This window comes from Stegostoma tigrinum, chromosome 23 (assembly GCF_030684315.1).
Source record: "Stegostoma tigrinum isolate sSteTig4 chromosome 23, sSteTig4.hap1, whole genome shotgun sequence".
Classification (NCBI taxonomy): domain Eukaryota; kingdom Metazoa; phylum Chordata; class Chondrichthyes; order Orectolobiformes; family Stegostomatidae; genus Stegostoma; species Stegostoma tigrinum.
The window spans coordinates 47387898-47532076 of NC_081376.1; the positions used below are offsets into that span (position 1 = coordinate 47387898).

A 144179-nucleotide genomic window follows, 5' to 3' on the forward strand; every position below is an offset into this window, starting at 1 on the left:
CCATATATGAGGGAGAAAGGGGAGAAGCTTGTACTTATGTAGAGCATTTCTTACTCCCTACATTCCAAAGTACTTTATCGACAATGAAATATTTCTGAATTATAGTCATTACTGTAATGTAGGAAATATGGCAGCCAGTATGTACATACAACAATGTGATAAACTGATAAATCAATATTTTTCTTTAATTTACTGATTTCTGTTAAACAAAGGGTAACTAGGCTTCCTAGTGTTATTTAAGCAAATTATTAATGGAAGTCATTCGAATGGGTAGGTTGTGAGAGGGCCTGTATCAAAATGTCCAAACAACAACTAATCCACGTGAGTGGAGAAAGAAGAGATCAGAATTCATATTCAGCAAGTTATCTCTGGTGTGCAACATCACCAATTGGGGCAGAAAAATATCCAAAGATCTTCCTTTGAAATATCTGACCAAGCTCCGTAACTTCTCTGTAACATATGTGAGGGAGACCAGGCATTCAAATCTTCAACGCTACTGTTCACATGCACTTCCAGAAAATTTTGTTCTGCGTGAATGCTTTGTAACAACAGCTGAAGGAACCCAGGGTGCTGTACAGGGCTAGGTGGCTGCAGGGTCATTTGAGACCTTGCTTTTGGGCTTGGGGTGAGGTTGCCCCTTTTGTGAGTCACCCCAGGCCCAAATAAGGACTGCAAGCCCTGTCCAACAGTGGACCCAGTGCACTTTTGGAGGATATACACACAAACAGACTGCAAAGAATAAATTAAGTGAGTGGGCAAACATTTGGCAGATTGACTATAATGTGGGAAAATGTGAGCTTTCAGAATAATACAGCAAACTATTACTTAAATAGTCAGAGAGGTATGGGAAAGAGACTGCAGAATGATGCTGGGTGGCCTTTTCTACAATTCATTCACAGGATAAAGGCATTTCCTTCCCTAAAGGCCATTAGTGAACCAGATGGGCTTTTCCCAGCAATCAACAATGGTCATCATTACATACTTATTGAATTCAAATTCCACCATCTGCCATGGCAGGATTTGAACACAGGCCCCCAGAACATTCCCTGGATTAATGGTCCAGTGATAATACCACTAGGTCATTACCTCATCATTGAGAAGGAAACTGCCATCCTTACTTGGTCTGGCCTACATGTGACTCCAGACCCACAGCAATGTGGTTACCTCTGAACTGCCCTTTGGGCAATTAGGGATGGGAAATAAATGCTGCCTAGCCAGTGACACCCTCATCCTGTGAATGAATAAAAAGAAATTATTTGTCTAGCCTTCCATTGGAGATTTATAGAGACTAAGAGCAGGAGTAGGTCCCAATTTGAACCTTCCAGCCATTCACTTTGATCAGGGTTGTTCCTCTATTTTAATGCCATATTCCTGCTTTCTCCTCATATCCCTTGACTTTTATATCAAATATCTAAAAATCTAACTTCCTTCAATATGTGAACTTGACCTCCACAACCTCCTGTGGTAGAGAATTCAACAGGTTCACTCACACTTTGAGTGAAGAAACCTTTCCTCATCTCAGTTCTAAAGGGTTTACCCTGCATGCTGAGACTGTGTTCCTTGGTCCTAGACTCCTTGACCAGGTGAAACATTCTCCCCACATCTGTTCTGTCCAGACTGATAGAATTTTACACATTTCAATTGGACTCCCCTATCATCCTTCTGAACTCCAATGAATATGGGTCCAATTTATGTATTTAGTGAATTCAAGTTCAAATTCAATATAGCTTAGGGCGGCACGGTGGCTCAGTGATTAGCACTGCAGCCTCACAGCACCAGGGGCCCGGGCTCAATTCCAGCCTCGGGCGACTGTCTGTGTGGAGTTTGCACATTCTCCCCATGTCTGCGTGCGTTTCCTCCGTGTGCTCCGGTTTCTTCCCACAGTCAACAGATGTGCAGGCTTCGTGGATTGGCCATGCTAAATTGCCCGTAGTGTTCAGGGTTGCGTGGGTTCTCAGGGGATGAGTCTGGGTGGGATGCTCCAAGAGGCGGTGTGGACTTGTTGGGCCGAAGGGCCTGTTTCCACACTGAAGGGAATCTAATCTAACATGATTAAATCTGAATCTGCGTCCCCAGAACATTAGCCTGGCTCTCTGGGATGCTAGTCTAGTGATGTTTTGACTACATCACCAACTCCCCTTGACTATAGGGTAGAGAACTGAGGGAAGGGAGGTTCAGGAAAGTGGAGCAATCAGACCAGTCCTGATCAGTGAAACAGGCACAGGGGGGTTGAATAGCAACAGCACCATCACTTGAAATCTTCAAGATCTATCTTCAGATTGTTCCCACTTAAAGGTTTTTATATGTCCCAGCTCAGAAGGTCATGTCTGCTTTAGCTAGCTCTATCCATCAAAGTATCGGCAGACCAGGGACTTTAGCCTGTGATGCTGACAGAAGTGGCCTCCATCTGCTCCCGTTTCTTATGGTTGTACAATGTAATAAGAGCTTGGACCTTGGGAGACAATGACTGCAGAGATGGATCCTTCATGAAGACTTGTGTTTCCTTTAACCATTCAGGAGAAAGGCAAGAGAAAATGACCTGAGATCTTTTAAATTTTGAACATCCAGCTGTTTTCTGAATCGAACTGTTTGGAGATATTTTTGCACACCTGGAGATTTCAAACTGGGCCTCCAGGCTCAGAGTTAGAGACACTCCAAAACAGCATGGAAACAGACCCTTTGATCCAAAGAGTCTATACCAAATAAAATCCCAAACTAACCTAGTGCCACCTGTCTGCTCTTGACCCATATCACTCCAAACCTTTCCTATTCATGTACTAATCTCAATGTCTTTTAAAGATTGTAACTGCACCCACACCCACCACTTCCTCAGGAAGTTCATTCCACTCACGATCAACTCTCTGAGTAAAAGATTTGCCCCTCGTGCCCTTTTAAAATCTTTCTCCTCTCACCTTAAGTATGTGCCCCCTAGTCTTGAAATCCCCCACCCTAGGGAAAAGACAACTATCATTAACTCTATCTGTACCCCTCATTATTTTGTAAACTTCTATTAGATTGCCTCTCAACCTCCTGCTCTCCAGTGAAAACAGTCCCAGCCTGTCCAAGGTAACAAAGTGTGGAGCTGGATGAACACAGCAGACCAAGCAGCATCTGTGCTCCTAAGATGCTGCTTGGCCTGGTGTGTTCATCCAGCTCCACACTTTGTTGTCTTGGATTCTCCAGCATATGCAGTTCCCATTATCTCCAGTATATCCACCATTTCTTTACCCGGCATTCCATACTTTCCATACCCGGAAACATCCTGGTAAATCTCTTCTGAACCCTCTCCACCTTAATAATATCTTTCCTACACCCGTGTTGCTGGATCATTAGCTTGAGCTCCTGCAATTATTGATCACTACCATTCCCGTAATGCAATTCCCCTGCCCCTCAGGTATTTTCCTGAGCAATATTGCTCATTGAGGCTGAAGATAGCAGCTTGGTATGTGTGACTGAAGCAAGACTGTGAGGCATGCAGAAGACCTGCCCTAGGAGCAGATCCCCAACGTGTACAAAATGAAGGAACACCACGCAGGCGTCTTTAATGGGTGTCAAATGCCGTTTTCACCAGCCTTTGTGTGGTTTTCACCCGTTCGCTTAGCGAATCCTTCAGGAGCATGGCAGTGAAACAAAATGATGAGACCGCTCCAAAGACAGAAATAGTCAGTGGTGTGAAGCTCAGCTTGACCTCAGCCACTGCACAGGCAACAGCGCTGACGCACAGCAGCGTTCTGACCAGCGCCCGGGGTATTTTACCTGGCGGCTTGAGAGCGGTTTGCAGAGCTGGCAAAGACTTACCACCTGTGGTCGCCAGCTTCTGCAAACACTTATTGTGTAGGTCCCGCTGGTGCCAGAGGTACAGCAGCCCCGCTGCCAACAGCCCAATGCAAGTGACAAAGGACAACCCTGGAACGGGTACAGCTCCCACAGCCCCAGCCAGTGTGGCAGTCATCCAGATTCTTTTCTCTAACATGTTTCTTTTCTGCTCCATAATGCGGGAAGTTACCCCCGGGAGAGAGAGCAGGAACGTCGCCTTGTTGACCTTTTGCAGGTGGCTTGCGAGGGCCAGCTTTAGCGCGGGAAAGTCGAACTTGTCAGGGTGGAAAGCTGAAACCAGAAAGATGCTAGGTGCTGCAGCAGACCCTGCAGCCTCTAAGCTGCTGGCACAGTCTGTCCTGAGCCTTTGTAGCTCATCATCAAAAGCCGTGCTCTCCATTTCCTCTGCGGTGCCAATCAGGCTGTCAACTTTAGTCTGAACCAAGTAAAGTGCTTTGCACTCTTGTAGGATTGCTTTAGCAGCCTCACCTGCACTTCCTTTGAATCGACGGTCTGACACAATAATAAAGATGTCATATTGCCCAATGTTTGCCATTTTTAGGTCATCGTTCAGTTGCAGTTTAGGAAGGTCTATTCCTGGAAGTTCCCAGAATTGAACTTTTGGCAAAACAGGGTGCAGATATCCAACTGGTTCTTTATTGGTTTCTTTGTCAACAGCTCTCTCCTCCTCACTTATTTCAGGGTCTATCATCCCTGTGATCAAGGTAGATTTCCCTGAGCCTCCATCGCCCATAACTGCAATGTTAAGCTGTGCATTATCCAAGTCATCTAATTTACTCTTTATATCTGGTATAACTGCTTCCAATCCGCCAGCATTATAACTGGCCTGAAGTCGTTCAATTTCTTCCATATTGAAGAATGTGGAAGACGCAGTCATTCGATCTGCGACAAGAAAAGAAACATTTACATAATACATCCAGATTCATCAACTATCTAATTGATCTTTAAATGGACAGTACTCACTGAGGATAGTGTCAACATGAATATTGGCAATGCAGCAATGAAACGGTGTCTCAGTGGTTAGCTCTGCTGCCTCGGCTCTCAGGTTCAATTCCACCCTCAGGCGACTGTCGCTGTGGAGTTTGCACATTCTCCCTGTGTCTGTGTGCTCCGGTTTCCTCCCACAGGCCAAAGATGTGCGGTTAGGTGGATTGGCCATGTTAAATTGCCCACAGTGTTCAGGTGTGTGTGGGTTAGCCACGGGAAATGCAGGGGTTACAGGGATAGGTAGTGGGGGAAGTGGATGGAAGGTTGGTGTGGGCTGAATGGCCTGCTTCCGCACTGTAGGGATTGTATGTTCTTGATCTTTAAAAATGTGTGTGAGAGTAAAAGTTTACTCACTCAGCGTCTACATGAATGAATGAACTCCCTGTCTCATTAATCAGCATTGCAGCACATCCATAACCAACTCCAGTGAAGGGGACTGGCATAACAAGTGGGTGTCTGAGACAGTAGGAACTGCAGATGCTGGAGAATCTGAGATAACAAGGTGTAGAGCTGGATGAACACAGCAGGCCAAGCAGCATCAGAGGAGCAGGAAAGCTGACATTTTGGGCCTTAACGTTTCTGAAGAATGGTCTAGGCCCTAAACATCAGCCTTCCTGCTCTTCTGAGGCTGCTTGGCCTGCTGTGCTCATCCAGCTCTACACCTTGCTGTTACAAGTGGGCGCCTAACAGGTTAGAGGAGTGAAACAAACATAGAGAAAGCTGGAGAAACTCAGGAAGTCTGGCACCATCTACGGAGAAAGCAAGTTAATGTTTCGAGTTTGGTGACCGATCATAAATTTTAACTCTGCTCCTCTCTCTGCAAGTCACTGCTCAGTTCTCCAGCACTCTCTGTGTTTGTTTCAGATATCCAGCATCTGCGATATTTTGCTTTTATTCCAGTGGTGAGGAGTGGTTTGGCAGTCGGTTGTCAGGTGACAAAATGTGAAATTGGCGCAAGAAATGTGCTGAATTCGAACTCACCAATTTATTTCTGGCCTGACTTTCATCAAATCTTAGAATCTTTCAGCACCCTAGGAGTGTACCTTTACTAGACTTTGGAAAGAGTTGCCCAATTTAGTCCTGAAGCCTGTACCCTGCAAACTGTTGTCTTGCAAATACATGTCCAATTGCCTTTCAAAAGTTCTATAGATCGAGACTCTTTCACCCTATTGGACAGTGTTCTCCAGGTTCTAACATCCCTCCGTGGGGAGAAATTTCTCCTGGCTTCAACATTCTTCAGTAATTATTTTAAATCACTCAGGTTGATTGAAACTAGTCCAACTAGGGAAGAGGCCCTATCAGGCCTGGTATTGGGGAATGAGCCTGGTCAGGTGATTGAAGATTCAGCGGGGATGCATTGTGGAAACAGTGATCATGATTCTGGATGTTTTAAGGTATGGAAAAGGATAAGACTGGTCTTTGGATAGAAGTGCTAAATTGGGGGGAGGCTAATTATGACATTAATAGTCAGGAACTGGGGAATTGGGGGCGTCTTTTTGAAGGTAAGTCCACATGTGACATGTAAAAGTCTTTCAAAAGCCAGTTCAGGACCAACATGTGAAGATGAAACATAAGGATAGCAAGATTCCGGAACCTCGGGTGATGAGAGATGTTGTAAGTTTAGTTAAAAAGAGAAAGGATCGATATGAAAGGAAACAGAAATCAAACAAGGCCTTTGAGGAGTATAAAGGAAGCATAAAGGAAGTTTAAAAGAAATTAGGGGTGCTAGAAGAGAATGTCCTTTGCAAATAGGATTAAGGAGAATCACAAAGCATTTATACATCTATTAAGAACAAGAGGATAACTAGGGAAAGGGTAGGTCCACTCAAGAAGAAAGGAAAAAATTTATGTATCGAGCTACAGGATGTTGGTGAGGTCCTTAATGAACACTTTGTATCAGTATTCCCCAAAAGGAAAGTGATACAGCAGGGGAATGGCTAGAACACCTATGACAGTTAAACCAAAATACAAACACCACTCTGTTGTGATGGGATTAGGGGCTCCCCTCTAAAATTGACCCCTTGAAACACCCAGAGAATCTCACCTTTCCCCTTGTAATCTGTTAAAAGAGTAGTTGAAAGGAAGAAAATCCCTGATGTTCACTTTACAAGTTAACCCTAACAATGAATAAATAAACAGAATTACTAACAAACCCAACAATTTCCCCTTAGGATATTAATTACTTCCCAACTGAACTAAAGACTGCTGGAATGCTGTTCAAATAATCACAAGTCCCGCTTATATAAACCCAATTAATAAGACAACAAAAAATTAAAACTTAATGTTTCCAAGTTTAGACAGACTGTCTGCTGGAACACTGCTTTCTCCAGCCTTTCTTCTGTCAATCTCATGTCACAAATGCCTTTCTGTCACTGGTCTTGCTGCCAGGGATGTTTTCCTCTGTAATTGCTTCCATGAGGACTTTTAGCTGGAAATGCCTTGGTACTGTTTTAATTAGATGGTACTTTTTCTGAGAAGAAAAGGAAATATTGTCTCTTGCCAGGAGGAGATGATGGCCTATTGGTATTATTGATGGTCTGTTAATCCAGAGTCCCAGATAATATTCTGGGGACCCAGGTTTGAATCCCACTGTGGCAGATGGTGGAATTTGAATTCAATAAATATCTGGAGTTAAGAATTTAATGATGACCATGAATCAATTGTCAATTGTTAAGGAAAAGCCCATCTGGTTCACTAATGCCCTTTAGCGAAGGAAATCTGCTGTCCTCACCTGGCCTGGCCTACATATGAGTCCAGGCCCACAGCAATGTGGTTGACTCGTAAATACCCTCTGGGCAATAAATGTTGCCTGGCCAACGACACTCTCACCCTGTGAATGAATAAAGGCAAAAAAATGTTGGTTCTCACCCAATTTCCAAAAGCACCTTTCTTATATCCCTATGACACATGAAATCCTTATATTATAATTGGTTTCAGGTTGTGAACACCATCTGATTTAAATTAATACTTCCATATTAAGCAGATGTTCACCTGCACATCTGCCAATGTAGTATACTGTATCCGCTGTTCCCGTTGTGGCTTCATCTACATTGGGGAAACCAGGTGGAGGCTTGGGGATCGCTTTGCAGAACACCTCCGCTCGGTTCGCAATAAACAACTACACCTCCCAGTCACGAACCATTTCAACTCCCCCTCCCATTCCTCAGACGACATGTCCATCATGGGCCTCCTGCAGTGCCACAATGATGCCACCCAAAGGTTGCAGGAACAGCAACTCATATTCTGCTTGGGAACTCTGCAGCCCAATGGTATCAATGTGGACTTTACCAGCTTCAAAATCTCCCCTTCCCCCACTGCATCCCAAAACCAGCCCAGTTCGTCCCCTCCACCCACTGCATCCCAAAACCAGCCCAGCCTGTCTCTGCCTCCCTAACCTGTTCTTCCTCTCACCCATCCCTTCCTCCCACCTCAAGTCGCACCTCCATTTCCTACCTACTAACCTCATCCCGCCTCCTTGACCTGTCCGTCCTCCCCGGACTGACCTATCCCCTCCCTACCTCCCCACCTATACTCTCCTCTTCACCTATCTTCTCCTCTATCCATCTTCGGTCCGCCTCCCCCTCTCTCCCTATTTATTCCAGAACCCTCACCCCATCCCCCTCTCTGATGAAGGGTCTAGGCCCGAAACGTCAGCTTTTGTGGTCCTGAGATGCTGCTTGGTCTGCTGTGTTCATCCAGCTCCACACTTTGTTATCTTGGATTCTCCGGCATCTGCAGTTCCCATTATCTCTGATTTAAATTGGGAAGGTTTTTTAGTATCTAAGGTCTTGGTTTAAATCGATTGGCTAAATTTGAAAACACTTGTTGTCTTAGTAAAAATGCTGCTGTTAAATACAAAATGTTTCCATTCGGGCACTCTCTGTGTGTGCACCTACACATCAACCTGCTGGTCAGACATCCATTTAAACTCTAAGCACTGAAAAAAAACACCATCTTTTAAAGGGACAATGTACTGCTTTTCCCCATTATCATTTTTACCAACAAATTCTAACTTCCTGCCTTTTAATTCATGAATACTCCCCCCAGCTTCCGAATAAACGACATGGATGATGGTCAGTTTAGAGAGGGGTTTGTTGATACTCTAAAGCATTTGGTATTAAGAAGGAGCAGGTGTTGAGTGTCTGAAGGTAGATACATCCCCAAGGCCTGATGGTATCTATTCTAGGGTACTGAAGGCAAAGGAGGACATTTCTGGGATCTTGACAGAGATCTTTGTGTCCTCTTCAGCCACAGCTGAGGTCCCCAACAATTGGAGAAAACAGACGTTTGTTTCTTAGTTCAAGAAGGGCGACAGGGACAATCCAGGAAATTATAGGCTGGTGAGCGTTACATCAATAGTAGCAAAAAATTATTGGACAAGATTCTTAGGGACAGGATTTGCTTGCATTTGGAGAATAATGGTCTTGTTAGGGGTAAGTCAGCAAGGCTTTATGCAGGGAAGTCCTGGTCTCAAAACTTGATTGAGTTTTTTGGGAAGTGGTGAAGATGATTGGTTAACAAGGCAGAGGATGTTGTCTACATGGGCAACATGCCTTTGGCAAGGTCCCTCACGATAGGCTGGTTCAGAAGATCAAATCGTGTGGAATCCATGATGATGAGTTGGATGTAAAAGTGGTTTTGTCATAGTTGGCAGGGAGGAGTTGTGGAGCAGTGTTTTTTTACAGACTGGAGATCTGTGACCAGTGATATCCCACATGGAAGAGCACTGAGACCTGTTTGTAATACTTATCATTGATTAGGTGGTCCGATGAGTAAGTCTGCAGATGACACAGAAATGAAAGGAGTCGTGCACATTGAGGAAGGTTGTCAAAGGATTCAGAAGGAGATAGATCAGCCAGAAAGTTGGGCAGAAAAGTGACAAATGAAGTTTAATTTGCTCTGAGGAAGGGTCACCATACCAAAAATGTTAACTTCGATTTCTCCTCCACAGATGCTGCCAGACCTGCTGAGCTTTTCTGGCAACTTTGTTTATGTCCCTGATTTACAGCATCCGCAGTTCTTTTGGTTTTTATTTAATTTGGACAAGCTTGAAGTGGAATGGACTGGAATACACTGCCAGGGAAGTGGTAGAAGCATATACAATAGCAACGAGTAAAAGGCATTTAGGGAGGCACATGAATGGGCAGGGAAGAAGAGCGATATGGACCATGTGCAGGCAGATGGAATTAGTTTAGAATGGTATCATGGTCAGCACAGACATGGTGGGCTGAAAGCCTGATCTTGCACCATGCAGTTCTATATTCTATATGTTCTCTACTAACACATTTACAATAGGAAATAGTTTATCTTTTTAAAAACCCTTACAATTTGGAATCGTTCTGTTAAGTTGCACTATAAACTTTGCTGCTCTAATCTCAGCTTCTTCGATCTCTCCACGGATTTAAAGTGATTTGCAAATGTGATGTGAGAAGAGAAGTCTTTTCAGACAACAAATAGTTTGGGTCTTAACTCCACTGCTTGGACATGTGGTGGATACAGAGTCAACTGATGAATCTAGGAGGGCATTGGGTAACAGAACAGAAACAATGTACAAGGGCATGGGGGTGAAGCAGGAAAATGGCATTAAGCCATGATGCTCATTGGAGGGGCTGCTGCAGATATAATGGGCCAAATGACCTCCTTCTACATGTAATGATTCTGTGAACTGCAGATAATCTTATAATTGGGTAAAGTTCCTCTGCACCCTTTACAATAGGCCCTGCATTTCCTGGAGTGTGCTGCCCAGAGCTGTGCACATATTCTGTGCATCACTGGGATAGTAATCCAGAGGCCCTAGGCTAATGCTGTAGGACACAGGTTCAAATCTTACCACAGAAAGCTGGTAGAACTTAATTCATTTCATGAAAGGTAGTTCACATTAATGACGACCATGAAACAATCATTGATTGGAAACCCTCTAGGTTTACTAGTATCTTGGAGGGATATTACATGGCCTGGCCTACAATGTGATCAGAGCGATATGGTTGGCTCTGAACTGGCCTGGCAAGTCGCTGAGTTCAAGGGCAAACAGGGATGGGCACCAATGAAGGAATGTCCAGCCATGTCCACCTCTCACTCAAGAATCAACAAAATGGACAACTGAACCCATGTCTAGATCAACAGCTTGGGCCCAAATTTCTTAATACCTCTGGTTCTCTTGGTAGTTGTAAGCAAACCTGACAACGTACAAGAAATTGGGACGGAATGGCAGTCCAGTGGTTAGCATTGCTGCCTCACAGTGCTAGGAACCTGGGTTCAATTCCACCCTCAGGTGACTGTCTGTGTGGAGTTCTCCCTGTGTCTGCGTGAGTTTCCTCTGGGTGCTCTTGTTTCTTCCCACAATCCAAAGATGTGTAGGGCAGGTGGGTTGGCCATGACACATTGCCCATAGTGTCTGGGGATGTGTAGATAGGTGGGAAATACAGGGATATGATAGGGTCGAGTAGGGGATGGATGGGATGCTGTTTCGATGGTCAGCATGGACTTGATGGGCTGAATGGCCTGCTTCCACTCCGTAGGGACTGTACGAAATGGAAGTTGTGGGCAAACTTACAGGAGACCTGTGAGGCACTGACAAAATTTATGAAAGATTCATACGACACTTGGAAGAGACCAGCACATTGGGAACAGGCTAATTGATGCCCATGTTAATGTCTGTCAAAGCACTGTCAATCTAATAGGGTTAGCGTTAGAGAAACCAATGGGGATCAATTATCCAGAGAAAGTCCGAGGGTCATCTGTACAACATTAACAAAGAGAACAACACTGAGACCTTAGAAAGGCTGTCCATTAAGCTCAACACTATAGGCACTCTAGGTAAATCAGATCATGCAGTGTTGGTGAGAAAGAATGAAGACACTTTGGAGTTCATGTTGAAGTTGGGAAGAACTGACTAGGGGTCATCAGGGTTGGAAATATTCCAATTTCATAGGAACAAGAACAGGCCATTCAGCCTGTTCCCCCATTCAATGAGATCATGACTGATCTGAGGCCTAACTCCACACAGCTGCCTCTGGCCCATATTTAGGTTTGTAGATGAAGGAAAGCCTGGAGTGGAATTGTGATTCGGACAGTGCAGCTGACTAGAGGCCAATTATTCGACATTAAAGTTGGATTAATGAAAATAGGGTATGGTAATTCATGCCTCATTAATCCCGATCTATGAGTTCCATCTATCACCATTCCTTCATTGTGACTGGTTCAAAAAACCTAGAACTACACCCCCCCCCCGAAAAGCATTGTGGGTCAACCTACAGCATATGAACTGCAGTGATTCAAGAAGGCAGCTCACCACCACCTTCTCAAAGGGCAATTAGGGATGGTAGTAAATGCTGGCCCAACCAGCATCCCATGAAATTAACAGAAACAAAAATATAGTTTTCTAGAAGCACATCAATGATTAAGGGAGTGATGAGCAGCGTGTTGACACAGAAAGATGCCACTCAGTGCATCGTGCCTGTGCCAGCCCAGTTTAACTCCCATTTCCAGCATCTGGTCCAGAGCTTTGCAGCTAACAGTGCCTCAGGTGCAGATCCGAACATGTTCATCTGAGTTAGTAGGAACTGCAGATGCTGGAGAATCTGAGATAACAAAGTGTAGAGCTGGACAAACACAGCAGGCCAAGCAGCATCAGAGGAGCAAGAAGGCTGACGTTTCAGGCCGAGATCCTTCTTCAGAAATGGGGGAGGGGAAGGGGGTTCAGAAATAAATAGGGACGGGGGATGCGGATAAAAGATGGATACAGGAGAAGATAAGTAGAGAGGAGACAGACTGGTCAAAGAGGTGGGGATGGAGCCTGTAAAGGTGAGTGTAGGTGGAAAGGTAGGGAGGAGATAGGTCAGTCCGGGGAGGACAGACAGGACAAGGGGTTGGGATGAGGCTAGTAGGTAGGAGATGGGGGTGGGGCTTGAGGTCGGAGGAGGGGATAGGTGGGAGGAAGGACAGGTTAGGGAGGCAGGAACAAGCTGGGCTGGTTTTGGGATGTGGTAGTGGAAGGGGAGATTTTGAAGCATGTGAAATCCACATTGATACCTTTGGGCTGCAGGGTTCCCAAACGGAATATGAGTTGCTGTTCCTGCAACCTTTGGGTGGCATCATTGTGGCACTGCAGGAGGCCCATGATGGACATGTCATCTAAAGAATGGGAGGTGGAGTTGAAATGGTTCATGACTGGGAGGTGTAGTTGTTTATTGCGAACCGAGCGGAGGTGTTCTGCAAAGTGGTCCCCAAGCCTCCGCTTGGTTTCCCCAACGTAGATGAAGCCACAACGGGAACAGCGGATACAGTATACCACATTAGCAGATGTGCAGGTGAAATCTGCTTGATGTGGAAAGTCATCTTGGGGCCTGGGATGGGAGTGAGGGGGGAGGTGTAGGGGCAGGTGTAGCACTTCCTGTGGTTGTAGGGAAAAGTGCTGGGTGTGGTGGGGCTGGGGGGTAGTGTGGAGCAGACAAGGGAGTCACGGAGAGAGTGGTCCCTCCGAAAGCAGATAAGGGCGGGGATGGAAAAATGTCTTGGGTGGTGGGGTCGGATTGCAAAGGGCGGAAGTGTCGGAGGATGATGCGTTGGATCTGGAGGTTGGTGGGGTGGTATGTGAGGATGAGGGGGATTCTGTTCTGGTTGTTATTGTAGGGAGGGGGAGTGGGCAATGAGTTGTGGGAAGTGCGAGAGACATGGTCGAGGGCATTTTTGACCACTGCGGGGGTGCAAGTTGCAGTTCTTGATAAACGAGGACATCTGAGATGTTCAGGAGTGGAATGCCTCATCCTGGGAGCAGATGCAGTGGAGGCGAAGGAATTGGGAATAGGGGATGGCATTTTTGCAGGAGGGTGGGTGGGAGGAGGTGTACTCTAGGTAGCTGTGGGAGTCAGTGGGCTTGAAATGAATATCGATTTCCAGGTGGTTGCCAGAGATAGAAACAGAGAGGTCCAGGAAGGAGAGAGGGGAATCAGTGATGGTCCAGGTGAACTTAAGGTTGGGGTGGAAGGTGTTGGTGAAGTGGATGAACTGTTCGAGCTCCTTGTGGGAGCACGAGGTGGCGCCGATGCAGTCATCAATGTAACAGAGGAAGAGGTGGGGGTGAGGGCCAGTGTAGGTACAGAAGAGGGAATATTCCGTGTAACCTACAAAGAGGCAGGCATAGCTTGGGCCCATGCAGGTATCCACGGCCACCCCCTTTGTCTGTAGGAAGTGGGAGGAATTGAAAGAGAAGTTGTTGAGGGTGAGGACGAGTTCGGCTAAGCGGATGAGGGTGTCAGTGGAGGGGGACTGGTCAGGCCTGCAGGACAGGAAGAAGTGGAGGGCCTTTAGGCCATCTATATGGGGAATGCAGCTGTATAGGGACTAGACGTCCATGGTAAAGATGAAGCATTGGGGTTCGGGGAATTGGAAGCTCTGGAGGAGGTGGAGCTGGACTTCACAAACATCAAAATCTCCCCTCCTCCTACCACATCCCAAACCAGCCCAGCTTGTCCCCCACCTCCCTAACCTGTTCTTCCTCCCACCTATCCCCTCCTCCCAACTCAAGCCCCAGCCCCATTTCCTTCCTACTAACCTCATCCCGCCCCCTTGACCAGTCCACCCTCCCCAGACTGACCTATCCCCTCCCTACCTCTCCACCTACACTCACCTTTACTGACTCCATCCCCATCTCTTTAACTTATTTGTCTCCACTCCACCTATCTTCTCCTCTATCCATCTTCTATCTGCCTCCCCCTCTCTCCCTATTTACTTCAGAATCCCCTTCCCCTCCCCCATTTCTGGAGAAGGGTCTAGACCCGAAACGTCAGCCTTTCTGCTCTTCTGATGCTGCTTGGCCTGCTGTGTTCATCCAGCTCCACACCGTGTTATCTACGTTCATCTACGTGAGGGCTTTCCGCTGTGGTTTCCCAAAACACTGCACACCCCAGAATTTACCTTCCAAAATATCCTCAGCGTTATTCCTGTCCCTTCAAGGCTTCACTGACCACGCTCTTAAGAAATGACGACTCACCATTCCCGACAGAGTCTGTGCAAACTCTGCAGCATTCTCCAAGCTGTTAACCTCAAGTATTACTTAACTCTATCAGTGATAATGGGAACTGCAGATGCTGGAGAACATTTTATTACTGAACTCTAGCCTGGGTCTGCAGCATTCGTGCGAATATGTGTTTCTCCAAGACATGGCCATTGAAATGCCCCCTTTCCAGCTATTGTTAATTCTAAGCATGCATTTGCAGGACCTGGAATGTTTCTCGCTCGCAGAAACAAGGGAACCACTGCAAAAACTCACAAAACGTCCCAAAATCAACCTGCAAGGACTATCTCGAAGGAATCGCGTATAAAATTACCGCAGTGTCCTCCTTCGAGTGCCACACGCCTTCAGCTCCGGTGCTGAACACCCTCAGAGAGAGAGAGAGAGAAAAGTACTGTACTTCCAGAACGAAAACTGTAAAGGTGAAAGGGAACTTCCAGAATGAGAAGCTCGGTGAAGACCGCGTTTAAAAAGGGAAACTGACTGTACCATTGACTCTCATGAAGCAGGGAGTCAAGACTGACTAAAGATGTACATTGAAGGGTGTCAGGTAGGGATACCCAATTGAAACGGGTACTGGCTGACCAGCCAACCACAGGGATGCGATAGAGTGGGCAACACATTTTGACGAAATGTCATCCACTTGAAAATTCTGGCGTTGTTCGCTGACAATGCTTAAGCTGGTTCCAGAGTCCTGATGTGCAGATTTGACACTGAACCTATTTGATTAGATAGATTATTGATCAACGTGAGGGTAGGAATCAACCCAGATCTTATTAAACGTGGGAATAGGCTCATAGGGCTATATGTCCTAATCCTGCTCCGAAGTGCCACATACCTATTTTCAGAGAATCATACAGTATAGAAGAGACCCTTCAGCCCATCGACAATGTGCTACTGTAAATCTACACGAGTCCTACTTCCCAGCACTTGACTCATAGCCTTGAATGTTAAACAACTTTAAGTTCAGTCAAGGACTTTTTGAAGGTTGTGAGGTTTCCCACTTTAAATCCCCCCGCTCCCCGCAGTACATTCCAGACTCCCACCGACCCTAGGTAAATTTTCTTTTCCTCAAACCCCGCTAAACCTTTAGCCTTTCACTTTAGGATTATGTCCCTTTGTTACTAACCCTTCAACTATGGGGATTGGCTGCTTTCTGTCCACTCTGTCCATGCCCCTCAAAATCTTATATGCCTCCATCGGGTCTGCTCACAGCCTTATTTGCTCTAAAGAAAACAACCTGAGCTTATCCAGCCTGTCTTCAAAGCTGAAATGTTCCATCCCGGGCAACATCCTGGTGAATGTCCTCTGTACCTCCTCCAATCCTACGCTGTGCTGAACAGAACTGCATGCAGTACTTCAGCTGTGGCGCTGTATGCCTTCTTAACTACACATTAACCCGACGAGTTCCCCAAGATCCTTCTGTTCCTGTGAGCTTTCTCATGTCCTGCCATTCATTGAGTAGTTCCTGACATAATGGGAACTGCAGATGCTGGAGAATCCGAGATAACAAAGTGTGGAGCTGGATGAACACAGCAGGCCAAGCAGCATCTCGGGAGCACAAAAGCTGACGTTTCGGGCCTAGACCCTTCATCAGAGAGGACACTGGGGTGCTGAAGGGTCTCTTCTATACTGTATGATTCTCTGAAAATAGGAATGTAGCACTTAGGAGCAGGATTAGGACATATAGCCCTATGAGCCTATTCCCACGTTTAATAAGATCTGGGTTGATTCCTACCCTCACGTTGATCAATAATCTATCTAATCAAATAGGTTCAGTGTCAAAGACCCCTCATCATTGAGTAGTTCCTTGTCTTTTTACTTCTTCCAAAGTGCACCATCTCACATTTCTCAGGGTTGAATTCCATCTAACTCTTATTGACACATCTAACCAACCCATCAATATCCTCCTGTAACTTAGGACCATTTTCTTCATAATCAGCCAACTTTTGTGTCCATCCACAAACTTATCATGGTCTCCACATGTTCTTCCCTGTAATTTATAAATAGCTGAAATATTATTTTTTGGGGGATCATTGGGTTGCCATGAACTATGTTTAAAGTCACCATCACCTTTGACACATCACCTTGATAACTTGTTATGATCTCTCCGTCTTAGATAGTTTGTACAGTTCTAGATTACTTGTTACTTTGACTAGACCATCATCATGTGACTCTTATAAGAACAAAGAAACCTACAGCACAGGAAGAGGCTATTCGGCCCTCCAAGCCTGTGCCGATCAAGCTCCTCTGTCTAACCTGTCATCTATTTTCTAACGGTCTGTGTCCATTTGCTCCCTGTCCATCCATGTACCTGTCCAAATATATCTTAAAAGATGCTAACGTGTCTACGTCTACCACCTCCACTGGCAACGCGTTCCAGGCACCCACCACCCTCTGTGTAAAGAACTTTCCACGCATATCTCCTTTAAACTTTCCTCCTCTTGCTTTGAACTCATGACCCCTAGTCATTGAGTCCCCCACTCTGGGAAAAAGCTTTTTGCTATCCACGCTGTCTATACCCCTCATGATTTTGTAGACCTCAATCAGGCCCCTCCCCCAATCTCCGACTTTCTAATGAAAATAATCCTAATCTACTCAACCTTTCTTCATAGCTAGTGGCCTCCATACCAATCCTGGTGAGCCTCCTCTGCACCCTCTCCAAAGCATCCACATCCTTTTGGTAATGTGGCAACCAGAACTGCACATAGTACTCCAAATGTGGCCGAACCAAAGTCCTATACAACTGCAACATGACCTGCCAACTCTTGTACTCAATACCCCACCCAATGAAGGAAAGCATGCCACATGCCTTTTTGACCACCCTATTGACCTGCATTGTCACCTTCAGGGAACAATGGACCTGAACACCCAGATCTCTCTGGATCATGTCTTTTTGTGACTAGTATCCTTACATACAGATGAGGAAGGACACCACTTTGATTGGGACAACACATCCATCCCAGGATAAGCCAAGCAGAGACACGCACGAGAATTCCTAGAAGCATGGCATTCCAACCAGAACTCCATCAACAAACACATTGATTTGGAGCCTATCTACCATCCTCTGAGAAAAAGAACAGGAAATAACATCACCAATGCAGGAAATGACATCACCAACCCAAGGAAACCTAAACAGCTAAATAGAAAGCGAGACATAACACCAGCGCTTCACCGGAGGCTCAGTGATGATGTTACTTAGAATGGTGATGAAACGTCTGAAAACTATCCTTCCAGCTCAGCGAGCAAACTCACATCCAGGCATTAGAAGTATTCAAGAGGCAGCTAGATATAGCACTTGGGGTGAAAGGGATCAAAGGTTATGGGGAGAAAGTAGGATTAGGCTATTGATTTGGATGATCAGCCATGATCGTGAAGAATGGCAGAGCAGGCTTGAAGGGATGAATAGCCTCCCCCCATTCCTAAATTCTATGTTTCTAAGTGTACATGTTGGAAGGGCAGTCTGATATGTTTGAATTAAAAGTGTGCAGTACCATGTAAGGAAGTGATCACTTATATACTTACATTTAATCCTCGGTGAACCATAATTAAGGTCAATGGTGAATGAAAACAATCTGGATCTTTTATTGCATGACTGTTTGAGAATTCATAGCTAAAGCTGTGAAGTGATAGCTAAAGCAAACAGGATTCTGGGTTGCATCCACCAGTCAATTCACTGTAAAACAAAGGACACTTTGGTGGGACCTCAGTTAAAATCCTGTGTCTGATTTTGGCTGCACCATATGATGGCAAACATGCTGTGTGATGGATTCAAATGAGGGACACACAATTAAAGGCATATTTAAAACATTTTTAATTGCCCACATTGGCTTAAGGAGCTGTATTCTTTGGAGGACCAAGGATTCAGGGCTAATTTGATCAAATTTTGTAAAAGTATGAAGGGAACAGACTGTGTTTATGTGAACTAATAATTTCAAATGAACAGGATGAATAATTCAGAAGAAGGTTATCCGGAGGAGCAGGGATCACACTTACAGCTTGTGAAAAGGCACAGGTAAATGAAATGTCAAGCAATGCACCTCAATTTGCTGCATTTGATCAAGCGTGATCTGAATATTCTTCAGGCAGGGGTAGGGATCAGCTCGAACTGTAATGTAAATCCGGGTCAATCTGATTTCCTGGACTAGTTTCAATTGCTTCATGGGGGTCAGAGGTCACAACAGTATTTTCTTTTCGTGTTATTCCACCTAATTGATGAATTTTGTCTAGTTTCCCAGATGGAAAAGCAGGTAAGCCTGCAAATAACACATGCTTCTCCAGCTTATCTTGTATGGAGCCCTAGTTCACTCATTTCTGAGTATTATTGATTTCTTTTTCTGGTTTTGCTCTTAGGGAATCATTGCCTCTACCAGGTGGATGTTTATATTGTGGAATTGCGAGGCTAGTTTTCTTGTCTGGCAATTTTGTGTGGATGTGGGTTCAGATACTTAAAAGTCAAATTTACCAGTAATTTACCATCTGTGGACTGCCAGTCCAGAAATCAGAACTTATTTAAAAATTATCAATGTATTACTTGCTATTTGCTGTAATGTATTTTCATTGGCGAGGTTATCAAGAATAGAAGGCGTTCGGGTGATTACAAAGGAACAGGGAAAAATACTATTCACACCCGTGTCATCAAAGGTGGGTCCAGCACATGTGTGCAGAGGTCAAAGTTTTAAGCATTTGCAACCACCTTTACGCAGAAATGCCGAATGGATGATCCCTCTCTGCTTCCTCCTGAGGACCTCACATTCAAAGTGCCCATTTTCAGTCAATTCATTTCAATTGGCATCAATAAATCACACTATGTTTTCAGAAAAAAACACCAACAGAGGGAAAGTTCACGAACCTGAAATGTTTACTCTGTTTCTCTCCACAGATGCTGTCTGACCTGCGATTTCCAGCAAATGTTTCTATTTCAGATATCCAGCATCTACAGTACTTTAATTTTGTGTCACCTCTATTGCTTTGATTTAGTGCTGTTTAAACAAATGTAATCTTTTGTCAACATCTCTTAACGCGTCCAACAGCCTGTACTTTCTTCTATGTGAATGTTGCTTAGATATCAGGCACTTGTCAGATGATAAGTTTGCTGACAAGTCTTTAACTACTCAGAGGCCAGATGTTCAGTTCCAGTTTCAAAGCCAAAATCTACAGCACTGTTTGTTTTTAAAATCATTGTCAAATTAGAACAACTTGCATTTATATGGTTGCTTTAATGTAGTAAAAAGTCCTCAGGTCCTTCACAGGATTATTACCAAACAAAGTTTGCCCCATTACAGGTTACTATTGAAGATCAAGTTTAGTAGAAGCTATTCATCTTGCACTCATCAGGATGGAATTGCAAGAATACCAAATCTCGAAGGGAACAATAATTTGTACTGCATTGATCTATAAAAGACTCAGCTAGTCAAAGCTTATCATCTTGCCTCATTAGGACATTCAGAAGAATAGCAATGTAAAGGGGAATCAGTACTGTATTCTATATGACAAGAGAGCACTGACTCATTGGCAAGTGATCTCTAACTTGGTGGAGGCATTCCCATGAAAAATGTACCTGTTAGATGATGACTGACAGTTAACTGATAGTTTTGTTTTAAAGTTAAACCAGATAGGTTGACACTGATCGGTGATTGAAACCATGGTGAATAAACCTCTGTTTAAAAAGATAGTGAGTGAGATTTTTATTACTTTTTATATTGATAGGAGTGTAACAAATTTAATTGGTAAATTATCTGTTATTAATTCTTGTAGCCGATATAAATGAAAGTGTAGCTTCTTTCAATAATTTTTGTACTGAGTTTAATAGAATTAACACAGTCTAGTTTTCCGGAAAAATTGACTCACATATTACATTCCAGTCATCAGTATATTTCATAAAGGTTCTCTGTTAAAACATTTCTGCTATCATTCACCTAAATCCTGAAAAGAAACTACTATACTTCACATCACAGAGGTCGCACCTTTTGCTTATAGAAGTCACTGACACTGATCCCATAAATATATCTAATGTATACCATACCATATAATGTTCTTATCTGCTGTAATATATTTGGGGGCAGATAGTATGGAAATGTTGTGGGCAAATGTGGTAGGAGAGCCAATGGCCTAGTGCTATTATCACTGGACTGTTAATCCAGAGGCCCAGATAATGCTCTGGGGATCTGAGTTCAAATACCACCCCGGCAGATGGTGGAATGTGAATTTGATAAATATCTGGATATAAGAATCTAGTGATGACCATGAATCCATTGCTGATTGTCAGGAAAAACTGGCCTGATTCACGAATGTCCTTCAGGGAGGGAAACTGCCATCCTTACCTGGTCTGGCCTACATGTGACTCCAGACCCACAGCAATGTGGTTGACTCTTAACTGCCGTCTGGCCAATAAATGCTGCCTAACCAGCAATGCCCTCATCCTGTGAATGAATAAACAAAAACTCAAGACGAATTGACTAAAGTTTTTGTTTGCTGTTGAGCATGCGCATGAGATAGGGCTGGGGGGAGGGTGTTTCTTATCAAATCAAAACATACATTTCTTTTTGTGCAGGACATCAGTACGAGTTCTCTGCTCGCAGACACCTTCAGATCACTCAGCTGAGACCCACAGGCTATCTCCCACAAGCTTGCCCAGTAATACAGGACAAAAGGCATCCCTTCAGTCAAAATAAAATCTTTTCCTCTAAAACACAGGACTGTTCATCACCCTGCTCCGGGCATGATGAGACCAATAGCTCTGTGTATTGTAATTTTTTAAAAACTTTGATCTTAATGTAAAGGTGACTGAGGCCTTTCCATCCTTAACAAGACCTGCATGATTTTTTATGGTCAGAGATAATGGGAACTGCAGATGCTGGAGAATCCAAGATAATAAAGTGTGAAGCTAGATGAACACATCAGAGGAAGGGTCTAGGTCCGAAACGTCAGCTTTTGTGCTACTGAGATGCTGCTTGGCCTGCTGTGTTCATCCAGCTTCACACTTTATTATCTTGGATTTTTTATGGTCACTCCTTTCATGGGTTGTGAACATGACTGGCATATGAGCAGATGAATTAGGAACAGAAAAGGCCATTCAGCCCCTCAAGCCTGCTTTGCCATTTAATAAGATCACGGCCGATCTCTTTGTGTTTTTAATTCCACATTTTATATCCTTACCTAACAAGAATTCATTTACATCCCATCTTATGATATTCAATAAACCTCCCCTCACCATATTCTGAAGCCGAGAATTCACAGATCACACAGCTCTCTGAAAGAAAATTATTCCTCATCTCTGTCCTACACGCAAGACCAATAATTTTAAAACGGTGTGTCCTAGTTCTGAACTCACCCTCAAAAAGAAAATACTTTCCACGTTCTTGTCAAGAAATTTCAGCATTTTATACACGTTCATTAAGTCAGCTGTCTCTTTTCTAAACCTCAATGCAAACAAACCCATCCTGTCTAATCTTTCCTCATAACATTCCTTACACATTCCAAATATCAATACTGTAAATTTCCTTTAATAGATTTGCATTCCTCTTAAAAAGATCAAAACGACTCACAGTATTTCAGAAGTTGGTTTACCAAAGCTGTAAATGACTGAAGCTTATTATCCTTAATGTTCATGTCATCTCACAATAAATGATAGCATTCCATTAACTTTGTTAATTACTTGTTATTGGTAGTTCCTTGTGGGCGGCACGGTGGCTCAGTGGTTAGCACTGCTACCTCACAGCCCCAGGGACCTGGGTTTGATTCCAGCCTTGTGTGACTGCCTTTGATGAGTTTGCACATTCTCCCCGTGTCTGCGTGGGTTTCCTCCGGGTGCTCCGCTTTCCTTCCACAGTCCAAAGATGTGCAGGTTAGGTGGACTGGCCATGGGAAATTTCCCATAGTATTCAGGGAGGTGTAGATTAGGTGGGTTATAGTAGATTAGGTGAGTTATAGGGGGATGTGTCTGGTTGGGATGCTCTGCGGTTCGGTGTGGACTTGTTGGGTGAAGGGCCTATTTCCCCACTGTAGGGATTCTATGAAAGTGGAGTCACAGGTAGATAGGATAGTGAAGAAGGTGTTTGGTATGCTTGCTTTATTGATCAGTGTCCATTGAGTATAGAAGTTGGGAGGTCATGCTGCTGCAGTACAGGACATTGCTTAGGCCACTTTTGGAATACTGTGTGCAGCTCTGGTCTCCCTACTATAGGTTTGATGTTGTGAAACTCGAAAGGGTTCAGAAAGGATTTACAAGGATGGTGCCAGGGTTGGAAGGTTTGAGTTATAGGCTGGGACTGTTTTGCCTGGAGGATCGGAGGCTGGCAAGTGACCTTATAGAGGTTTATAAAATCGAGAGGCATGGATAGGATAAATAGACAAGGTCTTTTCCCCGGGTTGGGGGAGTCCAAAACTAGATGGTATAGGTTTAAGGTAAAAGGGGAAAGATATAAAAGGGACCTAAGGAGCAAGTTTATCTCGCAGATGGTGGTACATGTATGGAATGAGGTAGAGGCTGTTACAATTACAACATTTAAAAGGCATCTGGATGGGTACATGAATAGGAAGGGTTTAGAGAGATATGGGCCAAATGCTGGCAAATTGGATAGATTTATTCAGGATATCTGGTTTGGCATGTACAAATCAGGCTGAAGGGTTTGTTACCATGCCGTATATCTCTACGACTCTATAACTAACATTTTTGCAACTTGTGTACCAGAACAACCAGATGCTCCTGCACCTCATGTGCAGTTATTCTCCATTAAGTAACACTCTGCTTTTCTTTCTTCCTGCCAAAGTGAACAACTTCACATTTTGCCACAATATATCCCATCTGCCAGCATTTGTTGCCCATCCTGAGTTGCCCTTGAATCAAATGGTTTGTTCGGCCATTCCAGAGCCAATTCAATTACATTGTTTTGGAGACAGTAGGAACTGCAGATGCTGGAGAATCTGAGATAACAAGGTGTAGAGCTGGATGAATACAGCAGGCCAAGCAGCATAAGAGGAGCAGGAAAGCTGACATTTCGGGCCTAGGTCTAGCGTTCCTGCTCCTCTGATGCTGCTTGGCCTCCTGTGTTCATCCAGCTCTACACCTTGTTATCTTACATTGTTTTGGGTTTGGTTTTGCAAGTCAGGTCAGACCAGTTTGGGATGCCAGTTTTCTTTCGACAGTCATAGAGTTTTTATTGCATAGAAGTATCCTTTGGCCCATCATGTCCACATCGAACATCAATAGCTTTATATGCTAAGGCATTTCAAGTGCTGATGTAAATGCTTCGTAAACATCGAGGGTTCCTGTCTGTACCACCCTTTTAGGCAGCAAATTCCAGATACGCACAACCCTTACACCGCAATCAGATTCCACCTCTGCCCCATTCATCCTTCAGTAGTCCAAGAAAAACAACGCAGATACCCACCTGGGTGAAACCACTTTTCCTCCAAACCCTCTAAATGCCCATTTCCTAAGTTAAATCTAGATAAACTAAATGTATCTAGTCAGCATTTGGCCCACATCCCCCTGGTTATTGTCCTCTTTACTAAGCGGGGAAGGGTTTCTCCTTTTATGTACTGATGAAAGCAAGTGTCCTCATGCCTTCTTAAACAAAAACAGAAATTGCTGGAAAGAACTCAGGAGGTCTGGTTGCATCTGTGGAAAGAAAACAGAGTTAACATTTTGGATCCAGTGACCTTATTTCAGAAGAGATACTGCCAATCCTGTTGAGTTTTTGCACCAATTTCTGTTTTTGTCTCTGATTTCCAGCATCTGCAGTTCTTTGGTATTTCTGCCTTCTTAAATACCCTATTAACCTACCCTCTCACCTTCGGGGATTTGTGGACAACAACAGCAAGATCCCTTTATTCCTCCGAGCTTCTTGGTGTCCTACCGTTACCTACATGCTTAAATATCTGAAGTTGCCGCCTCTATCATCCTTTTAGCAGTGAGTTCCAGTCTCCAGAAAAAAAAGCTTCCTCAAATCCCCTCTAAACACCCTGCTCCTAACCTTAAAAATGTGACCCTGGTTGCTGTCCCAACTACTAAGGAGGGGGGTGAAATGTAGAGTTTGTAACGAGCTCAGCCAGCTGGACCTCATAAAATATGAGTTCTCTCATTGGAGCTGTTAATCTGGTTGGCATAGAAGGTTAAATGTCAGGGATATCAGGCCTGCTGAATGCCTGACTCAGTGAAAGGCAGTGCTATTATTATTTTGCAAATAAAGGGTGATTGACGATGGGACGCCAGCCTCGAGGAGTTTTCAGCGTGAGAGTTTCTCCCTATTTAAGCCCCTCATAACTCTGTAGCCCTGGCCATCTCTACTCTGAGGAAAATAACTTATAGAGTCATAGAACAAAACCAAAGTTGCTGGAAAAGCTCAGCAGGTCTCGCAGCAACTGTGATGGAGAAAACAGAGTTAATGTTTCAGATCCGGTGACCCTTCCTCAGAATCGGACCTGAAATGTTAACTCTGTTCTCTCCTTCACAGATGCTGCCAGACCTGATGAGCTTTGCTATCAACTTTGTTTTTGCTCCTGATTTACAGCATCTGCAGTTCTTTTGGTTTTTATAGTTATAGAGTTGTACAGCATGGAAACAGACCAATCCGTCTAACCTGTCAATGCCGACCAGATATCCTAAATTTATCTAGTCCCATTTGCCAGCATTTGGCCCATAAGCTCTTCCTATTCATATACCCATCCAGATGCCTTTTAAATTTAATTGTACCAGCCTCCACTTCTTCATCTGGCAGCTCATTCCATGCATGCATCACCCACTGCATGATAAAGTTTCCCCTTTGGTCCCTTTTAAATCTTTCCCCCAACCCCTCACCCTGTAGTTTATGGATTCCCCTACCCTGGGGAAAAGACCTTGACTATTGGGGGCACGGTGGCTCAGTGGTTAGCACTGCAGCCTCACAGCTCCAGGGACCCAGGTTCGATTCCAGCCTCGGGTGACTGTCTGTGTGGAGTTTGCACATTCTCCCCGTGTCTGCGTGGGTTTCCTCCGGGTGCTCCGGTTTCCTCCCACAGTCCAAAGATGTGCAGGTTAGGTGGATTGGCCATGGGAAATTGCCCGTAGTGTTCAGGGGTGTGTGGGTTATAGGGGGATGGGTCTGGGTGGGAGGCTTCATGGGGCAGTGTGGACTTGTTGGGCCGAAGGGCCTGTTTCCACACTGCAGGGAATATAATCTAATATTCACCCTGTCCATGCCCCCTCACGATTTTATAACCCTCTATAAGGTCAGCCCCTCAGCCTCCGAGGAAAACGTCCCCAGCCTCATTCTTCCATCTCTCCAGGACAGAAGCAGCAATTGTCGAAGACACAGCGACCATTCCTCGAATGTGACCCCCTCGCTGTACGAGGCCAGCCGTTTCCATCGTTACCGAAATGAGCGCAACGATTGGTCGCGGGAGGCACACGTGACGTGTGTTTATATCACGTGGGAGGGCGCCGCCCGCCGCCTGGCTTCTCGGGAGTTGTAGTTTCGACGCAAAGCCGGATCGGGCCACCAACCGGTAGCTGTCTATTCTTTACTCTCTCTCTCCCCGTATATCAAGGACAGATCGCCGGCTGGGATTTCCCCGTTTCCGGGTTCTGGAGGAGGGCCCCGAAAAAGGCGGAAACCGCTTCTCGATCATTTTGTGTTTGTTAAACTTCGGAGACGGGCGGAACGTTTGTGCGGGCTGCAGGCGGAAGGGACGCGGCGACGGCTTCCGGGTGCACGGCGGCGGGCGGAAGGGACGGGGTGGCGGTTTCCGGGTGCATGGCGGCGAGGAGAAGGTGAGGATGTTTGTCTTACAAACGGGGTTTGTGTTGCTGGGGGAAAGAAGAGGAAAGTTCCTTGGGCGGAGAGTGAGTGTTATGGACACCTGACCGCCGGCTGGGCAGCGGAAGGCTTGCAGCGGTTCCACTGAACGCCGGGCGCTCTTTTAAAAGTGAAAGTGGAATCCGCAGCTGCCTGTTTTATTTTCGGTTTGTGTTGGCGGGCGTTCAGCCGCTCGTGGCGGTAATGTCGGCCCCGGGCGGAGAGGCTGCAGTGACCCTGGAGCCGACACTGAGGCTGGCCTGGGCCTGGGGAGAAGGTCAGATGAACACTCAGATAACTTCGCCCTTAATCTCCCTGCGAGAAAGCCCTTCCAGTTCCGAAGAAGAAGTTATTTATTCGAAATAACTCCCATTTCCGCCCACCCACATGTTGGCGGACCTGCTGAGTTTCCCCAGCACTTGTACTTAATTCAGATTTGCAGCTTGAGAATGGAGAATACATTGGCAGATGGTAGAGGATAATTCACTGAACAACTTTGTTTAAATTGAAACCAGGTGGGTTGATGACTGGTCAAGACATTGTCCTGAGGAACGAATCAGAATATTGCTTTAATTGTTCAGTTGAAGCATGTTCACGTGTCTATGTATTTTGTCATTGTATTAATCGCTGAAGATTCCAGCACATTGCAAGCCTGATGGTTCTAAATTGCTTGTGAGCATAAATTTTGTGTAATCTGGATTACTTAACAAATGTTGACCAATTTGTGGCATTGCATAGAGTAATTTGAGTTTTGATTTATTGTCACATGTACTGAAATACATTGAAAAGCTTTGCTCACACACAGTTGAGTTTTTTGTTGGCACTGGCAGGCTGGGTGTGACTAATGAGATAACAAAGTGTGGAGCTGGATGAACACAGCAGGCCAAACAGCATCTTAGGAGCACAAAAGCTTTTGTGCTCCTAAGATGCTGCTTGGCCTGCTGTGTTCATCCAGCTCCACACTTTGTTACCTCGGATTCTCCAGCATCTGCACTTCCCATTATGAGTGTGACTAATACCCATTCTTTGGGTTATATAAGCATACCTACGTTGCTTCGCAATAGTGAGCCCTGGTACAGTGTGTGGGCTGCGAGCCTCAACAGCACGGGAAACGGCTCTCTAGCATTGTATAGAGAGACTTGTTCAGGGGAGGCAGTCCTGGAACTTACCTCGGAGCAGCAGAGTATGGAGCTGTCTGCGGCTTGGTGTAGAATGGGGAATTCTGTTGGACTGGGGTCTCGTGTTGGTGGCCAGAGCGCATTTGGAGGCTCTGTGCTGAGCTGTTACACTATTGTATTTTTGAAATTTCCTACTTTACTGTAAAGTCAATCCTTTAACAAAGTCCTATTTTTAACTTATTTTCCAACTTTCTAAGTAATGCAACTACTTTTATTCCCCTCCTGTATCCAAGAATCTTACCTAGGTACCTGTACCTAAGATGTTGCGATAAGGCAGACATTGTAAAAGCTTTTTGCTGTACTCCTACAATAGAATACATATGATAAAGGGATATTATATTATGTTGTATTGAAATTCATATGCAACATTACTTGTTTGGGTTATGGACAGCTGTCTTTTGGTTTCATCGCAGCATCCTGTTAGTGGTAAACACCACTTGTGTTGTTAGCATATAGCTGCAGTATAAAATGGCAACTCTACCTGTTCAAAGTTGAACAGTGTTGCTCAGTGTAATTTTGTCTTAAGTTTAAATATTTTCCATTAAACATATAATCAAGATTAATTTTGTAATTCTATGTTGGAATGTAAATTATATTATCTTATAATATTTTTCTTAATGTTTTAATAATGAGTATCTCAAAGCAAAAGACTGTGCTCAGAATTGTGAACATTATTTCAGTTCAAATAATTCCACCTTTTTATAGTAGTGAGGTATAAAAAAATTGTTGAATTTTTCATGCAAAAACTCTAATCAGAATATATATCCTTCTGCTTTGTTGCCTCATTTGTTATGATTCTAGTCGTGACCAATAGCTGTTTTTAAAAAGGAATCAAAACTTCCTGTTAATAGCTGAAGGACTAACTCAGCAAGATTTCACAGATTTCTTTGTGACAAACTGACTAAATACTATTCACTAAGACTTTTTAGTTGGAGACGATTTTGGTTGAATAACCGACTTCACATGTATTGTTTTTACAATGTCCTGTAAGTAGTCATTTTATTTTTGATGCCATCCAAAGGGAGTCTTGGCTTCTAAAGAGTTGCTTTCATTCCTTTTCTTTCTCGGTCAGGTTGTTCTTAACTACAGAGCTGTCTTTTGTGGTGAGCGATTGTCCTGGAATTCTACTGCAAGCTGGTTGAATCCTCCAGTCTCCTTGAGTGCTCCTGAATATGACCTTCAATTGAGTATGAGCTGTCATTCACATTCCTGTGCTGTAAACCTGTTTTAGCCTTTTTCGCATTCCGCACCTTCCCTTCCCCTCCCAAAATAAAGTATCATCTGGAGTCAGTCACACTACCTGGCCTGTGATTTTTAGGGTAATTGTTGATTAGCTATCCTTGACCATCTGGTTGCCTTTTACCTTGGAAGTAAAGGAACAGTTTAATGCATAATTGTACAACTTGATACTCTCAACACCTTCTTGGCACTTTGGAGACTAGCACTCTAACCACTGTAAGCACAGATACTGTGACCGTTACCTCCTGAGTTTAAAGACCTAACCCCTTCCTAATAAAATCCTGTTTGCTTAATCTTCAGCATCTCCCTCTCACAGGCCTCTTGTCAAACAGCTTCCAGAACTATCGTGAGATAACACGGTGTGAAGCTGGATGAACACAGCAGGCCAAGCAGCAGCAGAGGAGCAGGAAAGTTTGACGTGTCGGGTCGAGACCCTTCTTCAGAAATGGGGGCGGGGAAGGGGATTCTGAAATAAATAGGGAGAGAGGCAGATAGATGATGCATAAGGAAGATATCTCCTTTATCCATCTTCTATCCGCCTCTGTCTGTGTCCCTATTTATTTCAGAATCCCCTTCCCGCCCCCATTTCTGAAGAAGGGTCTCGACCCGACACGTCAAACTTTCCTGCTTGGCCTGCTGTGTTCATCCAACTTCACGCTGTGTTATCTCTGATTCTCCAGCATCAGCAGTTCCCATTATCTCCCTCGGAACTATTGTGTTGTCTCCTTCATTTTACCCTGAAACATAGACACAATGCCAAAACCCAACAATATTTAAGCATCATGTTTACAATCGATGGCAGCTGTTTTTTTTTTAGGTATCATGTGGTCAATCACATTTTAGCACTATGTATGGAAAATGCATCTGCAGCACTTCTGAATAGATCTATATCAAAAAATAAAATTCGTAACAAGCCTTGCGCTCACTTAGAGCTGAATCACCTTGAAGTGTAAATTTGTGCAGCATCATCTTTTCTGAATGCTGATCTGTGAGCCTAACTGTCAGGGGTGAAATGGTAAATTTTAAAAAATGTGATTAAATGCAAAGTATGAGGCTTTTTCCCAGGATGTAGCGGTCTGTTATGAGGGGACAGCGGTTCAAGGTGCGGGAAGGGAGAGAGGTTAAAAAGAATGAGTGAGCCAAGTTTTCACACTTCTTTCGCATGAGTTTGTGGAAACAGACACGATGGCAGCATTCAAGAAATATCTGGCCAAATACATCAATAGGAAGGGAATGGAAGGATACAGATCCTGTGCATGAAGACAGTTTTAGCATGAAGAGCAAAATGTGTTGATGCAGGCCTGGAGGGCTGAAGGGCCTGTTCCTGTGCTGTTTTGTTCTTTGTTCTAATACCTTATGTTTCACTTAAGAATGTGTGCATTTTTTAAGATAACAGAGGAAACAAATAATAGAGCCCTGAGATATTTCCCATGCATTTATCCAGCCTTCATTGAAAACTTGCAAGCATGTCTCGTGTCTTTAGGTGTTAATATGGTCAAATTCTTTTTATTTCACTCTTTGCTGTCATCAACCTGAAACATAAACTGTTTCTCCACAGATGCTGCCTGACCTGGGTTTCATTTCCAGCTATTTTTATTCTGCCTTCACATTCCCAACATCTACAGCATTTTGCTGTTTGTTTTTATTTCTAAATTGACTTAATTTCTATTTTTTTTTCTAATTTCAGGCTTTTAACGAAATTGATGTGAATCTGGGGTTCTGTCTGTCTAAAACCTTGGAACTGCCTTAAATGTGAGGAGTTAAGTTCAGCTTGACCGTGTTCACAGAACAATGGTGATCCGCACACTACAACATGTCAATATCCATACTGATGTACCAGATAAGCTGACTTGTCAATAAGGACAAATTCGTCAACTGTTTGAAACGTGGAACTGTGGATTTTTTTTTTTCTCTGCCGGATTGGGGGTACTGACAGAATTGAAAACGGCAGCTCCCATTTCCTAACTGGCAACGTTGCCTGTAGTTACTCGTGTTTTTGATGGAGAAGATGGCACGAGTGACCACAGTCCTGAGTGGCTCAACCATCACAGGGCGAACTATGTTCTGCCACCTTGATGCGCCCGCCAACGCCATTAGTGTATGTAGGGATGCTGCTCAGGTGGTGGTGGCGGGGCGGAACATCTTTAAAATCTACTCCATAGAGGAGGAGCAGTTTGTGGAAAGGGCGAATCTTCGGGTTGGGCGCAAGCTGTCCCTGAATTTCAGCTGTGCTGATGTGGTATGGCATCAGATGGATGATAACTTACTGGCAACAGCGGCCACGAATGGAGCTGTAGTCACGTGGAATCTGGGCAAACCATCTCGCAACAAACAGGATCAGCTTTTCACCGAGCACAAGCGCACAGTCAATAAGGTTTGCTTTCACCCCAATGAGATTCATATGCTGCTGAGTGGTTCCCAGGATGGCTACATGAAGTGCTTTGATCTCCGGAAGAGGGAATCTGTGAGCACCTTTTCTGGTAAAAGATGAAATTATCTATGTTCCTGCAAACTCGGTGATCAGTTCATGTAGGCAACAGCATTCCTGTATTTGCAATTCATATAAAAAAATTCAGTTGCACAGTTTTTCATGTATGGTTACACATGCTTTGTAAACTTTACACTAAAACGGAAATAATTTTTACAGTGAGGCTGTCTTTTTAATGAGCTGGAGAAATATCAGCACTGATTGCTGGCAAATTTTCAGAAGTTGCACTAGTATTTACTTCCTTCATGGCATGTCTGCCTGAAACAAAGTTGAAGGGATGCCAAAATATGTGCTGTTCCCTGACTGTCTGATGAAGGACTAACGCTAAAACCTCTGTTTCCTCCGTTTGAGGCAGACACCATACTGTGTGTGGGGGGAATGGTGCATTTGATACAATTTAGAAACAGTTATCTCGGACTAGTTTGCTTAAAATTGTCCCATTTAAGTTGTTATAAGATGCTTGAAGGAGGTGATTTCAGAAGCAACTTTTTTTTTTCCTCCCCACTGTTCTATCCAGAAGTCATTTCATACATTGAATACTGTTATTGGACACAGCCCCTTTGTTATCAGTCTGTTTTGCCTCTTTATTAGTTTGGATTTATGTTCTCTTACTAAACTGTTTCATTTGAAATGCTAACATATTTTAATTTTATTGTTGGAAGTTGTAACTCCTGTTGCGAAGACTGTTGGAGGAAGTGGACCCTCAAGCACTGGTTAGCTGCTTGTGAATTAGATGTTTGTGCGCACACATATACACTCACCTGAACACACACACAGAGTCCTCCAACAATGAATCATAATGCACTCTAATCATTAAATGAATACTTTCCATATGTCTCACCAGCTATCCTCTTGCACCTGACTAGGACTTCCACTTAACCGTGAACTGTAACCTTAGAGCAAAATGAACCATTCAAAGTAATGCAATAGAAGCTAATTAAATTGTGTAGATGAGACAATTAATCTCATTGACTTAAGATTTATGTATTCCAATAAGTCCTGCCAGTATTAACTGCCGTAACTATTGAACCTATTTTGGTAATCTTGCAAGTGGAACTTTATCTTCTGTAGGTCAGTCAGAAAGTGTCCGGGATGTCCAGTTCAGTATAAAAGACTATTTCACATTTGCTGCTTCATTTGAAAATGGTAATGTTCAGCTCTGGGACATAAGACGGCCAGATAGATATGAGCGCATGTTTACAGCACATAATGGACCTGTCTTCTGCTGTGACTGGCACCCAGATGATAGGTGAGTAAAATGAGGCTCTTGCAACCTTCAGCAATTTCATAAGAGTCTTGATAAGACTTTTTTCCTTTTTGTTTCCCTTTGCCAAACAACTGAGGTACGTTTAAGATCTTAAGTCAGCTTCAGTATAACTTAGCTCAATCAACATGGCAGACAGGCATCAGTGCATGATAAGTACATACATACCAGCGGGAGCATTGTGTCAAATATTTGATGAGGGTCACAAGACTCAGCATTAACTCCGTTTCTATCTCTACAGATGCTGCTAGACTTGCTGAGTTTCTCCGGTACTGCATGTTAAATTACAAGCCTGAAAACTCAAGGCTATCGCGCTACCTGTTTGTAAAGCCTCGGGGAAGTTTAACCTGTATTGTTTTTGCATCAGACAAAAACTAAAATTATACCAATTGTTAAAAGTTTGCAAAAACTATGCAACATAGTGATAAATTTTGTTTTTGAAAATTGCCAGCTAATTGTAGAATATGTAATCTGGAGCCCTGATTTAGTAAGTTAAACATCAAATTTCAAATAAATGCGTAAAACTATAAGTAGGTTTTTTTTTGGGATTGACCTGAATAGCACCTATTGTTTGAAATTATTTTCTGCTATTTATTTAGCATCATTTTTATTTACTTAGCATGAGCAGGGTGAAATTATTTTCTGCTATTTAGCGGTTGGTTTTTCTCCCCATCCAAGCAGTGATCTTGGCTGAGCTATTGGCCAGGCAGCTTACTAAGGGTTTTGACAAAGCTACTGCAGGCACATTGCAGCAATATGATGGTGGTGGCAGCGGGGTGGTGTTTCATGCCTTCATGCTCACTTGCCGTCAGTGGGAAGTTGTCCAACCTGCATTCGTTACCTGCGTATTATGCAGTTGAGATTAAGTACTTGCCATATAGGGAATCACAGGTGACAGCCAGCAAGACAACCACATAGCCAGCTTCTGCTGGCATAATCTGTTCGAATTTAAATGGAAAGTAAGGAGGGGCTGTGTCAATAAAGTGATGGTGGTGGGGGACAACGGGGCAGGACACTTGCACTCGTGCTACCTCATTGACTCTCGCAGCAATTTGTGGCTTTTCATAAACTGGGAAGCCCAGGAAAGCTTGAAGGTGGTGTGACAGATGGAGTAACTGAAATGTGGGAGACGTTGCTGAAACATTTGTGACTGTGCCCTGCTAGGTGGCAGCATATTGGATCTTCCACAATGTGTGCCAGCCTGTTACACAGTTCTCCTAAAGACAAACGTGCAGAATTGAGGATCCTGGACTATCAAACCAGTGCCACCCTGTATGAGCCAAATTGGATGTTACCACAGAATTTTAATGCTTAATGAGCAGCACCACTCAAGCTCTGTGGAATATGTTATTTGTAAGCAAGGCTTGGGTGATAGTGCAAGCTACTTTGAATGGGCATTTTATATTGTTTTTGCATCTAATTTAACTCTAGACCACAATGCAGTTATTAACATCCTTGTAAAATTTAGATGTGGGTATTTATGTTGATCTCTCTATTTTTAAAAAAGGGAGACCACCATATCATTGCCCCTATATCTCCTCTGATGTGGAGTACCTTTTAATAGTCTCTTGTGTATGTAGAAATAATAGAATAGACCCAGGAGGCCAGTCTGCTCCATCTCACTAGTGCTGAGTCTCTGGTCTTCAGCTGGAGTTACAATCCTACATCCTAATTCCTTCTCTTTTCGTCATACACATTTTAGGTTTTAGAAAACAAAACAAAACTCTATCTAAATCTATTTTTAAATAATTGTTGCTGCGTTATGGTAGGGTATTCCATGTTGTAACCTGTACGTGAATATGTAATTGAACATAACCCAAATTTATATCCCTTGTACCTGTTTATTTTCAAGCAGTGGAAATGATTTTCACCAACTACCCTCTCGAGGCTTATGTTTTTGAGTACTCTTGATTCACTTATGAACAAAATAGGAACAGAAATAGGCCACTTGCCCCCTTGACCTTGCTCGTCCATTCAATAAGATAATGGCTGACTGATTTGAATTTCATATTCCCGTCTGCCTGTATCTGCCTTAATATTTAATGACCCCGCTTCTGTTACCCTCTAAGGCAGTCTAGGAGAAAACAGTTCTCATCTCTCTGGCCTAAAAAGAAAATCCATAATTTTAAGTGTGTCCTCTCTAGTTCTAGACTTCTCCACAAGAGGAAGCATCTTTTCTACATCCACCTTGCTCTACTGTTCATCTTGAGTGTTCAGAATTGCACTCGCTGCTCCAGACGCGATACCCTCAATCTGTTTTTGAGTTAGGTATTAACTTAGCAACGTGTTTGTGAAAATCTAGATCCTGTTTAGCTTTTCCCACGGCCCTCTTCTGTCTTTGTCTTACCCTGTTTGAGCAACATTCTGCTGTTCTGTTCCTTTGCCTAAAATACTCTCTTTTACATGTGCCAATGATCTACAATGCTCTTGCTGAACTACTGTGGTCTAAACGTTCTACTTTTATTTTTGTAGAAAAGATTTCTTCATTCGTTGGATAAGTAATATATAAATCTTAATGGTCTACAAGAGTAAATAATAAGTTCAATACAATGATTGTTTTTGTTCCTTTTCAGAGGATGGTTGGCAACTGGAGGGCGAGATAAAATGGTGAAAGTATGGGACATTTCAACAACTAGGACCAAAGAGATCTATTGTGTCCAGACTATTGCCTCAGTCGCACGTGTGAAATGGCGACCGGAAATGAAGTACCATTTGGCCACTTGCTCCATGATGGTAGATCACAACATTTATGTCTGGGATATCCGACGCCCATATATTCCATTTGGAATGTTTGAGGAGCACAAGGATGTGACCACAGGAATTGTATGGCGCCATATTCATGATCCTTATTACCTCCTTTCTGGATCAAAAGACAGCACTCTGTATCAGCACATGTTTAAAGATGCCAGCCGACCTGTTGATCGTGCCAATCCTGAAGGGCTGTGCTATGGGCTGTTTGGCGACTTGGCTTTTGCTGGAAAAGATAGCATGTTTACCAGTGACTCCAATCGGAAAACCTATGGAGGCGAGAGACGCTATCCTATCTTTTTCTTCAAGAAGCCGGATTTATCAGAGCAATTTGCAAATGTGTCCAGTGCTCTGAATGTGTTTGAAATGGAAGGGGGCAGTAACACCATGGACTGGTTTGTCAACATGGCCCAGCAGTACATTCTGACTGGTCGGTCACTGGCTGAGCTCTGTGATCATAATGCTAAAATCGCTAAAGAATTATTTCGTTACCAGGTACAGTACTGAGATTCCCTGGGTCAAGAATGGAATATTTATATGTTAAGTATAAGAGGTACACACACTCCACCACCCACTGATTTAAAAACAAAGGAATTACATTTCCAGTTTGCCCTTCTATTGTCATGACTGCAGCAAAAATCCAGCAGTGCATGTGCCATTGAGGTGGGGTGGAGGGGAAATGTCTGCTGTGTTTACTGCTTTCTTAACTGGTCCGTTATTCATTATCCCTGAAGAATAACCCCTATGGGTCATTTAGCAGGGAGCTGTTAGCAGACTTGAACTTGCTCTTCAAAAAATAATCCTCTTTAAGGACAGACAGAAAACCTTTTTGTCCATTTAATGAGCACAATTGATGGTGCACACACTTGGTTATTTACTGGTAAGAATGTGCCTGCCTGGGGGTCTTGACTAAGGAATGCCATGCTATATGACGGTTGAATGGTAAATATAACTTGTCTCTTCCCCCAAGTAGTACTTTGAGAACTAATGAATAACAAGGCTTTGAATGAACTGTAGTCAGTCCCCAGGTATGATTTATACAAATGATTTATATTAAGACTGCTCAAGATGTATTCTATTTGTGCTTCAGTTATGATCCTTGTACTGGATGAGTCAGATTCCAGACTGAAATTGAGGTTAATGCATTTGGTTTTCTGTATTGAGTGAGGGAGGTGAGGCCATGTTGCCGTTGTGAAGGACATTGGTTAGGCTACTTCTGGCTGAGTAGTCTGGGGCTTACTCTAGTGTGTTGGAGGCTGAGGGGTGATGTCATAAGAGTTGATAAAATCATGAGGAGCTTGGATAGGGTCAATAGTCAAGGTCTTTTCTCCAGGGTGAGGGAATCCAAAACTAGAGGGTACAGGTTTAAGGTGAGAGTGGAAAGATTTAGAAGGGAGCTGAGGGACAACTTTTTTTTAAGCAGTGTGGTGTGCATATGGAATGAGCTGCCAGAGGAGGTGGTGGAAACTGGCACAGTTACAACACTTAAAAGACACCTGGATGGCTAAAGGAATAGGAAGGGTTTAGATGGATATGGGCCAAATGCTGGCAAATGAGACTAAATTAATTTAGGATATCTGGTTGGCATGTACAAGTTGGACTGCAGGATCTGTTTTTGTGCTGTACAACTTGGTTTAGCAGGTGGTTTTTCACTGAAGCATAAGCATGCAATTCTGCAGATGCGGTTTAAATGTCTGCTTTACTGTCAGTTATGTGAAATTACTGATGAAACAGGATAAACCTATTTACAAAGAAGATAGAGATAATAAGGTGTAGAGCTGGATGAGCACAGCAGGCCAAGCAGCATCATAGGAGCAGGAAAGCTGATGTTTCGGGCCTAGACCCTTCTTCAGATTTGGGTCTAGGCCCGAAATGTCAGCCTTCCTGCTCCTCTGATGCTGCTTGGCCTGCTGTGTTCATCTAGCCCTGCACCTTGTTATCTCAGTTTCTGTATTTGTAGGGTTACAGTTAGTAGGCCTTGACCTGATAATCTGTTTTTCAATTTTTGGTCATGAGTTTATCGCCTCTTCCTTGAGTATTAATACAGCTAAACCTTGGGGCCCATCTGTAGCACAGCGGTACACTCCCTACGAGTAGGCCTGGGTTCAAGTCTCCCCTGCTCTACAGGTACGTAACAACATCTCTTAGAAAGGTTGATTAGAAAAATAGATTAATTTAAAAAAAATACAAGCGAGTCTAGACTTTCTTGGTTTCCTTCAGGATTCTAACCAAGCACTTACGGTCTGGAACTCTCAAACTAAACTCCTCACACTGCGGTAACCTATTTCTTAACAAGTCTAAACTATTTCCTTTCTTTAGGGGAAGGTATTTTGCACATCTAACTTCCTCCAGGGCCAGTGCAAACTGAAACCCAAAACCTTTCCAAGCTGTCGGTGTTTCCCCCTGTGCAAAAGTCCTTTTAACTGAAACAAACAAATGCTGTCTTCGATGTTTACTTTGGTTTAAAAAATTGTCATACAAACAAATTGCCATTAGTCCTTGAGGAAATCTCTCTAGTATTTTTAATAGAAACTGTGCTGCAGAAGTACTTGCCATTTAATCATTAGTAAACTCCCTGCCTCTCAAAGACCAAAAGCCATGTGGCACTAGTTCTGAAACAAAATTCTAAAATACATCATAATAAAACATATAAATTTCACACATTGCATCGTATCACACGTTAGTTTACAATAATAAACATTGGACCCCAATACTTAAAATTTGCACTCTGTTGATATATATGGTGGTTAAGGTGCTGGTAACATTGTGGCTGTCCCCACACACCCCCATTTGATGCAGTCTTAATTGCATTTTACAGTGACTATTACAAGCACTGGTTAGAATAATATAGTTGACACTAAGAACTCTGAATTGTGGGTGGATCAAATGTGTGCTCTTTTAATTGTATGACTGTGGATTATTCTGATGGATTAAAGCACAGGTGTGTATGAAATTTGCTCCTTTGTGTCTAGGTGGCTCAGACATGGACAATGCTGAGGATAGTCTACTCCAACCCAGGTGCTATTTCATCAGTCAACTTGAATCAAAGTCTTGGCAAGAGCGGGGGCTTGCCTCTTATGAATAGGTAAGGAACAAAAGGGCAATTTTAATCTAAAAATGTGTTTCAGATGCAGAATACTAGGGTAAGACTACATTTTGTGGCTTATAATTAAGATGGCTTAAATTATTTCTGTCTTGGCCTTATCTTTTTGATTTATGCTCATTTGGCATACATGCAGACTATGTGCAGATGAATTATGTTGGATTACATACTACTAGTGTTTCTTATTGGAATGTATTCCAGATTCTCTGTTCAAGGCTCCCTCCTTTGTGAATTCTTGGTGAATTTTTGAGCTATCCTTTCTTTCCATTTAATGTAATCGATTCATGTTTTATTTTTCTTCCCAGTCTTAAGGAGCTATCTGTAGCACTTAACAATGAGACGAGGTTAGAGCGGAGCAAGGCTGAAAATCGACAAGAGATTAATCACTTAGATTCCTCAAACCCTTTGATTACTGCAAATGAAGGTACAATAATATTTTTGTATATTTTGCAGGGACTCTAGCTCAACCAATTAATTCACATCTATTTGATTAATCTTTTATAAACTGCAATGGATTTATCAGTGTTAAAATTTCTGACACTTCATTGGTGTGGATTTAAAAAGTAAAATGATGCAATGTCAGTGATTGTGCTAGATAATCCGGGGATGAACTGTCCTTGGCCACCAACTCCAACCATGACACACACATTATTCCACCTGAGGCAATTTATCTCCCTTTTTTCACTCGCTCTTACTTTCCCTACCAATAAATCTTTCTATTTGTTTTTCTGTAACTGACCACTGAAGTAGTGAAAACTGTTCAGGTGAACTTATGAAGGTCTCTCCTAGGCGATGCATGAAATTTGCACTGTTTGCATCCTCCTGCTTCTTTAATTCAATTTTTAGCACTAAAGATTCAATACCTTTGTTACTTGTAACTTTGTGGTTCTGAAAGATAACAACCCAATTATAACACATCAGGCTACTTAGAGCTCTTCACTCCAGAGTAGTTTGTTTAAGTGACAATCAAATTATTGTCTGATTTTTGTTTTCAGCATTCCATTTAAAGTAAAACGTTTCAAAGTATGTAAACTCTACACATGCTAGCACATAAATTGCAGTGTAGACTTTCAGATGTTTACTCTCTTACTCCAGTAAGGCTGGATCTCCAGTCAAGCTTGAGAGAGCAAGCTGAAGGCATCGCCTCACTCCTTGTACGTTGAGGTAATGTAGCAATAATCTGCCTTCATGGTTCAGTGTTCCTCTTGTGATGTAATTCAGCAGCAAGTGTCAGACATCTAAATTGACTAAAGTTCCCCTCCAGACTCCTGACTTGGAAATATATTCGTGTTCCTTTAACGTCGCTGGGTTAGAAACAGAAGTTGCTGGAAAAGTGCAGCAGGTCTGGCAGGATCTGAGGTGGGGGAAAAAGATCCGTTAACATTTCGGATCCAGTGACGCTTCCTCTGAACACCGGATTCTGGGTTAATACTGGGTTAAAACCTTCGAACTTCCTCCTCAATTGCATTTTGGGTATATCTGCCGCAAATGGCCTGCAGCAATCCAAGAACTAGCTCATCACCTTCTCAAGGGCATAGAACATAGGAAAGTACAGCACAGTACAGGCCCTTCAGCCCATGATGTTGTGCCGTGGAATAATCCTAATCCAAACTTAAATAACCTAACCTACATTCCCCTCAATTCACTGCTGTCCATGTGCATGTCCAGCAGTCGCTTCAATGTCACTAATGACTCTGCTTCCACGACTACCACTGGTAAACTATTCCATGCGCTCACAACTCTGTGGGTGAAGAACCTCCCTCTGACGTCTCCTGTATACCTTCGTCCTAACACCTTAAGCATCTGGGGCTTGCTCAGTCAGCAACGCCTGCGTCCCATCAATGGATTTTAAAAAAGAAACGTTTTGAGAGTGAAGTTTATAATCTTTCAGCATTCAAGCTAACTTTGTTAGTTTCCTTCTATCATGTCACAGAGAATGAGGAGACCGAAGGTAGTGATGTGCCGACTGACTACCTGTTTGGCGATGTGGAAGGAGATGAAGATGACCTCTACATGGTGGACCACGAAAATGCTCCTGGTGAGCATTTATTCACATACTGGAGAGAATCTGTCATTGTCACTAAATGGATAGTGAAAACTAATGTCTAGTGTTAAGTTTCCTAACCACAAGGTAACTCCTGTAGTGTAGACTGAGATCTGATGTTAAGCAGTTGTTCTGTGCAAACAATAGTTAGGCCCTTCCAGGGGTCAAGTGATCAGATTTGACTAAAGAAAGCTAGTGGGAGCTAAGACAGTACACTGACACAGGTTTCAGTTGGTAATAGTCTGTTTGGCTCGAGTCTCCTGAGATGTCCGGTATTAGGAAAAATACCATTTCCTTATGTTTAAAATGAGTGCTGTCTACTGGTTTTATTAAAAGCTCTTCTCCAAGAAGACCTAAGCAACAGCAGCAGTGCATTAGTGACTGTTGCTAAACAGTTTTTGTCACTGACATAGGCTTTTTTTTTCTTTTGAAGCTGTGTGGAATGTTTTATACCCATGAATGCCTCTGCATACCCCCTTTCTCTCTCTCTTTCCACACCCTCTCCCAAAAATGAACTGAAGGCATTGACTCATGCAATTTGCATATCTAATATTTTTGCGTACTGTGCTGCATTAGTTATTTGCTTGCAAAGATTCTGAATATATGACTTAAAAGTTTGTGCCTGAGCTTGTATCTGGTTGGTAATGTTGGGTATGCAAGTTAAGGTATTAAGTATACAACTTGTGCTGGATGTATTAAAATTAATCTGTTGTCCACTTTATTACCAACACTTAAAGCAGGTAGGAGCTGAGCCGAGGTCTCCTGCCCTAGAGATAGGGGCTCTTGTGGCACAGTGGTAGTGTCCCTATGCTCAGAGTGACAGTAAACTGGGACCTATGTTACAAATGTTAGTGAACTGCTTCCTATAGGTCATCCATAACAATCTGGATAAGTATTTATGTACAAAACAAAAGCATGGCCCAGTCCTTTCTCTGTAGTTGTAATGCGTTAAGACATTTTTTTTAAAAAAAGGCTTAGTTTTCACGCTCCACATTCATTCCTAAAGACGACTCTTTACTGGAGGAAGTTTGTTGCCTGGTTCCAACTGATGGTGAACTAAAGTAAAACAGAGCAAATGTTTTCATTTCAGCTCTCCAACAAAGCCCTGTAGAAACTCAGCAGGTCTGGCAATACCAGTGGCCAGTCAGACAGTTGACAGTTTGAGCCCAAGACTTTTGTTGGAATGTCTTCCAGAGGTCTGCTGGACTCAGTGTCAGCTGTACTTTTCTTCCACCACAGCTGAGAGGTAGGAGGATTGTAGGAACGGGACAAATTGGCCATAATTAACCAAGGTACTTAAGAACAGTTTTTTTTTTCCTATTTCAGTGTGGCAAAAGTTTATGGTAAGCCAAAGAGCTTTAACATTAAAAGTTAACCCAAGAAAAGGGAAACAAACTTGAGGATAAATGGACATTTAACGTGCCAATCTCTTATTCACATACTGGAGAGAATCTGTCATTGTCACTAAATGGATAGAGATTGAAGCTGAGGTTATAATAATGGGGAAGCAGGAAATAAAGGAGCTGAATAAAGATTTTTGCATCAATTTTCACTAGTCAACACATCATTCCAACAATAAATCAAAGGGGGAAGAAGAAACAAATAGTATCACTAGAGGGAAAAAAAATGGATCTGGAGGTCAAAGTCACCACGGTGGCTCAGCAGTTAATACTGCTGCCCCACAGTGCCAGGGACCTGGGTTTGATTCCACCTGTGGATGACTCCCTGTGTGCGCATGGGTTTCTTCCCACAGTACAAAACATGTGCAGGTTAGGTGGATTGAGCATGGTCAATTGCCCATAGTGTCAAGGAATGTGCAGGCTAGTTGGATTAGCCACAGGAAATGCACGGTTTACAGGGATAGAATTGGGGGTGTGCTGAATGCCTGCTTCCATACTAGGGATTCTGTGATTTCCCCCTGGACCTAATAGGTTGCATCCTAGAACATTAAAGGAAATGCCTGGAGTGGATATACTGATAGTAATCTTCCAAGAATCCTAGATTTTGGAAGAGTCCCAGAGGATTGGAAAACTGCCAATGTAGCACCTTCATTCTAAAAAAGAAGACCATATTAAACAGAACTATTGGCCAGTTAGCGGAACACATGGAAATACAGAATATGTTTAATTTTGTTTTGTTTTTATATTTTGTTTTCCCTGTTAGCAGAGGAACATGAATACATTTTGCCTCAGGAAGCATTTCAACTGCGTCATGAAATTATAGATAATCCTTCAGCCCCAGACCATCTCCAAGACAAAGTGGAATCTCCACATGTCAGTGGCAATGAAGCGGAGACTGTATGTTTGACCCCAATTGAATCCTTTTCCCTCATGTCAATCTCCCAGCCCCTGTATGATGCCTATCTGCCTGCTGATTATTTTAATTCCCTTGTGAAAGACATGTTGCATTACTATGCAGAGCAGGGAGATGTGCAGATGGCTGTATCTGTTCTCATCGTACTTGGGGACCGTATACGGAAAGAAATTGATGAACAGACGCAGGTAAGCAAATGATGGAATGAAGTCTATTTTCTGATCGTGGATGTGGCTGAATTTTGACTCAAATAAATTTTAGGATTTGGGAATGGAGGTCACAACAATTATGTTACTTTTGCATTTATGATAAGGCTATTTTTCTTCATAATTGACTAAGAAATTTCTCGAGTGGGAGCCCTAACCTGTACATACACCATTTTTACCCTGCATTCTCACCTAGTACTTATGACAGGCTCCCTTTCCTGTGATGCTTTCAAGTTACAAGCTTCAATTTTTGCAGAACTCTTAGGGTTTTACAAGGATGGTGCCAAGATTGGAGAGTTTGAGCATTTGGGAGAGGCTGAATAGACTGGGACCTTTTTGTGTCCCTGGAGTGTCAGAGGGTGAGAGGTGACCTTATGTAGGTTCATAAAATCATGTGTGGTATGGATAGGGTGAATATAAAGGTCTTTTTCCCCCCTAGGGTAGGGGAGTCCAAAACTAGAGGGCATAGCTTTAAGGTGGGAGGGGAACTGAATGGCAACTTTTTCCACACAGGGTGGTTAGTGAATGGCATGAGCTGCTAGAGGAAATGGTGGTGATGTGTAGTTATTGTGTTCTAAAGGCATCTGGATGGATGTATGAATAGGAATGTTTTAGAGGGATATGGGCTCGATATTTAAGGAGATTTAACCTTTATCCTTTGTTGCCAGGAACACTGGTACACATCATATATCGACCTGCTGCAGCGCTTCAAACTGTGGAATGTCTCAAATGAGGTGATCAAATTGAGCACATGCAGCTCCATCAACTGTTTAAACCAGGCATCAACCAGCCTTCACATCAACTGCAGCAACTGTAAACGACCAATGAGCAGCAAAGGCTGGATCTGTGATAGGTGGGCTACATCTGTCAGTCATAACTAGGAGTGTACAGTGTCTACCAACTATATATCTAGAAGCCTAATGGTTAAATTCTACTGCAGGGCTAAGGCTGAACACTTGAATTTATTAGTCAGAATAATAGAATAATTTTTTGACAAACTCACTTGTTACCACAATGAGAGATCATACAGCTGTGTTCTTCAGCTTCACTATTTGCTGCAGTTTGGGTTTTCTGCACGCCTTTCTACTACATTGAACTTTTTTAGCCAAGATTTCTCAGAAATATGCAAAGTGAGGAATACAATTTTATTTGGCAATTCTAAATAGTAGAGTGCTGGCAGTAGACTGTGTTGAGAGTGATTACCCTAATATATCAAGAAGTACCTACATAAAAACCAGTTATCCATAAATGGAAATTGTAATAGAATAATCAGCTGGGTCTGTAAAATAATTAAGCAACATAGATCCTTGAGCAGGTGGTAGAGTTGTATTGTCTTGTAACTTCCTGTATCATTTACTCTCTAACTTGCTATTGCATATTTTGTATTTTAGATGCCGCCAGTGTGCTAGCATGTGTGCTGTGTGTCACCAAGTTGTTAAAGGGCTGTTTGTTTGGTGCCAAGGATGTAGCCATGGTGGGCACTTACAACACATCATGAACTGGTTAAGGACTAGTTCGCATTGCCCTGCTGGATGTGGCCACCTCTGTGAATATACCTGAAAATCTCAACATGGCATCCAGTGAGCAGTGACTGGATTTGTAATTGTCTACTGTTTGTGGACAGTGCTGCAACTTCCCAAAATTTTAAAAACGTATGCTTCAGATACAAAAATGGGTTAAGTTTGGGTACAGTGAAAATCAACTGATCCACCATTTAAAAATTGATGTGTTAACTGAAGTAATTTAGCTGTGGAGTTTTATTTTCCTGTTACAGTTTTGCCACCTAGTTTTTTGAAGTGGTATCTGCAAGAAATACTTTTAAGGGACTATGAATGCATCTTATTGAAGCATGCATGGGTGGCTTGCTTTCCAGTCACTGATAGTACGATATGGAAATGTGTCTCAAAGCAACACAAATGCAGAAAACTGCTTTATAAAACAACAGGAATAGATCCCACATTGAATGGGTGTGATACCAATTTATCACAAGACAACAGGCAGAGCATTCTCTACTCTGATTACCACAGGCCCAGTCATCAGGAGTGCTTATCTGCACATAAGTTATAGTAAAGCTGAAGAAAAACACTCCATTTTGGTAAACTTATTTGGATAGTCAATATCATTTAAAACGTTGGAAGAATAACTCCAGAAGTGGGTCATTCAGTGCCTTTTGTATGCTGTGCATAAAATCATTCTCCCAAGTCTAAAATTACAAAATGTAAAGGTCCAAACATTTTGGGTAAGGGGAACCAGAGTAGGTTGAGAACCTAAGAATCCCCTCCAATTCAGTATGAGATTGTCAGCAGTGGATCTGATGGATATTCGAAGTTTCAATGCTGCTTGCAAGCATGAGATCACAGCATTCTTAAGTGTTGAGTTATTGGACATAGCAAAGCATGCATCAGCTAATTTTTTAAAAAAAAAATTACAGTTCCCCACTGTGGGAATCGTGAAGTAATGTCCTAGACATTGGTCAACAAGCAACTTCAATTCAGCCATATTCTACCAACGTCAATTGAGACATTTCCTATTTCCAACTCACTGCCTCATTTTTCAGGTTATATGCTGCCTACTCACCAAATGTCACGTTGTTGTTCATCTGCAGTTGTTTCATGCTAGTGCAATGTTGAAAAGAGGAAACTCATTTCTTGGCCATAATCTTGAGCAAAGAAACAGTCTAGCCTCATCTACAAAAGGTATTTCAATGGTTTTCCATTGGATTTTAAATTTTGTTGAGAATATTTAGTGGAACATTGCTGTGTCTTTGAGTTACATTCCATATGTAAAGAAAACCTCGATTCACAGCTGGATGTACAATTTTTGATAAATTGTAATAAAGACTTTAACATGAAATTAAAGTTAAAATGAACTCTCCTGCATGTTATTGGAGGTTGTAAGAGACAGAAGGTTGTCAGAAAATTAATTTAGTCATCTTGTATTATAAATGTTATATTTAAGATTAGAGTACTTTTAAAAATATAATAGTTTATTTTACAATGAATCTTGCTAGAAGTAACTATTAGTGTACTCTTGCAGAAATGCTGTAAAATAAACCTTGGTTGCAATAGTTTCTTATTTAATTCATTTTCCATCCCTGTGCATACAATTTTCCTCTAATATATATTGTAATGTATTTAATAACATAACCCTATTAAGGTTGGTGTAAATAAAGCTATCAATAATGGTTGCCTGACATGAATCCACTTCTTAATCATCTCTGCCGTCATCTCACCCACACTGAACATATCACACCAGTGTACCTTGTATCCATGAGAATGACACTCTGGACAATTAACTCACTAAAACTGCTTGACCCATTGCACTTTGAAACATTTTGCTGTGGTCAGTATGCTTCAATAGCCATTTATTATTCCTGTTCACTGGGTAAGTGAGATTAATACATTCAGAAAGTCTGATCCAGGATTTCTGTGCAGGATTAAGTACCACTTGGCATTAGTACCAGAGCATAACTGTTCATCTCACATAACTCCAGAGATGTGATGGGTTGGGGGGGGAGGGGAAACAAAACAGATAATTTAGTAATAATGTAAAGATTGCAGCTGCACAACAATTGCACTCGTTAAATTAGGAATCCATTTAGTTCCTAAATACAAAACTATTGTATGCTTTTTCCAGTAGTACATTTCATGTACTAAGAACCATTTTCAATTATCTGAAGAGATGGTGTCTTCTTATAGTAATTCCTTTATATGTATGGCTTCAATTGGGTTATAGTTACGTTATTGGGTTAGTAATCCAGAACACTGGTCTACATAAGGCATAAATTGAAATCTTATCACTGTCACCAGACAATTTAAAAATACAATTAATTACTGTATAAGGTGTGGGAATCTGGTGGTAGTATGGTTATGGCACCATAAAGTGTGTTTGCTTTAATGCAAGGAGTATCAGGAATAAAAGTGATGAACTTAAGAGCGTGGATCAGTACCTGGTGCTATGATGTTGTGGCCATAACAGAGACATGGGTTTCTGATGGGCAGGAATGGTTGCTGGATGTTCCAGGGTTTAGAACATTTAAAAACAATAGGGAGGGGGGAAAAAGAGGAGGGGGTGTAGCACTACTCATCAGAGAGGGTATCACAGCTACAGAAGCTTCCATTGTCGAGGAAGATCTGCCTACCGAGTCAGTATGGGTGGAAATTTGGAACAGCAAGGGAGCAGTCACCTCGTTAGGGGTTTACTACAGGCCCCCCAATAGCAGCAGGGAGATTGAAGAAAGCATAGGTCGGCAGATTTTGGAAAAGTGTGGACGCAGTAGGGTTGTTGTAATGGGTGACTTTAACTTTCCTAATATTGATTGGAACCTCCTTCGAGCAGAAGATTTGAATGGAGCTGTTTTTGTAAGGTGTGTTCAGGAGGGTTTCCTAACGCAGTACGTTGACAGGCCGACGAGGGGAGAGGCCATTCTAGACTTGGTGCTCGGAAACGAGCCGGGGCAGGTATCAGATCTTGTGGTGGGACAGCATTTTGGTGATAGTGACCATAACTGCCTCACATTCTACATAGCTATGGAGAAGGAGAGGATTAGGCAAAATGGGAGGATATTTAATTGGGGAAGAGGAAACTATGACGCGATTAGACATGAGTTAGGAAGCATGGACTGGGAGCAATTGTGCCATGGTAAGGGAACTATAGACATGTGGAGACTGTTTAAGGATCAGTTGTTGCGAGTGATGAGTAAATATGTCCCTCTGAGACAGGCAAGAAGGGGTAAGATAAAGGAACCTTGGATGATGAGAGTGGTGGAACTTCTTGTGAAAAGGAAGAAGCTAGGGTCAACTTCAGCTAGAGAGGATTACACGCAGGCAAGGAAGGAGCTCAAAAATGGACTGAGGAGAGTCAGGAGGGGGCACGAGAAAGGCTTGGCAGAAGGAATCAGGGAAAACACAAAGGCATTTTACACTTATGTGAGGAATAAGAGAATGGTCAAAGAAAGAGTAGGGCTGATCAGGGATAGCATAGGGAACTTGTGTGTGGAGCCTGAGGAGGTAGGGGAAGCCCTAAATGAGTTTTTGCTTCTGTCTTTACGAAAGAAACGAACTTTGTAGTGAATGAAACCTTTGAAGAGCAGGTGTGCATGCTGGAATGGATAGAGATAGAGGAAGCTGATGTGCTGAAAATTTTGTCAAACATTAAGATTGACAAGTCGCCAGGCCCGGACCAGATTTGTCTTCGGCTGCTTTGGGAAGCGAGAAATGCAATTGCTTCGCCACTTGCGAAGATCTTTGCATCCTCGCTCTCCACTGGAGTCGTACCGGAGGACTGGAGAGAGGCAAATGTAACTCCTCTCTTCAAGAAAGGAAATAGGGAAATCCCCGGCAATTACAGACCAGTAAGTCTCACATCTGTCGTCTGCAAGGTGTTAGAAAGGATTCTGAGGGATAGGATTTATGACCATCTGGAAGAGCATGGCTTGATCAAATGCAGTCAACACGGCTTTGTGAGGGGTAGGTCATGCCTCACAAACCTTATCGAGTTCTTTGAGGATGTGACTAGAAAAGTTGATGAGGGTCGAGCTGTGGATGTGGTGTATATGGACTTCAGTAAGGCATTTGATAAGGTTCCCCATGGTAGGCTCATTCAGAAGGTCAGGAGGAATAGGATACAGGGGAACTTAGCTGCTTGGATACAGAATTGGCTGGCCAACAGAAGACAGCGAGTGGTAGTAGAAGGAAAATATTCTGCTTGGAAGTCAGTGGTGAGTGGGGTTCCACAGGGCTCTGTCCTTGGGCCTCTACTGTTTGTAATTTTTATTAATGACTTGGATGAGGGGATTGAAGGATGGGTCAGCAAGTTTGCAGACGACACAAAGGTCGGAGGTGTCGTTGACAGTGTAGAGGGCTGTTGTAGGCTGCAGTGGGACATTGACAGGATGCAGAGATGTGCTGAGAGGTGGCAGATGGAGTTCAACCTGGATAAATGCGAGGTGATGCATTTTGGAAGGTCGAATTTGAAAGCTGAGTACAGGATTAAGGATAGGATTCTTGGCAGTGTGGAGGAACAGAGGGATCTTGGTGTGCAGATACACAGATCCCTTAAAATGGCCACCCAAGTGGACAGGGTTGTTAAGAAAGCATATAGTGTTTTGGCTTTCATTAACAGGGGGATTGAGTTTAAGAGTCGTGAGATCTTGTTGCAGCTCTATAAAACTTTGGTTAGACCGCACTTGGAATACTGTGTCCAGTTCTGGTCACCCTATTATAGGAAAGATGTGGATGCTTTGGAGAGGGTTCAGAGGAGGTTTACCAGGATGCTGCCTGGACTGGAGGGCTTATCTTATGAAGAGAGGTTGACTGAGCTCGGTCTCTTTTCATTGGAGAAAAGGAGGAGGAGAGGGGACCTAATTGAGGTATACAAGATAATGAGAGGCATAGATAGAGTTGATAGCCAGAGACTATTTCCCAGGGCAGAAAAGGCTAGCACGAGGGGTCATAGTTTTAAGCTGGTTGGAGGAAAGTATAGAGGGGATGTCAGAGGCGGGTTCTTTACGCAGAGTTGTGAGAGCATGGAATGCGTTGCCAGCAGCAGTTGTGGAAGCAAGGTCATTGGGGTCATTTAAGAGACTGCTGGACATGCATATGGTCACAGAAATTTGAAGGTGCATACATGAGGATCAATGGTCGGCACAACATTGTGGGCTGAAGGGCCTGTTCTGTGCTGTACTGTTCTATACTATTAACCTAGATGCACAGGGCCAACAGTTCCACTTTCACCACTGGAATAACTCATTCAATTAAATCTGGAACGTAATGGTCATCTCAACAGTGACATCACCGACTGTTGCTCATCTGGCCTTATAGGGAAGGAAATCTACTATCATTACCCTCTTGGTGATCAACTGTCCTCTGAAATGGCCTGGACAGCCACTCAGTTCAATGAAGAATAAAGAAAACAAGTACAGCAGTAATGCCCATTTCTGAAGGAGGGTCTAGGCCTGAAACATCAGCTTTCCTGCTCCTCTGGTGCTGCTTGGCCTGCTGTGTTCATCCAGCTCTACACCTTGTTACAACAGTAATGGTAATCCCCAGACTACAAGGTGGTCATTAAAATTCTGATTAAATACTGTTCTTTAGAAAGGAAATCTCTGTTCCAACTTCTCCCACGTGATGAAAAGTCATCAACCTGGAACATCTCCACTATGCAGCCTGAACTACTGATTCTTTCCTGTATTTTATGATTTATTTCATATTTCCAGTATCTGCAGTACTTTGCTCTTGTAATCTGTAGTCTCTGACCTGTGAAATTCTAGACCCATAGCTATGTGGTTGACTCTTATTTGCCCTTTAAATTGCACAGCAAGCAAATCGGTTGCTGCTATTTTCTGGAGAATATTCGGGATAGGTGATAAAAGGCTGGCCTTGCTAGCAACATCCACATCCTGTCAACTATCTTCCTGCCAAACTGACAGCATCTACTGAGTTGGTTGCATCCGATAGGATATGTTGCAATCTTAAAGTGAAAGTAAAAATTAGCCCCTGATAGATAGACAATCTACCTTTCTCTTTCATTTTCAAATTCTCTACATTCATCAGCTCAAGTGGTAGGCAGCTCTGACCAATTGCAGCCCACCAGTGATCCACCTTCAGTGGCACAGTACAAGAACTGTTGTGCTGCTTAATTATAACCCCATCCTTCCTCACCTACTACTCCATTTCAGTCAATTCCACAGGAATGATTACATATTGACTTGCTCCCAAAAGTGACTAAACCTCAAGATCATTTTCAACAGCACTAGTGATTCAGGTTGCATCAAACCCATTTCGCAGTCACCACAAGATCTCAAAATGGCAGAAAATAGCTGATACCTGTCTGTTACACTGGTCAAGGACACAAAAATGAAGTGGCTTTTACCCAGGTTTGAAATATGTGTTTAATAATTTACGCATGCAAATTATGAAATCACCATCCATTTTCAGGTCCCCATTGCAAAAGTAGTTTTCCCTTAGACAGCCATGTGAGCTGCCCCAGAGAAATCCAGAAAGAAATGAGAAATATCATCTGCCATTTCATTCATCACTCCTAACCATCCTGGCATCCACAGACCTGGACCTATCCTCAACTGCAGGTATCAACCTTCTAACCACTGATTGTAATCCCCCATCCATCTGATCCAGCAACTCCCTCCACACCCTCCTGTCCCTCCCACCAATCCGATGTTTCACAAAATCTCCAGTTATTACCTAAGGAAACGCAATCCCATTCCCTTGACACAGTCACTTACCTGAGCGTTGTTGCTTTGAATTGATACAACTACCATTATGGTCTTCCGCAGCAGTATCACCTTGACCGTAATCAGGCCTGTGGCCAAATACGAGGGGCTGTTCAGACCACACCATTTGTTTTAAACTGGGAGACCAAGAGTGGTGCTCCCGAATTCGGTCTCTAATATATCTATTTCCCAATTGGAAAAACAGAAGGGACAATATCACTTTTGCTGTATTTAAAATGTGTTTATCAGCAAGAATAAAAAAACAGCTCTACAGGTTAAACAAAGAACCCAACAAGGAAGTTTAACAGCTTCTTTGCATATTAAATAACCACAAAAAAACTCTTAAAATCATACAGAATAAATAGTCAAAAATAATTTACACATTTGGTACAAAGATTAGGGAAGGGCAGTTTATGAATTGTTTTGTTTAAAAGTTTTCACATCTCAAAAGGGGACGAAAACCTTTACAACTGATATGGCTTTTTTTTATTGAAACAATGCTATGAACAATCTTTTTCTGTTTCTGTACAACATTTACATCATAAAAGCCATTCAGAACCTGCTCCAAAGCCAAAGAAAAACTTTCTACTGTAGTGCATCAATCACAACTTCATAGTCCCTCCCCATCAGCAGCTTTGTTAAAACCATTACAGAATCAGAATCAGTGTTTTTGCCGTATTACTAATGTATTTATTTTATGATATGTTTAAACAGTGGATGCTACTGACATAGTTTAATCATCTATAAGTGCAGAGGACTGCTGTAGGTTGGGTTGGATTTAAAGCCCAATAATGCTAGGACGGTGAATTTTCATATCTTGAACATGACAGGCTGCCAATATTAAATCACCTTTCATTGCCATATCTGGCAATTCAAGTCAGTTTCCTTGAATCAGGTCTTAGCATCCAATGTTTAAAAGTAAATATCCCAACAAAATTTACAAATATGTTAACGATAAAGGACCATTTTTAATTTGTTTTTTTTTGAAAAAGCTCTGATGGGGAATTCTCTCTCCAATACGTAACACTCACCCAACACTTTCAAAATGATCTGAAACAAAAAAGATGTCAAGATTCAAAGCTTCAGTCACAATGCAGAATCTTCCAGGGGCATAGGTTTAGGATTGGTCAATCACACTGGATGGCAGGGTGATAGCTACACCTAGCTGTAAATGCTCAACAACTGAATGGCCTATGTCTGTTCTTAAGAATACAAAGTAATACTGCTAGGTGTACACTGCAAATAATTCAACTGTAATTGGGTGCATTTTTGAACTATTGAGCAACAGCATCAATTATTCACTCAACACAGCCCAGAACAAAATGGAAATTTAATAGTATTTTCAGAACAGAAAGATTGCTACAATATTGTGATGAGTTGCCAATGTGATTTTGGTTGTAAGAAATGCTTTTGCCTCCTGATATTAGGTAAATTAAATGCCCAAAGAACATTAGTAACACAGGCAAACATCCAATCTCTCTGATGGGGCCAGTTATGGGACTATGGAATCATTGAAGGGAGAATTAGGAAAACCGCTAATTTGTTAAAACTACGTGAATCATACTAATTTAAATTCATATGTGAAAAATACATCTTTCAGTGAAAGTTTAAAACTAAAACTGCTGAACAAATTAAAACTCCACGTAAAATGAAAACATTGTTTGTGCAAAAGAAAATGTTTTGCTGCAAACTAATTCCATTGAAAACATACTAACCAGATTTCACATGATCCCACAAATACAAACTAATCAAAACTGAGGGAACTGTAAGCCAAAAACACTAACTAATTGGCTCAAAAATAAAAAGGCCATCTGGCATTTTGAGGTCCCCAATTTTGGTGGATAAATGTTCACTAAAAGTTCTAACGCTCTTAACAATCTTATTAGGAATGAGATAACCCTCTCAGCAAAGGGTGTTAATCTGCCTACCGTAATATTGTGACTTGTGTTTTGCACAATTACTGCAAGGGTTAAGTCAAGCTTGACTCAAGAGAGTTCGAGTTCTGCATAAAGCTGTATATGCCCATGACCAACACAGTTAAACAAACCTATGAACAAAGAACAATATTTTCAGAGTTGACAGAATTATGTAATGGAATGAATGCTATAACAATGTATTCCTTTCTCTGAACAAAAAACAAATTGATGCTCTTCAAAAAGACAGTCACCATGCTGATAGATTTCAGCTATAATTCACTCATACCAAATTAAAAATTACTCTGATTTATATGACCATGCTGGTGCCTAACTGAATTTTAATTACATGGTCTTTTGACAGCTGAACTTGGTCTTGGTCTGCATGTCAAGTTTGGTTTCAATTTTGAACAACCTATTCATACCTTCAAAGAGCAGCCATTTACCAGTCAGTGGCAGGATTATGTAAAGGCACCATGTGGTTGTGCAACACTAGGGTTTAATAGCAACAAAGATATATTCACTTATTTCAAATTGCCAGGATGACTTGGTAGGTGGCAAGTCACGATGGAGATTGTAGAGGAAGTAGGTTATCATTAACAACTGACATTTGCAATGAGCACACAAAATCATCGATGACTACTAAAATGTGAAGATATCAAAGTGAACAACTTTTAGGGGACTCCGACTATGCATTGTATAAGGGTTTCTCAATCAGAGCATTGATTTGACCAAGAAAACAAGAAGATTTCTCCCCTTATTAAAGCACAGTGAAAAGACATGTAGCTTTACTTGCTTAATCTTGGAAGGAAGCCACCATTTAATCAAAGGGAATCCATGAAAAATGGAGATTATAAAATCTGTAGCTCTACACAGTAGCAGAAAGATGATGAAAGGTTACACTTGGAAAACCGCTAATGTAACAATAAATGTAAAACCAACAAGTACTGAAGCTTTGAATTCTGACTAACATTTCACTTTGCATTCAAACGTTCCTAATGTGAGGTTCAAGCCAGGAGGAACGAGTAGAGTCTGAGTTTGGACTTGTTTGGATAATTAATTTTTGTTCTACCCCCATAACATTTTCAGCAAGTTCTTCATTTTTAACTGATACAGAGAATAGACTTAAGAATTGTACAAACCAAGTATACATTATAACACACCCAGTTCCCTACTACCAGGCCCTGTTCAGGGGACAGAAAACTTTAATCACAGCCACAACCATCCAGGCCATTAATTGAGTCAACCATACATGGTAAAAAAAAGAGATGGAATATCGATAACAAAAGGGGAAAGAACTTTCATGTACTGACTAGTCATTTATGAAACTGCTTCTGCAATTGTATCAGAAAGATAAAGAAAAAAACAAAGAAAACTACCAAAAGGTCACTGCTTCCTAGTGGGAAAAGTGCACTGAGTACGCACTATTGTCTTCTGTTCACTCCAGCTAAAAATACAAGAGTAGATACCTTCTTTATTACCCAACCAATGTATAAATTATAACTTCTCCAATACAGAATCATCCTAAATCAACAACATATGGTTATTTGAAATCAAAGCAGTGGAAATTTGAAGAAACTGAATTGATGGGATAAAATGTTGTAAGATGCCAAGATTTTGTTTATTTGCATATTTATTTTGCTCTGAACTAGATTAGAAAATACAAAACTGTGGGTGCAAGACGCAGATTGACTACAGGTTCTCAGAAGAAATTTATCACTTTAAAAAAATAATTCAAGAGTATTACAAATTGTGAGCTGCCAGTATCATAAGCAACAAACACATCTGCATATTTGGATATACCTTTGCCTAAATTTTGTAAGTCACTATTTCTGACATGTAGCACATTTTGAATAAACCTGCAACGCAACTAATGCACTGTAACATACACTGGTGGTCCTAATAAAATGGTCCACTGTTGAACAATTCAGCTTAATTACTTTCCTTGTTCCTGGGGCACCTATAGATGCAATAGCTTGGTCCTCAGCCAGCGAGCAACAATTGGATGCTGTTGGAACGTACAACTTACTTAAGGACTGTGTTATATATTGATCTAATTGGTCAACCATAGTTTGGATCAGGAAATGAAATGAAAGTCACCTTGCATGACACATTAACACTAACAATGTTATCATCTAGGCCACATATCACTAGGGGCTAGTAGTAGCGTACAATCTGTAGAATTTGAGGTGTCTTTGAAAAAAAGCATAAAATTCTTCTGAAAAAAAAACTTAAACTGTGAATTGTGAGGCTCAGCCAGCAGACCAGAGTTACACTAATTGCACACTTACACTTAGGTCACTGACCGCAATTCTGTTTGGATACAGAGCTGCACCTCTCAAAGTTCTTACAGAGCCAACAAGAGCTTTCATAATAATAATAATAAAAAGTCAACAGTGCAACTGCAAAGTTTAACTGTAGCTCAATGGATCCCAAGGGCATGGCAATCCCATACATTAACTTTAAAGGGAAAATACGCAACTGCCGTTTAGGATGAAAATCTTTATATTTACATGTAATTATATATCTATACACTATTAAAAGAGAAAAGTGACGAATGCTGCCTCATGTGGGCTGAGAATTCACCTTCAGTCATATGAACACCCATGGCAGAGGCTAGCAACCCTCAGAGGAAGTCAGCAACAAGGTTGAGTGAGAGGGTCAGCCAACAACGATAGTGGTGGGTGAAGCATGATAAAAAAAAGTAATATTTAAAATCAAAAGCACAGAAACAAATTGGGACGGGGCATACAGAAACTTGATTTGGGATGGATCAGCCATATTAAACAGCCTCAGCATCAAGCTTCAGTTTTGTTTCTGACAGACAATAAGGAAAGAGGACAAGGTATTAAGGTCCAGTAATGGGCTTAGACAGGCCAAACTACTTGCTTCCCATGTTGTAAAATGTAAATTATCTCAGCATTTAGAGAGAATATCAAAATGGCATCTGAACTATAGTCTAGTGTATAATGGATGGCACATTTGAGCTGATACAGCAGCTCAAAGCAAACAGAAAAGAAGGGGCTCACAGGTGGGGAAAAAGGAGATCCACCAGTGCCATAACAATAGAGCTGTAAATGAGAACCATGAAAACGGCCAGTGTAAACAAGAAATCTGGTGTGTGGGAACAATGTTGGGAATAGGGGGCTTGCGTCAGGATAATCAAAATTCCAATGCATGTACAAGCCCATTACATATAGACTAGCACCTACCAAACCACATTGGCAGACTAAGCAATGGATCTGATTCTTAAAGTGGCCGTCAGGGACTTGATTGTGACTGTCAAGTTCTCCAGTACATTCTGTACACTCTCTGAACATGCCTACCAATAGCACCATGCAGCTCAAATGGAATTCTCAAAAGTACTCATCTGTACATTAGGCAGACATTTAATGGCATAAATGCAATGAGTACAAACTACCTTTAACTTTTTAATAATCTCCCTTTACCATAATCAGTCTCAATGACAGAATAATCATTATAGGCATGTCAGCCATGTATTTGAACATTCATTCAGGCAGAATACACAGTAACTTTTCCTTTTTTGTTGACACCCCCACTATGATTACTACTGTTTTTCTTTTAATGGAAAGCATTAACGGGTGTGTTATACATTTGCAGAAGGTTTGTATAACTCTCTCAGAATATTCTCAGTCAATCCAGAAATAATCTGGTACAAACCATAAGAACATCATCAGATCTACAATGAAACCTTTAGTTCTCAGAAACGGTTTTGTTTGCGTGCCTAATCCAAGCACGTGCTCTAACTGCATTTCAGTTTCAGACGTTGAAAGAGAATTTCACTCTAGTGTTCAGTCCCATCGCAGGATCCTTTTGGGCTCTTCTGTTTATTAGCTTCACGCAAAGTCATTGACTGCCAGCTTAATGTCATCATAAACCTAATACTGATTCATGGGAAGTACTGTCAAACTTATTGCACATTTTTCAAAACTCAGTGTCATTTACAAATGGATCCTCCAGTAGTCAATGCCCGCTTTGGGCAGCTTAATTGGCAAGGTGCTCAGAAACTGGGGGGTTGTGGGGGCGGCATTAGATGCACCCTTTTGTTCGGTTCATGACCTTACTGTGAGAGATCACCAATTGGAGGGCCGCTGTCAAAAAGCATCTCTTTCCTTGAAGTCTCAGCCCCTGAGAGCTCTTGGGCGAGGTCATTAAAGCGGGCAATGTAATCCACACTGCTTTCATTCATCATACACACCAGCTGAGAGTCGACCTTGACAATAAAAACATTGAATGAGTGCATGATTCACCACACAGCACAGATGCTCAGAATGAATTTTTTTTCCTATCTTTTCTCAGCTAATGCCTGAGATTTGCTTTTATCTTTGAATTACTTGATACAATGGCATAGAGGAACTTACCCCTTGCTCGGTTTTTAGTTTATCTCTTCTGTTATTTAATGGAGACAGAGACAAGAGCATTCGGGAGAAGTGAAATAAATGTGTTTCCCTCAAATGAAAAAAGTGTGGCTGATAGGGCAGCTAGGAAATAAAAATACTTGAAGGTGATTTCAGTTCAGCAAGTCAACAGCACGGTTGCATTTCCAGAACTACTTTTTTGCCACAAGGATCCAAAACAACCTAAACCTTCCTCTGAATTAGTCTTGAATGAAAACTCTGACATGTCTGAAATGTTGCAACACTTTTTTTTGGATGTATATTATAAAATTGACTTGGATATTGAAATGGAGTAAGATTTCAATATTTGCCAACCATACCGGAAGAAGGTAGCTTACATAAGGTGGAGGAAGCTAGGGTCAAGTTCAGCTAGAGAGGATTATATGCAGGCAAGGAAGGAGCTCAAAAATGGTCTGAGGAGAGCCAGGAGGGGGCACGAGAAAGGCTTGGCAGAAGGAATCCGGGAAAACACAAAGGCATTTTACACTTACGTGAGGAATAAGAGAATGGTCAAAGAAAGAGTAGGGCCGATCAGGGATAGCATAGGGAACTTGTGTGTGGAGCCTGAGGAGGTAGGGGAAGCCCTAAATGAGTTTTTTGCTTCTGTCTTTACGAAAGAAACCAACTTTGTAGTGAATGAAACCTTTGAAGAGCAGGTGTGCATGCTGGAATGGATAGAGATAGACGAAGCTGATGTGCTGAAAATTTTGTCAAACATTAAGATTGACAAGTCGCCAGGCCCGGATCAGATTTGTCCTCGGCTGCTTTGGGAAGCGAGAAATGCAATTGCTTCGCCACTTGCGAAGATCTTTGCATCCTCGCTCTCCACTGGAGTCGTACCTGAGGACTGGAGAGAGGCAAATGTAATTCCTCTCTTCAAGAAAGGAAATAGGGAAATCCCCGGCAATTATAGACCGGTAAGTCTCACGTCTGTCGTCTGCAAGGTGTTAGAAAGGATTCTGAGGGATAAGATTTATGACCATGTGGAAGAGCATGGCTTGATCAAATACAGTCAACACGGCTTTGTGAGGGGTAGGTCATGCCTTACAAACCTTAGAGTTTTTTGAGGATGTGACTAGAAAGGTTGATGAGGGTCGAGCTGTGGATGTGGTGTATATGGACTTCAGTAAGGCATTTGATAAGGTTCCCCATGGTAGGCTCATTCAGAAGGTCAGGAGGAATAGGATACAGGGGAACTTAGCTGCTTGGATACAGAATTGGCTGGCCAACAGAAGACAGCGAGTGGTAGTAGAAGGAAAATATTCTGCCTGGAAGTCAGTGGTGAGTGGAGTTCCACAGGGCTCTGTCCTTGGGCCTCTACTGTTTGTAATTTTTATTAATGACTTGGACGAGGGAATTGAAGGATGGGTCAGCAAGTTTGCAGACGACACAAAGGTCGGAGGTGTCGTTGACAGTGTAGAGGGCTGTTGTAGGCTGCAGCGGGACATTGACAGGATGCAGAGATGGGCTGAGAGGTGGCAGATGGAGTTCAACCTGGATAAATGCGAGGTGATGCATTTTGGAAGGTCGAATTTGAAAGCTGAGTACAGGATTAAGGATAGGATTCTTGGCAGCGTGGAGGAACAGAGGGATCTTGGTGTGCAGATACACAGATCCCTTAAAATGGCCACCCAAGTGGACAGGGTTGTTAAGAAAGCATATAGTGTTTTGGCTTTCATTAACAGGGGGATTGAGTTTAAGAGTCGTGAGATCTTGTTGCAGCTCTATAAAACTTTGGTTAGACCGCACTTGGAATACTGCGTCCAGTTCTGGGCGCCCTATTATAGGAAAGATGTGGATGCTTTGGAGAGGGTTCAGAGGAGGTTTACCAGGATGCTGCCTGGACTGGAGGGCTTATCTTATGAAGAGAGGTTGACTGAGCTCGGTCTCTTTTCATTGGAGAAAAGGAGGAGGAGAGGGGACCTAATTGAGGTATACAAGATAATGAGAGGCATAGATAGAGTTGATAGCCAGAGACTATTTCCCAAGGCAGAAATGGCTAGCACGAGGGGTCATAGTTTTAAGCTGGTTGGTGGAAAGTATAGAGGGGATGTCAGAGGCAGGTTCTTTACGCAGAGAGTTGTGAGAGCATGGAATGCGTTGCCAGCAGCAGTTGTGGAAGCAAGGTCATTGGGGTCATTTAAGAGACTGCTGGACATGTATATGGTCACAGAAATTTGAGGGTGCTTACATGAGGATCAATGGTCGGCACAACATTGTGGGCTGAAGGGCCTGTTCTGTGCTGTACTGTTCTATGTTCTATGTTCTATACCAAACTTGCAGGTCTGGCAAACAGTGTGGACACCAATGGACTGCAACAAGACATAGATAAGTTCAGGAGGAAGGATAGGCAGAGCCAATATAGACTTAAATGACACAGCACTACAAGTGAACAGAGACAGACTGACCTTGGAAACTATGTGGAATCATGGGCTTCAAAAGTAGACATGTTGAACACAACAGCAGGGAAGTTATACTGAACCTTATAAAGCTCTAAGAGTATTGTATCCAGCTTTGCTCATCATAATTTAGGAAAGATAGGATGTTCTTAGACAGCGTGCAGAGGAAATTTACCAGAATGGTTCCAGGAATGAGAGATTTCAGCTACAGTGATAATATGAAGAAACTAGGGTTATTATCCTTTGTGTAGAGGAGATTGTAGGGAGATTTTATAGAGGTGGTACAAGGTTATGACAGGATAAATTAAGTTGGACAAAGGTAAGTTTTCATTAGCTGATGGAATGAGTGCAAGGGGACACTGGTATTTTTTTAGGAGGGGAAAAAATATGTTTTTGGGCAGCAAGGGGCAATGAGATGGGATTCACTGCTGAAGAGGGCAGTGCAAGTGAAGACAATGAATATTTCAAAAGGAAACTGGATAGGCACTCAAGGGAATTGAACCTGCAGGATTATAGGATTAAAGGTGGAGAATGACATTGATTGCGTTGCTCTACAGAACAGCAGTAAAGGAACACAAGACTTAAAAGCAGCATTAGGTCATGTGTCTGCTCTGTCGTACAAAAGATCACAGATAATACAGTTGTGGTCTCAAAACCACTTGCTGTCAGACCGTTCCAAAATCTTTGGCTCCTTTGTCTATCAAAACTCTAACTGGGCTTGGACTGTATGGTCTTATTCTACATCATCACGACTCCATGGGTCAAGGCTGTTTTGAAATTAAAACTGTATTGTACTCTTGCACAATACTTATGGAGAATACATTTTGTCAACACTGAAGCAAGAACAATAATACTAATCTTTCCCTTGCTAGTTATTAGATAGCAGATTTACATTTTTAGAACATGTACTGCTGACATAAAACATTTTGTTGAAGCTGTTCATATTGCATTTATTGTTTGCATTCTTGCAAAATGTCCTGACGAATGCAACAGGAAAAGCTTCAACAAAATCTTCTGGAACAATTGCTTTTAACAGTGGCTATGAAGTCAAAAAGGTATCAAAGCACTGAACTATTTATGGACGAGAGCAATACTACTCTTCAGCAGGAGATTCATTTTTATATAAAAGTAGCAAAGTTGCTTGCCACTTGATCATAGGCAATTCTATGAAAATTCTATGAAATATTGCAGCCAGGAAAACACTAACGGTCACTCTACAATTGACAACAAATGTCCTAGATCAATACCGATTAGGGACTCACCCACTAAAATATATAATTCATCAAAACTGCTGATCACAAAGCACATTTACCTTCCCGTACAGTGCCCGTACTGAAATATGTATGAATATTTAAGATCAAATCAGTGTCAATGAAATTTGGTTAAACGGATGGATTCTGCCAACTGCAGAATCAACAGTAACAATTTTTACCAATACACTCTTCCAGCAACCAGGATAGTTTTACAAAAGGCTCTACGTCTCAAAATCTATGGCTAACTCAACGTTTTAATCTTCCATTTATTTTCCAGGATTACATAATTTGGAAAGTTCTTAGTCAAATTAAGTCACAGGTAGTTTTGCTATAACGCATGTTTCATTAACGCTAATTGGCTGTAACGTAATTAATGAATAGTGGGTGCTGTTTGGATAACACAAGCTTTCTACTGTACAGGTTTAGGGATTTTCTATAGCACAAGGTCATAAAAAATTGCAACTACCGCATTACAGGAAAACTACCCTTACACATTTGGCCAATACAGCCAAGAACCCATGGCTTCTTAGAATTGAGCTTTAAATGTGTATAGTTACATACACAATATGCTTTTTGAGAAGGTACTTTGAATTTTCTTTATGACGTAATGTTTGGGTTAATTTTCAATAGAATCCATGTTCTTACCTCAGAGACATCTACAAGTGAGCGGGACACAAAAGAATCCCTAGAGTTCCCATCTAAGAGGCTTGTTCCAAGCAGAGAGCTGCTGTTGCTATTGCAGTTGCCAGTTGTTAGCATCTTCCGTCCCTTTTCAGGTGATATTAAACTTGCTGCAAACAAACAATCCAAAACATATCAAATCAATCCACTGCATTTCTCGAAAGGGTACAGAATGCCTATGAAATAGTACATATCCTTTCAAAGATCAGGATTAAACCTCTTCGGCATTTTCAGCACACTCTTGGCTCAGGAGGGACCAATCCTTTCTGAGTCACAAGGTTCAAAGTTATAGGTCTACTGCAGGACTACACCACCACGTGGAGCAGTTTTAAAAGGAGTAATGAATTGTGAATGTTCCTATCTTTGGCTGGGAGGACGATAAAATAGAAGCATCTATTTTAAAGATCCTTTTTAGTACTAACTTCTTTAAATTATATCACACTAGTTAAGCATTTAAAATAAGCTCACTCTCAGAAACCACACCTTGACTTTACTTCTACAAGCGTCACAATCACTCCAACTAGTTTTTTGGCTATAGGCTCAAGGGAACGTGATGAGACACTTAAAACATAAATGTGTAATTTGTTTAGCAGTTATTTAAAAAGTTAACAAACAATTCATTAATGCACAAAACATCCCCCATCTTAGTCTGATTATGGCCCCACATTTTCAGTGAGCTTGGTATTACATCTGGTTTTGTTTCTCAGTGGTTTGTACACAGGGTATAATTCAACGTGTATGTTGATGGAGTTCCAGTCGGAATACCAGGCCTCCAGGAATTCCCTGGCATGTCTCGGCTTGGCTCGTGCGATCAATGCGTTGTCCTAGTCGAATTCGTGTCTTTCATTGTCTGTGTGTGGTGAAGTGAGAATCGGTCATGTGTCTTGTTGGCGTTCGTGTATCCTTCTAGTCAATTTTCTTCCACTACGAGACATGCACAGACACCAAACTAGCCAACAAGAGACATGACCAACTCTCACCTTCCCTGGCGCAGAGATTTTGTTCAGTCATGGGGTCTTCTTCGGTGGCTTCTGGGTACTCCAGCAGCCCACTACTGAGGTCGCATCTTGGCTTGGAGGCAGCTTCCGGGTCTTCCAATGCCCCAACATGGATGTCTAGTCCGAGCATGCACGTCTTGGCCTGGTCCTATATGGTGATTTCGGCCCAGTTTCCCAGAGTACTACAAGCCCAGGTAATGATACTTGAACTGTGATGAACTTTTACTTTTCTTGTTATTTATGACCTCTGACATTAGTTTAGGAGCTGTGGAATGGCAACTTATAAAACTTCTCACTATTTTGTTTTGTAAAAATACATGTGACAACCTTAAAGTGATTCTAGAACAGTCTCCTGGGCTTGAGGTGAACCCTGGCATGGACTGGAATCAAGGCATCAGCATAGACTGTGTAGAAAGGACTGCTGTACTGAACTATTTTTTTCTCTATGTTCTAATTTATTCCCACAAACTGTAATGCTGGACTTCTTATTTCTTTATTTTACCTTTTTTTCCCCTAACAACACGTACTGAAGAAGCTGTACCTAGATAGCTGGTACCTAAGATGGCATTGTAAGTGGCAACTTGTCAACTTTTCACTGCACTCTTTTGAGTGCATGTGACACATCAGGAGCAGCTGATGCAATAGACCACATTGATGGATGTGCAGGTGAACCTCTGTCTGATGTCCCAATGTCGCCTCCTCTACATCAGTGAGACCAAGTGGAGGCTCGGACACTGCTTTGTAGAACACCTGCGCTCTGTTTGTGACAAACACCACCAGCTTCCAGTCATGAACCATTTCAATTCCTGGGTGACTTGTCCGTCCTGGGCAACCTCTAATGTCACAATGACGCCACCTGGAAACTGGAGGAGCAAGCACCTCATACTGCACCTTAGGTGTCTACAGCCCAGTGGTCTAAATGTGGATTTTACCGGTTTTGAAATCTCCTTATACTGCCGGCCTCATCCCATGATCAACCCGCCCTCTCATCCCCACCTCCCTGACCTGACACAACCTGTCCATCTTCTCTCCGACCTCACTGATCAATCCCCACCATTCCGTACCTGCACCTACCTTGATTTATTTTTGAGCTCCCTTCTCCACCCATTTCTGAAGAAGGGCCTTGACAAGAAACATCAATTTTCCTGCTCCTCTGATGCTGCCTGGCCTGCTGTGTTCGTTCAGCTCCACAGTGTATTCCCATAACTCTTGGTGGGATTAATTTATTACATTTCCCCCATTCTCCAAATAAATGTTAGTTTAGACACATTTCACTTTGATTTGCCTAACTAACCATTCTTCAGTTGTTGGTGTGGAATTCATGGTAGAATGCTGCCCCAACCACAGAACATGCTACTTTCTGACCAGCCACTAATTAGATTATTACTTTATTTTACACTTTATTCCATCACTGCACAGTAGGACTGGAAGACACACACACACACACACACACCCGCCATAAGAGTCATACAGTACAGAAACAGACGCTTCGGGCTAACCAGCCCATGTCAAACATAGTAACAAACTTAACCAATTCCACCTGGCTGATGCTGGCCCATATCGCTCCAAACCATTCCTATTCATATATTTATCCAAATGTCTTGTAAAAGTTGTAATTATATCCACCTTCCTCAGGAAGTTCATTCCATACGTGAATCACCCTTTGGGTTTAAAAAAAAATTGCCCCTCATGGCTTTTAAAAATCTTTCTCCTCTCACCTTAAATATATACCCCCTTGTCTTGAAATCCCCCATCCTAGGCAAAAGACAACTACCATTAACTCTATCTATATCCCCCATTATCTTACGAGCTTTTGTAAGGTTGCCACTTAATCTCCTACACTCCAGCGACCAAAGTCCCAGCCTATCCAGCCTTTCTTTATAACTCAAACTTTCCACGCCTGTCAGAAAGGCGTAAACAACAAAGTGAGACACAAAGCTTGATCTGTCCTGTATTTATGGAATCCAGAGAAACAGCAATGTATAAACAGCAAAAAAAATTACATCAAGATCACTGTGAAATTAAAGAGTGCTCTAAATCGACATAGTGAAGTATTAACTAATATTTACTGTCTGTATTAATGAGAATAAGTTGAAGAGAAACAGAGAAACAAGTCTTTGCCTCATGATGAATCTTGACGTTTGAAATGAGACCAAGATTTTGCAAGCTTTTTCAATTGTTTACATTTCTCAAGACTGTACAGTGAAACATACTTTCTAGAGGACAATCAATTAGAAGTTACGTACATAATAGACTACCCAATGAAGAGTCACCAGAATCGTTTGGAAACCACTGTGGATCATGCGTTGGTGAGGGAATCCAGTTTCGTTGAGGACTGGCTGAGGGAGATGGGAGACTTTTTGAGCTGTCACTACCATTCAGCTTTGTTGGAGAGAGAGAAGCACCATCACCTTTTAAAACAAAATGCAAGATTTAGGTCAGAAATGGATACATTATATAAATTACATTCTATCAGTGACAAAATTCCAAAATATTTCATTAGCTATAAATAAATGTTGGGACATCCTTCAGTGACATATAAATGCAAGGATTTTCTTTAAGAGTTAGTCATACACACAATTGATTTTCCATTGTGGAGCTACAAAACAGTTGCACAAATCAATATTTATGTGGAAGAAAAAATATGAATAAAAATAAGAGTCCCAGCAAAGTGTCATAAGTGGTAAATAACTCTCCATTTATTATTTAAATCTTAATTTTGAAGGCATGTCTCAGTTCAACATTATTGCTCAGTTTTCTAAATAGTTGAGCTTCCTGCTTTTGTTCTGCCAGTGATATTCTTACAATAGTACTTCAGACACATTAAACAGGTCTCATTTTTCAAAGTAACCTGTAGCACGTGATATAGCTGATAAAGTGATACACAACCATCAACAATTATATATTTTAGACCATAAGACCCTAAAACATAGGAGTGGAAGTAAGGCCATTCGGCCCATCGAGTCCACTCCACCATTTAATCATGGCTGATGGGCATTTCAACTCCACTTACCCGCACTCTCCCTGTAGCCCTTAACCCTTTGCGAGATCAAGAATTTATCAATCTCTGCCTTAAAGACATTTAACGTCCCGGCCTCCACTGCGCTCCGTGGCAATGAATTCCACAGGCCCACCACTCTCTGGCTGAAGAAATGTCTCCTCATTTCCGTTCTAAATTGACCTCCGCTAATTCTAAGGCTGTGCCCACAGGTCCTAGTCTCCCCGCCTAATAGAAACAACTTCCCAGCGTCCACCCTTTCTAAGCCATAAGCCATTTTTCTACTTACCACCAACATACTGAGTAGAGTTAATAGCAAGCTCAATGATAGAATCGCTGATTTGGCTGTGGGGTCCACCTTGGGACAACGTGTCATCAGGCGGTCCTGGTAATGAAATATCCAGGAGTGCAGAGACATTTGGAGGAGAAGTGAACAATGTGTTGGAAGCTTCACTTGATGGAGAAGGCAGGCCATTCTGAAGTGTATGTTTTTCAAGCTCCCTCTGTGCAGAAAAGACAAAAAATTAGTGATTAGAGGCATTTAACATGGTCAAAAGATACAGAAAGCATTCCCTCAGTCAAGACAATCAAAATCACTCTCCAGGCAAAGACTCTGTATTAATACAGGGTTTTAAAAGAACATCTTTCATAAAAAGCAATGCTTTCAAGCAAAATTCTGATGGAATTCACAGGTGCTCATGATAGTTTCAAGTGCCATTTGATTTTTGTTCTATTTTTCAGTTCAGTATCTTGTGTAAATTGAATACAAACTAAAGAACAGTGGAACACCAGGTTCCTTCCACTTAATTACACAAGAAATTTGAGTTTGCTTATATCAGCTTGTAACACTGACGGTATCTTTCACAATCAGTCAATAAACTTGTATTTAATTGTTATTTGGAAGTTGACTTCTGGTGATGAACAGCTCATCGGCTGAAGAAATTGAGTTGCATTCATTCAAATAATAATGCAGCTTGGTGCCACTGACATCATTGCTTATTTAAAGAACGACCCTGTTTCCTTCCTGTGGGCATCCCATTCCTGATCAAAAAAAAAAAAAGAGGGTAACATCTAGACGCTAGTGGAAAGGCAGCAGCTTTCAGGGGGGTAAAGGAGTACCTTATCAATTCACACATTTACAACACAGGAGATGCCAATTCAGCCCGTTGTGTCTGTGCCTGGCAAGAGAGATCTGAAGACACTAATCTGAATTTCAGGTCTTGGTCTATAATGTACCACGCTGCATTTTTGAAATGAGAAGTATATGAAATAAGAGTACTTCCGCAATTGTATATGAGTCTTTATAGGTCATTAACAACTTTGCAAAGATACACTTAACATTGTAAACTGAAGCTGTAGACATAAACTAGTGACTCATATGTATCAGCTATCATCCTCAATTAGAAGGAAGTTTGCAATGAAGGTTCTGCCATTTTTCAGCATTTCTCCAACACAGAAGAACAGAATTAGTCTTCTGGGATTACGTGCTGAAAAGCTTCTTACCCGCATCAGGTAACCCTGTGGTTACTGATTAGATATACAATAGCATGAGCGTGTTTTGGCTGCTTGAATTGACAATGGTGAAAGAGACATCAACACCCAAAGCAATTAGTGAGTAAAATTACTCTGAAAAACTATAATCACTGCAGGTATGCTGTAGACACAGAACTCAGCTCAGATGAATACCAAAGCTTGCAGTATAATATTTAGAAGGAATGGCACACAGATAGTTTACAGAAGACTAACTGTTGACAGCAATGATAACTCACTGTTGTCACAGTTGCTGCTGTGTTGCTTCCATTTTGATGGACTGAGGATAACTCTTGGTTTGAGGTTACTATGGAAATCCCTTCTGTTGACAAAGGTGTCAAATCTTGTGATCCTTCTGCATCAAGTGTCTGGATTGGGCTGCCTGGAATTATGCCAGCTGATTTAGCTGCCATATCGATTGCACCTGATACAAAACAAACAGTTTTATTAATGTATCTGATTACATCACATTTGTTTTCTATACATACATAAATAAGCCTCTGCCACAATTTGAAAATCTACAAGTACACCTCTGTATAAAAGTTTAGAAATGGGCAGCAAGTTGCAAAAACCAAATCTGCACAGGTGAAACCTCTGAGAGGAAGCTTTCATAAAGTATTGTTAAAAGACAACTTGTTGATACATCATTAGAAAACTATAATTCAAATAAACAGGAAGAGAAAGGGATTTGCAATACAGAACTGATCAGTAAGTCCATAACAAGTAAAAAGGTTCCATGTTGAAGGTCAAATGCATAACCATGACGGTGTTACAACAAACAACTGGGCGCACACAGAGCTATAGCATAATGGCTAGCATGTAAAACTGAATTGCTCTTTGATTTCAATCTATATAGAGGGATAACATTAAACTTTTCTGCCATAAATAATCTGCTAGTTACGTTCACTAAATTATGAAAGTAATAACATGTAATTGAGCATGTTCATTGAACCACGGCAATCCTTAGCATTAATTTTAAAAAATTAGCAGCAAGCCCTTAGATCTTTTTAATTAAAAGATTGTCTGTGGCTCACAGTCTACAAATCGAGAGGAGTTAAAAGAAAAATAAAAGATTGAAAACATACAAAATTTAAAATACATTAGAGTTCTTTTGAAAATTAACTTTTGAACCAACTGTAACTTACTAGAGAGCTGGCTAGTAGATGCTGGAATGGCTTTTGGAACAATAGGACGAGCTAAAGATGCTTTGGAAAGTGACGGCTGAAGAGGACGGAAGGAACCCGTACCTAGAAAATACAAATGTATATAGTTCGCAACTGAGTATAGGATGGGTGGGGATGAAAATTTACAATAAAATTCATTGAGGATGAGAAAGCAAATAAAGTAATTGCTTGCTTAGCATTGTAGTTTTGTTCCTGAAAGGTGTGACTACAAATGAAACAACTTTAAAGCAATTAGATTTTCTCCTCACAACCAAGGTAAAATTTGTAGTTATGCTCCATAGGTGATAGGTCTTTACGCAGAGAGTTGTGGGAGCATGGAATGCGTTGCCAGCAGCAGTTGTGGAAGCAAGGTCATTGGGGTCATTTAAGAGACTGCTGGACATGTATATGGTCACAGAAATTTGAGGGTGCATACATGAGGATCAATGGTCGGCACAACATTGTGGGCTGAAGGGCCTGTTCTGTGCTGTACTGTTCTATGTTCTATGTTCTATTTCACAGCAGAAAACAAACAAACAAAAAATGTTATGCACTGCAAACTGAAATATTGTCCATTCCAAAATTCCTATATTTGTACTTCCAATATAACATTCACACTCTTCCAAATGCCTCCCACTCATTGCCTCTCTCGCTAGCCAACTCTCTCTTTCTGGTTGCTTATCTCTCTCTTGTTCTGAGGGAGGGTTTAGCAGAGGGATGGCAAAGAAATTGAGGAGTTGTAACAAAAAGATCTGGGAAGGAAGTGGTGGGAGGTATCATCAGAGAAGGAAGCAGTGAGCAGAAAGGTTGAGATGGGGTACAGTAGAAAACTAGGGAGGAGGGTCACACCAAAGTTACACCAATTGAGTTATTTAACATAGTGACCCCAGAAGCTAACAACCCAAAAGCTGAAATTGTGAGTCGAAGCGCACAATGTCATAAATGTGATGCCAATACAGACCAACATTGAATATGCAATTTAACACACGGACTGTTTACTGTCAGAGGTTAAAAGCTCAGTTAATGAGCAAATAAAATTTGGTATACAATTAAAAGTTTTCAGAGGCTGAAGGATGAGATGCCAGCCAGGACAGCATTGAAATAGTTGAAACATGCAGTGATCGAAGTTTGGATGAGGGTGTCCACAGTGAATGCACTGAGCAATAAAAAGTTACTCCATGGGCCAAACAGCCTCTTTCTATGCTGTACTATGATACGAGATGGAAGAAGACAGTCTTAGAAATATCACTCAAGATTAAAGAAGAAGTTTACAAATGGTCTGGATCAACTGTGGATGGGGATGCAATTGGTGGCAAAGGCACAAATTTACGACAGAGCCTCAGAACATTTAGCTTTCCTTTCTCAACATTTTAGTGGACAAACTCCAGCTAATCCATAACAGATATGGGACTTGCAGCAAAACACAGAAAACCGAGTGGTCAAGACACGTTGTTGACAGGTATAGCTACACGTACAGGAACCAGCTTGGCACTTGCTTTGTCCTTATTGTCCTTGCATCAGGAAGGATAACAGAGGTTGGTCAGGGCTCATGCTACTGACCATTACCAACAATTATTGCTGCAAGTATGCATGTGTGTGGTGTGTATATAGGTTGGGGGGTGGTTTTTGCAGTGGGTGGGTGGACACCAGAATTGGTTGGAATGACTACCAAGATCAGATAACCCATCAAATTGACCTTTTCAGGCTCAGCCAACTGAATTGGCACTTAGGTGAGGAAGTGGGGCTGCTGGCACCCATGGAATCACAGCCCTAAGCCCAAAGTGGCAAAAAATGCCATGTTATTCTGCTTATTTCGGCATTCATATTTTACTCATTGGAGTTATGATCAGGAAGTCCACGTGACTGGAGAGTTGGTGGTGTGGTAAACAGTAAGCAAGAAAACTTTAACCAATGGGACAGTGGCTCAGGAGTTAGCACTACTGCCTCATGGTGCTAGGCACTCGGGTTCAATCTCAGCCTTGGGAGGCTGTGCAATCTCCACACAGACGGTCACCCTGTGTCTGTGCAAGTTTCCTCCAGGTGCTCCGGTTTCCACCCACAGTCCCAAGATGTACAGGCTAGGTGGATTGACCATGCTGAATTGCCACATAGTGTCCAGGGACGTGCAGGTTAGATGGTGTAGTCATGGTAAGTGTGGGGTTACGGGGTTAGCAAGGAATGCTCTTTGGAGGATTGGTGAGACTCCATGGGCTTGTCAATCTGTCCATGCGAATGTTTACCAGTGGCCAGAATGTGCCATTGAGCTGTTTGCATGGATCCTCACTATTTTCCTGGTTGACACGGCCACCCATCAAACCTCCAAACTTATCTTAAAAAATGCAGCATCCTGAGACCATGAAAGTTAATCTTGTAGCTCTGGTTTTCTCACTACACATAGCACCTGACCTGCTACATAACCAACATTTTCTGTTATATTATTCTGTTATTCTGTGATCTGTTCAAGTGATTATACGTACCTGTGGCAGAATTGGACAAGATGGAAAAAGAACAAACGTGTTGAGAGGAATTTCCAGTTGGCCGTGGTAACAGAGTTCGCTGTAAAAAGAATAGAAAAAGAAGAATGCTTCACTCAGCAAGAAACAAAACAAAAACTTAAATTTGAATAGAATGGCATTTAATATTTATATTAAATCTATATTTTGTTCTTTCTTAAAAGAAAATATGCATAGAACAAGAACAATAAACAGTGTCAACTAGCTAAGGAATGTTAATTGATAAATATGTAGTAGACTAAAATTACTTTTAAACTTCTCCTTCCTTTGGGATTGGAATTCACATTTCTACAGCTCACATTTTCCCAAATAAAACATAAAAAACTGGGGCAAGAATAAACATAAATCCAACTGATGCAATTCTGAGTATGGAATATAGGAAGAGAAGTAAATCATTCAGCCTTCAAGTCTATCCTGCCACTCAATGAGATCGTGACTAATCTGTGGCCAACTCCATATATCTGCATCTGACTCATATCTCTTAATACCTTTGCTTAACAAAACTATCTCAGATTTAAAGTTAACCATTGATCTCGCATCAACTGCCATTTGTGGAAGAGAATTCCAAATGTCCACGACCCTGTGTGTGTAGGAATACTTCCTAACATCTCTCATGAATGGTCTGGTCCTAATTTTTCAGACTATGCCCCCTAATTTTAGAATTCCCAACCTCTGGAAACAAAGATCTACACTGCCTTTTCCTGTTTATATCTTGAAGAGTTCACACAGACAACCCCTCGATCTTCTAAAATCTACCTCCCAATCATGTCCTTTCCTTTCATCCAATTTTCCACTTTTTTTCAAACCTTACTTGCACTCCTTGTCCACAGATCCATTGTAACAAAAAAGCAGACAAACTGGTCTTTAATCTCCAGCCCACAGAGCTCATCAGACAACTGCAAACACAGGTTGTGGGATTCTTCCTTTTTCTAAGGAAGCACATAACTTTCATTCTGCAACTAATTGCTGTGACACTGAAAACAACAACTCAACAGAATGAGCTCTGAACTAAAATCCCACTTATTTTCAGTACCTATTTAAGATAGTTCTACATGCATATGCCGTTTCAGTAAACTAGGAGCATAGAAGATGGTCTTGCCTCATCTTCTACTTCAATTTCAGCAATTTTAATTAAAATCTTGCATGTAGTATATAATTTTAAAACCACTAGTACATCTGACAATAGTTATTTTCCGATACAAATAAAAGATCATAAGACATTAGAAGGTGGCCAATCGTTTTTTGAGTCTGCACTACCACTTAATGAGATCATGGCTGAGCTGATAATCCTCAACTCCACTTTCCTGCCTTAACCACATAACCTTCAATTCTCTTTCTGGTTAAAACTCTTTCTTAGCCTCAAATATACTTAATGGCCCACCCTCAACATCCTTCTTCAGTAAAGAATTCCAGATTCACTACCCTCAGAAACATTCTTCTCCAACTGTTTTAAATGAGCAACCCTTACTTTGAGATTATGCTTTCTGGTCCTAGATTCTCCCACGAAAAGAAACAACTTCTCCACATCTATGCTGGCTAGCTCCTTAAAAATCTTGTATGTTTCAATAAGCTATCTTCTCATTCTTCTAAACAGAGTAAAAACCCAACCTCTCCACACAAAAAAAAACCTCCCTCCATGTCCGGAATCAACCTAGTGCACGTTCTCTGGACCACCTCCAAAGCCAGTATATTTCTCCCTTTAGTTGAGGGGGCCAAAACTGTTCACAGTATTGACCAGTGCGTGGGATAGTTTTAGTAATATTCAAACACAGGGCAATGAGATGAGCTGCTAATTTGGTACTACTAGTACCAAAATAGGCCAGCACACTGGCAGACAGCCTTTCCTCTACACTCTGACTGATGATTATTCAAATAATTTATTTGACCTCAAAGCAAGAATGCTACTAGCTAAATCAAGATGACACAAAACATTTGATGTGATACAAGTACAGACTTGTAGGGCCAAGTCCCTATTTATAAACAGTTAGAAATATAAATCATTGTATTTATTGCCATAATATGCAAAATGGAAATAGAAACAATACACATTTGCACAGAATACATATATCAATTTAGACAACAACACTGAACAATATCCCAAATGATTACATTCATTATACACGTGTGCTGAAAAAGAATGCAAGAGTTCAGAAGTTTACTTCACAAACACATTTAAACAATATTTACCTGAACTACTAGCGGTTTGCGTGGGCGATTATTTCGTAGCTTCCTTTGCTTGGGAAGGTAAATGTCTGGCGGCCTCTGAAATAGTAACAAATGTGATCAGAGGACCCAGATTCCCAGGCCTACTGATGGGCACCACACTCACTAATAAACCATCTGATTAAGGTTTGCTAAATGCATTGAAAACTAGCTCAAGGCAATGCGGGCCATTGTTGGGGCTAGGTTTGTGAAAATTTAAGTTTATTCAACTCTTAAATCAGTTTTATGGTTAATTCTAGGAGCAACAGTTGACATAGGAATGAATTTTGGCCTCTTGTATTTTAGCAACTTTCAGAGATTGACATTATGACACAAAGAATAACATGCAATAATATAGTACCTTCTGTTCAAGATGAGTCAAAACATTTTACAAGCAATGAAATAGTTTGGAAATGTAGTTATGTAGGTAAAGTGTACTAAATTCCAGTCTGCATAGGAAAGGATCCCACAATGACAGCAACAAGATAAATGACCTGTTGGGTGAAAATATTTGTGCCCCTAAATAATTAACTACAATTTGTTTGTAATGTCAGCTTATTACCAAGCAAAATTAGGATAAATAGTCTATGAAGCAGGATTTATTTTCAGCATTGACCTCACCATTCATGCACAAGTTGTATCAAGAAATCATGCGTACCAACGCAAAACATTTTCAATCCACACATGTAGGAAACATTTCGTGAAATTATTTCAACTGTACAAAATTGAGGGCAGGTAATCTAATCAAAATTGTGTCTAAAGTTTTTGAGAAGGGTAACGATGGCAAATTCTTATCAACTACTCTGGATATTTCTTCACTCAGATCAAATCTTTCTTTTTAATTCCTTATCAAAAAAAACCTTTTCCAAGTCATGGTCCAAGAATAGCATGAAGAGTTTCATGTGTCAATTGGCAACTCTTCAGAGTGAAATTAGAGTGAACTGATTCGAAATAAAAGAGATAATGTGAACTAAAGTTAGTTTGATGTATGGCACTGCTTCAAAAAGAAAATCAAAACCTTGTTAATCTCAAATCATACTGTTTGCAATAATGGATATATTTATGCAAATAAGGAGACAAGTAGGCCAATCAACTGCTCAAATCAATGAGACCATGACTGATATGGTTACTCCACACTTGCCTTCACTCTTGATAACCTTTCATTCCCTTGTTCATTAAGAACCTGTCTACCTCTATCTTACAGGCATTCAAAAGACTTTGCTTCCAAAACCTCCAGTTAAGAGCGTTCAAAAAAAAACTTTGAGAAAATGTTTGCTCTTATTGGTGTTAGATGACTGGCCCCTTATGTTTCAACAATGACCCCTAATTCAAGACTTTACCACAAAAGGAAATATTCTTTCCACATCAAAGCCACTTAAGATCCTACGTGTTTCAATCACGTCACCTTTTTGGTCTTCTACACACCTGCCGAAACAAGCCTAGCCTATCCAACATCTCCTCTTAAGCCAACTCACTCATTATGGGTATTCTCTGAATTATGTGTAACGCATTTACATCCCTTCTTCGATAAGGTAACCAATACTGTACACAGTACTCCAGATATGGCCTGACAAATGCACTGTGTAACTAAAGCCTCCCTACTCTCATTTTCAGTTCCCCTTGCAGTACGAAATAGCATTCTACTAGCTTTCCTAATTACTTACTACTTACTAATCTATTTGATCAACATCAAGGTGGTATTTCACAAAACAGTATTCAGGTTACTGTTAAAAACTGTAGAAGCTTAAGTTAAGATTTTCTAGTGTAATATCCTTTGTTTTTGCATTTTGTTATACACAAAGGGACTGAAGTTGAGGTTAAAGTCGATGCTTCTCACTGTTCGGGAAAGGAACTATTTCACACTTGTAACACCAAATCAGCTGTCATGCTGCAGGAAAGAATAAATATGAACAAACAAAATTAAGCTCCCATCCTTAGCTCCAACATTAAGAAGAATACTTAACATTTATATTATGTGATTAAATTTACATTTAATGGTCACTGCAGTAAATATTTAACACTACAGATATAGCAGAATAATTAACAGTATCATTTGTTTGCACAAAGTTATTAATTGATTGTTTTAAATTATTAAGGTAATTACTTACTGGTGAGTTGGCCAAAAAATTAAAACTTAAATTGTCTATTATTGTGCTGCTCTTAGATGCCTGCATTACCAGAGCTCTGACAGTTCCAATCATTGACCATTGATAACAATACAATTAAATCAGAATCAGAGACAAGATAAAATAACTAACACAGTCCATCTTAACTTATTAACCGAGCAATTCTTCAGATTGCAGAATAATTAGAACTAGTAAATAGGGTGCTGTACAAGAATTCTATTATTGTTGTTCGTAGTTTCAATTATTTTTCTTTACCTTTTCATAGATGTGGGCATTGTTAACAAGGCCAACATTTGCTGACCACCCCTAATTGCCTTTAAAATGAGTGACAAGTCAGGCTATTTTTGAGAACAACAGTTAAGAGCCAACCACACTGCTGAGAGTCTGGAGTCACAGGGATGCCAGGCCAGACAAAGTGTTTATGAACCTGATGGGTTTTACAACCAATGACAGTTCTCATGATCACCACTTTGGAGTCGAGCTTTACATTCCAGGTTTAGTAACCAAATCTAAATTGAACTGCAGTCTTTAGAGCATTAGCGTGGGTCTCTGATAATTCAGAGACATTACTACAATGTCCCCACATTAGCAGCAATCTGTAGAATAACGTGCCTTCATTTTAGCTGTGTTTTTTTAAAGCTACTCTTGGCATATGAGAATCACCAGCAAAGCCAGCATTCTTCAACTAATCCACTACTGGATTGCCCTTGAGAAGTTAGTCATGCAGCACCTTCTTGAACCACTACACTGCACGGGTGTAGGTAAAGGGATAGTGCTGTTAGGGAGGGAATTCCAACATTTAGACTCTGTCAAACTAGCAAATTATTGCATGCCCATCTTTTAACACACATTGTTATTATCATCAACCATAGTAAAAGGGACACTTGCCCTTTTCTCCATTTACATTTACAGAAAGAAATTTCAACTCACGCTGAAAGAATCCAGTCGCTGCCTGAATGTCAAGTCAGACTCTTTGCTGGGTGAATATATCTTGTTATGCCTACTGTTAGGGGGCAGAATTGTAGGAACAGCAAAAACCCCACTGTCTGCATCACTGCTTGAACTTCCTGAGCTACCAGTTGAACATGGCACCACCAGCGTCTTCTGTACATTACGCATTCCTGAAAATAATAAAATGTTTCAATATTTCATATATAAATAAATTTTAGTTCTCATCTGACATCCAAATATACATTTTCTGCAAAGTGTTCAGTTAAGCTGCATGCTTTCAGCACTTGCTAAGCTGTTAGCCTGTTGATAGGAAAACATCAAATGCTGGAAATACTCAGCAGGTTGGGCAGTATCTGTGGAGAGAAGTGCAGTTAACATATCAAATCAGGATGAACATTTATCAGAACTGGTACTTTCAAATTATCTTGATCTGAAATCAAGAGGAGGAAGGTTGTGTAATTTTGCCAATTCAAAAGAACTCAATAATAAATATCTGCATTGGGGAAGCCATGGCATGCAGGTGGCTGGTGTTGGACTGGGGTGATCAAGGTGACGGAGAGGCTATGCTCCAAAAGCTTGTACTTTCAAATAAACCTGCTGGACGATAACCCGGTGTTGCGTGATTTCTGACCTTGCATCAGGGAACAAAGGCACAACTGCTGACCTGCCTTGGCTCCCAACACCCTCAATTTAAAATCCTCATAGTTATGTTTAAAACACTTCAGGACTCATCTCTGTATCTTCATCCAGCCCTATAACTTCTAGTTCTTCACCCAAACTTTGTGCATCTGACTCTGACATTTTATGTATTTCTTCCTTCACAACACACTGGCAGCCAATTCATGAACTACCTGGACTTTCCTGGTCTGCAATTGAAGCACTGCCCATCTCGTATACTCCCCTTGCCTTTTTTAACACACTGCTTAAAACCAAACTGTTTGACAAAGCTTTTGTCTGGTTTTCCTAATATCTTTCTTTCTGCAGATGCATCCTTTTTTGATTTTACTTTGGTATAACGGCTCTAAGTCAATAAAGGTGGCTGTGAAAGCCAGGAATTGAACAATTTTCATGGGATACAAAAAAAGCAAAAATCTTTAGACAAAGTTTACAATTTTATGGCTGTCAGAGAATGTTTAAAGTCAGTAGTTGGAGGTTGGATCATTTCTGTTAGGATCAGGAATTGTTGGGCAAAATAATTTGGTTAATCGCTATTTATAGCAATGTTGTTAACATTCCTAAAATTCTGACCAGCAACTGTGGCAAAACTATCAACATTATCAGAACAAAACAGTGCTTAAAATTTTACTCTAAATAACAATTAAGGAGCTAAATGTCTGTTTGTTTTCCCTTCCATGTTCCAGGGATGTGGAGGTCGATTGTAGCCTGCTGCCACTGAACTCAATTAGTCTCAAAGATGGGGGAATGGAACTGCAACCTACATGCAAGAATATTTCAGGAACTTATTGGGTAAAATCACAGAGACATCAAGACATTCTTTGCAAAAATTTAATTACTATCAAGTCTGTCAAATGGTAGGTAGATTTTTCTAAAATACCTTGACAGAAATGCAAGACATCAAGAAAGAGTCAGCATACAGTAAAATCTTCTCAGAAGTGAGAGTGCTCCAGCCCTACAAAATACTCATGTTTCAGAAGATATAACATACAATGGTGGGGATCAGAAAATTTCGGGGTGGACACCATGGACTACGGTGATTCAAATGACTAAATAAGCAACTTACATTTTTAACAGACATGCATTTTAAGCATTTAAAGAGTTTCCAGAAGCTAAATCATTATTGGCAAGGCTCGGATTAGTTGCCTATCCGCATATTGCCTTTTCTTAGTTTCCTTTGAGAAAATAGCACTAGTTGGCCTTCGTGAGCTAAGGCAGTGTACAAGATCAAGATGCCCCACAATGCTGATGTATGTCCCAGTCAAAATGCTGTGGGACTTCAAAAGGCGCTTGACGCTGATGGTGTTTCCATGTGCCTGCTGCTCGTCATTTTAGATCAAGACTGCATCACTTGTGAAACTGTGTCAAATTGTTTAGTGCATTCCAGAGATGACACACACTGTAGTTACGGTAAGCATGTGGTGAAACAAGTGAATTTAAAGGCTAGTAGACTGAATATCGAGCATGGGGGTGGCTGTTTTCTCCAGATTATTGTCAAGCTCTTACATGTCGCTGTAGCTGTAAAAATTCCAACACACTTCTGACTTGTTTTCTGTAGGTGTTAGGGAAGTCCAAGGGAGTCATATGGTGAGCTCCTCGTTCTAAAAATCCATTCTCTGGCCTGCTCTGACATTCACAATGCTGTTCCACTACTATTTCTAGTCCATGGTGACTCCCAGGAAATTGATTATGAGGGACATGTTGATAGTAATGCCATTAAATATTATTCATCAACTCAAGTCCGGACAATGACTCAGTCTTTGCTCTACGTGGACATGGTATGCTTCATTATCTGAAAAAATTATCAACAGAGCTAAATATTCTGCAATTAAATGCAAATGGTTCCATTTCACACATTATGATGGAGAGAAGGGATGAAGAAGCACAAAGACTGTTCAGCCGAGGGCACTGTCTTGAGATGACTGGCATCTGGCAATCACAAACATGCTGTAAGCTACGATCCCCAGCACTGGATAGATTTCACTGTAATTCAAATTAACTTCAGGTTTGCTTGGGTTTATCGCTTTCACATGCTTTAAAATATTTGACGACTTTGAGAGCAGTCACTCTCACCACGTCTCTGAAATTCAGCAGGCAGCCAGGTTTGGATCAATGGGACAACCAGGCCAGGAGCCCAGCAGTTCCTGCTGAACTCAGATGCTGCTTGGCCTGCTGTGTTCATCCAGCTTCACACTATTATCTTGGAATATTGTGAAATTGGTTATTAGCCAAAAAATGCCACTTTGCTGATAATGACATTTGGGATAATTGCATTTCATTTGACAGACAGCACATTCCTTAGCTATTTTCTTTTGTTGGGTAAATGCTGGTATTTCATTTATACCCTAGCTAAGGACATGGATAATTCTGAACTAACAGTCTTCAGCATTACATTTGGATATCAGCAACACCTGCAGCCCTCGCTACTCCACGTGAACTTGTTTCACAACAAATCAAGTTCAGCAAATTCAACTGGCTGACACCTAACAGGTTTTGCATATGAATTTAAAATTGCAAACTACAAACTCTGTAGAAATAAACTTGGCATTCAATAATATAGCACTTCAAATGGTGCAGAGCATATCAACGCATTCTTAAAGAAACAGCAACTTCTATATTTTCAAATAGAGAGGAAATCCTGGTTGTTAGTCATTGGTCAATGTAATCACTACTCTGCTGCAGTTTACAAATTTACCATTTGAAACTTTTTTTTCTTAGGGTGAGGGAATGAAAATTTTGATTACAAAGACTTTTCAATAGATAAGAATTTTGAAAATTAGAGGGGCATAATTTAAAAACCACTGAATTCAATTATAAAGATTTTGCTTTTGGTTATCTTTGTTTCAACTTAATAATACATGACTTGAGACAAGATGTAGAAGGTGAAAGCTTTCTCATGAATTATTAATAACCTCCGTACATCACATCCTTTTTGAAACACACACTTCACAGGTTTTCAATTTTTATAATTCTGGAATAAATATCTGCCACTTAAGGCTACAGTTTAATCATGTCAAAAAGTAGGACATGCTGGTAAGTTTGCTCATATGTCAGAAAGACAAAGAAGTATTTTTGAATAAAAGAAATTTTCAGTATTTAGTATTTCAGTAATTGCTTATTCACTGAGTTGCTGAGAAATAGAGTTTATTTATGGAATTCAGTCACCAGTAACAAAGGCACACAAACCTTAGCAATACATTCCCTCAGTCAATTGCCACTTATGGTGAGTAAATTGTGCCAACACCAACACAGTCATCAGAAACAGGGTGGGACAGAATTTGGTAAATTGGCAGGTACAATAAAGATAATTTATCTCCAGAATTACAGGAAGGAGAGGAGATAGCAATTTATTGCTCAGTAAAGTCTATGCAGTTCAAAAGCTACCAAATACAGTGGAAAGAGTTGGCACCAATAAAAGTAATTATCTTTGAACTCTGCAGGTCTACGAATAGCTAGTTTACATATCACTGTCTGACTACACTTTAAGAGCAACAAACCTATGCTGAGTGGAACTTATAAAAGTGACGGATTTACATAGCAGCACATGTACGCTTAGGGTCAGATACATCACCATTCTTTGGACTCACTGGTCAGTGCACTAACCTGAAGCAGCGGCAGGAGTAACTGTTTTGTTAGATCGAACTGTTGCAGTATTTCGGACACAGCCAGGACTACGTGCAAGAGTGATCACTTTCCCTGGTGGAGTGTGCATCTGATCTTCTTGGTTTGACTTCATTGGAGACGTCGCCACAGAGCTAGATTCTGGACTCTATGCATTGTAAAAGAGCTGCATGAGACAGTAGCACTGAAGTCTTCTTTGCATCCCCCATATCTCTACTGTTCCACTGAGCCACATTTAACAAAATGTCAGTGGGGTAGTGTAATTGGTCCAATATTATCGGAATGCTTTCATTGAACAATTTTTGCTCTCTGCTCCATGTTCTGACATGCTGCAAGCTTCACACAGAGTTTTACAAACAGTCTTCGACATACATTTGTTCACAAGATTGATGTTCTATAATGTTGTTAGTTATGGCTATAGTAACTAAACATCTATTATTTTCAAGTGTGGGGTCTAATGGTGTGAGTGTTAGCGAAGGAGAAAATATCAACAAATTCTGAATTCTCTTCAATAATCAAAATGCAGTTAACTCTAATATCTTGTCTTTTTAAATGATAATGCCAGATCCTAACAAGTGTTAAGGATCTTTTCATAAGAGAACAAATCAGAGTAAGATGTAAACATAAACCCTAAAAAAAATCCACATTTCAAAATAATGCAGATATAAATTGCATATTTCTACATTCTAGAGAGCTTAAAATTCTTTTATTTATTTCTGTGTGCAAGCTAATCCCAATTTTCTAGGGCCTGCTAAGACAACATGAACTTTGCCTGGTGTCTGAATTCTCTCAGACTCCGAGCTACGTGGTGCATAATGAACAAATTTATGTTTATGAGCAAAGCTCCCTAAACTCACATCTGAATTAACATTTCTTGCACCAACTTTTGTATGAAATGTCATTCCTTCTGAAAATTTATCAATGCTCTGGCATAGAAGTTCCACAATTTCTGCTCTGACCTATAAAGGAGTGACCTGATCATATTAAGTTTGGGTTAAGTTGTTTTAAAAATCAACTCTTAATTGTTGAGAGGCTTGAAGAAATTCTACTGAAACACCAATTAGTGATTGCATATTTCTCTTGTACACATAGAAAATATCTGATTTTATTTACAAAGCTAGACATAATCGGGGAAAATATTTTCACAAGGAAAATGTCACCAGCTGTAATGAAGTCTTTGGCATTATCCAATTCAAGAATAAGTGATCTACTGTTAAGCACAACACGATATTACCATGTGTACATACCAACAAATTATTTCCCTTGGTTTTATTCTACAGTTTTAAAGTGAATTTTTAAACCAAAATAGAAAGGGCTTCAAGGAAATGCCAAAATGTTGACCTACAATTAGTATCTGGAGTTGTTAATCACTTGGACACAAGTGATCATGAACAGCAGTATGGCAATGACAGCTGCCTCCAGTTTAAGCCCTCAGAGTGGTTTACGAAGCACATGTCATCTGGAATGTAGTGATAGTAGTTTCTTATAAACTTCTAACCCTCCAAAGTAAATGCAAAATGAAGCTTGTCTGTGGATAGGGACTTATCACAGTACCTTCTAACAACTTTCAGTTTTTGGGATTTTTTTTAAAAGATAGAAATCAAAACACTGAACAGATACATTAAATGATGTTTTATACCTCTTTGTCTGCCTCTAAAATAACATTTAAATTTAAATCCTTTTAACAGAAACCATTTTTTAAAATTCCCACCCACTGAACCAGCATACTCACAGGTTTTGGATTCACCTCAGTGGTGATAATCTGTAGCAAGCATTTCAGCAACCTCTGACTTGCACCCCTAGTCCTCTCAGTTTCCTCTTCATTATTCTGCGAGGTCTGCACCCAGTCATATTCGAGCTGCAATTTGCTGGGTTTCCCCAGCATGAGGTATAATTCAGCCAATGTCAAATTCTCAGAGGTACTCGGGCTCCAGCCATCCTCCAGCACCTGCTGGGCCAAGTGGGTACTATCCTCTTTCAGTGGCTTTGGAACAATGCTGGCACTACTGGGTTGTCCCTGAGAGGGCTCAGTAATTATTGACTGCCTCATCAGGCAGTCAGACTCAGACACCTCTTGGGTGCACGACACTGGCTGTTCACGAGTGCAAATAGAAGGTATTGTCCTGTTATCACCATCATCTACTGTAGCTGAACTAGGTGACTTTAAAGTGGTATCGCTGGCCAACGGTGGCCCTGAAACAGCAAGTTTCTCATTGTTCAGTTCCATCATTTCTACATTTTCCAAATGCACAGCACTGGGATCACCAGAAAATCCATTTATGCCTTTAGCAGTAACATCTTTTTCAGAGGATTTGTCCTTACACATACACCTCTCTGGAACTACTAAGTTCTGACAAGATTTCATGTAACGAGGAACTGGATCCAAGAGGGATATTTCATCAGTGCTCATAACCCCCCCGCATACACAGAGCTCAGCAGTGGTAGTTACTTCTGAGGACTCCATAATAGTTGCTTCATTACCATTGCATTCTTCAGTAGAAACTTCTGAATTAGGCTTAGGTGAATGAAATAGACTTTCTCCATTTTCTCCCAACTCTTGCTGTCCCACATCAAGAAATTCCTCTGGTTTTGGACTGTCTTGCTCAGCAGCAGTCTCGTCAGCAGAAATACCTTCTGAAGAAGGCATTTCCTCTCCAGTGCTTTGTGTTCCTTCTCCAGTCAACAACCCAGTCATTTTGCTACCATTTCGCCCCTCTGTTGTGGCCCGCATTTGCTTAACAGGTCCTTTCGTTGGGCCCTGTACACCTTGGTTGACAGGAACAGTCACATCCTTGGTGACAGATGCTTTAGCTAGAATCTGTGCTGGTGGGTGCAAATGAGTGTCTTTTACAGTCTGTCTGCACCTCCCAGTTTCCTGCCAGTGCACTGTGCAACAAGCCTTTGAATGAACCACCTTTGCCACTCCAGGTAATGCAGTTAATGTACAGTTCTCTGCAGGATAGAGATGGAGTTCTGTCTTTTCATCAAATCCCACACCCCTCGATTCATTATCTCCAGAGTCCTGTTGGCGTTCTTCTAAGGACTTGCGCTAAGTTCATGGTTAAGGTAAAACAAAATGCTGCTTAGATTAATTAAAAATCGATCTACATAAATTTTTTTGCTTGGTCAGCTTAGTTTGATTGACAGTGTTCTTGACACATTCAGATGGTACTGGTATTGCAATTAGTAGCAAAAGAAAACAAAGGAGAAAAAGAAAGAAGTCGCAGTGCACATTTCATAACCTCAGGATGTTGCAGTTACTCACAGACAACAAACTGCTTTTGAAGTGCATTCATTATTGTAACACAGGAAAGTGCAGCAGCCAATTTTGTACAAAAGGTCCCCCTAAATAATGAGATAAACTGCCAAATGATCTGTTTTGGTGATGGTGGCTGAAGCACAAATATTGGACAAAATTCTAAGAGAAATTCCCTGTTTCTTTTTCTTAGCACAGAGTCTTTTGCATTCACCTCAGAGCGCAGACAACAGCAGCAGCTTATGAAACCTCCTCTAGTAAATTTCCTGATACTGCACTCGAATGTAAGTCTAAGTTGCCGGCTTAAGTCTCCAGATTGGACCTTGCACCTCCAACGTTCAGTCTCAGGTAACAGTAGGACAACTGGGTTACGGTCAGTATTTAATGCAAAACACAAGTTACAGCACACAAGTTTAATATGCTTTCTGTGTTTAGTTTGGTCAAAACTAGAGAAGTTAAACATTAAACGATATGTTAACAGATTATTGCTTCCCCAATGCTGAATTTCATGAGCACGTTTATTTTTAACACAGGATTTCATTCTTTGTTATTAGTTGAAAAAGGATACGATTCTGAATTCTTGTAAAGCCCATTTATGTTTCAGGAATTCAATGAGACTAGAAACTTTCCGGTGCAGCTCCACCATCATCCTGCAAGGAAATAAATACCTTGTCGATGAAAGAATGATTTGCTAACAACAGTATCACATTGCAAATTATACAGTTTTGAAATAAAGGGGTGAAAACAGAATATGCTGACATTCAGCAGCTATCTCCCAGCTGAGAACTCCAGAATCATCTTTATTTCATTGGATATGAAATTACATAGTTTTTAAAAAAACCTTCCACACATTGTTGATAAAGTAAACGGATGTAAGTTTACAATATGACTACAAAAATCATAGGAAATAGGAACGGTATAGTCTATTTAGCCCCTACAGCCTGCTACACCATTCAATAAAATTGTGGCTATATCCCTATATCCGCTGTCCTGAGTTTTTCCATAACATTTGATTCCCCCAGTGATCAAAGATCTCTCTCCATCGCCCTTAAGTATATACAAGGGCTCTGCCCCATAGCTCTCAACAGCAAGGAGTTCCAAAGATTTTCAACTCTTGAGGAGAAATTCCTCATCTGAGTATTAAATTGGCACCCCTTTATTCTGAGACTATGCTCTATGGTCCTAGACTCTCCAATCAGAAGAAATATCCTCTCAGCATTTCTCAGAGATCACTTCTCATTCTTCTCAACCAGTGAGTAGAGGCCCAATGTGTTTAACCTCTGCTCATAATGCAATCTCTCCACACCCAGGACACTCTCAGTGAATCCTCTCAGAACTGCTACAAAGAATTTTTATATTTCCTTAAATAAGGGGACCAAAACAGCTCACAGTACTTCAGAGGGCACAGATTTAGGGAGTGGCCATGGAAACTTGCATGGGCCCATGCTATGCCTGCCTCTTCGTAGGATACGTGGAACGGTCCCACTTCTGCAGCTACACTGGCACCAACCTCCAACTCCTCCTCTGCTACATCGATGACTGTATCGGCACTGCCTCATGCTCCCATGAGGAGCTTGAACAGTTCATCAACTTTATAACACCTTTCACTCCAACCTCAAATTCATCTCGACCAGTAATGATATCTCTCTTTCTTTTGGACCTCTCTGTCTCCATCTCTGGTGACTGCTTCAAAATCGATATCTATTTCAAGCCCACCGACTCCCACAACAATCTAGGCTACACCTCCTCTCACCCACCTGCTGGCAAGAATGCGATCCCCTACTCTGAATTCCTTCACCTCTACCGTGTCTACTCCTAAGATAGGGTGTTTCACTCCCGAACATCCCTTGTGTTCTCTTATTTCAAGGACTGCAACTTTCCCCCTTTGGTGGTCGAAAGTAGTCTCGACGGCATCTCTTGCGTTTCCTGCACCTCTGCTCTCAATCCCCTCCCTGCACCAAAAGCAAAGACAGAATCCCCCCGTTCTCATGTATCACCCTACTAACCTCCATATTCAACATTTCATTCTCCACCACCTGCAATGCGACCACAACCAAAGATATATTTCCTGCCCAACACCCATCTGTCTTTTGTAGGGAAAGCTCTCTGCATGACTCCTTTGTCTGCTCCACACTCCCCACTGGCCTTCACCACCCCCCGGCACCTTTCCCTGCAATCGCAGTTAAGTGCTACACCTGCCCCTACACCTCCCACCAAGCTCGTAACAAACATTTCATATCAGACAGAGGCTCACCTGCACATCCGTCAATGTGGCCTACTGCGTCCACTGTGGCTTCCTCTACATTAGTGAGACCAAGCGGAGGCTCGGAGACCACTTTGTAGAGCACCTGCGCTCTGTTCACAACAAACAACAACACCGACCAGTTGCAAACCATTTCAACTCCTCCTCCAACTCCTTGGGTGACATGTCCATTCTGGGCTTCCCCCAGTGTTACAATGACACCACCCGAAAACTGGAGGTGCAGCACCTCATGCTCTGCCTTGGGAGCCTACAACCCAATGGTCCCAATATAGGCTTTACCAGCTTCAAAATCTCCCCACCTCCAGCCTCATCTGACCTTCCCACCCTCTCATCCCCGCCTCCTAGACCTGACACAACCTGTCCATCTTCTCTCCCACCTATCCGTTCCTCCCACCTGACTGACTGATCCTCACCACTGCTTACCCGCACTCACCTATCACCATCCCACCTACCTATCCCAGCCACACCCCTTCTCTCTCTATTTATTTCAGAGCTCCCCCCCACCCCATTTCTGAATAAGGGTCACAATCTGAAACGTCAACCCTCCTGTTCCGCTGACGCTACCTGGCCTGCTGTGCTCCTCCAGTTTCACACTGTGTTATTACAGCACTCCAGATGTGGTCTCACCAGCATCCTGTTCAATTCTAACTACCTCTACACATGGAGAGCTCTGGATCTGCCTTAACAGTAATGGAATTGAGGATTGAGCTTTCCAAAGCAGATCCACTGGCTGATAATTGGAGGATTGCCCACTTTATTAATTTACAGATGGAGGGAGAGATACAGGAGGAGGAAAAATAGAAGCAACATAAAGTTTACATGGCTTGGTTTTTTTCACACGTTGTACTTTAGGGCGATTGCTGTTCCAATTTGGCTGAATTGCACCAATGACATTCCAGGGCTTTAGTTTTTTTTCCTTTGACATTAAAATAGTTACTTTTGTAGAGAGTCATATGTGAACTATTTTCAGTACAGGCCACAATTAAGTACATTCTGTCTCGTGTAATTTATTGAAAATTGGTGTTTAGCAATAGTCATTCACCTAAAAATGAATTGCCCTCCAACTGTTACATTTGCTGGTTATTTTCTGCTAGATGTTAATATAAAGCCTTACTCAGAATTATACCTACCCACATAAACATTTCAGGAGGAGGCTTTCTACTTATAATGTAAAAATGTAACAGCACAACAAAATAAGCTCTCTACTTGATCATCAGCAAAACAATGTAATGAATCTATCACAAGTAAACAGATTAGATATTAAGCATCTACCTTAGTCGAGGATTCTGTGCCAAACTCTGAACTCTTGCCCAAGTGTAGTTACTGCGCGGCAGAAGCTCAAGTAGCACTTTCAGAGGAAGTCGAACAGGTTTCTGGTCTTCTTCATCACTAATTCCTAAAATTAATTTTTTAAAAAAAATCAAAAGATAGGTTGGGGAATACGGGTAGAAAGGAAGAGATAACAGGAGTAAACAAGGGGTCATTTGTTATTTTGCTGTTTAACCAGAAAGATAGCTGATGGAGTAAGGTACATTGTGGGGGAGAAAATGCAAGAGAAATGACAATGAAATAAAAATGGAAATACAAGGGTTAAGCATGAGGAAGAAGTACATGTGCTGACAGGAGCCAGGGGTTGATGGAAAGTGGAAGTGAATTGTTTGGCTGTAAGAGCAGTAAATGGATGAAGGGGTTTAGGAATAGCACATGTGGCTCAGCTACGGAAGAGCTGTCAAGGGCTGTATTTTCCTTGCAACTCCACCTCAAATTGTGACTGCAGTCTTGATAAATTCTTTTATCCTCAAACCATTCATCACCTACTGTTAAAACAGAAAAAAGAGAGAGAGAGAGAGAGAGAGAGAGAAGCAAAGAATGAAAGAAATCAAAAGGAAAGAAGCAAAGAGATGGAGATAGATGCATAAGTGAGGTGTAACAAAAACACGACAACAGGTAAAAGACATCATCATCCTACCACAGCACACAGCTGCTCTGTCATTAGAATGGGTTGACTGGTGGCGGCTTAAATGGAGGATCAAAATGCCTCCGATGGAAGGAAAGGTTGAGAAGGAGAGTCCTTCATGGTAACCTCAGCTGGTGTGGGAATTGAATGGCAACTAGAGGGTGTGTGGTACTGACTCCTGGCAGCCCTTCATCACATTTGATAATTTATTTGTTCCAACAGTAAGCCACTAGATGCACAGACAAACTTTTCACCTTCCATTTACTGTTGCTAATACCTTACTAAAATTTGATGAATTTAATTTCATCTGACTTCGAACATCGTCTTATAGAACTTACCCTCAGGATCACAGATTTTTTTCAAAGCCCGGCACGTTGGCGTCTTTATTCGTAAATTGCGACCTTTGTATCGCACCGTGGTGGCACTGAATCAGAAAAATCACAATGGCTTTAATGACACAGAAAGGCAAGACCAATAGTCTCAGCATTCACTTAAATCATGAAACAGCTGGATTTTGGGAGTTGCTGAGTAAAGTTATTGTTACCCATCTGAAATCAATATGGTAGTCAGCCTTGTCCACATGCTCCAACGATTCCAAGTTGGATAAATCATGCAACAGAAGCCCCTCAAAACTGCCTGACTGGTCAAAATACAACATCTCAGCAATGATTACAGCACATAACGTTACTTCAAAGACAGGAAGGCTACTTGTACCTATCATAAGTACGACTGTCATTATATGTATCCAAATGTCTTTTGAATGAAGTGAGGGTATTTTTTTTCATTTTTGAAAAGATCACACCAGGTAGCAATGATTTTGCATGAAGAGATGTTTTCTGTCATCAATCCTAACACACTTTAAATCAGCTTTCATTATATCTTCTTGTCTTGCAGTCGTGGTTATGTTTAGGATTAATCTTTTCAAGTTCATCTTGAGGTTATATACCTCTATGAAGTTCTTCCTTAGCCCCTTGCTTTAGAAACACTCTTCTGCATCATTTCCTTAGAATTCTGCCCTCAGATACAAACAATCCATTTTCCGGTTATAAGATAACAAAGTGTGAAGCTGGATGAACACAGCAGGTCAAGCAGCATCTCAGGAGTACAAACGCTGACGTTTCGGGCATAGACCCTTCATCCTCTCTGATGAAGGATCTAGGCCCAAAACGTTAGCTTTTGTGCTCCTGAGATGCTGCTTGGCCTGCTGCGTTCATCCAGCTTCACACTTTGTTATCTTGGATTCTCCAGCATCTGCAGTTCCCATTATCTCTGATCACCATCTTCTGGTTATAGTCTGCACCAATTCCAAATCTTAAAGTGTTTTTTTTGCCTTGGTGACCAGAAGTGAAGAAGCATGCAAACGTGCACCTGAGAAAATCCACAAGCTGTTTCAGCGCAATGGTTTCAAGACAGTCCTCTACTTTCAACTAATCTGTCAATAATTCATTGCTATTTAACTGATGTCATGAAATCACTGTACATTATTAGTAAAAATAGGAAAAGACACCAAATTGAAATAAAAATTTAAATACTAAGAATAAACAGGTCAGCTTCTATAAGGAGTAAAATAAAAACTATTAAGCTTTCTATCACTCATTATCATTCTGTCTCTATTTCAGTTCAATGCCATTAACTACATGTACGAACTTCATTCCAAGCCTTTTATCCTTGCACTTGACTATAGTGAATCGGACAGGCCGCTGACAGACATAGCCTAGGTCTTTTTACCTTTTCAGTTGCTTTAATAAGCTTTGCTGCTCCCCGAACAACTCAAAAGTCTGATCGACTTACTTTGTGCTTGTGAAGCCGGGTTGCTCAGGCAGACAAAAACAACCCTCTGCATTGACTTATATTGGGCAATATATCTGTGCAACACCACTTCCATAACCATACCCTACTGTGCTTTTCCTTCAATGAAATCTTCACCCTCCTCCAACATTTATCAACAATTTTAAACCTACGTAACTCTCTTGATGTGCAATTCTGTCAAGGTTTTTTTTGTGAAGTGTGCATTATATATCAAAGGGCTTTCCAATTATCTTGAAATGGTTGCTTTTTTGAAGAAGTTCTGTGGGAAAAACACAGACTCCAAAGGAAAGTGAATGCACAATGAACATACTTAAAAGGATTCAGTGTTTTTCAGACATATTTTGGTGGTTTTGTTACATATTTCTCTTTTGTTATGAGAGACTGCTGTATGCTATCATAATCACAAGTAGCCAGTAGACAAACACAAAATAAGGCTCTCAATTCAAACCAACTGATATAAAACTCCCACATATTACTTTAAGCCTTGTAAAGAATGGTAATTTTTGGTCAAAGGGCACACTATGAACATTGTGAGCAATTACATTAAATTATTCTTTGATGGCATTAGATAACCTTTTATAATAAATTTGTTACTTACCCAGCTTGAATTAATTCGTTGAGTTTAGCTGCATTTTTATCATCCATGCCTGCGAAATAAATGCATTATAACAGAATTAAATTAAAATGCAATCTATAATTTTAGAATACATTAATTGCCTGTTCTAGGCTGTATGGTCCTTCTTCAGAACCTGCCTTTACAAGAAATCTTTCCTGAATATGTTCATTGAGCATTTAGCCGAACAAAGTTACCATATCAGCTGGTATTTAGTTGCTTAGTCAACTCAGAAAAATGCAAACTTTTAAAAAATGATTAAAACAGAACAGCACAGTTAAGTGAAATAAAATCTTGTTCCAATCCAATGGTCTTAATTCATGATACTTAATAGGAAGTTGAAATTTCTAAAGATCATATATTTCACATTCAGCAAGCAACTTATGAGAATGAATGTGTATTTTACTTGCAACACTCCATCCCATCAACATTAACAAGAAGAGTATCTTGAACCAGGAACTAACAATTTATCATTAAGACATCAAGTTGAAAGTGGCCCCAAAACTGTGCCAGAAAGGGCCATTTAGGCCATCAGTCTACATTGGTGATTTTCGCTTTGAGCCACCTAAATCTAGATGAGAAAGAAAAGTCACTCATACAGGCAGACTCCAGGTTACAAGTGGTGAACTGCATTCTTAAACTACTACAGTACATTTGGCGTAGGCACTACACTCACTACACTTTCATAAATAGGATCATATTTTTACGTATGACATGATGACCAATTAACAAGGTACCATTAACAGTAAATTAGATACATAACAAGATGGTATGATTTTGGTAGTGGTGATACCCAATGACATCAGAAGAATTCCATATTCTGTAAACAGTTTCACTGGATTCTCCTCTTCAATCCATGCAGGCAGTGGAGGCCTCAGTTTAACAATCCCATAAAACAATCACTGCTGACAATGGTAACCTTGAACAAATCAAGTATTTTTTGAGCATCCATCATTCAAAGCAATATACGGAATGAACATTACCAACTGATAGTCCAGTGAACAGAATGAATTTATTTATAGTTGTAGCTATTGAAAACATGTACCAGGAAGTGTGAACAAAAACTTTAAAGACTGAATAGACATGATACATGAGGTATTTACATGAAGGCAGATTAGAATCCAGAAACTATCCAGGCAAAAACTTGATAGTCTGTAGGGGGCAAAACAGGGGCTTTTGAGTGGGGACTAGTTCCTTTTTACAAGGTGATGGGATCCATAGAAGCGAATGGCAATACTTAATATTTAAGAAAGAAAATATTTGAAGACTGTCAATAGCCATTTACAATGCTGGTTTTCTATTTCTACACTGCAAAAGCACTAGACCCAATTAAAAGAAGTTTCCTTCCATAATGCTAAAATCAGCAGGAACAGGAGTAGGTCATTCTGTCCCTCGTGCCTGCTCCACCAATCAATAGAACCATGGCTGTACCTGTTTGCTAACTTTCAGTGTTTCATGCACAAATACCCCTAGGTCCCTTTGTGTTGCAATTTTCTGCGGCTTTTCTCCATTTAAATAAAATTCTGTTCCTTTTTTACCTCCCTTCCAAAATGAACAACTTTTCATTTTCCAACATTATACTCCTTTTGCTAACTTTTTGCCCAGTTACTTAACCTATCAAGATACTTCTGTAAATTGTTTGCATCCCTCTCATAATTGCCTTTTCATCTATTTTTATATCATCTGCAAATCTGACCATAGAACATTCACTTCCTTCTTCCGAGTTACTAATATACATTGTAAACAGTTGTGGTCCCAGCAATGAACCTGTGGAACACCATTACATCCCCACCACATCCTATAAAAATACTCACATCCGCCGATTTTTTTGCGTAATTCTCCATAACATATTAGCCCATAGAGCTCCTGAGATGATTTCTTCAGTCCTCGGGAGAACACTGCAACAAAAGTATAATTCAAAATTTTTGTAAGTATTAAGATATAATTCAGTCAATAATTTACACAGAAGCATGCCTAGTCGGGGAATGTTGGAAATCTGAAACAAACAGAAAATGCTGGAAATAGTCAGCGTTCTAAAGGAGAGGAAAACAAGTAAAATTTCATGTCAATCAATATTTCACCATAACATGATGACCTTTTGTAAGAATTAATTGCTTCTAATTAAAGGTCACTATCTGAAATTTTAAAATTGTTTCTCTCCATATGTTGTCAAATCTACTGAGCAGATCTAGCATTTTCCATTTTTATTTCAATCATTAATTTAGTTGTTAAAAACAGCAGGTTGCTGATCAATATGGATCGGATGATTCCAGACCTATGCTGAAATTATTGATCTCAATCTGGTTACCAGCTTTTCATCGCTACTCGTGAAGAAAAAAAGATCAACTGGGATTGCAATTCTTGGTCACAATTCACTGATTTCTACTAGAAATAAGACTACTGAGCAGAGTGTAACCCAATACCACTCCATCTTAATGAGCAAGCCTGGACAGACTACAAAGGAATAACCAATGCTGGAAGCTGCCCTAACATTTTCAAAGGGTGGACAGAGGACGCAGAAAATAACTTAAAAAAGGACACAGATAAAGTCAGTAAATCACACATATGTTACCTGCTGAATGCTTAAAAAGAAGCAAGTTTCAGCATTTGATATCACCTTGTCAACTTAAAAGGTAGTGAGTGAGACAAAGGGCACAATGTGCAAGGCTAGCAATTTCAATTTATTTCAAACCTCATCTTGCATTTTAATTGTACTAATTTTGTCAAAGTTTGCTAAGTTATCAGCATGCTGGTCTGTTATTTTGCTTTCTGGAAACACATCTAAAAATGCCTTTAAAATGCATTTAAAGTTCTACTAATGAAATTCTGTGCTAAAGCAAAATGGGGGACAGCAAATCAGGAACCTGTTTTTACACCCCCATCAATTCTCTTTCCCACTGAGAAATGAAATAAAATAGCTGTCATGTAGGTTGACTAGATTTAAGAAAACAAAATCACAGATAACCACAACATGTAATAACTACATAAAAATCTTTATTTCTAGAATGAGTATGAGCTTACCATATCCAATTTCTCCAAGCTGGGTTTCAATACATTTCAAGAAATGTATAACTCTGCATTAGCCTTTTCTACAGTAAGAATACATTCACTGATGCAATCAGCTGCCTTGGAATTAATTGGAGTATTCAGGTTATCCAGGAAAATTTAGTTGTATTCATGATATAGATTATTAGTGTTTATTTTTGTTAGTCACCCCGTTCACGTCAAACAGGTTGAACATATGGATCTCTGCAATTTGGCCAAAATAAAAACTCCCTTAATATGTAATTACAATGATCTACTTCTCCACTAAATTTTAGTGACTACACTTATCTAGATAAGCTAAGTTCAAACAAAAACATACCAAATGTAAACATTAACTCAAGCCTCAAATGCCTGATTCGGGCAATATAGATGCTTTCAAATAAAATACAAAGAATAGATTTTGAGTGTCATCAGAGAAGTTTGTTAGCCAACACTTATTTTTGAAACGTTGCTAACAAAAATGCTGAAAAACACAGAACTACAAATGCAATCATAACTATTCCTTTCTCTTGGAGAAGTAAAGAATTTACTACTCTTCGTGACTGTAACTCAACAACCACTACAATATACCATAGTAAATGGTAAAATTTTGTATCACGAATATAGCAATCTAAGTGGATACAGAACAACTGTCCATATGAACACCGAGATAAGTAAACAGTAAGCAGTAAATATGCAATTATTCTCGTGGAATTCTGTATTCACCATTATTGAAGTCAATGTATTTGGAGATCTTGTGCCAAGTACGGTAGTAGAAATGCCGAACTTGCTCCTTATTTTTCACCATACTTGCTGGCTTCCCTTTCTTCTTGTACTTTAGAGCTATGTTATTCTGTATTGCTTCAAAATCCTTTCCATGCTAAAAATTAAATGGAACTATATTAATACTACGGTTTAAGTAAATGGAATTATTTCAGTGAAAGAAAATGAACATTTTATGATTCAGTGAGCAAGCAGCAGAGAAAGATGGTCCCTTAGGAACACAGCCTAATATCACAGATGAATCGATGGTTTAAATCGCATCAATGTCAGGCTGAAACTCGTTTTTTTTTAAAACTTGACTGTGGGATGCGGACGTTGCTGGTTAGACTAGTATTTATTGCCTTATCACCAATTCCTCTGCAGAAGGTGATGATGAGCTGCCTTCTTGAACTTTAGGGTCACGCACAGTGCAGTTAGGAAGAGAGTTGCTGAATTTTAATCTAGCGACAATAAAGGAACAATGATATAGTTCCACATTAGGATGGCATATGCCTTGGAGATGATCTTGTAGCTAGTAGCATACCCATACATATACCACCTTGCCCTTCTAGATGATAAAGATCACCTGGTAGGTGAAGGGAGTAAACATTGAAAATTGTAGTTGGAGTGCTAATCAGGCAGGCTACTTTGTCCCGGATGGTACTGAGCTTCAAGTGTTATTGGAGTTGCACCCATTCAAGGACAATATTCCATCAGCCTGTCATTTGCCTTGTAGATGGTAGACACTGAGTAGGTGAATTACTTGCTGTAGAATTTCTAGCCCATGATGTGATGGGAAACCATGAAATGTAAACATTTATTCATGTAACTCAAAGTACGCTTAACTTACATCAAACATAGTCAAATGGCATAGTGTCAGTCGTGGAACGAGAGGAAATGGTAGTAGCATGTGTTGTCAGCACGCTTCCAAAAGCTTGCTCCATATTTACAAACATGCCTCTGGTTAAGATTAAGATTAAGATTCCTTATGATTAAGGAACAGTATTGGCCAAGGCTGAAGCCTTGGGGCATGTTGCCACCGACTGCTCAGGGACAGGACAAAAAAGCACATTACTAAACAAAGCAATGAAGTAGATGGATCAACAGAGGATGGAAATATCAATACAAATTGTAACCTCATTAAATATTTTCAGGAGTTAAACAGAAATAGATAAACTTGAAAGATTCAGACATATGCTTCACTATAGTTAAATGCGTTAACATACAACTGTTCTGTTTACAATTAGCTCTAATTGGGGCATATTAGGAAATACAAACAAACATAATAGAGTTGACAAGAGAATTATGACTTATTTTGTTCAATAAATTGTTAATGTAATGTATCTCTTGCACATTTAACCATCTTCAATCAGCTTAAAAGCATTACAAAAGAACATCTGAACCCCTTTACTTCGAATCACTTAAGTTCTTTTGCACAGACAAGTAAAGCCATCATTGCTTTGTATAACTGCATAAGTAGTCACCAAATTCCTTCAGGGAAAATTCAACATAATGGGAAAATCCTTACAATGCATTAGAGCACCAGATTCCATAGCAACTAGCTCCAATGTGGGATCAGCATGACTGTAAATCTACAATCGTAACAACATTTAACTTGCTGACATCCAGAACCAATGGGCTACAGTACTGTATGTAATGTTAGCCTTTGCCTTTTATTTTTGCTGGTATAGGGGTATATCTACGTAAAACAGGTGACGTGAGAGGATGGGGAGGTATAGCAATGACATTCTGGGAAATCACTGAAATTTAAGCACTTATCCCATCAGAAAGTCTCATAACTGGAAGTAATAATTATGTTTAACTTTTAATTGTACTTTAAAATCATATGATTTAGAGAACAATACTATTTCCCTGAGAACTAATATAGCAGACATCAAGTTAACACATTGCGATTTTAACTCTGGAAACTAAACTTACCTCATACAGCCCTTCGAAAAATGAATTTTTATCCTCTGCACTCCAGGACTCCCACTGTCTTCGAACTTTCTTCTTGTTCCCTTCCTCCTTTTCTCCTGAAATGGAAGATAAGCTTTTTGCTGTGGTTTTGCCACTTCCACCAGTGCTGCCAGCAGCAATGCCAGATGCATAACCAGAGGCAGCAGCTCCCCCCTCAGGACCTGCAGAGGGAACAAAAAAGTTAGGCAGACTTTTCAGAAGTGTGACCTGGGCCGTGTAGACAAGGTCTTCTTCCCATTGCACTGATTTCAAAGAAGAACTTCTACAATGCAATTTTTAAAAATACTTCTACCTTTGTAATCTAATATGTCAATAGATAACAATACCAGACAACTGAAAAAAATAGACATTTTATGAATTCAACAACTGTCCATGCAGTTAACTATCCCAGTCTGGTGCTAAGCAAATCTGATGAGCTTCCAAAGATAACTGAGCCAGAAAGATGAGCAGGACACCAAAGGTGACACCAAGTCCAAGGTGTTAGTTGGCCTCAGTCAAGATAGTGCTACTACAAATTGGTTGTGCAACTTGCCCATAGTTAAAGCACAGAAATCAATGTTATAGACTGAATATACAACTGAATTCTTATTTTGTCTGTGGAGTTTACACTTCCTTGACAGTTCAGAACTGCAAGATAACTTTGTGGAAAAGGCAGCTAAAAAGATTTAATCAGACAATAGGAATGAAGCAACAGCTAAAGTTAAGGAAGAAAGAAATAAAATTATTACCTGTATTGTACATCACACAGAATAGTTTTCTTTAATATTTCACTGATTCACCTCTAGCCCAGACATGGTCATTTTGAAACAAACTGCACATCTAAACGAAAACCAATCATTTCTATATGTATTTTTAATGTATTATGGAAAACATTCTGAATAAGCCTTTCCTTGCTTACCACAGACAAATAGTGTAAGATCCAAAGTAAGCAATAAAAATGAGACTTTGTAACAAAATCTAAACAGACAATAAAAAATTGTGCCAATCACGATTGCTTAAAAAATTCTCAGTATATTCCAATATAATCACATTTTTACATGTCGCATTAGAAGTAAGATTCTGAAGGAAAAAGACTTCAATTACTTTAAATTTTTACTTGTGGAACACAGGGAACTTTTTAAAAAATTCACTTATGGAGTGACATGTTGCCGACTAAGCACATTCATCGTCCATCCCTGGTTGCCCAGAGTTAAGAGTCAATGACAGTGCGATTGCTGTGAAGTCACATATAGGTCAGTCCAGGTAAGGAAGCAGCTTTCCTTCCCTAAAGGATGAGTATCCAGGATACTGGTCTAATGACATTCTCATTACACCACCACTCCTCAAGTGCAGTACAATACTTATCCAACAGCCAGGCTCTAAATCGTACAAAACTTTTGAGTGTGGTGCGAAGACACTGAATATCATCATGGCAATGGCTCACTATAGCAAGTCCACTGCAAAATAGAATCACAAGTAAATAAAGACTCATATTAATTCGAATAGAGAATTGCATTTTTAGACAAATCTACAAGAACTACAGCTACTTTTACCAGTGCAGCATTTACAAGTAATCTAAAAACAAACAAAAAATGAGAACGTTTTTGTTTCAGACCTGCATCTGGTCTCAATTTACCCTAAACTTTTACCAAAGAAGGAAATTTTGACCACAGACACCAAAGGTTCGAGTAGATTTGTAGCTTAGATTGTGGATGCTGTGGTTGGTTCGCTCACCAAGCTGGTTCATTAGTTCACAGACGTTGCATTACCTTGCTGGGTAACATCATCAGTGCAGCCTCCGATGAAGCGCTGTTGTGATTTCCCGCCTGGTATTTAAACTCTGTTGGAATTGGTTATCTCACTTCCAGTTTTTCTTCACAGTGGTGTATATATAGGGTCTAATTCTACATGTTTATTGATGGCCTTCTTGGTGGGGAACGAAGCCTCTAGAAATTCCTGTGCTTGTCTCTGTTTGGCCTGTCCTAAGATCTTGATGTTGTCCCAATCAAATTGGTAGTTCTCCTTATCCGTCTGAATGAAGGCGCGAGAGTACTGGTTATGTCTTTTTGTCGCTAGTTGGTGTTCATGTATTCTTGTGGTCAGTTTCCCTCCTGTCTATCCAATGTCCTGTCTGTCTAGATATCTCCCTAACAAGTGCACCTAAATATATTACCAAAATAAAACGGACCACTAGCAAATGGGGAAAACAGAGCCAAACACAATTGTCAACACCATCTACACAAAATACGGTACAATACCGTTACTTCGGCATCAAATAAATACTCCAAGCACATACATCACCAGCTGCTTCATCTTGTTGGATCAAATGGATTACATTGTGAATTACAGAAATAAAGACAAAATCATTCCAGAATGAACATCTGAAACTCCTACATTGAATACCGAGACTTTTAAATCATCAAATAGAACCACTGGCAGTAACAGCTAACAAAATCCTAATGAAAACAGGGACAGAATTTAAAAATAATGGAAACAAGCAGACCTGTGCAGAGAGAACCAAAGTCATGTTTCAGACTGATAACCTTTTATAGATGTAAAAGTCAACCAATGTGTCTCTATCCAAAGATGCTGCCGGGCTTGTTGAATGCTTCCACCATTTTCTAATTTTACTTCAGATTTCAATGTTAAAATAATGATGACAGGGAGTGGGGTTTGTGAAGTCCAGTTTGCAAACAGGCTAAAAGCTGGGCTCCAATTTTGTAAAGGCAATGCAGTGGATCTTTGTTGGCTTGCCTGTAACTGTTCTGTCCGGAACACAACAGACGCATTCCAATTATTAATTATTTTATATTCCAATCTTTAGTATTGTTTTTGCTGATTAACCCAAAATGCGTATATGGAAAACAAAATAAAACACATTTACTGAACTGGGCAAAAGATTTACCTGCTAGATTTCAAGTCTTTTGCGACTGGGAAAAGAAATAAATTGAGCAGTAAACTAGATAGGTTATTTTGCCTTAAATAACACACATCACTTGAGCACTAAATTAAAACAAACAACTTTATCACAAATCATAACAGATTTCAGGAGTAATTAAGAACTTATATTTACATACCAACTTTAAAACAATCAAACTTCCAAAGAACTTCACAGGAGCATCATGAAATATGACAATGAACATACAAGGAAAAATTAGGTCAAATGATTACAACCTCAATTAAGGTGGTGGATTTTAAAGGAACATTCTAAAACTGGGCAAAGTAGAGAGGCTGAGATGTGCACAGAGATATTTCCAGCACTTAGAGCCTTGGCAAAAGCCATGGCCGCCAGCGGTGCATCAATTAATATTAGAGATGCTCAAGAAGCATTACACGAGAACACAGATCTGGGAGAGTTGTGGGGCTAGATTAGGTAGCAGACAAAGATAGTTGCGGATGGATTTGAAAACAAAGGATAAGATATTAAAATCAAGACCTTAATTGACCAGGAAAACGTAGGTCAACAAGCAACTGTGAGAAATCAGTACTTGCTGTGAATTTAGAACAGGCAACAACATTTTGGATGCCATCAAGCGTATGTGGGAAATGAGCCTGCAGAGCACTGGAATTTTTGTGTCTAGAAGTAGCAAAGGCATGAATGAGGGTACCAATAGCAAATAAGTTGAAACCCGATGAATTTTGGTCATGTTGCAAAGGTGGAAAGAGTCTCAGAGATGGCACAAAAAGGAAGTTAGAAGCTTGTCTTAGGGTCAAATGTTACATTGAAGTTTGGAACAGACAGTTGCCAGGGGAGGAGTAAAGTGGGCAACTCTGGAACAGATTTAGATGGGAAGTCAAAAACAATGGTGTCAGTTTCCTAGCATTCAAACAGTGGAAATCTCTGCTTATCTACCTCTAGCTATCAGATACAGTTTGATAATTTAGCAGCGGTTGAAAATCAAGAGAAACTGGTGATGACAGTTGAACATCCATACATGTAAACTATTGCTGTGTTTTTGGATGATGTGGCAGAGGGCAGCAAATACCTGAGAAATAATAGGGGACTGTGGATAGGCCCTTGGCAGCAGTAGTGGTAATAGTGTGGGAGTGAGAAGGCACTCCACTGCAAATGATACTCTGGTTGTGACTAGATAGTTAAAAATGAAACAGATGAGAGCAGTTCCATGGTAGTTGGATGACAATGGAATAACATTAGAAGAAGACGAGGCAATAAAATGTGTGCAAGACTGAATTCAGATTGAAAGAGATGACAAAGGAAATTTAATCCTTGTCATAGTCACATAAGATCTCAGTTGTGACACCGATAATGAGTTGTTTTGGTGGAAATCCTACTGGAGGAATTTAAATATGTAATTCCAAGAAAAACAGACATTGATTCGAAGGCAATATGTTCAAGCACTTTGTGAAGAAAATGGAGGTTGAAGATGGGGAGGAACTTTGCAAGAAGGGTGAGGTGAAGGGTATTTTTGAGAAAGATGATGACAGCAAATTAAAAGGAGAGTGGAACAACACATGAAAAGAAAGAACCATCAATATTAGATGACACTGTGGCCAGGAAGAGAAGTTGGCTTGTTATCTGTGTAGTAGGGACAGGATTGAGTGGATTTCCCAGACAAGATGAGCTCAGCAAGGATTTTGGTGGAGATGTGGGAAGAATATAGAGAAAAGATAGTAGTTCAAAGGTTAGGGCAGCAGGGAACTTTTGAAGAAGCATGGGCTGAGCGACAGAGGCAGTCAATCAGATGGTCTTAACCTTAGTGACAAAGGAGGTATGCTCCTCCTGTTTGAAGTAAGACCGAATAAGATGGGGAAGAGGGTTAAAGATTGTGTAATAGAAGCCAAGGGATATGCTGACACTCAAAAACAGATGATTGTGGGAACCAACAATGCTTTATGAGAACGTCTGCCAATTGTTGTAATTGACAACACTAATGAAACACCATATATTGAACATGTCTTGTTAGTTTTCCCCAAATGTCCACATTTTACATCAGGCATTTTATTCACAGGATGTGTGCATCACTGTCAAAGTTAGTAGTAATTTCTGAAATTCCATTCCGAACTGGCCTCAAGAAGATGGTGGTGACCTACCTCTTGCGCAGTTGCAAGGGTAGCATTTGACACAACTGGGTAGTCTGCTCATCCAGTTCAGACAGTAATCAAGAGTCAACCATGTTGCTCTAGTCTGGAGTCATGTAGCCCAGATGAGTTGAGGATAACAAATTTCATTCTACAAGAAGGAAGATAACAGCCCAGTGTATGTTTTGAAACAAAGACAATACTCTGGTAATTTCTTGGTCATCATTACTGGCACTAGCTTTCCATACCAGACTGAATGTAATTAGGTGAGTGTAAATTAACCACAATGGGACTCAAAATCAAATCTGAGGATCATTAGTGGAGACCTCTGGATAAAAACTCAGTGATTCAATCAGTATGTTACCATACTTGCATTCAATGCAATTCAAGAAATTTGACTACAGCAATGCAATGCATTGAGTTATGGTTAGTCACCCATTCATCACATGAAAATAGAGAATGTATGTGCTATTTCACAATATTAAGACATTTTCATACCCAACATTTAAATGTCATATAAGGCACCAAAAAAAAAGTAATTTTATCTGCAGCAGGAAAACAGCTTTTATCAAAACCTAGCAGGTCACTTTCCTCCACTAAGCAACAACAAAACCACATGCATAATTTGTGACTGTGGAGTGACCTTTAGAAGAGGCTTCATTTTTTGATCTGAAATCCAAAATAGACAATTGTAGTGGCCAATAACAACTAGTAGGTATATAACACTTTTAATGCAGTTACATCCTAAAGCGTTTCACAGTGGAATGATCAAACCAAACTAGCAAAGAGAAATCAAGTGAATACTGAACAAATACAATTCTGTGCCAGTCACTATCACAATCTTTTTATCCTTTGTGTACGGGTTTAAATTTGGGCTTTAGTAAAGATGCAAATGGTTCCCTTCAACACTGCTCAGATCCCAAGTGAAATTATTTTTGGTGGTCTCAACCCAGTTCCTGGGAGCAAATGTCTGCAGCAAAGAAGCAGATATTAAACACAGTCTCAGTAAGAGAAACCATATTAATAGTTAGTGGAAAGGTTCGTACTGCTCCCCTGGGTTATGGTAGTCAGTTATAAAAGGCTCACATTATTTCAACTTTTGCAACATTTTATCCAAGGGAGCTTGATTCCAACATGGATATGGAAAGCAAAAACTACCAGCACCACTCACTTTTAGCACACAAAGTTCAAACTGAAATCAACTGTAATAAAAATACAAGCCAGTTTTGGGACAGCATAGGTGCCCTCCCTTCAGAGTAAGCACTGCTGGTGCAGCACTTTTAAAATTGAGGCTTTTAGAATTCGCTGAAAGCCAATATTAAAGACTGCATGCAAGATACAAAACTGAAACAGTAATGTAGCCTAGAAAGTAAACCATCAAATTGGAAGGGATTAATAAGGAAAGTAGAAAGGGAAAACAATCATTTTAAAAGGAATGTGCCTCTAACCTACACCAGTAATTACATTCCAACACGCAATTTCCTGTAACATGCCAAGCTACATTAATTTGCATAGTGAACATTTGAGTTACACCCATGTGTTCATGCTTACATTTACATGTACTATTTACAGATCATGCATTCCTGCAAGTATATCAGCAGAAATAATGTTAACACAAACTGCACATTAGTATTTCACTAAACGTATGTGGTCAGCAGGGAGAAATAAAACTCAGTTAAATTGAATAGTGGCTCTTAAATCAGACTGCATCAAATCAGGGCAGTTGCTTTTCTTAAAACATAGTAAAGTGGCACAGAAGCCTAAGCACAAAACTAAGATAGCAACATTTGGACCAATATTTCCGTAAATCAATATTGTACACGGCTAACTTTTCAAGTATACAGCCCTTACAAATGATTTTACGTGACTGTAGAACAAAGCTGGTGTGTTACCTTTGATGCTCTTGGGAGGCCACATACACGCCCAATTTATCAGGAAAATTGTCTTACAACATCAATTGATAATTCAAAATTATTTCTCTGCTGAAAGGGAATTATCAAATAGCTTGTATTGAGGAACTTAAAATGGACCAGTGTGAATCTACTGATTATGAAATGTAATTATCGCAATTGTAGGTTAACAGCTTCCAATTTGGAAAAAAAAGTACATTATTCATTGTGGAAGTCTCCATAAGAATGATCACTTTCAAGACCATGGAGGCCCACTTAAGCAAGATGGCCAAGTTAGCAGAATGCAATTATGGAATGAAGAACAGCAATTACTAATCAAAACAAATAAACAAACACATTTCACAAGCTCATCTTCACCTGCAGCTTGATCGGCTTAATAAAAACATTACATACAGAATCATCAGTTCCAGCTGATCTATCAAATTGAATGTCACAATCAAAACATTCAACAGCTTTTAAATGAACAGATCATCCAAAACTGCAGCATCATTAATTCCTATTGTCTTCCAAATATGTTCATTTTCTAAACAAACAATTACTGCCTCCAACCATTGGGTTACCTGTAATACAAATTGTTATAATAAATGTTTCAGCATGTTTTATGCTGAAAGAGATTAAGCTGATTAAAATTTGAGCACAATTAAAGTCAACATATGCTGCAATGTAATTGAACAATCAAGTATCAATTTTAGATTTAAACTGTTGTATTGTAGTATCAGTTTGTTCAAGAATGCACAGATCATGCATTAACGTTGGCTTTCTCGGGCAATTGGGGATTTCTACTGTATTAATAAAATCAAGACACAAATAATGAAAGAAGTTGTCAAAAACTGAATGCTTCCTAGGATATATTCAGCAACTTAAAAGGAGATTCACTAAACTGTTCAGACTGCTTTATATTTTGTAAGTAAGTGTAAAGTGTCATGCGAATCAGTGGACAACACACATTCACCAACCGCATCCCCTCAAAGTAACTGATATAACGGTCACAAAACTAACCCCTAGCATAAAGTGCTGATATTTCTCAGGGGATGAATGACTTCAGAGCAGACTTATTTTCACATAAGCCACAAGTTGCTTTTTATTCCTCAGCTCTATGCTATACATTAAAATCAAAGTACAAATACACAAAAATATTAACTTCACAAGTGCAAAAATGCCAAGTTCATCTAATCCCCCAAAAGCCTTTCTAAATCACAGAACAAAATAACTGTTTCTGAACACCCAAATATGTAAAAATATTTGTCAATGAGTTAGTTATCATTATTCCTTTCACAATCATGTAAAATTCACATTTCCCTCAAAAGGTGTGCTTTAGAACCGCAATGATACCATGACGTGAATGAAAAAACAAATGAATGCAACTAAGAGATTGCAAGGCAGTAGCTTATTAACAAAACCCAACTTTGCAATGATAACGGAAGATAATTCAGATGATCACGAGTAAAGAATAGGCTGTATATATGCGAATATCAACTGTATGAAATTTAATACGAATCTCATGCAGGGATTCCAATCCTAAATGGTGAGAGATTGCAGAGGTCTGAGACACAGAAGGATCTAGCTGTCTCAGTGCACGAATAGCAAAGGGCTAGTATGCAGGGACAGCACGTATTAAGGAAAATTATAGAATGTTGTTGTTTATTGCATAGAGAATTGAATACACACCAAGGAGGTTATATTTTAATTATTCAGGGCTCTGTGAGACCATATCAGGAATGCAGTGCATAGCATTGGTCTTCTTATTTAAGGAAGCTTGAGAATGCATTGGAAGCCATTCTTAGATGGTTTACTGGACTAATACCTGGAATGATGTGCTACCTAATGAGACAGGCTAAACTGGCTGGGCTTTTATCCAAAGGAGTTTAGAAAAGTAACAGTAAGAAACCTACAAAGGTCCTGAGAGGTCTTAGTAAGTGAATTTCAAAAGGATGTTTTGCCTTGAGGGGAATTTAAAAATAGGCATCATTTTCTAAAAAAAGTGCCCATTTAATACAAAGATGAGATTTTTTATTCCACCCCTCACAAGGTCTTGAAATCTTAGAACTCATTTCCTCAAAAATTTGTGAAAGCAGAATGTTTGAATATTTTCCAAGAAGAGGGAAATAGACTATTGATAAGCAAGATAGCTAAAAGATTGAGACAGGAGCAAATGTAGAGTATTCAGATCACCCAAGATCGTATTGAGTAGTGGGGGGAACCTGCTCCTGCTGCTGACCGGTGCATTTCTATCATGTTAAGTATTCCAGAGGGCTTCCTATTGTCAGGATAAAAATTTCATCATTGGAGCCGTTCGCTTTCAGTGAATATTTCATATTTTTAAAACTTCTCCCTGACTTCAACATTTACTACCACTCCATATTTACTGCTTTGGATTCCCAGGTACATTAAAATTCAATACAGTTGATGAGGATCCAGAATATCCCAAAAAACCCTGAAGAAAATTACATTCATTGAAAATAATAAAACTACAAATAACTGCACTGAAATGCTTTGGTCAATGTCTGATTATCTGAGAACAATGCAACAAATGAGCTCATCAGTTAAGACTGCTATACATTCAACACTCACCTGCTCTTCAGTAAAAATACCCAAGTATTGTTTCGATTGAGATGACAAGTCATTGTTCTTGAATTATACTGCAACTCATTTCAAAACCAAAAACAAATAAAGTATTATAGAAATCAGTTTAATAAACTATATATAAGCTGAACTGTTTACTACTGTTCTGAGTTCTTATGTAAGTAATTTATATATCTGATGAAAGATTACAGGTAGTAAGATTACCTACAGGTAGTTTAAGAGATTGCAAGAATGTTAGAAATTAAATTAAATGCAGATGATTTCACTGATTTAAATAAAAGCTCGAGCTGTATGCAGATTGGTGGAATGGGTGGTCAAGTGCCAGTTGAAATACAATGCAAAGTAGTATCAAGAAACTCATTTTAGCTAAATGAAGGAGGTAATTTAAAACAATTCTAAAGGGGGTGCAGGAAGAAAGAGACCTGAGAGTAGCATCGTGGGTAATATCAACAGGGTCATACAATACAAAAGAAAGGAGTTAGGTTAAATCTGTAGAAAGAACACACAGTTTAGCCTCAGCTGGAGTACCGCATCTAGTTCTGGTCAACACACTTTCAGGAGGATGCAAAGGCATTAGAGACGGTGCAAAGGCAAAGGAGAAATTCCAGGAGAAGTTGTACTTCAGTTACATAGATAGATTGGTAAAGTTGGACTAGTCTGCTTAGAAAAGAGAAAGCCCACAGGAGATTTGGTAACATTTAAAAATCTTCTACACAGAAGATGGAGACAAACAGTTCCCACTGGTGAAAGAGTTGAGAACCAGGCAGCAAACTTAAGGTAATAAAATGTGAGGCTGGACGAACACAGCAGGCCAAGCAGCATCTCAGGAGCACAAAAGCTGACGTTTCGGGCCTAGACCCTTCATCAGAGGTAATTGACAAAAGAAGTAATGGCAACACGAGGAAAAATCATTTCTCTCAGCAAATGATTAGGATCTGGAACTAACTACCTTAAATCACGAGAGACAGGGCAAATAGATCCATTTAAAAAAAAATTGGATCATCAGGAAAAAAAGCTGCAGGTCGATAGGGAAAAAGCAGCAAAATGGCACTCGGTGTATTGCTCTTTCAGGTCTGTGTACAGTGTGCTAAATGGTTTCCTTTGATATCATAACCATTCCATAAAAAAAAAGAGTTTTATGATTCATTCAGTCATCGTTGCACTACATAATTTTTAAAGCAAGTTAAATAACTACAGAAATGTCAGTACACTACAGGCTGTAAAAACTGTCACTTCAGTGAAGAAATAGTCATGAAGGAACTAAAAATAACTGTATTACAATGAACAACTGTATGAGCAAAATAAAGGAAATTATCCATTCAGTGTCATAACCTGAGCTAGTGAAATCAGTGGGTATGATACAGTATGTACCTCAAAAGTTGTACTTGCAACTTGAATCCAGATTTGTGACACTATTCTGAATGAAGTATAATATAGAAAACTGTAAGCTTGTCACTCAGGCATGAAGAATAAAACAGCAGAAAATAATTCTAAATGGAGACAGATCACAAAACTCTGCAGTCGAGGGATGGGATGTCCTACTACATGAATTACAATAAGTTTGCTTGAAGTTACAATGTGAAATGTTATTATCTACTCCACGGTCAGTTTTGATCTCCTTATTTAAAGATACAAGATGCAGTTCAGATAAAATTTGAACTGATTCCTGGAATGAGGGAACTATCTCATGAGGAAAGGTTGAGGGGTGATTTTATTGAAATATATGAGATCCTGAGGAAACTTCACAGAGTGGATGCTGAAAGGATCCTCCCCTTGTGGGAAAAACTAAACAGTACTGGACACAATTAAGGCAGATGTGAGGAGTTTTTACTTCCTCATGGGGTTGGGAATCTGTGGAATTCTCTTCTTCAGACAGCAGTTGAAGCAGGGTCACTGAATTTTTCAAAGTAGAGGTAGAGCAATTCCTGGCTTAAAGAAAAGAGGTAAAGGGGTAGGCAGGGAAATGGAGTTGAGACCACAGTCAGATGAGCCATGATATCATCAAATTTGGCAGGTTCAAACAGGATTCTCCTGCTTGTAATTCATACACTTGTATGTATGGAGATAATGTGCAAAAGTATACACCCATGGAAGATTGGATGAAATAAAAATTACAGTGAGTGATGCCAGTGTCCTGGTGTCTACTGTTCATAAATAAAACTTCTTGTTCATGTTACATTTAACACTTAGTCTGTTGTTCCACTGAAAAAGTAAGAGTTGCGCTGCAATGTGGTACTTCAAATTCTAAACAAAAATGTATACATGTAGATTATATTGTTGGGAGTTAAAAGTATAGATAAACTAGAGTACAGCTGTTTAAGAGAAGAGGATTAAAATGTTATTACTTAAGTGGCTTCCAGCACAAGCAGTGCATGAGCTAAGTAAGGCTCTGATAGCTGTTGTTGTATAATTACACAATATATGAATTAATATATACTATAAACTGCTTCCAATCTTTAAAATAACCTTTGTAATATTACACAAAAGTAAGGGAATTCTTTGAAACAGCCAGGCACATACCTATTTCACCCACACAAGAGTGTAGTATGTTTGATGTCACTAAACCTTAACAGCAAGAGCCTTCATTTTACCTTTTCCTTTATTGTTCTGGAAGCCACTGGATCCATTCGAAGCAGTTAAATCTTTCCTCAACCTCTTGCTGGGGGGTCTGACACTAGATCTTAAGAAATGATGTTGATCTGGGCTTGTGGCAACTGCTGATGGATCTTCTCTCTTTGTGTTGTGTTGAGAGCTGCTGCCTCCTTCTTCACTCTCCCCATCTCCTTCAGCACTTTCCTCTTCCCCAGACCTTTTACCCAATCTCTTCAGCCCTTCATCGCTGCTCACATCCAGACATTTCGCCGTCATTCTGGGGAATGCAAGACAAGGAAAAAATTAGCCAAAAGCATCTTTAAGAGCATATTTATTTCAAAATTTCTGAACCCTCTCAACTTGCAGCTGTAAACATTTTTTCCAACATGGCCGCCGTTGTTTTTCTCCTGATCCCCCGATCGCTGTCCCGCAACCACCCGCTGAAAATATGCTTCTCCTCGGCCAGGTCGGGGGTCCTGAAGTTGGATCCATGGACCAGCCGGGGGATGGAAGGGTTTTTGTCGACTCGGGGGAACTAGCGGGGTCGAGAGAGCCGGAGTCTGTGGCAGTGTTCATATCTTCCTCCTTCCCCTTGAGCTTCACTCCTGAGCCGCGACATGTCGGCCGGGAGCTGCTGAAATCTCCCCACTCATTGCCAAGCTTAGAGGGGCGACTTTGCCCTTTCTCCTACCCATTCTGGCGGTCCTCGGCAGCCGAGACTGTCTTCTTCTTCCTCACCATGGGCACGGCCTGTTCGTGCGGGGTTTCAGCCGGCAAAGGTTCATATTTCCAGCGCCAGAAAGTGGCTGTAATATTTTCTCTCTCTCTCTCTCTCACACACACACACACACTCACTGCCCTTCTTCTTTCTCCTCAACTCCTTTCGCCGCAAGGAAATCGGCAACGCAAAAAGATAGACAGGGGCAACTCCAGACTTCTCAAACACATGCCATCTCCCCGAGCCCACCAGAAAGACACGCCGCTTCCCTCTCGCCAGCAAGCACCTCGATAGCTTTTAATCCAGAACAGAGATGTCACCAACTCAAGACTCACTCCTCTCCCTCTCTGAACTTTGCTCGCTACGTCACACAGCTGTTCCCCAAACTTCAGCACAAACTGCCTTGGATGGAAAGACATCATCATCACCAACAGCAGCCTAATACAATATGCATTTACCTAAGAAGGTATCTTGACAGAGGTCACAAAAACATATATTGATTTAAAATAAAATCCTACCCATCAGAACAAACAAAGTTCCTCTCAATGTTAACTGCATCACAGACATGAGAACATTTCTTGTGGAAGTTGAACTTGGATTAACTATTTTTATAATTTCCAACAATGTTTTGAGGATTATGTAGAAGTCTTTTTTAAAAATATTGGCTTTTTTTAAGAACATGCAAGCAAACACTGTAGCACATTTGTATGACATTGCACACTGTCCCTGCTGCCCGCTTTCAACACAAACTTGTTTTGGTACTCAAGATGAAAATGATAACCCAAAGAAATACAAAAGTAGAACAAAAAACAAGGAAACAACAAATGTCAATGTAAAACAAAAATACACTTTCATGTTTTTAAATTTAAACAGGTGACAACTATATTTCCCACAACATTCAAACAGAACAAGCCTGGAAACATACAATATTCCACAAACTTATATGGCAAAAGTAGCAACTCTTAGAAAAATGATCACTTCTAGATATTTTGTGTTGCACAAAATATTTATACTAAGCTTGATTTAATATCAAAGTAGATTATCAACTAGCATATTTATCTGTGTAATATTGTTGGTTTAAAAAGTGTTAACACAACATTCCCATGTATAGAAATGTACTACTGTGACACCAAATAACCTAATATTAAAAAGTTCATTACTTCCACTTAAATGTTATAAATGCCTATGATCTGGTCATAATGTATCAATGCCTATCGATATTAACATTTTTTTCCACTGATGTCTACACACCTGCAGAATGGTTACGTGTACATTAGAGTATCACCATGCTGGCTCGAATACTAGCAGTTTAAGAAATAATACCTGAATAATAGCTTGGAATTTTAAAAAGTACAAAAATCCACACCATGAAACGGTCGCAAAAAGATCTGTTGATAAGTCATTCCTGGTGCGCTGCAAGATGCTTTGAGAGTTTGCTCACAGAGCAAAGGGAGACTGTACAAAATGTTCTACCTGAACAAAGTTCTGTCCTACAAAAAGTTTGGTTGAAAACCCTCTGCATCAAAATATCTAAATGTTGCTCAAGAAACTACATCGTGGCACACATGCAAATTTTCTTCTTAACTCAGCCCAAACATTCAGTTAGATCTGCAGGTATCCCAATTACCACATCTCCCCCAATTCTGGCTGATACCAGGTTATTTAACCAGGTGATACACTGCCACTCCAGCTCTAAAGCATGCTGTCAAGTCGGTTTTGGCAGCCAAATGTACATGACCTCATCTGATTCTTAGTCAATGATCCAGATTACACTTCTTACACGTAACATGTTCACACCTTACTCATAAAGGTGCATCCTCAACAACTAAGTTCAAAATTATCATTCTTTGCCAGTTTGTAGCCAAATAAATTTACTGGTTTATATTTCTTAGCTTATTCTTGGTTACGATGCAACACAAGGAAAAAAAAATCACAGAATACTTTTACAGTTTCTACATTTGATATTTGCCATCTACTGCATGAAGAATATAGAAACATTGATGACAGTAAACCACAAATCACAATGCATTAACTACATTACAGTAAGACACACACTGATTGTTCTTGGTCTAAATCATTATAATACTGTGTAAACATTTCATACAACTTGATCTTATAGTTTACAGAACAGTTCTTTGCATTATAATTTAGCTGAAATACAACTGTACGTACGTTGTTATTCTTCAGATGTGCTCAGATTTCTATTCATATTGCATATGCAGCTTTCTATCTTATGGGCTCACCAAATGGTGTCCTTTCAAAGTTCGAACTGCCTCCACGAGAGATATCCCGAACCTAGTCAAGTAAATTGATCTAAATACCTCTGCTCCCAGGAAAGCTGCGATGTCATTTTCTGGAGCAAAATCTTGCAAACAAAACAGACAAACCAACCTAACTGAACAAGGTCCCAAAGTTTGTTGGTACACATACCAAACCAAGCAAAGAGACCTATAACAACAAGACATCCTAGGGTGAAGATAAATCGGAATTATCCAAACCACGGTGGATGCATTATTGTTTCACTTGTGGGGTGCTGCATTCTTTTCTTCACCTTGTGGGAGCTGCCCCCAGAGACGTGGTGAAGGGGGAGCAAGGAGATGCGGGTGGGGAGGGGGGGAAACACACGTCGGGGAGGGAGAAAACACACAACGTCGGGGGGGGGGGGGAAGAACACACAACGTCGGGGGGGGGGGAAGAACACACAACGTCGGGGGGGGGGGGGAAGAACACACAACGTCGGGGGGGGAGGACACACAACGTCGGGGGGGGGAGAACACACAACGTCGGGGGTGGGGAGAACACACAACGTCGGGGGTGGGGAGAACACACAACGTCGGGGGGGGGGAGAACACACAACGTGGGGGGGGGAGAACACACAACGTGGGGGGGGGAGAACACACAACGTGGGGGGGGGGGAGAACACACAACGTGGGGGGGGGGAGAACACACAACGTGGGGGGGGGAGAACACACAACGTCGGGGGGGGGAGAACACACAACGTCGGGGGGGGGGGGAGAACACACAACGTCGGGGGGGGGAGAACACACAACGTCGGTGGGGGGGGAGAACACACAACGTCGGGGGGGGGAGAACACACAACGTCGGGGGGGGGGAGAACACACAACGTCGGGGGGGGGGAGAACACACAACGTCGGTGGGGAAAAATAAAGTCGGGGGGAAACAGCAAGTTGGGGGGAGAAGCAAAGGGGGAAGAGGGTGAAGAAGAGAAGCAGATTTCCGAGGCCTAGTCGGCTTGTGATAGAGCCGGAGGCCTCCCTTTCCTCTCTGTCCGAACCTCCTCCTCCGGCAGGGACCGATCGAACCACCCCCTTCACCGCCGGTCAACGCAGTCCAGTCGTCAACTCCTTACCCTGCCCCTGCCGACGGCGCCTCTCGATCCCTCTCTGCGCCGCCCTCACACCCCCATCCACACATCCAGCCGCCGTCTCCTTCTTCTCCACCTCTTCCTCCTCCTCCGCCGCCGCCGCCGCCTCATCGCTCGGTGCCCAGCGCGCGCCAGGCCGCAGCCGCTCGCCATTGGCCGCCTCGCTGGCGTCACGTGATGTCAACAGCGCCCCGGTAACGGCCGACGGGAGCCGGGGAAGCCAATCAGAGACCCGCTGTTGCCTTCGGACCCACCCAGGCCCCCTATGGTTTCCGGGTGAGGAGGTCACCGGCATTGATGGACAGGGGCGACGACCAGTCAGAGGCCTCTCCTGGTCTGCCACACTGACAGGAGACGAGCGAGAGAAAGTTCCAGTGACCGGCGGCGGCGATGGCGTCGATGCCGGAGTTCGTTCGACTGATTCCCAAAGGCGTAGCCATAGGGTACTGTAAAGTTTCTAAAGCTTAGGAAAACTTCGAGCGTCAATTGATTCCAACACTCGTCCCCTGGCCCCTGTATGTTATAACCGGTTTTAAGCCCCCATTTATATGTTTTGTTTTGAATATCTGGAGGGTTCCTGCCTCTACCACCCGCATCCAGACTGTTGTCAGCTCTGACACCGCCCCCCCCCCCCCCCCCCCCCACCGGGTCACTGCGCTCGAAGAGTTAACTCTCTATTTCCCCTCTTCCCAGATTAGCGACTTCCTCCAGCACTTTCTATTTTTGTGTCGGACCCCGAGCACCCGCCCGCAGTTCTTAATTAAAAAAAAACAATCTTGGTGAAAATGTTCTGTACCCTGTCTGATGCGATCACATCCTTTTTGTGGTGTGACAACCAGGACTGTCGTTTTGCAAATCTATGTTGCTCCCATCAGTTTCTACTCGATGCCTTGACTAGGAAGGCAATTCCTTCTGAACCACCTTAACGACCCGTACTGCTGCTATTGAGAGTATGTGGACATGCTTACCAATTCCCTCTAATCTGTGCTGTCCTGCCGTGTTATCTTCCTAAAATGTATCCACTCACACTTTTCAGAACTCAGTTCCATTTACCATTGTTACGTCTATCTGACCAGTCTGTTTGTGTTGTCCTGTAGGGTAAGATTTTATTCCTCATTATTTGCCCCGCCACCAATTTCATGTCATCTGCCAACTTCTTCATCCAGTTCCGAGGAAGCGTCACCAGACCTGTCTCGTTAACTGATTTCTCTTCATAGGTGCTGGCAGACCTGCTGAGCTTTTTCAGCATTCTCTGTTTTTGTTGTTGTTAATTATCAAAGTATTGATCATGTTTGGCTCAGCCTCCCTGACTTTATCCCCAGCTTCCCACTTTAGTTGAAGGTATTTTGTGATTTTTTAAAAAATGGTTTTATGTATTAATTTACAGTTTGCATAATAGGGTAGTTAATGGCATATTCTGGGGGTAACTATCTCCCCACAAAACAAACTGAAACATCCTCTCACCCACAAACAGATCACCAAACCATTTCTACTGACCTTCCCTATTGCTTTTCATCTGATATCCATTTATCTCTTTCGGACTAACACTGGGGTAATTTCAATTTAATAACAAAGGAAGATACTCCTATGATTCTGAGATAAATATAGGAAAATTTACGGAATTTAAATATGGGTCAGGCAATGTCTGCAGAAAGAGGATCAGAACCAATGAGTCAATTTTCAATGGCATATGGAGTTGAGCTTCCTCTGCTCAAGTTTCTACTATAGTTTACTTTGCTGGTCTGCTGCTAGACTGCTGTCTCAAGATATTTTGAGGATAGAGGGGATTTGAGGGTACTGCCTACTCAATCATCAGTGGGTTGTCAGTCCAATGATGGGAATCAGAGGGAAAACTCTCCTTTGGTTGGAATCATACCTGGCACAATAGAAGATTGTTGTGGTTGTTGAAGTCAAGTTATCTCAGTTCCAGGAAATTTCTGCAGGAGTTCCTCAGGATCGTGTCCTTGGCCCAACCATCTTCAGTTGCTTCATCAGTGACCTTCTTTCCATCATAAGGTTTGAATTGGGGATATTCAATGATGATTACACAATGTTTAGCACTGTTGCAACTCCTAAAATACTGAAGTAGTCCGTGTTAAAATTCAGGAAGATCTAGACACTATAACAGGCTTGGCCTGACAAGTGACACATAACATTCATGCCACACAAATGTCAGGCAATGACCGGCTCTGACAAGTGAACCCAACCATGGACATGCAATGGCATCATCGTCGCTGATTCCCCCACTATCAACAACCTAGGGGTTATCATTGACCAGAACCTGAAGTGGACTACTCATATAAATACAATGGCTACAAGAGCAGGTCAGAATCTCAGAACCCTACAGAAATATATCATGCTCTTTAGACAGCACCTTCCAAATCCAAGATCACTACTATTTTCAAGGACAAGAGAAGCAGATACATGGCAACACCTCTACCTGCAGGTTCCCCTCCAAACCACTGACTGTTCTGGTTTGGAATTATATCACCGTTTCTTCAGTGTCACTGGGTCAAATCCCTGGAGCTCTGTTCCTCACAACACCACAGATCTACCTACACCAAATGGACTGCAACAATTCAAGAAGGCAGCTCAGTACCACCTTCATAAGGACAACTAAGGATGGGCAACAAATCCTGGCTCAGACAGCAACATCCTCATAGCAACGACCAACTTAGTTATTAAATAACTCAGCTAGCATACATGTTGACTATTTAACGTTAAAATGCAGGGTAACACCTCTGCTCGTGAATATTTAGCAATCACACCTACAGTATTTTCAATAAGAGACTAAACCACTGTCATCAGCTGCCTCTGTGACTGAGTCATTCATTAATTGTAAAAATAAGTAAATAAAATCAAAGTGCTCAATGAATTAACTGATCACATTTGAGTAAAACCAAAAAAGGTAGAAGTCATCATCTCCCAACTATTATTTCTCTCTCTCACTTTTCATATAATGCTTTTTAGTAATCCCTGGTATATGTTACCCAGTTCCTGTCACTATCTTTCGCGCTTGCAGATCTGCATTAGGAAGCAATTTGTAGATTGGAATTTGTTATTCTCAATTCTTAAAGTTATTCCCTGTCTTCAGTTGCACAACTGTGCATTTGTCAGTCTGTCTTTAATAAGATGAACAGGTTACTATGGCTGCATAACTTGATGCCATGTAGAAGGCAAAAACATAATTTTTAAAAAACTTTCTACTGTAAAATGAACAAGCAAAATGGTGTAAACTGTTGCACATTTTTATGGTTTAGGAACAGTAAAGGACAAGATGAAGCAAATCAAGATTGGAACAACATGGAAACAGACCCTTTGACCTAACCAGTCCATGCTGACTATAATCCAAAACTAAATTAGTCCCACCTACCTGTCCTTGGTCCGTATCCCTCCAGACCTTTCTTATTCATGTACTTATTGCCAATGTCTTTTAAACGTTGTAACAGGTACCCACATAGATAACTTCCTCTGGAAGTTCATTCCACACATGAACTACTGTTTGTGTAAAAAAAAAAGTTGTCCATCATATCCTTTTTAAATCTTTTTCCTCTCACCTTAAAAATATACCCCCAGCCTTGAAAGCCCCCAACACAGTGAAAAAAAACACCTGCTGTTCACCCAACCTATACCTCTTATGACTGTATAAATTTCTATAAGGTCGCCCATCAATCTCCTACGCTGTATTGAAAAAAGTCCCAGCTTATCCGGCCTCCCTTGCCAAACTTGGGTTTCATAAACTGAACGAGAGTAGGAGGTGAAATAGACTAAAGACCATTTAATACTGAGTTGTGGGAAGAGATGTGTAAGAATTAGAAATCAGTGCCAATTTGATTTCAACACAGTGTGGATTGGAGGGGGATTTCTGAAGGGCATGCAGAATGGCATATTTTCAGCTTGGAAGCAATAATAGAGTAAAACCTGTTAAAGAGTTCGATAGTTGTGGTATTGAAAGAAGGTACCACCCCATGGAGACCAATAACCCCACAGAGCTGAATTTACTAAATTACCCCATTGAAGCAACCAAAAAAGATCAAAATGTCACTTTTTATAGTTTTACATTAGAAATTGAATTAAAATCAGCATAAGTTAGCAGGAGGAGTTTAGTAAATATCAACAATGACTGGCGTATTTAGTAGAATAAAGATAGAGCTCACAGATTTACTAGCAGCCACATACTAAGCAGTCCTATTTCATCCACAAAGTGGTTGAAAGTTCTGAACCACCTCAAGTAGAACTCCAGCTACTTTTCTTTGAGGAGCTAGGAAACAATTTTCATCCAACTGCCACTCACAGCCAAGCCAAGCTCCATGGGCATGGTCTTCACCAAAATGATGCACTCCTTCAGAACCTATTTAGCTCTGCTCACAATAGCCTTGAGAGTATGGATTCACCCAAAATACCTTTATCTGTAACCTTAATAGCAACACAATGCACTTTATGGCAATTGTTGGTCAATCAGTTCCCTTAAAATACCAACGCAGTGACTGTAACGTTTTTTTCCTCTATATCTCCATTCCGTTCCAGTCTGCAAGTTCTTTCAGCCTCCATGCTCTGCAACACCAGGACTGAACTCAAATGGTTCTGTCATTTATCTAGTTTCAAGCGTAGCTAATTTCCCCAGAAGCTCCCCTGAAATTTTCCATTTCAGTTTTAGTTTTAAATTCAGGTTTCATTTCAGTTAAAGTCTGTCTCGAAAAATATACAAAGTTTGAAACAACACATTTGTTTGCAAAATGGATGGACAAGCAAAGTAGTGAAAGAGGCAAGATGAGAGCCAATGCTAAAACGGATTTTGTTGATAAGATAAATTTGATCTTGTATCCTGTTCAAAACTGTAAAGAGGACAATAGAAGGCAATCCCAAGATATGCCAGCAATATTCAAGCCTTGGAACAGCTGTAACTTTATACAGTGTTAAATAAAAGAAACTGTGTTTTTTGGAGGCAATTTAATGTGTGAAGTGCATACTCTATATAAGATTGGAGGTGATAATCTGACCAAGAACTCTAAAGATGAAAGAATATAAGTGTGAACCATCAAGATTAAGATAATATAACTGTTGATTAGACTGAAAAAAATCCCTGAAAAATGAAACATTGGGACTGCTTCTGCGGGAGGTGGGACCTGCATAAAATTGACAGGTTATACATTTTAACGAGCTGGGTGAATACAATTGTGAGAGATGTTGCTAGATGTATTATGAAAGGGTTTAAACTAGCTTGGTGGAGGTATAGTAATTTGGAAGTAGATTCAGCAGAGTGAGAACTGAGTTAAGAAATGTAAGGCAGAAAGCTAATAAGCATGTTCGGAAGGTGTAGCAAACAAAGGCCTGAATATAGGTACCTAGCAGGGTTGGACAGTATTAAATGGTAGCTACTTAGACCATAAGACATAGGAGTGGAAGTAAGGTCATGCGGCCCATCGAGTCCACTCCACCATTTAAATCATGGCTGATGGGCATTTCAACACCACTTCCCTGCACTCTCCCCGTAGCCCTTGATTCCTTTTGAGATCAAGAATTTGTCGATCTCTGCCTTGAGGGCATCCAACGTCCCGGCCTCCAATGCACTCTGTGGCAATGAATTCCACACGCCCACCACTCTCTGGCTGAAGAAATGTCATCTCATTTCAGTTTTAAATTTACCCCCTCTAATTTTAAGGATGTGCCCACGGGTCCTAGTCTCCCCGCCTAACAGAAACAACTTCCTAGTGTCCACCCCTTCTAAACCATACATTATCTTGTAAGTTTCTATTAGATCTCCCCTCAACCTTCTAAACTGTAATGAGTACAATCCCAGAATCCTTAGCTGTTCATCATACGTTAAACCTACCATTCCAGGGATCATCCGTGTGAATCTCCGTTGGACACGCTCCAGGGCTAGTATGTCCTTCCTGAGGTGTGGGGCCCTGAGGTACTTCAATACAAGAAGCCTAAGAAACAAGCTGAGACCATAGATTGACACGTGATGAGACATGACTGAAAAAAAGGACAAGAATGGAAGCTCCACAATCACAATTGCAGGATTTTAAAAGGATATTGAGATGTGGATGAAAATGAGGCTGGTCTCAATATTAATTGAAGAAATAGTAATAGCCATGTGGGGGTATTTGTTAGCAGGATCATCAAAGGAAGCTATGTCGGTTGAAATGAAGATCAAAGCAAAATCACACAACTGGGAGTGTATTATAGAATCACACATCCAATACAGCCTGAGGGTGATAGAAGGAGAAATACATAGGCAAATCTCTGAAGAGTGCACAAAAACAGTAGAAATAATGAGGGTTTAAAAATTGTAATATTAACCAAGATAAAATTAGTGTAAGGTCAGACAGAGAACATTTCTCAATTTTTCTTTTAGACAACAGAGAAGGGGCAGTTCTATATTTGGCATTAGGGAATGAAGCTGGGCAAGAGAAAAGGGTCCTAAAGGAGAAGCATCTTAGTAGAAGTGATCTTATTTCGATTAGATTTACAGTAGTCATGAAAAAGGACAATAATAGACCAGGAATAAGAGTTATGAATTCAGGTGAAGTTAATTTTACAAGCTGAGAATATATTTAGCCAAACTGGATTGGAAACAGCTATCTGAAGATAAAACAGATTATTGACAGGTGTTCAAGGAAGACATTATAAGGATTCAGAGTAAGCGTCTTTCCTACAAGAAAGAAGTGTGACTCACCAATCCAGAGCCCTTTGGATGTCAAAGTGTTTAAATTAGAAGGTGTTAAAAATGGAATTGGATGAGAAATAATGAAGATTCAAGTTGCAGAGCACTACTCCTTAAGGAGTATAAGAATTCTAGAAAGTAATAAGGAAATAACAAAGATAAAGAGAGGACATGACAATGCAAGTATAAATAGATAAGAGAAAGTATAATTGACAAAAGAGCCAGGCTTATTAAGGATGATAAGGTTAGCTGTGTGTGGTGTCATTGGGCACAGGTACAATTTCTTTATGAATACTTTGTCAACTATCACAAACGATTGGAATACTGCAAACAATACAATCAGGTGGAAGGGGTGTGAAAAATCAGATGAAATTAACATGTCGAGAACGGAAATATTAAGGAATTTAACATCTTTGAAAGTGGGTCAGATGAAATGTACTCTAGCCTGCTAAGGAAACCAAGATAAGAAATGGTGGAGGCTCTGACCGTCATTTCCCAATCCTTTCTGGGTACTGTTACAGACTGAAAGATAACTAATGTTGTAATAAATGTCATGAATGGAGTCGTTATCAATGCTTGAAGTATACAGGGGCAGTTAGCAAATCTATCCCAAAAATCTCCAAATTGCCTAGTTTCTTAACTCGTACACTGCAATGAGGAAACAAATTTTCAAATGGTCATGCCACATTGTTTAGCAATAGAGAAAGGGTTAATCTGAATAATTACAGGCCAGACAGCATGACCTTATTGGAATGAATACCGAGAAACAGGATAAATCTCCAGTTAGAAAGACACAAAGACTCTATCAGGTTAATCATGGTTGATATGTTTCTCGACTCTATTTTCTAGCCTTCTCCCTGTAATCCACGATCTTTTTACTAATCAAGAACCTACCTATTTCATAAATACTAAGGCATTCAATCAATTGTTCAGCCTGCCCTCAGACACCAGATGGTTCATGCTAGAGACATGACTTTCACCTGCTCCCCATGTGAGAAGGAGTTCCCCAGATCACCCAGCCTGCTGTCTCATTGGTAAGTTCACTCTGTGGAGTGGCCATTCACCTACCACTTATGTGGGAAAGGAGTCAATGAATCCTCCAATCTCCAGGAGCACCAGCGCATTTACACTGAGGAGAAGCCATGCACATACTTTGTGTGTGGAGAAGGATTTACCGAATCATATGGTATCACATGGTAGACTGATCCCAATTTCACTCCAAACTACATTTTTATTTTATGGTTTCCTAGTCATTCCTTTAATTCTTCTGGAACCAAACCAATGTACGTCTCAGCTTCCAGAAATTCACTGTGCTTTCCCAGTTATTTTCCAAGGTGACATATTTCTTGCAGATTCTCCCAATAGTATCCAGCTTAGTGAATCCTCCAGTCCTAGTTCAAAATCTCACAAATTTGAATTTCCTCAGCTTGAGCATTGGTCTCACTTCCCTTTTGGTGCAATGATTCTGGATCAGAGACATTCCTGGTTCTTGATGGCCTTCAGTTCCTTGTCCTGGCAGACTGTCATGGCTTTATCTAAGGGGCTTTACTGACTTCCAGTCTGACTGTCTCACAGATTGTGGTAACTGCAGAAACAGCAAAAAACCTTCCTTAGTGTGGGGCTGGGTGAACACAGCAGGCCAAGCAGCATCTTAGGAGCATAAAAGCTGACGTTTCGGGCCTAGACCCTTCATCCAGCCCCACACTTTGTTACCTTAGATTCTCCAGCATCTGCAGTTCTCATTATTTCAGCTCAAAAAAACCTTGCTTACTTCCTTGCCACATCTGCATGATGATATGATATTCATGGCTTCTTCACAAATAGAAAACCAATTTAATTATCTTTTACTTTACGTATCAGTTGTACACAGGAGATAGGAATTCACCATTAAAAATGTTCATTGTGATCCATCTACGCATCTGTGGTGTCATGCCATTAGTGTGGAAGAAAAGAACTGCTTTCTAGCAAAAGTTTTAAAACGGATACAAACTGAAACTCAGTAATGTGGAAAGCAGCTACATTTTCACAAGTGTATTTTCAACTGACCAGTCTACTCTGATAAAGAATTGCTTATTATAATGAAGCTTGTATTCATGAAACATTTCTTACTTACACTATTGGTGTAAACTTTTATTTAATGAACCTTTAAATTCATGAAGTATTCAAGTGAAAGATAAAATATGACAATCAATCTGATCCCATTGGTTGTCCACCTCAATTAGTTTAGTCATACAAATGTCACATCCTGATTTCAACAATGAGTTCTGAGACTGTTCAGCCCCAAGATAATCATTGAAGCCACTGTTCTGATTTGATATTGTTATGATCCCAGCTAATATTATTATTGGGTAAGTAAGCTTCCAGAGTGACATCTGACTGATCAGACTATATTTTAGACCATAGCCCCATTTCAGTTTTTTTAAAAATGTGGCACTTCTCACTGAAACAGAAACATGGAACATTGCAGTTTGGTTTTAACAACAAAACAGAAATTTGTTAAACAAATGCAAATGAAATAAAACAGACCAAACTGTTCGCACATAATATGTATTTAAAGGTTTTGAAACACACTCCAGAAATATAATCCAAAGAACTTCACAAATTACAATAATACCCCTTTACAGTACCCAAAAGGACCCCTTGTACAACATACAGAACAGAAAAAAAATCTATTTTTGTAATACCTTAATAAGCTTAAGTTAACTGTGATTTCAACTCCCTGTCTGGAAAATCAGATAGGCTTTTTTTTTCTGGAGCTGTCATAGCGTTTAACTGCTGTCAGCTTCACAAAGCCTCATCAGGGTTTTCTGCAAACCTATTATTAAACTCCTTTCTCTAATGTTATTAAGTTTTACTACCCTCTCCCTTTCTCGAGCACAGCTTTATAAAACCATCTTTATTCAAGGTCTGCTGCAAAACTGCCTCAAAGCTAAGAATAAAACATTTTCAACCTATGGGTGTTTCCCTTAAACTTAGGAAAAGAATCCCTAAGTTTCTAACAGAAACCTTGATACACAACTGTTTAGAGATAATGGGAACTGCAGATGCTGGATTTAGGCCCTAAACGTCAGCTTTTGTGCTCCTAAGATGCTGCTTGGCCTGCTGTGTTCATCTAGCTTCACGCTTTGTTATCTCGTTTACACAATTGTTTACCTTTGTTTGGTCATAAATTCTCCTAAGATCAAAAAAAAGTTACGTTTGTCAGTTACTCCCTCATTGTTTTTAAAATCATAGAATTTTACAGTCCAGAAGGTGGCCATTCAGCTCATCATGTATGCACAGGCTCTCGAAAGAGATACCTAGCTGGGCCAATTCTCCAGCTCTGTCTCCATGGTCCTCTAAACTCAGTGCCAAATATTAATCCAGCTTTCTTTTGAAACCTCCTATGGTATCCACCTTCACCATTCTTCCAGGCAGTGTATTCCAAATCCTAACAATTCCCTGAGTAAAGAAATTTCTTCTTATCTCACTCCTAGTTCTCCTGCTGACAGTCTTAAAATTGTGATGCCCCTTTACTGACATCCCAAATCGTGGAAAGAGAATATCCTTCTTTACCCTGTCAAAATTGTTCATAATTTTGAGCACCTCAATAATGTTGCCTCTTGATCTTTTCTGCTGCAAAGAGGATAAGCCCAATTTCTCCAATCAAGCCTTGTATCTGAAATCCATGATTCTTGGTATCTTACAAATCATCTTTTGCACTCTCTTCACGAATAAACATCCTTCCTTAAACAAGCTGCTCAGACCCGAATGCATTACTCACAATGTGGTCTGATCATGGCTACAGAAAAACTACAAGTTAATCATTAATCTCTTCAGACACCCAGAAAAATCCACGTCACTAATTCAAAATTCAAATTAAAATAAATATATATTCTATATATTACACAGTCTACCTTGACACAACTATATCTTCTAATTTATTTCTTACAATGAAGAAAAGGAAGGAGGTGGTTAGATGCTGTAAGTACAGCTGGGAACTAATAAAATTATATTAAAAGTTTTCCGGCCGCCACTGAATGTCCCTCTAGTTTGCTTATGTGGGTGCAGTGCTCCACCTAGTGGTACTACTCACCGCAAATGCTGCTTTAATTTTAAACATCTCAGAGATGGTAAGAACTGCACGTGCTGGAGTCAGAGATAACAGTGTGTGTACCTGGGGGAACGTAGCAGGCCAGGCAGCATTACTTTAACATCTTCCTTTCTTTATCAAGTATATTCAGTTCTTCTCTGTTCTAAGGAAACTTCATGAATAATCTAAACCCTCAGTGTACATGTTAACTTCAAATCTTTGTCTACAGCCAGCCTTCAAGACACAGTCAGCATGGCTGTTAGGTATAAATACTTCTCACCACCATCCCAGCAGCGCAATAATGCTTCCACTTTTGTATGCAACTCCAGGTCCATTCGCCAAACTGTCTAGACCAAGTTTTACTTAATCTAACACATACCTAAGAACTATGATCATAGAATCCCTACAGTGTGGAAGCAGGCCATTTGTTTCATCAAGTCTGCATAATGAGCATCCCATCCAAACCCATCCCCCTACTCTACCTCTGTAATCCTACATTTCCCATGGTCATTCCACATAACCTACATATCTTTGGACTGTGAGACGAAACCTATGCAGACACAGGAAGAACAAGCAAATTCCACACAGACAGTCTTCTGAAGGTGGAATTGAACCCAGGTGCCTGTTGCTGTGAGGCAGCAATGCCAAGCACCCAACTTATAATAATCTTATAAGCATTTCTGACAGTATCTCGTTGGGATATTGTCTGACCTGGAGGTTTTAAACTAGAAAGAGGGATTGAATAATCTGGAGTTTGTTTCTTTCAAAGAGAGGAAGCTGCATGTAAACCTCGTTGAAGTGTAAAAGTTTGTAGGGACTAAACAGAGTAAACAGGAAGTCCCTAATCACTTTGATTGAGAGGTCCGTAGCCAGGAGAGTGATTTAGGGTAAGATGTCTCAGGTAGAGAGAGGATTCCTTTCCACATTGATAATGATGGAGTATAGAGGCAGAAAGTCTCATAGAACTGGAAGTGCCATGACCAATGAGGTTGCAGCTATGAGCTGGAAAGTGGGAGAAGGAAGGATGGGTTCATTTTAAGCTGGTATGAACACAATGGACCAAATGGTCTAATTCTTTGCTGTAAACATCTACAATCCAATGATTTCCATGAAGCATAATTTAGACCATGTGTTGGTAAGTTGTTTAGAGGTCCTTGAAATAAGATATCATCATGAACATTAACATTGTCCAGTAAAATGGCAGCCACTGCTTAAGATTACAGTTAATAAGATAATACAATTATAGAATTCAGAAAGATAATCAAATTATCACTGGGAGATCCATGACAAAAAACAGATTAGCAATCATGACCAGACTATTGTTTCCAAAGGGATGATTAATCTGAGAGTTGAAAAAGATTCTCTAGCAATGGAAAGAGCCAATGAAAGGCATGGATAGAGTGGATAGCCAGAGACTTTTTCCCAGGGAGGGAAATGATGATTATGAGGGGACATAATTTTAAGGTGATTGGAGGAAGGTATAGGGGTGATCTCAAGAGGTAGATTCTTTACACAGAGAGTGGTGGATGTGTGGAATGTGCTGCCAGCAGTAGTAGTGGAATCAGAAACATTGGGGACATTTAAGCAACTCTTGAATAGGTATATGGATGATAATAATATGTAGGGTATGCAGGGTAGTTTGATCTTAGAGTAGGAAAATAGGTTGGCACAACATCATAGGCAAAGGGCCTGTAATGTGCTGTACTGTTCTGTGCTCTAACGAGGGCAATTAGAAGAGACTGTCATTCTAAGGAATATGATACTCATAAGCAAATATTCAAGGAGAAGGAAAAAAGAAAGAGCTTGGTTTATTTCAAAATCTTTCCTTTTTAGGGAAATAACAATGAGGTGCTTTTGTAATATTATACTGCTGCAGACATGGCAACCAAATTGTACACTTGCGAAATCCCATAAACTGTAATGAGATGAATGACCAGCAAATCTGTTTAAGTGGTGTTGATCCAGGTTTCACTACCAACCTTCACATTCATGAAATTCCCAACTTTAAAAAGAGCTAAATGATGTTTCACATATCACTCCAGTAACCACCACATTCATCAACCTCCATATTCAAGATATCATTCTCCACCACTTCCGCCACCTACAATCCAACCCCACAACCAAAGATATATTTCCCTCCCTACCTCTATCTGCCTTCTGTAAGAGCTACTCTCTCCGCGACTTCCTCATCTGCTCCACACTCCCCACTATACCTCCCCTCTCACCTCCATTCAAGGCGCAAAGCAAACCTTTCACATCAGACAGAGGTTCACCTACATATCTGTCAATGTGGTCTATTGCATCCGCTGCTCCCAATGTGACCTCCTCTACATCGGTGAGATCAAGCGGAGGCTCAGAGACCACTTTGTACAGCACCTGTGGTCTGTTCACGACATACAACAACACGTTCCGATGCAAAGCACTTCAGCTCCCCCTCCCCCTCCTACTCCCTGGGTGACATATTCAACCTGGGCCTCCTCCAGTGTCACAATGATGCCACCCGGAAATTGGAGGAGCAGCACCTCATATTCCGCCTTAGGAGCCTACAACCCAATAGTGTCAATGTGGACTTCACCAGTTTCAAAATCTCCCCACCCCTGGCCTCATCCCATGACCAACTCTCCCTCTCATCCCCCTCCCTCCTTGATCTGACACAACCTACCCATCTGCTGTCCCACCTATGTGCTCCTCCCACCACACTGACCGATTCCCACCACTGCCTACCTGCACTTACCTTTCACCATCCCACCCCCCTTCCCCAGCCCCACCGCTCCTCTCTGTTTATTTCTGAGCTCCCTTCCCCCTCCCCCATTTCTGAAGAAGGGTCCCGACCCGAAATGTCAATTTTCCTGCTCCTCTGGTGCTGCCTGGCCTGCTGTGCTCCTACACCTCCACACTGTGTTATCTCTCACTCCAGCATCAGCAGTTCTTACTGCACCAAAGCATATTTCACACCTAGCCATACAATCAGTCGTTGCGTTAGTTTAACATCTTACTTGGCAGGCACATAATCTCCATCAGGAACAGAATATTTAGTCAGTGTTTTCTGAAATTATGCACCTATGGCTTAAACCCATAAACTTCTGAATTAGTGATGAAAGTACTACAATCAAATCATATATAGAACATAGAACATAGAACATAGAACAGTACAGCACAGAACAGGCCCTTCAGCCCACAATGTTGTGCCGACCATTGATCCTCATGTATGCACCCTCAAATTTCTGTGACCATATACATGTCCAGCAGTCTCTTAAATGACCCCAATGACCTTGCTTCCACAACTGCTGCTGGCAACGCATTCCATGCTCTCACAACTCTCTGAGTAAAGAACCTGCCTCTGACATCCCCTCTATACTTTCCACCAACCAGCTTAAAACTAAGACCCCTCGTGCTAGCCATTTCTGCCCTGGGAAATAGTCTCTGGCTATCAACTCTATCTATGCCTCTCATTATCTTGTATACCTCAATTACTTCAACCATTTTTGATAACAGAACATTCGCTTGCAATTTGCAAACCAGCATTTAATCCCCTTCAAAGTTTCAAACTAACAAATCATCCTGTTGTATGAGATAGTTAGAACCTGAAAGGGTTAACCAAGATCACAAAGTAAGTCCTGACTCATTGGGTTATTGAAGGACAGGTCCTGCAAGGAGCAAACAAGGTTTTGAGTGTATATTTTAGTGCTCCAGTTGTTGCAGTGCTAAGTCCATGTAGGTAACAGTAATGTGTGTTTACTCTGCATAACTGCAGGGTGACATCCCTGAATCTGAACTCAAATCCTCTTGCAATGAAGGCTAACATACAATTTAGCTTCTTAATTGCTTGCTTAATTGCATGTACCTGTTTAGTTTCATTAACAGGTGTACGAGGACACCCAGATCCCAAAGCAAGGGTTTTCATTGTTAACAATTGAACCCTATGCCATCGTGTACTGATTGTGAGGAACTTTTCCCTTACTAGCGCTGGATATTTTTCTCCTTTCTACCCCAGCCCCACTAGGGGTTTACATGGCTAGAAAGGAAGTGTCTCATGATGAGCTTACAGCTATCCTGAGGTGTGGGGTAGGGCTCGGTAGCCAAGTGGGCACTGTCTTGTTGTTAATGGCAGAGGTTTGTATGAGGTCTGAAAGTGCTCTGAGCCACATCAAACCCAGTGAATCCAGGCTTGGTCACCAGGAAGAAACACGGGGCTGGATTTTCATAGAGCTCCAAAGAATTCAAAATGATGGGAAAATCCAGATGCAGAAGTCTCATTTCCAACAGACCCAAGTTAAACAGATAGAGGAAAGTGACAAAGTAGGAGCCACACATATAGACATTGCAATTTCAGGGAACACATGTTGGAAGGGATATCATCAGGATAGAGGTTAATAAAGTCTATTATAGTCCTGGCAGATCTTGGGGCCACTCTCATTTTAGAAAGAGGCAACTGGTAGAATTTAACTTGAACGTCACCACACTCAGGTTAGAGGCAGAGTTGAGAAAGCAGGATGTTCACGGCGATCTCAGTTGGTGAGGGAATTGATCCCATGCTGATGGTATCACTCTGTGCCATAAACCAGTCATCCTGCCAACTGGACTAACTGACTCCCAACTAGCTGAGTCTAGATACTCCAAAATTTTTGTTGGGGAACACAATTTACCATTCAAAATGATCAATGTAATTTAGGAATAAAATGGAGGGCGATATGAATGTTAGAATTGGAAAAGAAAAATGATTTCAGTAGGTTAGCTTTACTATTAGGAAAGCTAGCAAGAGAATAGAAAAAAAGGGATGAAATGGATGATTTCCAGAACCTAGCTGTGGTATTCATTGGAAAGTTGCTGAGCAGACAGGATTTTTTTCTTTTGTAAATAGTTGCTGCTGATAGCTTGAATAGTTTACTTGGCAGGCTTACATAACATCAGTTAGGTTATTTTGGAGTTGAACATTTTTGCCAGAATCTGCAAAATCTGCACAGCTAAGTTACAGAACAGAAAAGAGTCATTATGTGACTTATCATGACAGCTCTAGAATAAAACTTTACTTCAGTGAAACAGAAACATAGCGCAGAAAAATAATTGCATTTGGCCCAAAAAAAGCATCAAAGAAAAATGTGATTGTTGATTAGTATACTTTAAGATGCAAATACAACACTGAACTCTGCAGTGAATAAACAAGTAGAAAGTAAGACTTGAAACTGAAGTAATGAAAATGCTAAGAGAACTAATATTATCATTAGAAAAGGATGAGGATGAAATGGCAACACCAAGACTCAAAGAGATGCTCTGCATGTTGCAGAGCTATGGGATACGGTTGGAGGAAGTAGTAGACATTACAGTGGCAAGATGTCAGATCTTCTGATTGTAGTTTCATTGATTGATGCCTATGGCAGAAAGTAAAATCAAGCTTAATCGATCACTTATACATCAGGAAAGGGGACAGGTAGAACTCTGAAATATGTAATTCTTCACCCTAATCTGCCACTCACTTCCCTTCAACCTCATTAGACACCCTTGTTAAATCTTCCATCCAATTTTTTAGAGTTGCTACAGTACGAGTTGATTAAGATTAAAGTATTAATTCAAAGTGGGCGATTTAACCTTAGAGCAAGAGGTTGTGGTTTGCAGCCAAACTTCACTAACCTCAGAGTGAGTGCTGCACTGTGAGACAGTCAGTACTGAGGGAGTGCTGCACTGTCAGAGAGTCAGTACTGAGGGAGTGCTGCACTGTGAGACAGTCAGTACTGAGGGAGTGCTGCACTGTGAGACAGTCAGTGCTGAGGGAGTGCTGCACTGTGAGACAGTCAGTGCTGAGGGAGTGCTGCACTGTGAGACAGTCAGTGCTGAGGGAGTGCTGCACTGTGAGACAGTCAGTACTGAGGGAGTGCTGCACTGTGAGACAGTCAGTACTGAGGGAGTGCTGCACTGTGAGACAGTCAGTACTGAGGGGGTGCTGCACTGTGAGACAGTCAGTGCTGAGGGGGTGCTGCACAGTGAGACAGTCAGTACTGAGGGGGTGCTGCACTGTGAGACAGTCAGTGCTGAGGGAGTGCTGCACTGTGAGACAGTCAGTACTGAGGGAGTGCTGCACTGTGAGACAGTCAGTGCTGAGGGAGTGCTGCACTGTGAGACAGTCAGTGCTGAGGGAGTGCTGCACTGTGAGACAGTCAGTGCTGAGGGAGTGCTGCACTGTGAGACAGTCAGTACTGAGGGAGTGCTGCACTGTGAGACAGTCAGTGCTGAGGGAGTGCTGCACTGTGAGACAGTCAGTACTGAGGGGGTGCTGCACTGTGAGACAGTCAGTGCTGAGGGGGTGCTGCACTGTGAGACAGTCAGTACTGAGGGGGTGCTGCACTGTGAGACAGTCAGTGCTGAGGGAGTGCTGCACTGTGAGACAGTCAGTACTGAGGGAGTGCTGCACTGTGAGACAGTCAGTACTGAGGGGGTGCTGCACTGTGAGACAGTCAGTACTGAGGGGGTGCTGCACTGTGAGACAGTCAGTACTGAGGGAGTGCTGCACTGTGAGACAGTCAGTGCTGAGGGAGTGCTGCACTGTGAGACAGTCAGTACTGAGGGGGTGCTGCACTGTGAGACAGTCAGTACTGAGGGAGTGCTGCACTGTGAGACAGTCAGTACTGAGGGAGTGCTGCACTGTGAGACAGTCAGTACTGAGGGAGTGCTGCACTGTGAGACAGTCAGTACTGAGGGAGTGCTGCACTGTGAGACAGTCAGTACTGAGGGGGTGCTGCACTGTGAGACAGTCAGTACTGAGGGGGTGCTGCACTGTGAGACAGTCAGTGCTGAGGGGGTGCTGCACTGTGAGACAGTCAGTACTGAGGGAGTGCTGCACTGTGAGACAGTACTGAGGGAGTGCTGCACTGTGAGACAGTCAGTACTGAGGGAGTGCTGCACTGTGAGACAGTCAGTGCTGAGGGAGTGCTGCACTGTGAGACAGTCAGTACTGAGGGGGTGCTGCACTGTGAGACAGTCAGTACTGAGGGGGTGCTGCACTGTGAGACAGTCAGTACTGAGGGGGTGCTGCACTGTGAGACAGTCAGTACTGAGGGAGTGCTGCACTGTGAGACAGTACTGAGGGAGTGCTGCACTGTGAGACAGTCAGTACTGAGGGGGTGCTGCACTGTGAGACAGTCAGTACTGAGGGGGTGCTGCACTGTTTGACAGTCAGTACTGAGGGAGTGCTGCACCGTGAGACAGCCAGTACTGAGGGAGTGCTGCACTGTCAGAGAGTCAGTACTGAGGGGGTGCTGCACTGTGAGACAGCCAGTACTGAGGGAGTGCTGCACCGTGAGACAGCCAGTACTGAGGGAGTGCTGCACTGTCAGAGAGTCAGTACTGAGGGGGTGCTGCACTGTCAGAGAGTCAGTACTGAGGGGGTGCTGCACTGTAGGAGGTGTCAAGTTTTTAGATGAGTTTAAACCAACACCTCTTTGGAATTATGGGGAATTTGAAAGTGAACAGGGATGCTTGCTGGGTGTTTATTTTTATTTCAAAAATATAATTTATTCATGGAAAATATCTTTACATATACACATTGTCACAAATGCAGTTCCGTTCTGTACAGTAGCCTATCAAGGAAACAAACAAATGTTGGAGTTTGACTCCGCTCAACTAGCAAACCAAAGGCATCACTTACTTGAACAAGACTATATTCGTACATAAATGAGGTACTGGGAGGGTCCGTTAACTGATTGGACTCCTACTTAACCTCAGGTGTTTATCCTTCAGCTAAAAGCATGAAGGTGGTTATTTATCATTATTGACTGTTGTATCTTGTGCAAGAATATTTGGAGGGTTTTTTCCTTCATTATAATGGTGACTGCAATTCAAAATGTACCTTAGCGAACATGAAATGTTTTAGAATCTCCTGAGATCATGAAACTCTCATAAATAGAAGTTTAATTTTATTTTTTCTTTGAATGTCCAGCTGGTGCCTTGCAATATGAACCAGTTATTCTCTGTAACTTTCCTTTTTGTGATTAGTGTTATGTCCCTGCAGTCGTAATACTACACATTTTAAGAAAACAGTTTCAAAAATTACATTTTGCAAAATGGTTTTGGAGATGACCTGACCTTCTCCTGAGGATTTAGACTGGAGTCAGATAAAGAGAAGATATTCTCAGCCAGATACAAAAAAGAAATTGAAATTCAATGGGCGTTCCATAAAGAGCAAGTAAGACTCATTGAGTTGATGGTTTGCCTTCAAGGACAAAGACCTCCACTGACAAGGACTTTAACAGATGAAAAGTCTGGGCCTCCTTGAACAGTGATAAATGGGATTCTTTGAAACAGGAGTCACTAGTTTGTCCAGACCTCTTGACAAGGGCATCTTGGCTTACTTGCCAAGTAAAGGCAGGACAAGCTGCCAGAAAAGAAGAGAAACAAAGGAAAGAGACATCTTGAAACATCTTCAGAGAGACTGATTGCATCAATGAGAGAGACAATTCCAATAATACAAGGTACTGGACAGGCTTATTCAACCATGTGGTAAAAGCACCACACCCACAAACCTCTGAAAGACAAATAAGGGACTACTTCTTTCTTTTCTTCTCTCTACAACCTCCCTCCAAAACAATCCTAGGAAGAGCAACTCCAAAAGCCATTACAGCTGCAGAGATGTTTCTATAATTCCAAGCCTTCGCTTCAGATAATGTAACATAGAGTCTTACAGCATAGTAACAGACCCTTCAGTCCAACTTGTCCACACTGACCAGATAACCCAATCTGACCTAGTCCCATTTGCCAGCATTTTGCCCATATCCTTTCCTATTCATGTACCCATCCAGATGCCTTTTAAATGTGGTAGTTGTACCAGCCTCCACCACTTCCTCTGGCAGCTTGTTCCATATACACACCACCCTTTGCATGAAAAGGTTAACCCTCAGGTCCTTTTTAAATCTTTCCCCTCTCACCTTAAACCTATGCTGTCCAGTGTTGGACTTCCCCAGCTCTCGCAATAAAAAGACGTTGGCTATTCACCCTATCTGTGCCCTTCATGTTTTTTATAAATCTCTATAAGGTCAGCCTGCAGCCTCCAATGCTCCAGGGAACGACATCTTGACTTCAAAATATCAGGCCTGTATCAAACAATAGAAACTGATCTTGACTCACTTTTTTACAAGTAATGGTTTATTTTCAGCTTGCAATTAATCTCTGGGTGTGTGTGTGTGTGCGCGCGCTTATGCCTTAATTTCTTGAGTTAGCTCCAAAGCCAGTGTGTAGTGTTATGGACCAGACCAGGCCCCCTCAAAATATTTTAGGAAAATAGCCTAAACCCTAACTTTTACTTATTTTAAAGAAAAGTGTAAGGTGTTGCATTCCAGATGCATTTCAATTGGTCAGATTTGAATGTAAACACACTTTATTCATACAATCTAGTCAAAATAAAGAAAATAATTGGCTTAGCTGTAATGCTATTGGAACTTACAGAATAATAGATACAGTAATTAATACTGTATGGATACAGATCTGATAGTAACATCTTGATAAACACAGCTTTGGCAAAAGGCAAATTCAGAAAACATTGTCTCACATGTAATTCCAGCAGCAGGAAGAGAACCCCAACTTTTGGCTGTAACCGAGAGAGGAGAAAAACAGATTCCACATCTTCAAGACTCCAAGAATAACTGTTGAAAAATCTAAGAAACTAAAAACCCTGATTCTGTGAGAGTTTGACCACAACCATTCAGGCTGTATCTATTATGCCAACTTAAAAAAACCAAGGCCTCATAAAGTATTTACTCTAGTGGTTCTGTGGAGACTGCTCACCATCTCTGCCTTAAAACTTCCCTTCAATAAAATGGACAAAATACACCTCCCAAAGCCACAGCACAATCAGAAGGAATCTAGTCTCCCCTTTACGTACAAAAAGCTTTGCTGCTGTGGTATTTAAAATTGAATCTCTCTCAGAAAGGATAAGAAATATTCACACCTCCACAGAAAAGTATCATGTGACACTGGCCATTCTTAGAATCCACTTATGCACCTGTGAAGAACAGAAGCGTACCCTGACTATGAGTAAAAATAAATTCATTAAATTGTGTCAGTGATTTATTTGCAAATCCTACACAGAAAGACTGATGAACAAATGTTGGAAATGCCTGGAGAAAAGAGCATCTTAGTGCTTAATGTCAATGAGAGAGACAATATTTCAGCCACATCATTGGAGCTGGTGGTAAGAAACATTTTATTGGAGGGAAAATTTGTCAGGAAACATATCAGAAGGAAGGAGAAGAGGAAACAACTGATTGATAGAATGGACTTGAAAGCACCAACAATGGTAAGTGATTCCACTTCTGTTTAAAAATATGTTAAGAATTACTAAGCATATTGGAGGTGAGAAAAAAACATAGCTTTTTTTAATAGCTGAGTATAGGAGTTGGGATGTCACGTTGAGGTTGTACAGGACTTTGGTGAGGCCTCCTCTGGAGCACTGTGTCTGGTTCTGGTTGCCCAGTTATAGGAAGGATATTATTAAGCTGGAGAGGGTGCAGAAGGGATTTACCAAGATGTTGCCAGATACGGAAGGCTTGAGTTATAAAGACAGGCTGGATAGACTGGGACTTTTCTCACTGGAGCGTAGGAGGTTGAGAGGTGACCTTATAGAAGTTTATAAAATAATGAGGGGTATAGATAGAGTTAATGGTAGTTGTCTTTTGCCTAGGATGGGGGATTTAAAGACTAGCGGGCACATGTTTAAGGTGGAGAAGAGAAAGACTTAAAAAAAGCAACATGAGGGACAATTTTTATTTATACAAAGGATGCTTCATATGTGGAATGATCTCCCTGAGGAAGTGGTGGATGAGGGTACAATTGCAATATTTAAAAGACACTTAGATAATTACATCATTAGGAAAGCTTTGGAAGGATATGGACCAGGAACAGTCAGGTGGGACTAGTTTAGTTTGGGATTAGTTTGGCATGTACAGGTTGGACTGAAGGGTCTGTTTCTGTGCTGTATGACTATGACCCTATGATTATGTGGTCTAAAATCAGCCAAAGTTAGAAAAAGAACTGTTTAGCACTGCAGCTGCAGTTATAATAATCTCCAGCTAAGGGAGCTACTTCATTTAGAAACTAGAGAATCAATTTGATTTTAAGAGAGCAAATTATTGTACTGCAGATGTTGGAGTCTGTACTGGTAACAACAAATGCTGGAAATCAAAGCAGGTCAGGCAGCATCCACGGAAAGATAGCAAGCTGACGTTTTGAGTCTAGATAACTCTTCATCAGAGCTGAAGTGAAGTTATGGAGGGGGGACCATTTATGCTATAGTTAGGGGGTGGGGGGGTAAGTTTTGCTTTTCCCTCCGACAAGAATTCCAGTTGTCTCTTTCACCATGTACATCTTCGTTTCTTTCCATTTCACTGTTGGTGTTCCACAAGGTGTTTGCCAAAACTCGAACTATCAACATCTTTTCTCTCCCAACACTCTACAGCCCACCATCCCCAAGCCCGCAACTTTAGTATAAGTGCTGTCCCCTCTGCAATTCACTTCAGGTCTGATGAAGAGTCGTCTAGTCTCAAAACATTAGCATCCTGTCTCTTCAGGATACTGCCTGGCCTGCTGCGATCTTCAGCATTTTTTGTTTTCAGTGCATTTTAAGGCAAATTACTTCACAAGGTTTTAATAGATTATTCTTTCTACAAATCAGATCTTGACCACAAACCATTACATTAGCAGATCCACCCAGTAAATACCTGAACATATTCGTAACCAGTTACTGTCTTCAAAAATACTTCATACATTATTGTCCAGCAGATTAACCTGGGTTTGTTTATTCTGCAACCAACAGCACAAACTATTGCGCTTGTATAAGCATGGGAACAGAAACCTTTACCAGGAGTGCTTAGGCTACCATGAGAAAGACAAAACAGCAATTATGAGGAAACACTGTTTTGCATGGTCATCCTCAAAGAATACATGGGTGGGTGTAGTGCAAGTGAAAGCTTCAATAAGTTTAAGTTGAACAAGGAGGTCACTGTCACAGAGAATGTCACCATCTACCATAGCCGGGTTCGAACCCAGGTCCCCAGATTACCCGGGTCTCTGCTTGCAGAAGACAGGCAGTCAGCAGCTGAGATGTGATTATCAACACAGAAGGGGAGACTACAGCAACTGTGGAAACAGGAACAGGGCAAGTTCGACATTCCAATGACAAATATTAGCCAAGAAGCTGATAAGAGACACAAGGAAAAGAGTGTGAGCTACGTAACAACATAAAACGCCAGCTATTTTTAGAAGATGTCAGAGACTCCAGTGAAGATACAGGAAATCTAGGTACAATCTTCACAAAGCCATCAGGGATGCCAAGCAACAATACCAGACTAAAGTAGAGTCCCAGATTAACCCACACAAACACACATTGATTGTGGCTAGGCTTACCATGAGCTCAATATGCTTACTTTGAATCGAAGTTCAGTGAAATGATATCACCTACCCCAACAGCCTCGTGTGCACCTGTACCCACAGTCACTGCCACAGATGTAAGAATACATGGCACAGGTGCAATAACTGTCAAGAGAAGAGAAATTTGACACAAAAATACAATGCATATAAAAGCAATTGAAAATACGTATGTTCTTCCTAATCAAAAAGTTAATTTGTGAGACGACTGCATACATATTTCAATCTCAACTTCATCAAAAGAATTGGAGGAGACTATGAACCTCCCAGAGAACAACTTGCTTACAAATAGAGCATTAGTGACTGGCCAGTCAAGGGTCAACCAGTGAAGCCTACACTGGGTTTTCTAGACTCATGGCAGAACCCAATCGGAAGAACAAATCCAGTCTAATTATAATGTTGGCACAAGAAAGCTGTTTCAAAGTGTCAACGTGGAGGAAGTCATAGAGTTGGTCTTCTACCTTCTAAAGCAGAACTGTCACTGCCAGTGATCGAGATAGCGCTGAGTGAGCCGCAATCTTTAACTGACAGTTGACAATCTGAAAAAAAATCTACTTTACTATCAAACAACCACAAAGGCAACTGATGATGTCTGATGCAATCAAAATAGTTGAGGGTGATGGGCTACATATGATTCCATGTGAGCCAGACCTGTGCCTCAGATACAAAGCATGATCAAGAAGAAGAAATTGCCTGGTCTGCAGGGTACTGCAGAAAAGCAAATACCTCTTCCAGTTAGAAAGATGCTGCCAGCTCTGAATTCCAGGTTACTTCGGGAATGAAGGTACTTGTTTCAACAGAGCAGCTGACTTCTGTGATGGACATTTGCAAGTTTAAAGGTCAGCCCGATGATGTTTGTTATGGGGTAACTGAATAAGTTAGCAAAGGAGACTCCCTCTGTGAAGGAAGTTCAGGAGATTAAGAATCCTCCAGATAAGGAAATAGACCAGCGGCAAAGTTAACAAGGAAAGAGAAACGATCTCCAGAGCAGGACCAAGTTCAACAGTCTTCAAACAAAAAAATCAACCATTTATATGTCAAACAAGAGTATTTTCTGGGAAATGTATGAAATGTCTAAGCTACCTGAATTTACGAGCAAATACAGTTAAATAAATTACTGTTTGATGGGTCAATAATATAGGATACATTCTCAGCCCTCTACTGTACACCCTGTGCACCCCACGACTTTGTAGCCAAATTCCATATGAATGCCATCTACAGGTTTCTGATGGCACCACTGTGATAGAATGGATATCAAACAATGATCCATCACAGTACAGAGAGGAGATAGAGAGCTTGGTGTCATGGTGCAATGATAACAACTTCACTCTCAATGTCAGCAAAATACGAGAACTGATCACTGACTTCAGGAAGAAAGGAGGAGGACATGCCTCCTCTACATCAATGGAGCTGAGGTGGGGACGTTTGGGAGCATCAGGTTCCTGGGAGTGACGATAACCACCACCCAGATGTGACAGTCAAAAAGGAACAATAACACCTCTTCCTCCTCAGGTGGCTTCGGAAATTCAGCATGTCCATAAGGACCCTCACCAACTTTTACAGATGCACCATAGAAAGCATTCTATCTGGGTGCATAATGGCCTCATACAGCAACTGCTATGCCCAGGACCGTAAGGAGGTTGTGTGCACAGCCCAGACCCATCACGGAAGCCAACTTCCTGAACATCTTTTACACTTCCTGTTGCTGTGGAAAGGCTGCCAACATCAGAGACCCATCCCACTCTGATAATGCTGTCCTACGACCTCTTCATCAGACAGAAGATACAGAAGCTGGAACACACCTACCAACAGGATCAAGAACAGCTTTTTCCCTAGCATTATTAGAGTGCTGAATGGACTTTCTAACTTCAAATAATGTTGATCATATTTTGCGCACCTCCTGCACCGTAATCTATGTGCCCCATTCTGTCTAGACACCCTTTGACATCTATGTTCTTACTTGCTGTGATCTGCCTGTACTGCTCGCAAATCAAAACTTTTCAAAACTTAGATACATGTGACTGCAATAAATCAAATGAAATCAAAAATGTGTGGGTTGATGTGTTGTGTCAGGTAATAGTTCTGACAGAGTTAATATTGAGGTTGCATTATTTCCACCCAACCTGATGTTAATGTCGGTGGAGGCAAGGATTTCTACAGTACGTTTGATCAGTAGCATATGCATTATGTATAGCCTCTGACAGTCCTGAGTAATTATGTTTGACTGCTATTATAAACTGTACTTATTGCAGTTATGCGCAATGAAGCATCTTATTAACTAAGATATGTGCCTCTTCTGCTTCGACTTAGTGGTGGTCTGTGCATACCACTGATCATTAGACAGGATCAATATACCAATATTTGTGGCAGCAAGCTACTGCAAAGAGCCTTTACCCTTTGTTACTTACTGACGAAGATGGGAAATACGACAATCTGCCAGCATTGGCAGTCAGGGCAAATGCCACACAACCTTGTTAATGCTGAAAGGAATTGTTGTTTAAGCTTAAGGCGACAGAGAGTGCAGTGTAATTTATAAATGGGTGTAGGCCTTTCTCATGATTCGCCTTTCTCATGGCCAACATCCCTAACATTGAGATACTGACCACTCTTGTTTGGTATGTTGTCCCCATGACCGATATGAGACTCCCTAAGCAGGTGCTGTACAACCAGCTCTGAAATGGCAGGTGAGCACCATATGGACCGAGAAAGTGCTTCAGTGATACCCTCAAGGCCTCACTGGTGAAGTGCGACATTCCCGCAGACACCTGGGGAATCACTGACCCAAGACCGCCCAAAGTAGAGTAGGAGCATCTGGGAAGGCGTCGAGCACCTCGGGACTTGCCGTCGTTAAAAAGCGGAAGGAGCGCACTTCCTCACCAATGCAACCACCCACCTCTTCCTGCGATCACCTGCTCCAGGTGTAACAGAGCTTGCAGGAGCTGCATTGTACAGCCACCTATGGACTCACCCTGAGAGTGGAAAAGAGTCATCCTCGTCTGTAAAGGATTGCGAATGATGATGAGACATTAGTTGCTGACTTTGTAATGATTAGTGGATGTTAATTTCCATTTGTTTCTCAGAATAAAAATCTTAAAATGTGAAATCTTATTGCGTGATCCTTTGGGGAATGCATTTCTCTTTTGAAAAGTTATCGATCTCTACCATTATTGTAACTTATGCTTTAGATATTAGAAAGGCAAGACAGATTGGGCATAGAGCACTGTTGGAGAGAACATAATGGGATATGAGTAAGCTTTTTGCAGCTTAAGATAAATAACTACCCTTACCCTTTAGCTGCTTATTATTGCATTGAGTTTATAGACAGTGGCTTATATCAATATAACATGTTCATCTTTGTGTCATCTTTATGCCTTCAGCCATCTGCACAATTGATTGGCCATCATTTATTGACACACCAGGACTGACTGAGTGTAATTAAATCCATAAGTTAAATCTTCAAACCTACAGGCATTACAGCAGATTAATGTACTGCAAATTTCATTGCTCTTCATCCTCTTTTCTGGCTTTTACCGCTGTATGTTCATTTAAGTGGAAAGTAATCAGACGCAGTAAGCTCCTACGTAGTAATCAATGGCTCTGTATTCAGAGAATTTTTCTCTGCTTTGACATCAAACCATCATTAGATGGCGTTCTTCAGTGACACTGGCAGGTACAATAGCTTTATATTTATTAAATTATTTTTAGTAACTAAAAAAAGATGTCAATAGGTTCCAGTTCGAGTTAATTATATCCAGCTATTATGTGTGAGCACTGGAATATATGTCCCATGAATCACTTTTGTAGCTATATTGTGATATTCACTCCGAGCGTGAAGGAGTGTTAAAATTCGCGTTATGTATGACAGCACAATTCCTCCTTTAGGAATTGCAGTTGCATTTCAGCATAGAAGTCAGAAAAATAAATCAAACTTATTTGTTTTCATTTCTGATTGTAGAATGGTATGAAATGTGCACAGCAGAAACAAGCAACTGAGTGTAATTGGTCTGTTCTGCTATTTATATTCCAGAAGAATCTCTACTCATTCCACTTGCTTCCATCTCATCCTTTGAGCATATTTTATTATTCCCTTTCCGATCACGTAATTGCACAATTTTATTGTCAAAGAATCCAACCTATTTACCACTTCTGATGGTGGCACTTTCTGCATTCTAATCACTCTCTGAGTAAATAAATCTCTCCTTATTAACCATTAATAACTACCTTCCCTTTATGGTCCCTCATTATTTGCCATTCATAATTAGCGTATATTTATGGTTCCTAGTTTTAGATTCACTCATAAGTAAATGTGTTCAGGCCAAATTTTTCCTATCCTACCTATTCTTAATTTTGAAGGTTTCTATTAAGCTCCAAATCCCCTTCCTTTCCTAAAGCACAAAACCTGAATCATTCCGAATAGTTGTTTTCTCTCAGTTCTTGACCCATTCTTCCTTGAAATCTCTCTTACAGTCACTCTGGAGTTTTGATGACCAGAACTGTGCACATTTAGCTTGATCAGGGTCCTGTACAAGTCTCATGAAACTTCACTACCTTTGAATTTTAAACCCCTAATACCAAATCCCTGTGTCATCACATTCCCTTTTCTCTCTTCTATCTGTCTTTATTATGTTCTAATAGAGCAGTTCGCAACCTTAATAACAAGAGCAGTGTTGCCTAGTTCCTCCTTAAAACAAGTTAGACAACACAGACCAGAATGTTATGAAAGTGTTTGCCCAGGTTTCCCACAATATCGAAGCAGTCAAATCAATACAAACACAAGACAATACCAGAACCAAACAATCCCAAAGTTATTAGGAAGCAAGCTAGAATAAAGTTTAATACTAAACCTACTCTCTCTTATCCTTTTTGGCCATTTAAGCTTATAATAATTCTGGAATCTCTTGTGGTTTCATGCAGTCAATCTCTCTCTCTGGCTCTGTCTCGGAGACCGCAAAGCTGCTTTCCTTGTTCCTCTCTGGAGATAACAAAGTGTGGAGCTGGATGAACACAGCAGGCCAAGCAGCATCTTAGGAGCACAAAAGCTGACGTTTCGGGCCTGGACCCTTTTCTGATGAAGGGTCTAGGCCCGAGACGTCAGCTTTTGTGCTCCTGAGATGCTGCTTGGCCTGCTGTGTTCATCCAGCTCCACACTTTGTTATCTCAGATTCTCCAGCATCTGCAGTTCCCATTATCTCTTCTTTGTACCTCTCTTTCTCTCTCTCTCTCTCTGCCTGGTCTCTGCCTCTTGCCATACAGGTCTCCTCTGAATGTCTCCAGAAGATTGAGGAGAGGATTCTGCAAGTAAACCCTGTTTTTATACTTTTTGGATGGTTTTGTGAAACTTTCTGTAGTTCTGGCCAATCAGGGAGACACACTTAATAGTTTGAAACAGTGTCAATCATTTCGATGGCTTGCCACTGTTTGTTTCTTTGTATAGTAGGATCTGGTGCCTTTCTGTCTGGGCTCTCCTTTGTTTAGTGGAAAAGTTATTGGGGATATGTCTGTAGAGGATAACTGTTACCTTTAAATGTCATGAGCACCTGGGTGCTGTGTTTACTCTGTGTCTGTGTAGGTCTTGTGACTTCAGACTTTTAGTTGGCCAATATGTCCAGCATCCCTTGCTGTCTGGCCAAGTTAGCAATCTTTCTATGCCTTAGCCGCCAGGAGGCTGTAGCAACTATTTACATCGCTCTGCTGATGGTAATACTGCACAAGATAGGCCATGGTGTGAAATTATCATGGTAGACCACAAGTTTATTTTTGTAATTTGTAAATTTTGTAATTTTGTAAAATAACCTTAAGGCTTTTGATGTACTTTTAATAAATAAAAATAAAGGTTTTACACAATAAGAATGAAAAAAGTGAAGTTACATATGTAAGACACATTGGAAAGATCTTGTAACATGAGAAAAGATAGATTCAATACCTTGTTTCATCAGCAATAACCTTTACAGACACTGAACCCTATTGAGATATCACTCTTGTTTTCAGTCTTTGATTTCTTACTTGAGTAATGAGATGGTAAGCATTTATCTTTGACGGAGTTCTCAGCATTACCAGATGTGATTTTCTATGTTACTCTGTCTTCCTGATATGCACAATCATTGACTCTTCCTCAGTAAACTCTAAGAAAACTTAAAATAAAAACTAAAATTATGGGAGCATCTGTAGTTAACATTTTGAGTCCAGTGACCCTTCTTTGGAACTGATTGAAGCTTGGAAAATGTAGTATGTTTGCAAGAGACAGGAGGTGGGGAGGGATAAAGGAGTAAATTGGTGGAGACAGATCCCAGAGGGACAGAAACACAGACAAACACAGTATTGGATAATGGGAAGAGTGAAAGAAGAACTTTTAATGGGGACCACAAGTAGGTGAAAATGAGTTGACTGTGCTAAACGCAGACCATGTGATAATAGGGCCTAGGGTGTAGAGATGTGTAAAGAACATGGATAATGGTATTCTGACACTAAAATTATTGAACTTGATACTGAGACTTGAGACAGCAGTACCCCAAGGCGGAAAATGAGGTGCTGTTCTTCCAGTTTGTCCTGAGCCTCGTTGGAACATTGTAGCAAACCTGAAATATAAGAAATGCTGGCCACGGAACACAATAGTGTTTGCAGAAATTGCAGCAAGCAACTGGAAGCTCAGGGTCATTCTTGCAGACAGAACTTAGGTGTTCCACAAAGCAGTCACTCAGTCTGTATTTCACTCCAGTGTAGAGAAGACTACACTGTGAGCAGTGAATACAGTAGACAAGATTGAGTGAAGTACAGGTAAATTGCTAGAAGATATTTCTGAAACATTGGATATTGAGGCTGGATGAAGAAAATAGGCAGGTAGACACCTTCTGCAATTGCATGGGACGGTGGTGGGGGTGGGGCTAGATGTTGGAAGTCGAAGAGGAGTGAAGCAGGTAGTCCCAGAGACAACCTTCCCAGCAATATGCTGACAAGGGAGGTGAGGAGAATGTGTGTCTTGTGGTGGAATCTTGCTGGAGGTGGCAGAAATGACAGCTTATGATCCTTTGGATGCTGGGATGAAAAGTGAGGACTGGGGAACACTATCATTATTGAGGAACAGAAAAGAAACAATGAGGGCAGAAGTGTGGGAAATGGGCCTGACTCCGCTGAGGGCCCTGTTAACCACCGGGGTGGAGAACTCTCGTTTGAGGAAATCTGTGGACATTTCTGAGGGTTCCTGCGAAAGGTAGCATCATCAAAATATGTGCATTGGAGACAGAGGAACGGGAAGAATGGAATTGACTATTTACAGGAAGCAGTGTATGAGAATGTATAGTCATGGTCACTATGTGAGTTGGTGGGTTTGTAGTCGATACTGGTGGCCAGCCTATCTCCAGAAATGAAAACAGAGATGTTGAGGAAGGGAAGGGAGGAGTCAGAGATGGACCAGGTGAAAGTGAGGGAAGTTTGGAAATTGGAAGTGAAATTGATAAATATTTCCAATTCCAAAAGAGGGAAGAAAGCAGCACTCAGGATGTCACTGATGTACTGGAGAAAGAGTTGTGAGGAGGACCTGAGTATGCTTAGAACAAAGAATGTTCCATGTACCTCACAAAGAGAAAGGCATAACTGCGGCCCATGTGGTACCCATGGCCACACCTTTGATCTGAAGGAAGTTAGAGGAATTAAATGTTGTTCAGGTTACGGATGATTGCGGCCAGGCAGAAGAGGATGGTGGTGGATGGGAATTGTTCTGGCCTTTCCTGGAAGAAAGGAATGTAGTTCCAATAGTGTAATTATCCATTGTGAACTGGATCCCTTTTATTACCTGAGATAAGATCGCTGAGTAGAGCCTGTAAGAATATTGTTTTAGAAGTTATGCATCTCCTACATTGACATAATGTGTATCTAATTCTTTGTTCCTAACCCATTTACTCAAATTGATTTATGAGTCTGTAATAAATTGTGTAAGTCACTTTGATAGATTTTGGAGAAATAGCAGGATTTTCAATCCAGCTTTGTGATCACCTCTGTATTATCTAATTACTGGAGGGTCAAGTTTAGAATTTTCTATTTCTTATTCATTCTTGCATCATTCTGATATTTATGCTTAATTCCCTATTTCTTTCAATGCTGTGAATACACTTTTTTTCTAATCATCCTTCCTATCACAGTAGCACTTTAACATATTAACATGTCACACTTACATTTCCTCTTGTCTGAAGTACACATATTCGTATAATTGAGTTTCTTTTTGATTTTCCAGTCCAGTGAACTTTACTTATAACAGTTTCCCAGAGACAGGTAGCAGCTCTAATGCCTTGTCTCCAGCA

The 144179-nt window shown here is 41.0% G+C and overlaps 3 protein-coding genes across 8 annotated transcripts; 1 reads left to right on the forward strand and 2 right to left on the reverse strand.

Annotated features, from left to right (window-relative positions):
* Nucleotides 1–3541: 3541 nt before the first annotated feature.
* Nucleotides 3542–15265, reverse strand: LOC125462452 (interferon-gamma-inducible GTPase 10-like). The gene is made up of 2 exons (XM_059653878.1): nt 15153–15265; nt 3542–4719 (listed from the first exon to the last, which is right to left on the reverse strand). Exon 2 carries the CDS (start codon nt 4712–4714, stop codon nt 3542–3544), a length of 1173 nt encoding a protein of 390 aa, XP_059509861.1. The 5' UTR covers nt 4715–4719; nt 15153–15265.
* An 11265-nt stretch (nt 15266–26530) lies between these two features.
* wdr24 (WD repeat domain 24) lies at nt 26531–46389 on the forward strand. Of its 4 annotated transcripts, none has more exons than XM_048552412.2 (10): nt 26531–26588; nt 30718–31510; nt 32590–32767; nt 35356–36025; nt 38503–38615; nt 38939–39057; nt 40567–40671; nt 42841–43178; nt 43865–44049; nt 44588–46389. In XM_048552412.2, exons 2-10 carry the CDS (start codon nt 31030–31032, stop codon nt 44754–44756), a joined length of 2358 nt encoding a protein of 785 aa, XP_048408369.1. In that variant the 5' UTR covers nt 26531–26588; nt 30718–31029; the 3' UTR covers nt 44757–46389. The 4 variants fall into 4 exon arrangements, with proteins under 4 accessions (XP_048408369.1, XP_048408372.1, XP_048408373.1 ...); XM_048552415.2 differs by having other exon boundaries at nt 42844–43178; XM_048552416.2 differs by having other exon boundaries at nt 43096–43178.
* A 5272-nt stretch (nt 46390–51661) lies between these two features.
* cramp1 (cramped chromatin regulator homolog 1) lies at nt 51662–112854 on the reverse strand. 3 transcript variants are annotated; one of them, XM_048552267.2, is made up of 20 exons: nt 112721–112854; nt 108632–108909; nt 96490–96689; nt 94516–94669; nt 92580–92663; nt 90751–90799; nt 88682–88767; nt 87659–87782; nt 84692–84773; nt 82600–83916; nt 80850–81015; nt 76551–76741; nt 73480–73554; nt 71257–71335; nt 68762–68863; nt 67856–68040; nt 66376–66589; nt 65335–65499; nt 62055–62200; nt 51662–57573 (listed from the first exon to the last, which is right to left on the reverse strand). In XM_048552267.2, exons 1-20 carry the CDS (start codon nt 112783–112785, stop codon nt 57421–57423), a joined length of 3915 nt encoding a protein of 1304 aa, XP_048408224.2. In that variant the 5' UTR covers nt 112786–112854; the 3' UTR covers nt 51662–57420. The 3 variants fall into 3 exon arrangements, with proteins under 3 accessions (XP_048408224.2, XP_048408226.2, XP_048408225.2); XM_048552269.2 differs by lacking the exon at nt 112721–112854 and adding an exon at nt 109637–109671; XM_048552268.2 differs by lacking the exon at nt 112721–112854 and adding an exon at nt 109324–109630.
* Nucleotides 112855–144179: the final 31325 nt, after the last annotated feature.

Excerpts from the sequence above, each read along its gene's own strand:
- cramp1 (XM_048552267.2), bottom strand. The coding sequence starts at position 112,785 with ATGTGTGGATGGGGGTGTGAGGGCGGCGCAGAGAGGGATCGAGAGGCG. Across the intron at positions 73,555-76,550 it reads AGCGACTGGATTCTTTCAGC|AGGCCGCCAGACATTTACCT; the intron begins GTGAGTTGAAAT and ends TTACTATTTCAG. Across the intron at positions 71,336-73,479 it reads GCAAACCGCTAGTAGTTCAG|CGAACTCTGTTACCACGGCC; the intron begins GTAAATATTGTT and ends TTCTTTTTACAG.
- LOC125462452 (XM_059653878.1), bottom strand. The coding sequence starts at position 4,714 with ATGACTGCGTCTTCCACATTCTTCAATATGGAAGAAATTGAACGACTT.
- wdr24 (XM_048552412.2), top strand. The coding sequence starts at position 31,030 with ATGGAGAAGATGGCACGAGTGACCACAGTCCTGAGTGGCTCAACCATC. Across the intron at positions 32,768-35,355 it reads GACTGGCACCCAGATGATAG|AGGATGGTTGGCAACTGGAG; the intron begins GTGAGTAAAATG and ends GTTCCTTTTCAG. Across the intron at positions 44,050-44,587 it reads AAAGGCTGGATCTGTGATAG|ATGCCGCCAGTGTGCTAGCA; the intron begins GTGGGCTACATC and ends TTTGTATTTTAG.